The 144,179-nt window shown below is 34.8% G+C and overlaps 1 protein-coding gene and 1 non-coding gene across 2 annotated transcripts; one reads left to right on the forward strand and one right to left on the reverse strand.

Annotated features, from left to right (window-relative positions):
* Positions 1-40,682: 40,682 nt before the first annotated feature.
* LOC107887639 (uncharacterized) lies at positions 40,683-121,599 on the reverse strand. Its single transcript, XM_016811884.2, has 4 exons — positions 120,191-121,599; positions 119,308-119,941; positions 118,680-118,959; positions 40,683-40,849 (listed from the first exon to the last, which is right to left on the reverse strand). The coding sequence occupies exons 1-4, from the start codon at positions 121,597-121,599 to the stop codon at positions 40,683-40,685; spliced, it is 2,490 nt and encodes an 829-aa protein (XP_016667373.2).
* A 16,369-nt stretch (positions 121,600-137,968) lies between these two features.
* On the forward strand, positions 137,969-138,075 carry LOC121225532 (small nucleolar RNA R71). Its single transcript, XR_005923396.1, has one exon. It is a non-coding gene; the product is annotated as a small nucleolar RNA R71 (small nucleolar RNA).
* The last annotated feature ends 6,104 nt before the right edge of the window (positions 138,076-144,179 follow it).

The raw sequence follows: 144,179 nt of genomic DNA on the forward strand, positions 1-144,179 counted from the left end.
CCTGAAGTTGCAGTGAAATAGATCGAAGACGGCGAATCTTGTCTCCTTAAGCAGTAGTGGAGCGGATTTAAGCCACCATCCTATCTCCCTAAGCAGTAGTGGAGTAGGCTGAAGATTGCAGAGCTTGTCTCCCTGAAATTACAGCAGAACAGATCGAAGATGGAAAATCTTGTCTCCCTAACCAGTAGTGGAGCATATTTAAGCCACCATTCTATCTCCCTAAGTAGTAGTGGAGTAGGCTAAAGATTTTAGATTTTGTCTCACTGAAGTTGCAATGGAATAGATCGAAGACGGCGAATCTTGTCTCCCTGAAGTTGCAGTGAAATAGATCGAAGACGACGAATCTTGTCTCCTTAAGCAGTAGTGGAGCGGATTTAAGCCACCATCCTATCCCCCTAAGCAGTAGTGGAGTAGGCTGAAGATTGCAGAGCTTGTCTCCCTGAAGTTACAATGGAACAGATTGAAGACGGCGAATCTTGTCTCCCTAACCACTAGTGGAGCAGATTTAAGCCACCATCCTATCTTCCTAAGAAGTAGTGGAGTAGGCTGAAGATTTTAGATTTTGTCTCCCTGAAGTTGCAGTGGAACAGATCGAAGACGGTGAATCTTGTCTCCCTAACCAGTAGTGGAGCAGATCTAGGCCACCATCCTATCTGCCTAAGCAGTAGTGGAGTAGGCTGAGGACTGTAGATCTTGTCTCCCTGAAGTTGCAAGAGCAGATTGTAGATCTTGCCTAAAACTATAAGCATATCAACTTCCAATTTCAACCATTTGTTAAAGGAAAAGGCCATTTGCACAATAAGCATATAAATGGCAATTATCAACCACACAAAAAAAAAGGCCATTTGCACAAATATATACATCACCAAGTATACCAAAATAAGTTAAGTCACATGGCTATACGCATAACAAACATTTATCATTTACAAGCCAACTTACCAACCTATATACCAAAATGATCATAACTCCTATAGATGCCATATAAACAAATACATAAGTTCAAAAGTACGAAAGTGATAGCTTGATAGTGTGATGAGATCTCCGACGACTTCCAATCCGAGCTAGCTTCAATAATCACTATAAAACACAGAAAAGTAAATGAAATAAGCTATAAAACTTAGTAAGCTCGTATGAATTAATAAGTTAAACTCACCATTCATTCACCATTCAAGTAATATGAACATAATACACTACAAAACCATTTAATTATAAGGTTAACATATATTCAATCACATAATTTACCATGAACTCACAACTTCTATAGATTCAATGCTCATATAGTTTTCGTACATACCTATACTGATATGTATCTATTTCTCACCATTTCATATCTTCGATATACCCATTGAACCATTCGGAATAATATCGGATACCTGGGAATCTCGCACCCTAAGTGCTAAATACATAGCCGAAGCTATCTCGATCTCATATCTTATATAATGCTCACTCTTGGGCTGTCAATGGGTTTGCTCACACAAGCTGACAGTTATGACATAGCTACACGGTGCTGCTCACACAAGTTGAAAAGAATCCACAACACATGCTAGACAACTCAGCCACCGATAGGACGTACGAACAAGCACCCAAATCACAAAAGCCCTAATAACATGTCATTTGTATCCTAATCTATTTCTAAGGTTCAATCGGGAATTCTCATTGCCGAATATTCGTCAAACATTTTTATACAATCATATTCATCAACAATTCAAATATAAAGCATTTAAAACACAATTACAATCATGTTTATTAACATACGAACTTACCTCAATCGCTAAAATGACGAAATGGATCGACTAATCTAAAACTTTGTTTTTCCCCCAATCTAGATTCGAAATTCATTTTTCTTGATCTATATGTAATCAAATTTAGCTTATTTAATTATCATTCCATTCAATTTAACCCAAAAATCACATTATGGAAACTTTACCCTTTTACCCCTAATATTTCAACATTTTTACAATTTAGTCATTATCTAATAAAAATACAAATTCATGCAATTCAATTTCAACCCATTACAGCCGAATATCAATTAAGTCCCTTGCAGCCAAAATTTTCATTTATTTCTCATTTCCACCACAAAATTTACACATTTCTCAATTTAATCCCTAATTCGAAATTTTACCAAAAATCGCTTTATAAATGTTGTTAGATAAATAGAAACCATACATTTTCTATCATGAAATATCAAAATACACCTATATTAATCAATGAAACGCCCTAAACCTTTAACAGTTCTACAATTTAGTCCCTGGGCTAGTTAGATTAAGCTGCAATGATATTAAAAACATAGAAATCATTAAAAACGGATTAGAAATCACTCACCAATTGAGCTTGCAAGCTTGGCCGAATCTATCTATGGTTTCTCCAGGTTAAAATCGGTTGAAGAAGAAACTAAAAGATGATATAATGTTTTGGTTTTACTTATTTTAACATAAATTACTCAATTACTAATAAACCTTTAAAAACATTAAAATTTTCACTTATACCAAGCCATTTGTAACACCCCTTACCCGTACCCGAGGCCAGGATAAGGTACGAGGCGTTACTGGAAAAACATACAAACATTAAACTAAAATAAGGCCATAAAATTTCATTCATATTTCAAAACATTCATTCACTTACACATAGTCCCTTATTTGAGTCTACGGAGCCCAAAACATACTTTAGAAAGGGTTCGGGACTAAACTGAGAACTTACGAAAATCTTAGAAATTTCATGCTTTAAGGTTCCACACGCTCGTGTCCCAAAGTCGTGTTCCATACACGGCTGAGACACATGGTCGTGTCTCTGCCTGTGTCGAATATACCTACGCTATTTTCCAAGCTTTGGTCAACCTTAATCTCTTACACACTTATACATTTATACCAAGATTATCATCTTACCAAATATCTTCAGCTTAATCATCAAGCATTCATATTTAAAGCTAGATCATATCTTTATAAAATACCACAATTCAGATGCGCAGAATAACATGTTTGCCTGAAACATTTCAATTCAACTCCATACCCATCAAGCATTACATTGAGACTAGTCATATATATATATCTACATGTCATGATACATATCATTCTCTTTCTGTTTTCTTATAAACACATATCATTTATTTCATTATATCAATATTTCATATACCATAGTTTCCATGTATTCCACATATATTTATTTTCCTCCTCCTCCTCTCCATTCCACATCCTTAATGTATATAGCATTTTTGTAAGTTCGATTTCACAATTTACTAATAAATGCTCACAACAAACTGTCCACACGAGTCATAGTCACTTACTTATTTATAATTCGAGCTACAGAGCTCCAAATTAAGATCCGTAAATTTCCCCTGAAACTAGGCTCACATATCTTTACACCATAAAGTTTTCATAATTTTTGATTTAGCCAATTAGTACAGTTTATTCATTAAATTTTCCCCTGTATCACTTTCTGACAGTTCTGACCTCTCTTTAGTAAAAATTAATTATCTCACAGTACAGAACTCGGATAATGTTCTTGTTGATTTATCTTGAAAATAGACTCATTATGGATTTTAAAAATATAAGTTTGAGCCTCTAATTATTTTTTTCCAAATTTTTGTGATTTTCCAAAGTTAGAACAGGGGATCACGTAATCATTCTGAACCAGTCTCACATAAACATAAATATCTCAAAATATAGAACTCCTTTTCTTGCTCTGTTTCTTTTATATGAAAATAGACTCATTAAGTTTTAATTTGATATCTCTTTTAGTCTGTGATTCAATTTCTACTATTTTTGGTGATTTTTAAAAATCACGTCACTGCTACTGTCCAAAACAGTTTTATTGCTAATTCACTCTTTCACACTTTCTTTGTATTAACCTCATTTTAACATACATATCGCAAATCATTTTCACCACATTTCATACATCACAAGTATAGGCCCATGATTACAAGGTCACCATAAAATCATCCTCAAGTATAATTTACTTGTTTATAACCTTACCACATCCCTGTCACTTAATGTACACATCATTCACATAACCAAGTTCTTGCACTTATTCATCACAAAACTCACAAAGCAATACATAGAGAGTCTCCCGTTGAACACTTCGGATCAATCCTCGATACTTGGTGGTTTCAGCATATAGCTCCACCCATCATATAGTTCGGCTCTCTTGTACACATGGTGAACACTTAGTACCACCCATGTGACCTAGCCAGTTTATCTCGTAGCTCTCTTGTCTACATGGTGTCCTTCACTTGGAACCACACATGCGACCTAGCTACATATATCCCGTAGCTCTTTTGTCTATATGGTGTACACATAGTATCACCCATGCGACCTAGCTACATCATAATGTCTTGTACTCTCTTGTACACATGATGTGCACTCAGCACCATACATGTGACCTAGCTACATACCATCTGTATCATCCAATCTTTCAGAAGGTTCAACCGGGATTTCTCTCTCTTTTCCAACAATTTCACCAATCAAGTAATTATCAACAAACATATTTCCAACATTATTATAAAATATCATAATACAAGTAAAATTGATGTATTACTTACATATGAACTTACATCTCATTTAATATCAAGGTAATAACATTAAATTACACATTGCCTTATTAAAAATCATATGAACTTACAATTTCTCATAATATCCATAATCATAGAAATCACATTTATGTATGATAATTCAATGCACTTCATGTACCATAGACATATTTTTAAATCAATTCATAAACTGGGCACCATAAACATTTAATTTAACATAATTCAATTAATTCACTAAATTTAACTTTCAAATATAAATTACAGCATTATTGCTGTATTATTATCACACCAACTTACATACTTTCAACACCTCGACAATCATAGTAAATATATCAATTTTACATTGAAACATGCATAAATTAATGCTTATTATACATATGAACTTACCTCGATACTAAAACGGTCATTTTACCAACTTTCCCAATTTTTGATTTTTCTCTCATTCTAGGTTCAAATCTCGTTTTCCAAGATCTAAAACATCATATTTTACTTATTTAATTAATGTACTATTCAAAACAGTCCTTAACTCAAGCTTTAGAAAAATTACAATTTTGCCCCTAAACTTTTGCATATTTATGCTTTTGCCCCTAGGCTCGGGAATTAAACTTCATCCCTTATTCTTATGTTTTATGACATGCTGATCACTTTTCCCTCCTATGGCAACATCAAATTCTCTCTCTAACATATACTTATGACTATTAGGTATTTTTACCGATTAAGCCCTTTTACTCCTTTTCACTCAAAACCGAGTAGCACAAGTTGTCTAACATAATTTAAAACCTCATATTTTATCATAAAAAATCAAAATAAACACATTTCACATATGGGTATTTTTCCAAATATGAACCCTAGCTTAAATTATTGCTAGAATAAGCTTAATCAAATTACCGGGATTCCAAAAACGTAAAGAACTTGAAAAACGGGGTTCGAACGGACTTACTATTGAGCTTGGAAAGCTTGAAAACCCTAGCCATGGCTTCCCCCATGCTAATTTCAGCCTCCATGAAAAAGATGAGTCAATTTTGGCTTTATTTTCCCTTTTTATTTCTTTTAATTACCAAATGACCAAAATGCCTTTCCTTACTAAACTTTCAAAAATTCCATCCATGTCCAATTTTTTCCCATAACTTAGAAATTGATCAAATTTCTATTTAACACCTCCTAATTAATATTTCAAAGCAATTTCATACTAGAAACTTCTAGAATGCAAGTTTTACAACTTATTCAATTTAGTCACTAACTTCAAATTGAGCACTTTATGCATAGAATTTCTTCACGAAATTTTCACAAAATCATGCAATCATATCATAGACCTCAAATTATTTCTATCTCAGATTTTGTGGTCCCAAAACCTCTGTTCCAACTAGACCCAATTTTGGGCTATTACACCATTATCATCCAATAACTCATTAATGGGTTAATTACCATTTAGGGACTTCTACTTTAATATTCCATAGCTATTAGACACCTTTAGCTAGTAAAACTCAAGTTTTACACTTTACGTGATTTAGTTCTTTTTATCAAATTGAGCACTCAAACGATAAAAATTCTTATTATGCTGTAGACATTAAAATAATAATAAAATAGTTATTTTGACCTCAGATTTGTGGTCCCAAAACCACTATTCTGATTCGACTAAAAACGGGCTGTTACAAGTTAAACAAATTCATTCTTGTGATAATTTAGGAAATCTTTTTACAAAGGCATCACCAACTTCAACGTTTGAAAGACTACTACATAAGACTGGAATGCTTCAACTAAAAGATGTAATGTGATATTTCCATTAAGGGGAGTAAAAAAAAAAGTTCTACTCTTTTCCTTTAACTAATGTTTTGTCCCACTAGGTTTTCCTAGTAAAGGTTTTTAACAAGGTAGCTTGTAATAATAGATTATGTACTCTTTTTCTTTCACTAGATTTTTATCCCAAAGGGTTTTTCCTAATAAAGGTTTTAATGAGGCACATTTTTATTTAAAAGTCATCCTGTAACACCCCTATAACCCGTGTCCGTCACCGGGGTGGGTTATGAAGAGTTACTGATTCAAAATTTAATATTTTAAAAACATACACAATAAAAAAATAAAATAAAAATATACATCGCCAAACTCAGTTAAAGATCGAAATTCAATCTTGTATCGACATTCAAAAGTAGCCATATTCACATGGCTTATATATAAGTACATCTCAAAATATCATTCTCTTAAGTCTATTCCAACATGCCATACTAGCTTCAAAATATAGTAGTACCCCAAAATGACAGATAGTGTGACGAGTAGCTGACGATTCCCTTTCCAAGCAGGTAACTGGAATCAATAATCTATAAAACAGAGAATGTAACAAACGAAGTAAGCTTTCAAAGCTTAGTAAGGTTTAAGCATCACAAATAATTAAAACTTATCGAAAATCAAAACATTCATTTAAATAGACTTATTCTCAATTCAAATTGCTTCATGGCCGAATACACATAAACATAAACATAGATTCTCAGCACATATTTTTCTTTTACTAATAGTTCATACGATGCATTTAAAATAAATAATCTCATATATTAACAACATTTGATCGAATAGGTCATTGCTTTACTCGTAGAAATAACAATCATTCACACTTAAGTATCATTCTTTAATACTAATAATTCACAAATCATTGACTGAATGTACATGAGTACATAAAGAAATTTTAATATATAATTCATATACAAATATATCATGACCGATTAAATCATTCTCATATTCGCAAATATAACCATCAATTACACTTATATATATATAAATGTATATATATATTCTTCTTTGATGCTATGATTCACTTTGAAATCAAATCACCGAAGTGTAAGTAATACGTACCTGAACACCTTAAATGTATAGTACTTACTCAACGATGATTTACTGCGAACATTCAATATCGTAGTCTTACTTAATTACTGGCATTAAGCCTGTCAGGTCTTAGAACTTGAAACCAATTACCAGCACAAGCCTGCGGGAATTTAAACCCGGTATAATACCAACTCGAAGCCTGCGGGACTTTTGCCCGGACATATTTCCAGGCCGTAGCCTGCGGACCTTAAGTCCGGTTATAATTCCAGCACATAGCTTGCGGACCTTAAGTCCGAGTATAATTCCAGCATATAGCCTGCAGGTCTTTAAGCCCGGATATAATTCTAGCATATAACCTGCGGGTCTTTAAGCCCGGATACACATCAAATATCATGCATATTTAATCATATATTAACACAACTTATTCAACATATCACATTAGTAGTTATTTGCTACGTTCGGATATAAGCTCCATATGATTACCATCATTTACATTTCGATTCGAAAGCCATACATAAATATCACATATCAAGGCATCATCAATTATATACTAAAGGTGACTACTCAAAACTTACCTCGAATATTTTCGAACAGTCTCGGATCGGCTATTCAACTACTTTCTCTTTTCCCTTGTCCAACCTTGGTTCTCTATGCTCTTGAGCTTCCTTATGATTCAAATGGCCGAATGTCTTGCTCCATTTTTTTCTTTCTTTCTTTAGATTCGGCTAAGAAGAACAAAGCTGAGACTTTGTTTTCTTCACCATTCTTTCTATAATTATTTTATTTTATTCATCTATATTATAAAGTATAAAGCCATTTAACTAATAATTAATACATATATTTAATATAAAAGCATCATCATGGCCGGCCACTATAAACAAAAATGTATATTTGACATGCAAGTCCAAACCTTTTGTGACATGCATTAATAGACCCCCTTTTTAAAATTACCTATCACCTTCCACAATTATTTCACATAAGTCCTATTTAATAATTTCACATACAAATGACAAAATTAGAGCATGAAACTTTCACATATGCATGTACACATATAATAAGCATAGAATATAATAGTTAATTATTTTTATGACTCAGTTTTGTGGTCCCGAAACCACTTTCTGACTAGGGTCAAATTAGGGCTGTCACACATCCAATGGAGAGTGTTGTAAATACATTAATAATGGATGTCTATGACACCTTTAAGCCCACATTAAAGTATTAAGATAAAACTCTCTGGTTCATATATGACCATGAGAGTAAATTAGATGTTTCAATTAAGAAGCTAAAAAGGCTTCATTTACATGTACTTCATTGAATGCAAAGGAGTTTATAAATAAAGTCCCTTAAAGTGAAAGTGGAATGCAAGAAATTCTCTTGTAGATTTCACCTACTATGTACTTGTTAGTATTGTTCTCTTTATTATTTTATAACAATATTTTTTTAATATAATTGTTACTGCTAGTCATAAACACTTCAAACTCTTAAATCAAAAGATAAAATGTACTTATGTCACGAGTTGCAAATCAAAGCCTATGACTATTGCATATAGAAAGTCCTATGAAGGTCAACTTATTAAATGGAGCACATTTGACCCATATGAACTGACCCGATTCGTGGAACCATGAATAAGCTTATCTACTAGAAGCTTTGGTGGTCTAATGAAATACTCCAGTAAAACTAGAGTTATCAGGGTAATTAATATAAATTTTTAAGGGATAAAGATATATAGTGTGTAAATTTCTTAGGACTCTCAATTGTAAATAGGCTCTAATCTTAATTGTTGATGTAACTCAATTTGTAATGTTGGATCTGCATGAGTTCAACTATAAGTAGATGTCTCCCTCTTCATTTGTAATCATCACATTGTACTTTATTCTTGGATTAAGGAATATATTTGAGAGTTTTTACTCAAATACTTGGTGTGAATTGCTTTTTTGTGGTTTTTCAATTCTCTCGTCACTTTTTCATCTTTTTAGTTGCTTTCATTTTGTTTTTGTCACCTTAGAGAATTTCAATGAAAATTCTCACTTTCCAAGAGTAATGCTGACTTAGGCAGATTTGAAGCAAAGAAACGCCCAACGCCGCATAGTTTGCCAGACTTAAGTTCTAGCCCCATATACTTACGTTCACTGTGTAATAGCCAATTTTGACCCAGGCCAATAAAACAAAAATAAAACCCAAATTCAGACCCAATTACAAAAGCCCAAAACCAACTAACCCTAGCCCACTAGCTATCAAAAATTTTTAGCAAGCAACCAAACCCTAGCTCCCTCTTTAGCCACCGCTCTTCACTAGCAAGGCCACCACGCGCGCCTCTTCGTCAGTCTCTGACAACCACCTCCAACACACAAGTAAAAGACGACAAATAGAAGAAACAAATAACAAAGAGACAAAAAAATAGAAATAAGAAGATGGTAGTTTCGGCTATAAAAGCCATGACATTTCAATGTATTGCTTCTTCTTTTTTCAGATACAATAAAAATCAATCAAAAAACTAAAAACTTTCAAACGTGGCTACTTTTTTTATTTTTTGTCCTTAAGTTGCTGCTATTTTTATTTTCTTTTAGTTTTTCTTCTTTTTTATGCAAAAAAATATAAAAAGATATAAAAGGAAAAGAGTACTCACCTCCGTCGATCTCCTCGGCGTCGGAAAAGTCCCTATCGCGCAACGTGTACCACTGGCCCATGACGGCGGCGCAATGGACACCGGGGAAGTCCTATCGTCGGACAAGGGAGAGAAGAGAGAGAGTTGAGAGGATTTCAATTTTTTTTTTAAAGAGAAAGGGCTGAAATGAAAAAAAAAACCAAAAATGGGGCTTAAATAATGGGTTTGAAACGACAACATTTTGGGTGGCCTTCCCAGGCACAAAACGACATCATTTTAGGGAAGGCCAACCCAAATCCGACCCGTACCCAGGGGGGATCCGCGCGTTTCTATTTTATGGGTTATTTTCAAAAATGGTCCCCCCGCTTTTGTGGCTTCATTCAATCAGGCCTATTTTTTGTTATTTTTATTTTTATAGATTTTACCCATTAATTTTGTATAGTTTTTAATCAGGTCCCCGACCCACTGATGCTTTTAAAAAAGGACACATGTTCTAGAGATGGGGTTAATTGCCTTTTTAGTCCCCGAATGTTTTCACACACTTAATTTCAATCCTTTGTTTTATTTTATTATTTAAATTGTTTGTTTTATTATTGTTTTCTACTTTTAATTTCATTTCTATTTTGATTTAGTCCTAATCTATTGGATTTTAACCTTTTAATTTGTTATTTATTTAATATTTAATATATTATTCCTTTCAAATTATTTTACTCATTTTAAATTTCTTTTTTAGATATTATTCATATTAAACTGTTTTATTTTTTATATATATTCTGTCTTTAAATTTTATTTTTTTTTGGTTTTAAACTCTTTTACATATTATCTCTATTGAATTTATATATATTGTCACTACAAGAAAACAGACTTTGAGCAGCTGTTTTTTTAGCCTTTAAAAGCACCGCAAAAACTATTAACGGCGTTTTCCCAAGCGCCGCAAAAAAACGCCGTTATAGGAGACGCCGCCAAATTTTGCGGCGTTTATCTGAAAAAAACACCGCAAAAGATCAAGACTTTTAGTGGCGTTTGTTGGGGAAGCGCCGCTAAAAGTCATGGCTTTTTAGCGACGCTTTTTTCACAAACGCCGCTAATTTGGCAGATTTGAAATGTACATTTTTACCAATATTCAACCCTTCCTGCATTAAATCCAACCAAAAACAGCAAATATAGCATAAAAAATATAATCAAAAACATTAAATCTAAACGATACTTCAAATTCAACGAAAGATCTATGATATAATTAATAAATTAAGTAATATTCTTACAAAATGTTAAATGTGACAATGTTAAAAACATTCTTACAAGGAGAAAACTAATGTCTAAGACGGCGGCTTTTGCGACTGCTGAAACATCTGCATCATTTGCTGAAGCTGCAGTTGAAGCTCATCGTACTTTCTGCTCTGCTCTGCCTCCCTCGTTATTGTCGCTGCCTCCGCTCTAAGTTGTTGCTGGAGTTCTTCATATTTTCTTCGAACCTCGACAATTTGCTCAACCGTGTTCGATTGCATCTGAGCTATCTGGTCTCTTAACCTTTGAACTTCAGCTTGAGCTTGACTCCCGGAAGGCATGTATTGCTGGGAGCCGGATCCAAAATATTGGGTCAGGGTAACACCAGATCCTTGAAATCGAACCCGACTGTACCTTTCAGGACCCAAAACTTCATTGATAATTCTGTTATCAATGTTCTCAAGATTAACAGAACTATCAGTTTAAGCAATCGCTTCATACTCCGCCTTCTTCTCCTTTAGTTTCTCTTAAAAAAATCAATTAAAGAGTTAGAAACGAAATATATAATAAAAAGGAATGGAACATAAACTTAACATTATTTAAAACTAGTAATGAAAAATTAAACCATAATTAATTAAACATTAAAAATATTTATAATAAATCAAATTTTATTAAGTAAATATACCATAATTTCTCCAGTTTCGGATGTCATAGGAAATCCATCTTTCTTTTTATGTGTAATCTCAAAAAGCTGAAGGGGTCCAACTTTTTGACCAGACGAGATTTCCTACAATAAAGTAGTAAAAATATTATTTAATGAAAGTTATTAATATTTGAAAGAATTAATAAATTCATAATACCTCAGCCTCAGCTACAAAAGCAAAACTTCTCGACCCTGTCGTGTGCGTGACTTTTTGTTTTTGTCTGCTACTTGTTCCAACTCGCTCATGATCCTATATAATAAAATTATTATTATGTATATAGTAAACACTATATATAAGATTTTGGAAATACGTAATACCTCTCCTTTCTTTGAATTCCAGAATCTAACTGCATCTTCTCATTGGTACCTCAGCATTTCCGGCGGGACATTTCTCAATTTTTCCTTGAGGCTTATGTCTTTCTTAAAATATAGTTTTTTCAAACTGCTTTTATGGTCTCTCCATTTTTTTCCCAATGCCTTCTTGATATAGTCATCGGAGACCTCTAAAGTAAATCTCTCCTGAAAAAACACAAGTTTAGAATATAAATATAAATGAAACTTAAACCAAAGTATTATAAATTACATTCACGTTTTGTTACCTTAATATTATCCAGAGCTTGATTTTTGTTGCTATCAGGCATGTGATGCCATGATTCGTAGTTGATGGGCAACATATTGGCATTTCGTGATATAATGCCCAAATAGCCTGCTAAAAGTCGAGCTTTAGATCCAACAGGCTGACCATAACTGTTTCACTCGACTGGATTTAAGTCGTATAAATCTTTAAGCAGCGTACGTCCTCGACCTCTACGCGTCCCACCACTTTCAGCTGAAAAATGGTATATTATTATATTAAAATTGAAAAATAAATCAATAATAAAAGTCGACACATGTAAAATGAACTTAACATTACTTTGAAATTTTGCAAGCTCGTCAAGTGTCTCCGGCACATTCGAAGATCCAACAACTGTCTGTTGTTCACTATTTGCTCTTCTGTATTTGGAGTATTCTGGACAATACTTAAATCTCGTAATCTTCTTCTACGCATTTTTCCTGCAATACACATAAAATAGTTAAAAATTTTAGTAACAAATTACAACAATAATAGTACATATAAAATAGTTAAATAATATAACATTACCAAGATTAAAATTATAATATTACATATAATTAAAAAATCGTAAAATCTTACTGTTGAAACTATTTTTTTGAAAAAGAGAAATCGACTTTTGAAAATGAAAAGTTGGGAGTCGCCACCAATCGTTTTTAATAGGGTGTGATTGAATCACCTTAAAACACGGTCGTTTTTAATAAATAAATAAAATTTTCAAAACGACGATTTTGGTCTGCAAAAATAGAAAACCGGTTCGGGAGTCAGTTACGTACGAGGAAGGATTAGCACCCTCGACACGCCCAAAATTGGTACTTGATTGATTATTTAGTGTCTTAATGTCGAAAATTAAAGATTTGGACAGAGTTCAAAACACGATCCTCCTTTTATTGGCTTTTAAAACAGTTAGGTAAGTCAAATGTGTATTAAAGACCATCTCACCTCAAGGTAAAACATTACATCCAGCACGTTAGGACACAACATTTTTTACTCTCAATTGTGAGCTTGCCTTTAAAACGTGCATTTTTGCCTTAAGAGGATATTCGAATATTCAAAACAAACAAAGAAAGCGAAACCCAGTACGTTAGGGCACGATTCTTCAAATTCTTTACATACCGAACATTGCCTTTATTTTGAAAATTTTTGAGAGTGAACTGGTAAGAGGATATTCGAATATTCAAGACAAACAAATAAAGCGAAACCCAGTACGTTAGGGCATGATTCTTCGAATTCTTTAAATACCGAACATTGCCTTTATTTTGAAAAAATTTGAGAGAAGATCAATGGATAAATGAATTAAGGACATAGATTTTTTTTAAAATGATGATAATAGACAACATGAAAATAATAATATGAGAATAATGCTAACCATATATAAATAATAAAATAATAATAATAGTAATTAATAGAAATAATTAATAAAACAACAGTAATAATCAATACAATAATGTAATAAACATTGTGCTAATAGTATTAATAATAATATTAAAAACATGATGATAATAACAAAAAATATGTTGATGATAACATTAAATATGGGGGATAATAGTAAAAAAAAATTAGAATAACAATGTTAAATTAGTAATAGTGAGAAATAGTAAATAATAATAATTTGATATAAAAATGGTAACCGATAATAAACAATGGTATAAAAAAATAATATAATAAGTCTATGTATAATAGAAATTTATATTTAAAATAATTAACTTCGCTTAAAAATATATATATTTACATAATAAATATATAATAATAAATAAATAATATAATAATATGAAACATAACTCAAATTAATTAAATTAATAGAAAATAATAAAAAACAAATATAAAAATAATGAGAATAAAGCTCAAATTAATTAATTTAACAGTAAAATAACAAAAATAAAAAAGGGGTTAAATTGAATTAAAAATGAAAACTTTGGGGCCAAATCAGAAAGGAAATAAAATCAGAGGTAAACTCCCTCTCTTTTCCCTTCTTCCGTTTGTGTAAAGAAAAAATGTGAACGCCAAAGTAAACAAAATTGAATAATATAAAAAGTTACCTTAAAAATCTGATTTGTATTCTCTTTGATTTCGTATGTGTATTCTCTAAAAAATTCCCCCAAAAATCCTCTAAAAATCCTCTCCTAAAATCCTCCCCATACAATAGTTTTTCCATGGCTTTTATAGCCAATTTTTACAACTTATAACAAGTAGGGTGATGGAGGTAGTGGCGGTGATAGAGGTAGTGGACGGTTTAGTAGGTTGTGGGGGTGATGGAGGTAGTGGATGGTTTAGTAGGGTGATGGAGTTAGTGGTCGGTTTAGTGGGGTGTTTAATTTGGGCTGGTTTGATTGGGCCCGGGCAGAAATTTGGTCCTACACTTACTACATCATTATTCATAAATATCTTCATCCACATCATGTCAAGCACATTGACGTTGTGTACTAGTACTAATGATATTTTCATCTAAGTTTTGTTCTGGAAAAGGTAATGTTTCTTACCTTTCGACGATGTCATCTCTACTTCCATTACCCATGTCAAATAAGTCTCTAGGGGTGTTCCGGAGTACAACATACCAACCCCCATCAGTTGGATCTTTCGAATAAAAACCTTGTTTCACTTGAAAAGAAAATACATATAGCTCGTCCATCAATTGTTGTCCAGTGTGAATCAAGCGAGAGAAATTAACCATTGTAAAAACAAATTGATCTTTTTTAATTCTGCGAGCAGTATTAACATCAGCCCAATCACACCGAAATAAGACAACTTTCCATCTGCCATAATAATCAAATTCAATAATCTTGGTAAGAAGTCCGTACTACTCCACATTACCCTCAACCGGATTACTATCCCTAGCACTAGCATAACTTGTAATTGAAGAATTAACAACAATTCCACAATTTTGAGTTCTCCTCATTCTCTCGTGATATTTTGTATGAAATCTGTATTCATTGATGAGGAAGGCACTATATTTTTTTATTACTCTGTTAGGACCTTAGGAAAGCCATTTAATTTCGTCATTGACATCCCTCCCACTCCAAACCAATTGAGTCGAAAGTAAATTATTAACTTTTGCGATTATATGTAACTTATTAACTTTAGTTACATACCGTTTGGCTTAACCATTCATGAAAAGATTCTGTGAATAACTTATTAATCTCTCGATGTTGTAATCTTCGAGAGCATGTGACACCCCTAATTTGACCCTAGTCGAAAAGTAGTTTCGGGACCACAAAATCGAGTCATAAAAATAATTAGCCGTCATATTTTATGCCTATTATATGTGAATACGAATGTGTGAAAGTTTTAAGCTTTGATTTAGTAAATTGCATGTGAATTTAGTCAATAGGACTTATGTGTGACACTTTTGAAATGTGATAGGTCAAAACATAAGGATCTATTAGTGCATGAAATAAAAAGGGTGGACTTGCATGTCAATTTCCCCCCTAATTAGTAGTGGCCGGCCATGAGCATGAGAGTGGACAAAATGTTATGGGGTGAAACATGTTGGAAACATGTTGTGTTAGTGTGTTATGGGAGAAAGAATATAATAACAGTTAATGAAATAAATGAAAAAACATGTTTGAGGTGAAAATAACAAGGCCATTTTCTTCTTCTTCTTGCCGTGAGTTGAGAAAGAAAATAGAAACCTTTGAGCTTAGGGCATTCGGCAAAAGAATGCTTCAAATAAGGTAAGGTTCATGTTATTTTCTTTGAAAAGTTGTGAATTTTGGTTGGTTTTGAAGCTTGCAACAAGACCCATGTGAAAATTTTTGTGTTCATGAAGCATGTAGCAATCGGTCATGAGCTTAATGGGGGTATATTTTGTATGTTTGATGATTTTGGGAGGATAATTGATTCTAGTTGAGTATGAACAAACTAAATGTGCTTGATGGCTCAAATGAGCTTGGAAAGTTGGCCAATGTTGTTTAAGTTCATGAATTATGGCATAATTTCATTCGGCCATGGAAATTGAGCATGGAAAAAAAAATCTGGTGTGGGATATATGAAGCTGAAAATTTAGTTTGAAGTGTGGTAATTGTGTTAAAGATGAACATTAAACCTTAAAGCATGATTTAGTTTAACCAAGGGAGAACTTGTATATTTGTAGGAGGGCATGTTTGAACGTGTATTGATAATTGATTTTGAAGGTTCGGCTTTATGCCTTGATAGTTGGTTTGAAGTATATGATGCCTTGGTATAAATATATGTGCATTCGGTTACCTTCATAACATGCATTTAAAGTGTCCTTTGGATGCAATTGCTTATGCACTTGAGGGGATATGAGTTAATTTTCTTTATGGCAAATTTGGATAAGAAGCTAACTAATAATATGCTAAGGTAGTCATGTGGATAATCGGCTTTGTGAATATTATTAAAGGTGTAATTAGTTATATGCATAGGTCATCGGAAAAATTGACCACATAACTAGTATATGTATATAAGGCGACATGGTGATACCTAGGTAAATGTATTTGGGATGGTTTTTATGAAATACCGAATGTGTGCAGATGTATCGAGGTGTTGCCTTATGTATGAGTTTCATTGAGAAGATTTACCTTGTTGTTTTTAATGATATAACAAGGTGATTAAAATAGTTTAAATTTTGTTAATTAAGCTCAAGAGCATAGAGGGGCAATTTTGGATAAAGAGAAAGTAAACGAATAGCCGTGGATATCTAGTCGTCGACCACTTCCGAGGTAAGTTTTAAGTGATTAAACGTTGAGTAAATTCAATCATAATAGGACATAATGAGTTGATTTAATAAGATATGATGTGGCCATGATATGTCTTAAACTCAAATGGTAAGTTCATATGTGTTTGGACTTGGAAAGTTAAGAGCAAATTGTAATAATTTGCTTTGGACAGCAGCAGTAACGTGATTTTAGAAAATCACTATAAATTGTTGTGTGGAATTATAGGCTGAATAAAATATGTAATCAAGGCTTAATTAGTCTAGTTTCTTATAAAAGAGACCTTGTGAGCAAACAAATTTCCTATAAAGAGATATTTAAAGTTGTGTGAGACGGTGTCAGAATGACTCCGAAATCCCCTGTTCTGTTTTTAGAAAATCATTATAAATTGTACAAAAATGGTTATAAGATAAAATTTATATGCTTAGACTCCTTAATGAGTCTAGTTTCAAATGAAATCAAATACAACACATTTTGAATTCTGTAAAATGAGAAATTTGATTTGTAGTGAAGAGTGGTCAGATTAGTCAAACAGTGAAACAGGGGAAACTTTAAGAAAAATCTGGTATTGATTGGCCAAACCTAAAATTCTGAAAATTTTATGGATGGAACATATACAAGTCTATATTCAGGGAAAATTAACGGCAAGTGATTTGGAGTTTTGTAGCTCCAGTTATAAATAATTTAGTGACTACTGCTCAGGAAAACAGCTCGTAGTAAATATGTGATTTTGTTGTAAACATGGATAAAACTTGTTTTAGTTACTCATAAGCTATTGATTAAACCCATACGTGAATTCTAAGTCGTGATATTGTAAAACGATACATGAGTGTTAGATGGATCTTTGATATTAAAATTTGTGAAATTGTAAGTTTATGAGTATTCGAATATGAAATGATAGTATGGCGTGAAATTGAATTATTCATTGGGAAATGATTAATGTAGATTCGGCCAAGACAAAGTGTATACATGATAGTATATGTGATATGTGAAGTATATTTGGATAATTGTGATGTGAATGTATATATATGTGATAAGGCCTAATGGCCGATGTGATGAATGTGAAAGTGTATATATATGTGATAAGGCCTAATAGCCGATGTGATGAATGTGAAAGTGTATATATGTGATAAGGCCGAATGGCCGATGTGATGAATGTGAAAGTGTATATATATGTGATAAGGCCTAATGGCCGATGTGATGAATGTGAAAGTGTATATATGTGATAAGGCTTAATAGCCGATGTGATGAATGTGAAAGTGTCTATATGTGATGAGGCCTAATGGCCGATGTGATGAATGTGAAAGTGTATATATGTGACAGGGCTGAGTGGCCAATGTGATGGATGTGAAAGTGTATAAATGTGATAAGTCCCGAAGGACAATTGTGTCAGTACTATATCCGGGTTAAAACCCCGCAGGCTTTATGCGAGAGTATTATCCTGATTAATGTCCGTAGGCTTCGTGCTCGTACTATATCCGAGCTTTAAAGACCCGACGGCTAAATGCTAGGATTCAAGTAAGACTTTGATATTGAGTATCTGCATTAAGTTACCATCAAATAAGTATTATGTATTCAAGATGTTCAGGTACGTATTACTTACTCATCGGTGGAGTGATTTCGAGGTGAATTATCAGTATCAAAGAGGTAGGTAAATGTGATTAATATTATAACTCCAAATGTGAGAATGTGCTTTGGAAATATTTGACCATCTAGGTCATTATTATTCGAAAGTATATATGTGGCAGCCAAGTGTTGCGTTTAATGATATTATAGATCGAGATGAAGCTCTAGATTAACTTCATCGAACAGTTGAAATGAATGACCAATAATAGTGATTGAGAACACTTTGTCTTGCTTAAAACTTACTAAGCATTAAATGCTTACTCCGTTCTTTGAATCTCTGTTTTATAGATTTTGGTTCGTCAGCTATCGGACTCGGGATTATTGAAGTCGAAGTCGCCCACACTATCAAAGCCCTTTTGGTACACTTTTGGTTGAACTCTGAAAATGGCATGTATAGGACTACCCTTTTTGTAGTGGGTCATGGACCCTTTGGATTTGTATAATTTTGGATAGCCATGCGAAAATGGCTTATATATGTTTGAGCATAATGTTATAATCATTTGGTATGAATATGGTTATTGAGAGGTGTGGATATGCTTAACAAGGATTGGCCATGGGAATGGTTAATCACTATCATAATTTGTGCTATTTATGCTAAAAGGGCTAGTTGAATCATGGAAACTATGAAATAGGTAAAGTCTACCTTAAAGGCAGATGTTGACAGCAGCAGTGATGTAGATTTGGAAAATCACTAAAAATAGTAGGAATATAATTAAATAGTGAATAAATTATTTAAATGAACCTTGATGAATCCACTTTCATATGGAAGAAACGAAACGGTCATATGAGTGGTATGTTAAGAGATAATTAGGTTTTCGTGAGACAGGGCCAGAACGGTTTCTGGATTCCCTGTTCCGACTTTGGAAATTCATTATAAATTAACCAGAGATAATTAGGAGTCATGCCATATATGTATAGATTCCTCTCTGAGTCTAGTTTCTATAGAAACAAACGGCATCAGTATTGAATCCCTGTACAGGGAGATATCCAAATTGTAATGCATGAAGGTCAGTGTAGTCGCACCCTGTAACAGGGGAGACTTTAACTAATAAACTGTACTAATTGGCCCGACCAAAAATTCTAGAAAAACATATGTAGATGTACATAGGAGTCTAGTTTCAGGGAAAAATCACGAAACTGATTTTCGAGTTGTGAAACTCAAGATATGATTTTTAAGGTGACAGCGACACAGTTAGCCAGCTGTCTGGAAAAATTTAAAATGGACTGCGATAGTAAGCGAATTTAGTCTGTGAACCCCTCGTGTCCGACTCCGGCAACGGTCTCGGGTACGGGGTGTTACAGAGCATGCACGAGATCTCAAAATTTGTTTGTACTCACTATGTTAAAAACAAGTTTAATTGGTTAAAAGATAAACAAATCAAAACGACGAATATGTGAGGAAATTTTAGGATTTACTTGCGTAACGGTTCAACTGAATCGTGGTGAAAAAGTACATATCGATGTGCTTGTATCCACAATATATCATCTAATTCTTCAATTTCAACTTTGCCGATTGATTCTCCATAACTTTGGAATAAATAAGTTTCGCCCAAGTTATGATCATTGAGCCCACCATTTCTATTTGGTCTATTCAATCGTGTTTCAACATCTTCTAAATATCTAGAACAGAAGGTCATACACTCCTCTGCCAAGTAGCCATCAGCAATTGATCCTTTTGGATAACGCTTATTGCGACAATAAGATTTCAATTTGCTTAGGAACCTAAATATGATATACAATATTTATCAAAAGTTGTAACTAAATGTATAGAGGCGAATGAATAAATACATGAAAAATAAATTAGCACCTTTCTATAGGATACATCCATCGATAAAAAATCGGTCCACCAAGTATTGCTTCGTGAGGGAGAGGGATTACCAAGTGCACCATAATAGTGAAGAAGGAAGGCGGAAAGATCTTCTCCAAATTGCATAAAGTCAAAGCAGCTCGATCCTGTACTTTCTTAAGTTCTTCACCATCCAAAAATTTGCCAAAAATAGCTTTCATTATATTGGATAGTTCAATTATACAGGACGTCACATTTTTTGACATACAGCACCGTAAAGTAACTGGGAGTAAATCTTTCATCAAGATGTGGTAATCATGTGATTTTAATGAATATAATCTTCGATCTTTAAGACTCACACATCGAGATATATTTGACGCATATGCATCTGAGACCTTTATATCCTTCAACACCATGCAAAACACCTCTTTCTCTTTCTTTGACATAGAAGGCGGCAACCGATATTTCCCATTCAGAAGTACTTGAAGATGAAAATCACGCCGAATTCTCATGTAAACTAAATCAAGTCGACTCTGAAGATTGTCTTTTGATTTTCCATCGACATTTAAAATTGTCCCAATTATGTTCTTTCAGACATTCTTCTCAATATGCATGACATCAAGATTGTGGCGTAAAATGTTTTGCTCCCAATAAGGCAACTCAAAAAAAATACTCCTTTTTTTTCCACAAGTTCGCCTCATTAGGATAATCCTCTTCGTCAGATTCATCATTAGATTCATCCCTCGATCTTCTCTTTGTTTGCGTGATAGGTGGTTGATTCAGCTTCCCGTAACTAAAGTTGATATCTTTTAACATAAACAAGATTTCAGATCCAACGGTCTACTCGGGAGCTCCTCTGTACTCTTCTATACCGTCAAATAGAGTCCTCTAAAATCTAAATTTATGATTTCCATCTAACCACCGACGATGGCCCATGTAAGAGAACTTCTTCCCATTATACAACCATTTCGAACAAGTTTGCGCAGCACAACAAGGATAGGCATAACGTCCTTTAGTACTCCAACCCGATAAATTAGCATAAGCCAGGAAATCATTAATTGTCCACAATAAAGCTGCACGTAAATTAAAGTTCTCCTTTCTTAATACATCATATGTCTCAACACCCGACCATAACTATTTTAACTCTTCAATAAGTGGCTGCAAATAGATGTCAATATCATTTCTGGGACCTTTCTCTCCAGGGATAATCATTAATAAAATAAATGAAGATTGCTTCATGCAAATCCATGGAGGCAAATTGTAAGGAACAAGCACTACAGGCCAAGTACTGTACGAAGTACTCATGATTTTAAAAGGATTAAAGCCATCAGTTGCTAGCCCAAGCCTCACATTACGAGGATCACTTGCAAAGCTTGGAAATTTACTGTCAAACGATTTCCAAGCTAAAGAATCAGCAAGATGCCTTAATAATCCATCACCGGTTTGTTGATCATTATGCCTCCTCATAGAATTGGCCGTCTTTGACGACATGAAAAGCCTTTGAAGTCTTGGTATTAGGGGAGAATATCGCATAACCTTGACTGGCTTCTCTCTTAACTGTGCCCCACCTTCATCCCCATCTACATCTTCTGTATTCCCATTCATCCAACGAGACTTACCGCAAACATGACAAGACTGTTGGTTCTTCTGATCACCCCAGTACAACATGCAGTCATTTGGGCAACTATGAATTTTATCGTACCCAAGGCCCAAATCTTTTATTAGTCTCTTCATATCTTGACAAGACTGGGGGATTTTTGCAAATGGAAACATCTCTCTTAGAAACTCTAGCAGCATTGTAAAAGAGTTTCCGGTCCACCCTCCCAAACACTTTAAGTGAAATAGACGAATGCAGAAGGACAATTTTGAATATTTTGATCCCTCGTAAAGTTCTTCGTTCATTTCATTAAGTAAATTGTAGAATTTCGCCACTTCTTCATTTGGCTCCTCATCAGGTGCACTTGTTCCCATTTCGCAAAAAACATTTCCACCAATATTACAATAGTCGGATACAATAAAGTCAGGTGGAAACGATTGCTCACCATGACTGTGCATATTAAATGCATCCCGCAACATACCTTCCATGTCATCTTGTCTAACATACTAGTGGTAATCAGTATCAGGATAAGTCGGATTAATCGTTGAAGAAGTTCCACTAGATGTACACTCTCCATGGAAAATCCATTTTTATACCCCTGAATAAAGCCATCAACAATTAAATGTTCGTAGACAAATTCACGTAAATTCCAATTGACGTTGCCACACTTCTTACACGGGAAAAGAATCATATTCTCTTGGTTTGCATTTTGAAATGCAAAATTTAGAAAAGTTTGTACTCCATTTCGATAGGCGTTGCTTACCCTTGACAATTTCATCCAACTCCTATCCATTTCGTAGTTCTTGAATTCTAAAGTTGACAATAAATTACACAGGTAAGTTGTTTATTTATAACTCTAATTAAGTTATGTAAGTTATGATATGATATATATTTATGTATTATGTAAGTTATGTAAATTATGTAAGTTCTGTAAGTTATGTGAGTTATGTAAGTTATGTAAATATAAGTTATGTAAGTTATATGAGTTATGTAAGTTATGTAAGTTATGTAAGTTATATAAGTTATGTAAGTTATGTGAGTTATGTGAGTTATGTAAGTTATGTAAGTTATGTAAGTTATATAAGTTATGTAAGTTCAAGTATATATTTTACGTACTAGTGATATGTATTCAAGTATATACATTTTTAGAATCTTATGAATTTTGCACATTAATAATTTATACAGTATAAATTCTTATATATTAAAATGATAAAATATTTTAATTATTTTTAGCATTCCATTTTCTTAGATTTAATATGTTCTTATATATTAAACTTGACAATAAATTTATTACTTCAGCATTTCATTTTTTATACCTCAGAAAAAAAAATAAAAATAAATTTTGACGATGTGGAAAATCACATGGAAAAAAATTTATTTTAATTAAATAATATTTATAAAAGTTATATTAATTTAATAATATTTAAATAAATTAATCCAAATTATATTATTAATTAATCCAAATTATATTAATTAAATAATATTTACATAAATTAATCCAAATTATATTAATTAAATAATAATTAAATAAATTAATCCAAATTATATTAATTAAAATAAGATTGAACATTGTTTTAATATAGACATGTGTTTTGCGTTTATTTGACAAATCACATGTGCAGTTAAAATATAGATGTACAATAGTCCACACTTAATTTAATTTTTGTTTTACAAGTCATCTTTTCTTAAGTACATGTTAAAGCATTGTGTGAACATCCGTATTTAGTTTAAAAGCTATGATTTATTTTGAATAAAAAGTTTTAACTTAAATGATAAAACGGACGATAATATTTGTGATAAAACGGACGAGCATATTTCAATAATAATTTAAATTTAATTATAAAAAATATATAAAATATTTTATTAAATATTTGTATCGGAGATGGGACATATTATACTAATAATTTAATTTATTAAAAATCGTGATAGAAATATAGAAATATTTAATCACAAATTACAAAAATAGGGTAGAAAAAATTCACATGGCAAATACATGGCAGATTTCAATAGAGAGACATCAAATAAAGATTTAACAAATTAAATATACATACCTCTTAGAAATTGTAAATTGGATGGTATAGTCAATTCCAGCAAATTAAATTACACCTGCAAACAATGAACAACCATGAAATTAAAAAATAATCCGAGGATAAACAAGATTGTAATTTAGTACAAGAGATGTTGAATGAAGTTGATGTTGTGGTTAACCTTGCTTCAACAACCAACTTTGCCAAAAGGTAATATATATATTGTCTTTCAGTAAATCAGATGATAGTTAATGTTTGCCACTCTAACTATGCCTTTGAATGTATGTTGTCAGTATATTAAATATTAGAAATTTATTTTTTAATTATACTTTAAATTATATTTGATGTTTTTATTCTTATTTTTTCTTGTAGATATGATGTGGCACTTGGTCTCAATACATTTGGAGCTAAATTTGTTGCAAATTTCTCCAAGAAATGTGTGAAACTAAAAGTTTTGGATCATGTATCCATAGGTTAGCGAAAAACAATGGTTTTTTTTGGTAAAAGTGTATAATAGTCCCTATATTATACTTCAAGTTGCATTTTGATCCTTTTATTGAAGAAAAAACATTTAATTCACTTAATTTTAACGAAAGACTTATTTGATCTAATATATAGGGATCAGTTTGTTAATTTTTTTTTCAAAATGTAATCCTAGATATAATATAGGGACTGCGGGTAATTTTACCTTTTTTCAATAAAATATGAATGTTATTTAAAATTTTTTATTATATAACGGGGTGTACATTTTTATGCAATTGATGAATGAATTTAATGTTGTGGTATTTGTTTACAGCTTATGTGTCAAGAGAAAAGACAGGGCTTATACTTGAAAATTCATACAGCATGGGAGAAACCCTTAATGGTGTTTCGGGCTTAGACATTAATTTTGAGAAAAAAATTATTGAATAAAAATTGAATGAACTGAGATTGCTAGGCGCTTCAGCCAAGGATATTTAGCAAAAATTAAAACGTTGCAAATTGAGCAAAAATTCACTTAGCTCATAGAATACATGGCAGATTTCAATGGAGAGACATCAAATAAAGATTTAACAAATTAAATATACATACCTCTTAGAAATTGTAAATTGGATGGTAGAGTCAATTCCAGCAAATTAAATTACACCTGCAAACAATGAATAGCCATGAAATTAAAAAATAATCCTAGGATAAACAAGAATAGTAATTTGAGTTTTTACATTAAAAAAATGTACAATAACAAACTTGAAAATTTATAGACTAAAATGGAAATTCAAAAACCCTTTGAAATTAGACTAACACGGGTTTACTAAATACGGGTGTTACTATCTGCGTGGTATATTATACATATATTCATATTATATGTATTTGCTTAATATGGTAACTTATATACATATATTCACAAGCAGCTGGAAGAAAAACTAGAAGAAAATAGGGATGGGTTCCTTACTTTATCACAGAAGACTCGTACAAGCCACGAAATAATTCCCATTTATTAGCAAATTCAGCAGTGACAGGCATCAGCCTTGGCAGCCCACCTGAAGTCCTAAAGTTGCATTTGATCAAAAAGATAATAGAGCAATTAGAAGGAAGCAACCAATACCCCAAAACACACAGAAGAAAAGCAACACATTCATTCATGCCTTAGATAGAACCCTGTAACGGGTTCAGCTAAAAGGATATCTGATGTCTCCCCATTCTCAATCCTATCTATGTAAGGCTTGAGATCTTTATAAGTAACTATAGGAACATTTTTCTTAAATAGCTGTTTCTCGGTTTGACCATGGAGGAATCCCTTTAAATACTCTGTTCCTGCATATCAACTTTGTATTTCCCTGAATACCTTGTCTTGAATTTGCTCAGCATTTGTGGTCAGTTCCTCAATTGTATTCAACCCACCTTCATACCCATTCATTGCCATCAACCCTATTATTGAGATCCAAACATCTTTTTGGGGATATTCTAGTTATTGGCAATGGAATCTCTACCTACGCTAAATATAATAAGATTCACGGGACTAGAGCCACATATGTCAACACTCATAATAAACAATGTGGCATCAATGAAATGATTAAAACATGAATTAGTAATATATTAAATATATAAACAATGTGGTATCAATGGGCGAACAGTAACTGTTGTATATGAACAACATGAACACAATACCTATAGTATAGGACTCGAAATTCCAGCTACAGCGGCGTAGAGAAGAGGCAGACGCAGACGCAAATGCAGACGCAGTTAGGGAAAATGAGAGAAAAGATATTGGGTAAATGGGGAAATGAGATCAGGTTTAAGTTGGGGAAGACGAAGACATAGTTAGGGTGCAAAATCAAATTTTTTGATTTGCGGTTATAGGAAAATTACTGATAGCTGAGCAAATCAAAGGGACTTCGGGGAAAATGATTTGAGGATATCTCTTTGGGGGAAATTATAGGGGATTTCTGAAATTAGGGTTTGGAAGTAATGGGAAATTTTAAGGATTTCTGAAACAGATGAAGTAAAGGAAGTAATCAGGGTAAACTGAACTGGGGAAAGTAAAGGGAAATTGGGGTTCCAAAAAATGACGACGTTTTCAATCTATTCAAAAATATTTGTGGCATCTTTATAAAGCGTCTCTAATTAGAAAGGCTACAAACGACGCAGTTTTTGCAATCTTTTAATAGATTTTTGTGGCGTTTCTAGCGAAAACGCTTGTATTTCACATATTTTGTGGTGTTTATAAAAGCGCCACTAATAAAAGGCTATAAAACGATGACGTTTTGAAATCTCTTTAGATGTTTTGTGGTGTTTTTCTAAGAAGCGCCACTAATAACTTGGTACTAACGACGCCGTTTTACAATCTATTAATAGATGTTTGTGGCGTTTTCTAGTGAAAACGTCAGTAAATCACACCTTTTGCGGCGTTTATAGAAGCGCCACTAATAAGAGGGATGTAAACGACGCCGTTTTACATTCTCTTAATAGATGTTTTGTGACGTTTTTTAGAAGCGCCACTAATAACATAGCTTCAAAACGACATAGTTTAAAATATTAATACATGTTTGCGGCGTTTGTTTTCTAAAACGCCACTAAGTATGCAATATAAATTCTTTTTTTTCTCTTTTATTATTATTATTATTATTATTATTATTTACTATTAATACATGGTTAAATTTTAATTTGGTCTCTCTAATATATTTAAATTTCAGATTTATTTGCATATACTTTAATTTTTAATATCATTTAGTTTATATATTTTTATAATATTATTAATTAATCTAAACAGTTAATATTATTAAATTTTTTATTAAAACATTAATGGTAATATAAAATTTGAAAATTTAGAGAATAGAGATTGAAATGTGGTTTCCAATTTTTTATATGTTTGTGTCGTTCTTTCACATTAATATATATATCAATATATATCCATATATATGAAATTTATTCTTACAGGTTTAGGATTTAGTATTTAAGTGTTTGAGGGTTTACTAAGGTTTTATGGTTTTGGATTTAGGGTTTATGGTTTAAGATTTAAGGTTTATAGTTTTAAGTTTTATAATTTAAGGTCTAGTGATTTAGGTTTATAGTTTTATGATTTAGGAATCTATATTTAAGGGTTTAAGGGTTTAGTACTGTCTATAGTTTAGGGTTTTATGGTTTAGGATTCAATGTTTAATATTTAGGGTTTAAGGTTTATAGTTTATAATTTACGACTAGAGATTTAGGGTTAGAGATTTAAAGGGTTATTCATTTAAGGGGTTAGGGGTTAGGGTTTAGAGAAAATAACATTGATTTTAAGAGCTTCGTAACTTAATTAAATGAAAACTTTTAATTAGTTTATTTATCAAAGTGTAACTTTTCATAATTAAGTAACTAAAATGAAATTAACTTTCCCATAGCTAAGTGAACGGTGTAGTTAATTTATATTGTTTATAAAGTTGCTTTTAGATATGATCAAAATAAAATCGAATTCAAAATAAAAATATGACCTTGTTTAATTTGTTATAATTTGGTCCTATGCAAAATAGATAGTTACCTATATATCCATATCAATCTGTTACTTTTTTTTATTTATTTTTCAATAAATAATTTGTTATAATTTTAATATATTATCTTTTTTACAATTATATAAGAGATTATTTAATTTCATATATAAATTAAAAAATATTAATTAATCTAAACCTTAAATCCTTAACTACAATCTCCGAAACCTTAAATCATTAAACATAAACCATCAAGCCTAAACCCCAACCCTTAAACTCATAATCCATTAACCTTAAAATAGTTTAGATCTATAGCGGCGTTTTTCAAAAAGCCCCGCTAAAACCGAAACTATTGCAACGTTTTCTGAGGAAGCGCCGCTAATGCCACTAAAGCTCAAAATAAACGACGTCGTTCTGTTTAATCTTTTAGCGGTGTTTTTAAAAAAGCGCCGCTATAGATCGATCTATAGCGGTGCTTTGTTAAAAATGCCGCTAATGTTGGATCTATTGCGGCGTTTTTCGGGAAGCGCCTCTAATGCCACTAAAGCTCAGAAAAACGATGTCATTCTCTTTAATCTTTTAGCGGCATTTTTGAAAAAGCGCCGCTATAGGTCAATCTTTAGCGGCTCTTCCTTAAAAACGCCGCTAATGCTTGATCTTAGCGGCGCTTTCATAAAAACGCCGCCAATACTCGATCTATTCGATTTTTAATGGCGTTTTCTATTCAAACGCCGCTAAAACCCTATTTTGGTGTAGTGTGTTTTCTTTTAAAATTTCATTTATTATCTATTTTATTTTTGTAATGACCATCTTAAACTCTTTTTATACATCATTTACTTTAAAATTTTATGTATTATTCATTTTAATTTATTTTTAGATATCATTTATTTTAAATTTTTTTCATATGTGATTTATTTTAAATCTTTGTGTATATTATATATTTTAAAGTTTTATATGTATTACTTGGTTTAAATTATTTTATATGTCATTTACTTTAAATTTCTTCACATTGTTATTTTTAAAACTGTTTTATATTTTTTATATATTATGTATTTTAAAATTTTTTACATATTATTTAGTTTAAACTTTTATACGCCATTTTAAATTGTTTTATAAATTAGTCATTTTAGATTGTTTTATATATTATTTTATTTTAAATTGTTTTGTATATTAAATTTTTTTAAAGTTATTATTTACTTAAAATTGCTTTTGTAATATCTATTTTAAATTTGTTTTTTATGTATTATTTGTTTAGAATTATCTATTTTAAATTGTTTTATATTATTTATTTCATTTAATTATTGTTAATGTTAATACTTAAATAATGTATGTGGTGTGATTATTGTCATTGTGTATCATATTTCGGTTATTTGTATTTTCACGTCATTGTCATTCACTTTTATAATGTTGTATTCATATACTTTTGCTCCATGCTCATTATTATACTTTTATTTCATGTCATTGCATCGTGAATTAAACTCCAACGTTTTTATTCAATATAGATCGCTTCGTTTTACTCCAAACAAAATAATGCACATCGTTAAATGTCACGCTCGTTATTACTTAAAAGGAAAATTTCTAAAATAAGGCAATATTTCGCGTTTCAGGAATTCGAGAAATTGTACCCTAACTTACGGGGTTTCGTCTTTCTCATTAAACCTAAATAGCTAAATATCCTTTTAGATTTCAAAACACAAAGTTTCAATAAAAAATAAAGGCAGATTTGTTCCCAAAGATTTAAACGTCGCATCCTAACTTACGGGATGTGACACCTTATTATCGCGGGACGAGTATGCCTTTGATGCTCGTTTCAACGTAATTCAAGCGTTTTAAAATTAACATTCATAAAAAGGACCGTATTTTAAATTCGTTCTCGATTTTCAACTTTCGACATTAAGACACTAATTAATCAATTTGGTACCAATTTTGGGCGTGACGAGGGTGCTAATCCTTCCTCACACGTAACCGACTCCCGAACCCGTTCTGTCGAGTTTCGTAGACCAAAAATACCGTTTTAGTAAACTAAAATGTTTTGTTAAAACAAAGGTGATCCGATCACACCTAATAAAGATCAGTGGCGACTCCTGTTTTAATCTTCGCTTTCAAACAAAGTCGATGCTCGTTTTTTCAAAAAAATGGTTTCGACACACTGAAACTCACGTCCTCTTAATTATTGCATAGCAATAGTGCCAATTGAACTAAAACTCAATTGACATTTGAGATTTTTTTAGTCTCCGACATTGTTAAGAAATATATTATGAGGACATAAAATGTCTAAAATTGACGTCATGTTAAAAATGATATTATCACATTATTTTTAATGATAATTGAATAAATTAATAGTATTAAAAATATATAATATATTACAAAAATAGAATTATTTTATTATATTGACTAAATTTTTATTTTAATAATTTTGAAACTGGTAAATATATCACGAGTGAATAAAGTCTTATATTTAAAATAAAATACAATATGTAAATATTTGATTATTTAATGAGTGTGAAAAGAGTTATACACTCAAAACAACTTTCGTTGTTGCTTTAACTTTTGTTGCTAAACAACAATTTACCGGTTATCAAGCTTTTTAATATTTTGGATAAGTAGTAAAATATCTATTTAACCAAAAATTAAATAAACTGCTACAATGTTACAAAGACAAACTACCAAGCAAAAATAGTAGTGTTCAAACCCCATGCAGTATGAAGTGCAAAGTGTACATGGCCAGCCTTAACTCCACAAATTTTACACTCAAATAGTTGAAAATGTTAAAATTGATTCAAAACGTTTTTGTCTTATTTTGACTATCATGATGATCAAGAGAAAGGATTGTATGAAACAGTGACGACACGTCATCTGTATCTTCCAATAGTTTTATGCCACATCAGTATTCTTATCTTGAATTTCAGTATTTTAATTTGGATTTGATTTTTTTCAGGATAAAATCTTAAAATTCAGGCTAAAAGTACTGATGTAGCATAAAATTATTGGAAAGGGATACAGATGACGTGGTATCACTGTTTCATACAATTCTCTCCCGATGATCAATTATAAAGTAAAATCTGTTTTTTAAATGTTTGAAATCTATAAGCTAAGCTATGATTACCCCCATTTCCTTAATATGCATATAATATGATTGCATATATTTAGAAATTGCATATAGGTTGAGCATTAGACTTGGATTAGGATATAAGCTTACTTTTTTTAGTATCTTACGTTTTTTAAATGATAATCTTTTAAGATTTTTACCATGACATGTATTGGAAGCTATTTGAGTTTCCACATGATATTTGACTTGGACAAATATATCATGTTATAACATAATTTCCACACATCATACTCATATTGATATCTAGTATTCCTTCATATATTGTAATATTGTTCTCCGTTGCTATTACCATGGTTCGTAATTCATAAAAATTTGGTAACAAACATGGTGATAATATATGATGTTAAGCATGTTTACTGAATGAGTACACTTTGATTGTCTATATATATGTTGTTGATTCAATGATGTATGCTTTATGATCTTTTCTTCTTGATTATTCTTCAAATTTGTATTTTTTTGTGTTTACATTTTGTATATGTTTGCTTTTAATATCACTAAGCTACTTTTTGTATAGATTTTCATATTTAGGTAGCTTTGATTTTTTTTATATTTAATTTTTAGTATCATTATGCTTATTTTATACTTTTTGATATATCAAAACGGGGAGAAAGATATAAGAAACTTAAGATGCATATATCTAGTAGAGAGGTATATATGCATGTAGTAAGGGGACAATTACTAAAATTGCATATGCTCGTATTTCTCGTATTATTCTAATGCTAAGTATGCAATTGTTGATTTTTGAACTCTTTCTTCTATATTAACTGGTATCATTGAGCTTATTAACATCATGCTTGGATTAGTATCCTTGTGCATGTTTATCAAATGATATTATGTTGAAGTTCATATGTGCATATATGACAAACGTTATGAAATTCATTCATGCTTCTTGCATTGTTAAGCAAGATTAATTTAGTCTTCAAATTTGTTTAGGGATTGTCCGAGCTTGGTGACTTGAATATGTGTAAATGATTTAGGAGTAGTTTTTCAAAGCAACTCTTTCTTAAATTTTTGTTGTATAAAAAAAAGGAAGGCCATTAGTTTTGATTTATAAAGCTTATGATATAACAACATTTAAGAACAATTTTCTATTTCATCTAATGCGTCGAGGGTCTCAGTTTCTTATTAAGTCAGGTGGAGGCTAAGGGTGCTTTGCATGGCATATCTATTTGTTGAGGTAGCCACTCGGTTTATCACCTCTTCTTTGTGGATAATAGTTTTATCTTCTTCTGTGCGACGGCTTCAAAGTGCCAAACTGTAAAAGATATCTTACTGGCTTATGAGTTTGCCTCGGGTCAAGCTGTTAATTATCAGAAGTCGGGGGTTATGTACAGATTTAACACAAAACTTTCGGATAAGCAAGCAGCTTGGTTGATTCTTGGGGTAACGGCTCCCGTGTATCATGGTAGGTATCTGGGGCTGCCGTGTTTAGTAGGGTGAAATAAGAAGGTTGTGCTCTCTTTTATCCTTGAGCGTCTTAGTAAAAGACTTTACAGCTGAAAGAATAAATTATTGTCTCGACCGGGCAAGGATGTGGTTTTTAAAACAGTAGCTCAAGCACTGTTGGTGTACTGTATGAGTGTCTTTTTACTGTCATTGGGGGCTTGTGAGGAGTTGCAGCGCATGATGAATTCGTTTTGGTGGGGATTCAGCGGTGCTAATAATAAAGGTATTAGGTGGGTCTGTTGGGACCGACTTTGTGACCCAAAGAAACTTGGGGGGGGGGGGGGAGGGGGGGCGGTTGGCTCGATTTTCGACATCACTGTTTCAACCTGATAACGCTTTGCCAGCAGGGATGGAGGTTTCTCTCTAACCACGATTCTCTTCCTAGTAGAGTTTTCAAAGCTAGATATTTCCCTTAGTGTGGCTTTCTTCAGTCCAATGAAGGTGCTAATCCCTCATTAATTTGGAGGAGTATTTTCTCTACTAAGGCATTGCTTAAAAAGGGTGCTTGGTGGCGTTTTGGCAATGGTACTGACATTTGTGTTTTTGCTAATCCTTATCGGACCCTCTTGATGGCTTAGAGGATATGCGTGTTAACGAGTTACTTACTGGTGATGGCTTGGCATGGGATAAAGGTTTTATTGATGGCATTCTAGCGCCAAGCGATGTGTCCCAAATTCCCAAGATCCCATTAACCTGGCAAAAGCCGATTGATTGTCTACTCCAGTTACTGGCGAGCAGTATAACCCTTTACACCTATTCTCACTCATGCGGTTGATGGCTCTTGGGATCGGCCATGGAAGCTGTCTTTGCCTCCAAATGTTACGCTGTTTATTTGGAAATGCTTGAAGGGTTTCGTCCTGTGTAAAAGCCGACCACTTGAGAGAGGGTGTAATATGGATCTGGGGTATGTTCGGTGTGGTGCGCTTGAGAGCCTTAATCATGTGCATATGTGGTGCCCAAAGGCTGTTGAGGTATGAAAGTTAGTTGGTTTCGGTATGTCTTTCAGTACTGTTCAGGACTTTATTGATAACCTGTTGGAATTGTTGGACACTGATCGTAGGGATCATGGTCTGCTAGTTACATGGTCCTTATGGTTCCACAGGAATATACGTTGCTGGATGGCGATTGATGTGGGGGCTACTGCGATTGTGGCGTTTGTTGTGCAATTCCTGCAGGACAGGAAGGACGCCGAAGCCACCTGTATGCAAGTTCAGCAGCCTCCTGCCGTTAACTGTTTGCGACAGTCTGCTTGAGTGAAGCCGACTCAGCCATGGGTCAAATGTAACGTCGATGGCTCGTTATTTCCGGGTACGGAATTTTTTTGGCTTTGGGATAATTTTGCGTGATCATAATAGGATGTGTCTGAAGGGCATCTCTAGTTTTTTTACTACTACATAGGAACCACATTTGGATGAAGTCGTTGCCATACGGGAAGCGCTTTCCTGGCTTCGTTCTATGGGCATTGATCACGAGCGACTTTATTTTCTGCATCTATTGCTTTTTGGGATAGTCATCCTTCAACTATTTGTTTCGTGATAGATCTGGATATCTCTAATGAGGGTGTTTAGGTTCACGTGTATTGGAGAAGTCTATTGGCTTGGTTTAGTTGCCTCGGATTTCTTTTGAGTTTTCTATTTCCCTCATTTTATTTTATTAATGAAGGCTTAAATTTTTTTCTTAAAAACTAATTTTCTATTTTATTCCTGAAATAATTTATGTTAGAAAATAAATCAAATATTTTAGAAAATGTTTTCAAGCAAGGACATTGATTTCAATAATATCTTATGTCCTTCAACTACTCAAATTCCTTTGAAGTGTTTTGGAGTCTTTTAGTATAATAAATATTGATACCCCACCGTTAGTATCTATACAGTGGGTAGTCAAATACCTATCCTTGAAGTATCAATATATCAATATTTGACCCAAAAGTATCAATATTTGGCTTCATTATATTAATACCCTCTTTATATGTATTGGTACAATAGGTTACAAGGTAACTTTAATGCTCAAATTAATTACTCTAAATGGCTAATTTTATCCTACAATTGCCCTTAAAAGTATAGGAATATAAAAGATGTCATAGAGTAAGTGGGGGAGCTGAGATATTAATCTTGTGGGGCCAAGTTAAAATTAAAAGTGCTATATAACAGTCGATTTAAGCATATAAACAATTTATTCAAAAGAAGCAATATTCCAACATGACAATCGATTTAAACATATAAAAAAATATATTCAAAAGAAGCAATATTGCAAAAATTAAAACGAAATAACTATCATTTGACTCGATTAACCATTTTTTATTCCGTTTTTATAGGAATGCTTATTGTTTCACAAGCTATCATTTGACATAATTTTAAACAAAGTGACCAAGGTTTTCTTCCTCCCCTTCACTTTGGCCGAAACTTACTATAACATCATCTAACTATTTTTGTTTCATTTTTACACTTCTAACAAGTTAGAAACCATCTCCTAATCATTTTTCATCCAAAAACATACACATTTCACTTAATTTTATAAGCTTCCAAGTTCCATTAATATCTTTTAATGGCAAATTTTAATATACTTGATAAAACAAAAAACTATTGGTATATATATGTAAAACAAGTTTCAAATATTCAAAATCTATGAAAAGTTTGAAGAAAAACATATCTTAGACTTCAAATTTGGAGGAAAAATGATAAATAACTTTTTTCTTCTTCTTTTCTTGCTAAGCACCAATATGAAGAAGAAAGATGATAAAAGTCTCTTCATCTTTTCTTTTCTTTATATATATATTATTATATTTCTTATAAACTATTATTATGTTAAGTAAGCTATTAAATAAACATCAATTTATTATTTAACAAAAATATCATTCAAAAGTCATTATGGGTAATTTAGCTTCTTCAAAAAGATTTTCTCTTTATTTTTATCAAGAATAGTTTTTTAATATTATTTTTAATCCTATCAAATTATTGGAAAGGTCTACTTATATTTTTAGGAGGTCTATAATATATATACAAAAGGAAAAATTGCAAAAATCTTAAACTTTAGGGGGCCTACTTATATTTTTAGGAGAGCCATGGTGTAAATTTATAAATGACTAAATTGAAAAAAACTTAAACTTGAGGGGTCGATGGCCCTTGGGCCTCAATGTGGCTCCGCTACTGCATAGAGTTCAAGAACTCTCCAATGAAGATAAGAGAACAAGTTTCAAAATTCATGAGCTCATAATTCAAAATTCTTTCTTTTATTCTTCTCATACTCATAACTTACACAATTAATCCTTTATATAATAACATTTAACTATAAAGGCCAATTTTTTTGTAAAATCCATTTTTATTATTTTTACCCTATATTATAGCTTTTCATCTATGATGAGGACAACAACTATAAAGTATTAAATTCAATCTTTATTAAATTACTTTTCTATAACAACCATAGTATTTTATTAAATGAAAATAATATTTAACAAATGAAATTACATTGGTAAGATATAATATAAATCTCACTAATTATTAATAATAATAATTTTTAATTTTTAATTTTCAAATTAAAAAAATTTAAATATGATTTAAACCTCATATGTTGTTATTAGTGTATAATAACTACCTCTTTATAACATTTAAAATTTTGACAGACAAATAGAGCTATTATAGATAGTGTTGGTTGTACCTAAACACTTATTGAGCTTAGTTTCATTTCTTTATTCAAGTGTTTATTTTAATTTGTTAGAGCTTACACTTTGTAAACACTTACCTCTAAGAGGTTTCCTTGTTTACACAATTTCGTCAATTTGTAAATTGGGAAGATTTCTAGTTGAACATTGAAAAGTTAGAGAGGTTTTAGTTGATCCTTGAGCATTAGAGGAGAATGTTTTAATTTAACCTTAGTAAAAGATAACGAGTTGCAAAGATTATACATTAGCCTTAAAAATCTTTATTAATTGGGGTTTAGGTAGTGGAGATAAAAAAATAATATTGGATCACTATAGACCATTGTATGGATTTATTTTTAGTATTTTTAGCCTTCATTTGCTAAACTTTTAAATATCATTTCATTTGATTTTTTTTTAGCCTAACATAAACCTTCGGAGATTTAAAGGAGAAACCAATGTTTTAGTCACCTTGATGAAGCTAATAAGACTAGATCCTTAAGTTTTTTTACAATGGAAGCTTTCCTTATCTCTGAATAGGGCTTGAAACTCCTTAGCAAAAATGGTTTACTTGGTAGCTAAGTTCTTGTCTAAAGGTCTTGTAACACACAATTACTATTATTGACCCGTAATTTGAGAAAGGTAGGATTAAATTGAAAAAATTAGTAAATTATTGAATTAGGACATTTGAAATTTTTAATGGCTGAATTGTGATTAGTTGGATTCCAATTCCAATTTAGTTACATTAGAATTAACTGGTTTTGTAGTGGGAGACAACATGATTAAGAATGGATGGTTGGGAGGGCCATTGAGGATCGTGCCTAGGGAGTATATATAGGTGTGAGTGGAGATAGAATTTTCTCAATTTTATTTATGAATTTTTTCCTCTCCATAGCACCATCTTCTTCAACCGTTCTGAAGAGAAAGAGGATGCAGTTGAAGGAAACTCTGCACGTCGTTGCAGTCGCATGAGTTGAAGTTTATTAGTAGAGAAATTGAAGAACTACTATCAGGACAAATGAGGCTCTGGCATCCGGACATGCTAAGTTGACAAGGATAAGGAAAGGAGGTGAGTTCCTACATTTTGCCTTCTGGCTGATAAATGTTGTTGTGTGAATTTGCTAGCTATTTATTGATCATTTAAGAATAGATAGCAGTTGAATGGTCATATGGCATGACGCATGCATAGAGATAATTTGTGTGGTATGCATGATTATTGTGTAACACCTTATACCCGTAACTCACGCCGGGGCGAAGTACAAGGCAGTACTTAACTCGGTTTCACGCATACAACCAATCTCAAGTCACCGAGACTCGGTCCAAATTAAAACTTTTTTAGTTTCTATTTTAAACTACTTATTATGGGCCTACGAGCCCAAAATCTATCATTGAAAACTATTCGGAACCATTCCGGGTCCTCAACCCAACCTTAAGAAGTTTGCTTTTGAAACAGGGTACACGCCCGTGTAGAAGGGTAACACGCATGTGTGGCTATTTCGACATGACCGTCCTGACAGCCCGTGTGGCTCACACAGCCTGAGCACTCAGGGACATACCCGTGTCTCGCACCCGTGTAGAATTAATTTCTAATTCACACCTACAAGGGTTTCCACACGACCAGACACACACCCGTGTCAACAGCCCGTATCCCTCACACGGCCACGACATGCCCGTGTCCTAGCCCGTGTGCAAAAACCTGGACATTCTCTTTCTGACGTCAGCATCCCCCAAAATGTCACACGGCCGTGGCACACGCCTGTGTACTAGGCCATGGTACATGCCCGTGTACCAGGCCGTGTCCTCTACACGGCTAAGACACACGGTCGTGTCTCTGCTCGTGTGTTTAATACCATGCATACTGACTTGAAATTTATACGTGTAGGGGACACAAGGCCAGACCACATGCCCATGGGGCCGATCGTGTGTCACACACGGCTTAGACACACACCCAAGTGTCTATCTGTGTGGACATTATAAGGCTATTTACCAAGCCTCATTGCCACCCTTGCATACCTATTTTCATATCAATTCCAAAACAAGCATAATTTCCAAAATCAAATCAGCCACAATAGACATTCATTCAACCATGAAGAAGCATCTTTTATAAACTCAAAATAAATGTTAGCTATCATTCAAGGCTTAATACCAAGCCAACACTTTTGGCCAATTCTCAAAGACACAAAATAATAAGGTCTAGCCCTATACATACCATATTCAAAAATATAAATCCAACTATACCGAATGCTTCGACTGATAGTGTGATCGATATCTCTGACTTCTGGTGATCCTTAAGTTAATTAGGTGGCACTGTAAGGAAATAGAAAGAAAAAGGGAGTAAGTATAAAAGCTTAGTAAGTTGCATATAAATAAATAAACAACAACAAATTCATCAATAATCGTCATGCTTATAACACAAAAATAGGCACAAGCATAACTTACTCTCTACCCTCCATACAAATCACATAATATATATTGAGCTCATTCCTCATACGTACTAATAAGGGACCTGTATCACTCACAACACGGTTATACTTCCCTTATTAACTCACAATCATAACTTTCACTGTTGCTCCATTCGGAACACCACCGGATATTGCATAAGCCTCAAACATGGGGTAAGGTGCTGATGCCATGTCCCAGACATGGTCTTACACTAGCTCTCGCATATCCGTACCGATGCCATGTCCCAGACATGGTCTTACACTGACACATCTCGTAGCCAATGCATGTCCCAGACATGTCTTACACTGGCTTACATCTCGAGGCCGATGCATGTCCCAGATATGTCTTACACTAGCTCACATAATGTGGCCGATGCATGTCCCAGAGATGTCCTTCATTAGCTCACACAAATGGCCCTAATGTTACGGTATGAATATCCAGTTTATTTCGTATGTTCAACGGGAACCCTACTATCTCTATTATTAATATACTTTCTCAATTCCACAATTAAACAATTCATGCTGTATTAATTCAAATACAATTCAACACATACATTATTAATGTCGTTATATTATTTACATACAACTTACCTCGGATTACAAAATACACACGACTAGTCAGTTTAGTCGATTTGCTTGGCTTTCCCCCGATCTAGGAGGATTTGGAAATTCTTGATCTATATTAGCAAAATACACTCATTTAGTCACTAAATAAAATTAGGCAATCCAAAATTTACGTCTTAGGTAAAATGACCATTTGCCCCTAGACCTTGACAAAATGACCATTTTGCCCCTATATTCGAAAAATGATTTTTACAAAATTTCATCATATTTCAAGCCTAGACAAACTCTTTTTACTCTTATACCAACCCCAAATTCTCAGTATTTCACATACTTATCACCTATTTTGCAACTTATGCAAAATAGTCCCTTTAGGTGTTTTCATGCTAACACCTTTCACAAAAGTTGTTTATGACACAACTAGGACTCATATTCTTCCATAGAAACTCAACAACTATCACAAATTCATTCATGGAAAAACCCTAGACTCTTGTTTATTATGCACAACAATCATCTCATTTGAAAGCTTATGCTTCAAGGAGTCCAAAAATGTAAAAATCATTAAGAGAAACTATCAAAATCACGTACTTGAGAGGGCTTAAAGTTGCTGAAATTTTTCTGAAGCTTTCAAACCCCAACAATGGCTGATTTTAGGTCAAAGAGGAGAAAAATAGATGAAGAAGGTTAATATTAGGCTTTAGGGTATTATTAAAATACATATTATGACATCAACCAACCTAACCCTTTGACCAATTACCCATTCTTGTCTCATGGCCGGCCAAGCTCTTCTAATAGGGTCTAATTGCCCTTCAAAATCCCCCAATTTTGATTCTCAAACAAAATAACACCTTTAGCTATCAATTTAGGATTTTTACACTTTATGTGATTTAGTCCTTTTTCATAATTGGGCTCACAAACGTCAAAATTAACTTACCAAATTTTTCATGCACTAATATGCTCATGCCAGAACATCAAAATAATAATAAAATAATCTTTTTAACTTCAGATTTGTGGTCCTAAGACCACTGTTCTAACTAGGCCCTAAATCGGGATATTACATATTGTATGTATGATATGGTATGGTATAGAAGAGAAACTATCAATGAGTTAGATGAATATAAGATTGGGAAAAGGTAATTATACGGTGTTGCTAAGTGCACTTGTGATGAGCAAAGATCTGAGCCTTGCGGAGGGGACACCACGATGTTCAAGCATCAAGGTTAGGACGGCGAACAGTGGAATGGACAAAGGGAATGGAGAATAAAAAATGGAATTCCTTTAAGATACAGCCATTCGGGATTGTTGGGAGTAAACAGTGATGTGCAAAGCTCCGGCCGTTGAAGGTGGGACACTTAGGTGTTCAAGCATCAAGGTAGTTACAAGATGAATCGATGTCGATAGTTATAAGGTTCCATAAAGCAACACTGTGACAGCGGTCAGCAGGCTCTATGGGGGAACATTCCGACGGCGGTATGGTCCTTCGAGGTGATACCTCATAGAGGTTTAAGGTGTAAGACCATAGCTCGGCTATGGCAACCAATAGAGCCCATTAAGATAGTAAATAAGGGGTAGCCCGTCGGGACAATAAACACGGGGTAGTTCGTCAGAAAAATAAACACAGGATAGTTGACCGCCTATAAACATCTTATTGTTTATAGTAAAAATATCACACCAAAAATCTATTAAATTAAATCGATGGTCTCTGCAAGCGTATAGGTCAAATTGTAATATAGTATTGTGTTACAATAGAACACTAGTAAGTATTCCAAAGATTGTACCCAAGGGATTGCAGATTGGAGAAATTAATGTTAAATTAATTACAAAAAATAATTACTAATCTAATTGAGTCACAAATTAGTAATGGGAATCCAAATTAATATTTCAATTAAACTAATTAAATTAAATTAACCTAATGGACTTTCCTATTCCTTGTATCAACAATGTGAGCCTCTAGCATATGATCGATTAAATCCCTAATTAATAAATAGAAGATTAACTAATTCCAAAATTTGAGTTTTAATGTGAATTAGTATTTAATTAACTAGTATTACCTCCTGACCTTTACTAATTAATTAATCGGCGGACTCACTTATCTTCTAACCTCACTTTCTTCATCAGGATAAACTACGATTTACTCGGCTCAACTTGTCTCCCAACCTCATCTAACCTATGATAACTTATTAGGGTTTTCAAACCTAAAAGTTTAAGAACACATAATTTATACCAACTAATCTATTATAAACTTTTATTCTTTTGTTAATTAATCGAGTTGATGAATTAATCAGTTCAATAAACAAATCATGTAATATATGAATAAATATTGGATCTAGAGCAATCTGTACTTGCGATTGTCTTCACGTTGGAATAGAAAAGTTTCGACTACATGAACATTAAAAGAAAAAAAAACTAAAACTAAATAAAAAAACTATCTGTCTAGGTCTGCTTACAATTTCGGTGACCCTAAGGCGTCTATATTTAGGCTACAAGCTCCTTGGTGACCCCTTAACCTAGATACACTTTGGGATTCTAATAAATAAAACATTATGATAAAGCTAGGGTTCAAATAAGGAAATTTCCAAAAATTTTCTTGCAAATAAGTCAGCTTCATTTTGGCCTACCATCGTCCCCACGCCAAGGAAGAGCTCGTCGGGACATCGCCTCATCAAGACATGGAAGGTCCTCACATTGGGATGTCACAGGTTACTTCAACTTGGTATGTTTCTCGGTATCGTGTCACACCACAGGATGCTTGTATCCATTACGACCTTCATTCCTTGGATTCACGGGCCTGAAATGACTTCCTGCATATTTAATTAACCTATTAGAACTTCTCGAGACCGGAGTAGGTCGTACGAGTCATCGTAGTAGTAGAAAATGCGTAAAAACATTTATTTTATTAAGTTGTAGTTCCTAACCTACTAATATTGGAAATGCAATAATTATATATAAAATGCCAAGAAAACAAGTTTGTTAAGTGTAGAAATGACCTAAAAATACTAGTACAAGTGAAGTAATGTCACTTACCCCATAGTTAAGTCTTTGCTTATCCAAAAGCAAACTAAAAAAAATTAAAACAGACACTAAAATTGAAAACAAAAAATAAACATGCAATAAATGTACTTAAGCTAGCTTGGTACATGAGATTAGATCGGATCATCAACACTAGGAATATTTGTCTAAATATATCTAGCTAGAAATCTAAATAATTCAAAGTTATTTATACCTAAATAGATTAGTTCAATAAATTACAAAGTAAACAAGTTAAAGAAAATTAAATATATGTCTCCATCAAAATGTATATACGAATATAGTATTTATTTTTATATGGTATAATTAGTTTAATTTTTTTTCATACTCAATTTATTTTTATTCATGCTTTGAACTCTAATGCAGTAATATTTCTCCGATAATCTCTTATGATTTTTTTTCTTTTTTTCTTTTCTTCTTATTTTTATTTTTATTTGTGCCAATATGATATATGTTTTTCTCGAGTACCTTTAATAAGGGTTATACTAGTCATATTGCATCGTTTCAATAACCATGGATTCTACAGAGTATTTTCTTTTTAATTCAAACATCCTATACTTTTACAAATTTAATTACTTATTTGTATCTACCTTTATCTCTTGGTATGTAACACCCCAAAATATTATTTCTGCTTTTGTGAAAATGTGACACAATTGAGTATTTGCTTCAGTAGTTAAGTGTTTTGGGTGTGTGAGAGGTCCCAAGTTCAAGCCCTAGCTTTGGAAAATTTTGTTATTTTTGGAATTAAGCCTTACCTCTGCTCAGTGGGCTTATATTAAACCGTACCAGGTGTGTACTCGAAATGCAGAAATTGAGGTTTGGGCAAAAGTTGAAAATGGCCACTGTCGACACTACACGGGTGTGTGGTTGCCCGTGTGGTAGGCCGTGCATAAGACACAGCCGTGTGATGGCCAGGGTGTGGCTATGTGGGCCACACAAGCTTCGCCAAATTGGATGTGTAGGCCACACGGGCGTGTGATATCTAGGCCAGGCCGTGTGATCCACACGATCAAGGCTAATCTGGGCGTGTTGGCTACACGGGCTTGTGTGCCTATACGGTCAAGCCACATGGGCATGTGGGCTTATTTGTCAAAATTTTTCCCTAAGGTTGCATGGGTCGTCCCAACCTACTGTGGTCCTACTGTAGTATCGGTATGGGCTAACTAAACCCTAAACTGTGTGATCTGGTTTATTGATGTTCTATACTGAGCATGTTAACACTGTATATGTCTGATTACTAATTCGTATGACTGTCTGATATTTGTTAATAAAAGCATGTTAAGCATGATTATCTGTTAATTCTGTATGTATGATCTGTTACTGCTATTGGGGGTAGGATGAAATATATGTTTTGGAGGAAGTGTTCTGAAAGGCAGATTATGCCTATTATCTGGCAGCATGGCTGCACTATATTTGATATGTGCATCGGTACAACATGGTGTGTAGGGCTAGGTGGTTGTTTTAAACCTCACATGGTGTGTAAGGATGGTCGGAGATGGTGTGTAGAGGATGGGGGTAGGATATCTAATTTCTGATTCTGATCTGTATATCTGCACCTGTATCCTAGATGAGCTTAGTCCCGAATCTGCATCTGACTAATTTTGAGTTTGTTGTTTATGTGCATGCTTAATTCTATAGGGTTACACACTCAGTTTACATAAACTCACCCATTTTTGTTTAATCTGCATAGGTAATCCACAAAGTTAGGCGGATCAGTGCAGCGGAGCCTCTCAGTGACCATATGTTCGAACTGGTTATGATTACGATTTAATTTTTATGTTCTGGTTTAATCTGGGTTTTATTTTATGTAATTCGGATTTTATGGACTGTTTGTTTTAATTCGGGATAGACTAAAATTCTATGATTTTAAAATTACTAAATGTGTTATAACCTGATTTTTACCAAAACCAAAGGTTTTACAGATATTGAACCATTTTCTAAACACGAACAATTTTACTCAAAATAGGCTTCTGCTAAAATGATATGTTTTAAGACAAGTGAACAAATTGAAACATGATTTGAATTTAACGAAAGTAAGAAAGGGTTATGAGTTTTGAGGTTTTTATCAAGTTAGACGTTTCCAAAATCCCTTCCATGTGGCATCTCCAGATTCGGCCATAACGTCTAGGCCGGGTTTGGGGTGTTACATGGTATATTTAATCACTTATTCCTATTTATAGTTTAATAAAATTAACTAATTAGTCTAAATATAAACAACCTAAATTATTTAATTTCAGGCTAAATTTACAAATTAACAAACAATATAGGTATATGCTCTTAACCAATCATTTGTATTTCTACAAGCTCAAGCACGCATATAACACACAGAATTTAAAAAAAGTATAAAAGACTATAAACAAAACAAAACAACTGAAAATTTTAAAAATTTAAAAATTTTCCTATGTCACCCCCATACTTTATTTGGTACATTGTCCCTAATGTGCTATAAAAAAATGAAAGAAATAGGTTACCCGATTAGCATGATATGTGCAATGCAATTGGTGGGACTAGTTCTCCTTTTGGTTTTGGCTCGAGATTGTAGTATCGTAAAAAAAATATGGGGTTCCTAAAAAGAAAAGCTAAACATATAATATATATAAAATAAAATCCTAATTAAACCAAATAAATAAAAATCACTCAAAAATCTAAATAGGTCTTAAAGATATAAATCCAAAATAAAAATAAAAATGTTTTAGAATTAGTCAAAATCAAGTTCCAACTCCTCAATCATTGGTACTTTGCCCCTCTCATACTCGTCGACACTTTAGTAACCCGCCTTCCCAAAGTGTGGACTAGGCTATGATGGCTTGGGTCGTGAATCACCATGCCCTTCGTCACTGAGCAGTCTAGTCAAAATGCTTGCTCATAATCAGGTGTCGCGACCAGGGTTTCATCCTCATCCTCGTCATCATTATCTTCCTTCGTTGTCCACCTCGTTCAGCAGTGAAAGTCTCTCGAGCATATTTGGGAGTATCTTTTCCTGGCTGATTCAATTATGTCTCTCTTTTCTCTCATCAAATATGCTAGAAACACAAAATTATATAGACTTTTCAGCACCTTTTAAGCCCTAAATCATGCAGTTTCGTAGTAATTTCTGTTGAAATTCATACTTTAATTATAAAATAATTAATTTGCACTAAAATTCATAACATATTGAATTCTAACTATCTTTATGATAAACTTACAAAAAATTGATTTATTTTTGATTGTCTTGTACAAATGGTGAAAATCGACTCGGCAATCACCTCAAGAGGCTTGAACTGTTGGGGCAATTCTTGCACCAAATGAATCAAGAGCATGACTAATTAATTTTCCAGCCATGGATGGTCCAAAAATATTTATTGAACAAACTTTATATTTAATTTTGATCCAACATTAATTGGGTTAAAAATTAATTATAAGTCTAAAGAAGAGAAAGTGGCCCAGTTGTGCTAAGTGAAGAGAACTAATCTGGCAAGGATTGGGTAGCCCAAAACCGTCCTTGTAGCTAACCCAATCAATTTATTTAGCTAATTTTATTAATTTAAAAACAACCCTCAAAGTTTCCCTTAATTTCATTCAAAACCCTCTTCTTTCCATGCCTTCTATTTTTAACCCCAAGCTAAAAATAACAAGTTTTGAAAATATCAACCCTTGCTCAAAGCATGGCCGGCCAATAGAGAGGAAGGGGATGATAATTATTTGCTATTTTTAGCAACTATTCCCACCTATAAATACCCTTATTCCCTTCCTCTTTTCACACACCATTCATTCCCACACCTCTCTCTTTCAATCACCTTTTCTCTTCCATTCCCTTCTTTGTTTTCCCACTTTTCTTGTTTCATTCCCTTTCCGGTTTCCCTGTAACAGCCTGATTTATACCCTAATCGGAACGGTGGCTTCGTGATCACGAATCTGAGTCAGAAAAACATTTAAAAATTATTTTCTGTGTTTATTTTGTGTGAATTTATATCTATGAAATTTTCGTAATTTAATTTTATCGTTTAGGTGTCCGATTAAATAAAAGGACTTAATCGCGTAAAATAAAAATTAAGTGGTAACTTGTATAAGGGCCGAATTAATAATGGTTTTCTAATTTGGAGTCTTTATGATGAAATTATTCCATTAACATGATGTTGGACGGTAATGGACATATGCTATATAATATTATTATTATTTCATTAAGGGTAGTTAAGTAAAATAGTAATAAGTTAATATGTATGTTAATATATCATAAAAAGATAAGCTATAATCACATTATTTTTCTTTTTTCTTGCACTGATTATAAACAAAAATAAAAAGAAAGAACAAGAGCTAGGTTCGGCCATATTTCTCATCTTGATTCAAGGTTCGTTCTTAGTCGGTTTTTGATAATTTTTACGTTTTTTAGATCGTTTCTTCGAGTACTACAAAACCCAAGTTTTAATTTTTGATTTCGATGAATATTTTTAAATTGTGCCATTGTTGATAGTTTGTGATTTTTGTTGTTTGATGATGAAAAATGAAAGATATGTTTTAGATTAACATGATTTGTATTGGAGTTTTTGATGATTTTGAGTAATTAGGACTAAATTGCAAAAAAAATAAGTTGAGGGACTAAAATGTGAAATTAATAAAATATATGGGCTTGTATAGGTATGGGTACCATTCGGCCTAAGATGAGTGCTTTGAAATTTTGTGTATTTTGTGTTCTGTGCAATAGGGACTAAATTGTAAAAATTGTAAATGTCAGGGGTAAAATGGTAATTTGGCCATTTATGTGTTTTTGGACTAAATTGAATGAAAATATGTTTGAATGAGCTTAATTTTAATAGGTTTAGATCAAGAACCAAAGAAATCAAATTTGGACCGGGGAAAAACAAAAGTTATCGACTAGCAACCCCGTCCCATTTTACGACGTCCAAGGTAAGTTTATAAGCAAATAAATGTCGTAAATTTTAAATATATGAGAATGTATAATGCTGATTTGAATTTTATGAGTTTGTATAAATAATAGCCGAATGTGAAAATGGTTGGGAATTATGTTTACGAATACGATTCGACCGAGATACAACGTCCGAAAGCCCTGTATGAACCTTAGGAATAGCTAGGATACATATGTCATGACATAGGATTCCGATATATGTGTGTGAGTAAGACCATGGGATTGATTTGTGATTCTGATATGTGTTTACGAGTAAGACCCTGTCTGGCATTGATATGTGGCTACATGTAAGACCACGTCTGAGACGTTCGCATTGTACGATTTATGTGATTATTCGAGTGTCCTATCCAATTTCGAATGGTTCATCAGGCAAAGGTAAATCGTGTACAGATTGTGTAATACGAGCTAAATGGTCAGGTATGAATTAACTAGATATCTACTTGAGATAAGGTAAGAAAGTACTATGGATATGTGTTGCAAATCATGTACAATGTAAAAGAAGAATTCATGTGTATTTGGTATGTGTATTCGGCTTGTGAATGAATAATTTCTGTAACATTGAAATGTCACTTAATATGTGTATATATGATTTGTATATTCGGCCACTTAGGTATTATTATACATGAGATGTCATTTGATGATTCTTAAGTTGCATAAAAGAGTGTACAGATGTGTGGTTTATTATGACTATTTGGTTTGGAAGTTGATTTATAGTGTGTTAAATGATTATATATATTTGGCTTAGGTGGATAATAGTCTATGAAAAATGTATTATTTATAGAACTTGTAAGTTTGAGGTCAAGTAGGGAAATGTTAATGCATTTCATTTAGTTAATATGAGTCAATGGTATTATTGAGTTGTTTATTTGCTTATGACTTACTAAACTCTGGTAGCTTACTCTGTGTATTATGTTACTTTGTTTTATAGATTTTGAAGTCAAGCTACAAGCTCGGGGACTGTCAGCCAAGCTCATCACACTATCTACTATTTTGGTACCTTTAAGCTAAACTTAAATTATGGCATGTATAGGCTAGTTTTGGGGTTAGTTTTCTTGGAAATGAATGTATATATTAGCCATGCGAAAATGGCATAACTATCTTGCTTGGAATCAGTTATGTTTGCTTATGGTTTGAGTTTATTTTAGCTAAGGTATTTTATGCTATAAATGAATGTTTTTTTTTATATGTGCTTGGTTGTGTATTAAAGTTGATTAATGACTTGAATATGGTATGAACATATATACCTAGGTATATTCAAAGGTTTTGAATATGATTCCTGTTAAGTTAAAGTATATGATCATTCAGTTGGTGTGCTTTAGTAAGGTATAATTATGTAGTTTAACATTAAAGATCAAATAGTCATACTTGAATATGAGATAAATATGCTTTGATATGTTATTACTTTGTATGTAAGATTCATGTTTTGAGTAGGTATAAATGAGATGGTTATGACCAACTGTATATGTTTATATAGCTATATAAGCATTGTTCAAAAGTAATATAAGTTAAGATATACATTTTTGATAAGTTAATGAATCGAAATATATACTTGATTAGATGTTTATTGTCTAATCTTCATATGTTCTTGTTGGCATTATTGTATATAAAATCCAGGAATCATTTGTAATCTTGAATTGAAGTATGATAAATTTTGTTTTTACCAATTTTTATTAGATAACTAATAATGGAATTTGATCTGAGTTATATTTTGATCAGTAATACCTCGTAACCCTATTCCGACGACGGATGTCTGTTAGGGGTGTTAAATTTTATTGGTATCAAAGCTACGGTTTAGGCGGTTCTAGGACTAACGTAGCGTGTGTGAGTTTAGCTATACATGCCATAATTATTTACTGTGGTACTGTGACGACTTTTGACATTTGAAATGTGTTTTCATATAGTAAATGGATCCTGATAGAGCTGTAGCTGAGGATGTCGAGAGTGTAGCGCCTGTTCTCGCGCAAGGGACAACACCGGTTGATTCTTGATCGATTCTGAGTAATCAAGAAAGTGAGGCTAAACAAGCCTTCTACCAAATGATGAATGACTGGTTTACTCAATATATTCGGACTAATCCGCTGCACAACAACCTCCTCCCCCGATTAATCCATCTCTGATGGCTGCGGTACCTCAAGTAACTGATCTGTTGAGATTGTATAAGGCACCTGTTGATAAAATCAGAAAGCATGGGGCTAAAGAATTGAAAGCTACGGATGATGATAATGCTGAGCGGGCTGAGTTCTGGCTTGATAATACTATCCGTGTGTTTGATGAGCTGTCTTGTACCCTAGATGAATGTTTGAAGTGTGCCATATCTTTACTTCGAGACACAGCATATCACTGGAGAAATACCCTAGTATCAGTGGTTCCGAGAGAGTAGGTGACCTGGGAATTCTTTTAGACTGAGTTTCGTAAGAAATATATTAGGCAAAGATTTATTGATTAGAAGCATAAAGAATTTTTGAAGCTGAAACAGGGTAGGATGACCGCAACAGAGTATGAGCAAAACTTCTTGAGACTCAGTCGATATGCCCAAGAGTGTGTTTCTACCAAAGCCATAATGTGTAAAAGATTTGAAGAGGGACTGAGTGAAGATATTAAATTGTTAGTTGGCATACTTCAGATAAAAGAGTTTGTGGTACTTGTTGAGTGAACCTGCAAAGCTGAGGAGCTCGGGAAAGAGAAAAAGAAAGCTGATTTTGAAATAAGAGACTTGCGTAAGAGATCATTCAACAAGTCAGTCCAGTCGGCACCAAAGAAGTTTTGAGATGATTTCAGATGTTCAAAAGCCACTTCGGGTTATTCTCGACGAGACCAGAATAGACCACCAGTGAGTTCGAGAGCTACCTTAGTAGCCAGTGTGAGTAATGTCAGATCAAATCAGCCCGAGGGTAAACACTATGGTAAACAATGTCCCGGCAGTTGCAGATTACATGATCGGGCCTGTTTTAAATGTGGATCGACATATCATTATATTCGAGACTGCCCAAGGTTAGCTGAAGAAAACCCAGTGCAGAACACGAGATCGAGTAATACTGCAGCTCGGGGTAGACCACCGAGAAGTACGGGTAATACGAGTGGTAGTCAGAGAGGAAATAAAGACACAGTAGTCAGATTTGAGGCTCGTGCACCTACCAGAGCCTATGCCTTTCGTGCGCGAGAGAAGGCTTCATCCCTAGATGTTATTTCTCGTACATTCACTCTTTATGATACTAATGTAATTGTATTGATTGATCCTGGTTCTATTCATTCTTATGTGTGTGAGACATTAGTATTCAGCAAGACTCTACCTGTTGAGTCTACTGAGTTTGTGATTAGAGTGTCAAACCCCTTGGGTCAGTGTGTTATGGTTGACAAAGTGTATAAGAATTGTCCCTTGATAGTCTGAAATCTGTGCTTTCCGTCTGATTTGATGTTACTGCCATTTGATGAGTTCGACATAATTCTGGGATGGACTGGTTGACATTACATAATGCTATTGTGAACTGTAAGAGAAAGACCATTGATCTATGAAGTCAGAATGATGCGATTGTTTGGATTGAATCTAGTGATTTGAAGGTGTTATCAACAGTGGTTTTTTCGATGTTAGCTCAGAAATATGTGAGAAAAGGCTGCGAGGCTTACTTTGCATTTGTGCCTGATAGTAAAGTGGCCGAAAGGAACATTGAATCAGTACCTGTTGTATGTGAGTATCGAGATGTGTTTCCTGAAGAATTACTAGGTTTGCCACCGATACAAGAGGTAGAGTTTGGTATTGAGTTAATGCCTAGAACGACTCCGATATCCATAGCTCCGTACAAAATGGCACCGATAGAATTAAAAGAACTGAAAGATCAGTTGCAAGAATTGACAGATCGAGGTTTGCACGAACGAGTTTCTCTTGTGGGGTGCACTTGTGTTGTTCGTGAAAAAAAGGACAGAATTATGAGAATGTGCATCGATTATAGCTAGCTCAATAAGGTGACTATAAAGAATAAGTATCTATTGCCACAGATTGACGATCTGTTTGACCAGCTGAAAGGAGCTACAGTATTTTCAAAGGTAGATTTGAGATCGGGCTACTATCAGTTGCGAGTTAAAGACTCCGATGTACAAAAGTCTACTTTCAGAACGTGGTATCGACACTATGAGTTTCTGGTTATGCCATTTGGACTCACTAGTGCACCTGCTGTTTTCATGGATTTGATGAATCGGATCTTCAGACCATATTTGGATCGGTTAGTGGTTGTGTTTATAGATGATATTTTGATCTACTCTCGTGATGAAGCTAAACATGCTAAACATTTGAGACTTGTATTACAGACTTTACGAGATAAGCAGTTGTATGCAAAATTCAATAAATGTGAGTTCTGGTTAAATGAAGTCAGTTTTCTAGGTCATGTGGTTTCAGCATCAGGTATTCAGGTTGATCCGAGCAAAATTTTAGCTATACTTGATTGGAAACCTCCGAGGAATGTTTCTGAAGTTTAAATTTTCTTAGGACTTGCTGGTTATTATAGATGGTTCGTGAAAGGTTTCTCTATGGTTACAGCTCCGATGACGAAGCTATTGCAGAAGGATGTCAAATTCGAGTGGTCAAAAAAGTGCCAGAAAAGCTTTGATCAGTTGAAAGCCCTTTTGACTAAAACTCCAGTGCTAGTTCAGCCAGAATCGGGTAAAGAATTTGTTATTTATAGTGATGTATATTTAAATGGTTTGGGCTGTGTTTTGATGCAGGAAGGAAAAGTTATAGCTTATACCTCGAGATAGTTGAAGCCACATGAAAAGAACTATCTGACACATGACCTAGAATTGGCAGCCATTGTGTTTGCACTAAAAATTTGGCGTCACTATTTGTTCGGTGAGAAATGTCATGTTTATTCTGATCATAAAAGCTTGAAATACTCGATGACTCAGGAAGACCTGAATTTAAGACAACACTGATGGTTAGAATTGTTAAAAGACTATGAGCTTGTGATTGATTATCACCAAGGAAAGGCTAATGTTGTTATTGATGCTTTAATAAAAAATCACTATTTACTTTACGTGCAATAAACGCTCATGTAGCTATGTCTGATGATGGTTTGATAGTATCTAACTTGAAAGCAATACCATTATTTATTCAACAAATTTGTGGTGCCCAGCAGGTTGATAATGATTTGATCGCAAAACGAGCTCAGTGTGAGATAGATGCTGATTCAGAATTCAGAGTTGATGCTGATGACTATTTGAGATTTAGAAACTGAATATGTGTTCTGAGGAATTTAGAGTTAATTCAGATGATTTTGAATAAAGCTCATAGCAGTCGGTTATCGGTTCACCCAGGTAGTACAAAGATGTATAATGATCTGAAACAACTTTATTGGTGGCATGGTATGAAACGAGACATTTCTGAATTTGTTGCAAGATGTTTAGTCTGTCAACAAGTAAAAGCTGAACATCAAGTGCCTTTAGGATTACTACAGCCTATCATGATACTTGAGTGGAAGTGGGATAGAGTCACGATGGATTTTGCATCTGGTTTACCGTTGACATCGAGCAAGAAGGATGCAATTTGGGTTGTAGTGGATAGATTGACTAAATCAGCTCATTTTGTTCTGATACGTATGGACTACTTGCTGGATAAGCTGGCTGAATTGTATGTTTCTCAGATTGTGAGATTACATGGTGTGCCTATATCTATTGTTTCGGATAAAGATTTGAGGTTTACATCACGGTTTTGGAAGAAACTGCAAGATAAACTAGGTACAAAATTACATTTCAGTACTGCTTTCCATCCACAAACAGATGGCCAGTCTGAGCGAATTATTCAGATACTTGAGGATATGTTGAGATGTTGCATTCTCGAGTTTGAAGGTACGTGGGAACGATAACTACCTCTGATTGAATTTGCATATAATAACAGCTAGCAGTGAAGTATCAAAATGGCACCTTATGAGGCTTTGTATGGTCGTAAATGTCGTACGCCATTGTACTAGTTGAGCTCAGTGAAAATAAAATACACAGGGTTGACTTGATCAGAGAAACTGAACAGAAAGTGAAGGTAATTCGTGAAAGTTTGAAAGCAGCGTCAGATCATCAGAAATCTTATGCTGACTTGAAATGTAAAGATGTAGAGTTTCAGATCGGAGATAAAGTCTCACCATGGAAGAAAAAACTCAGATTCAGTCTTAAAGGCAAATTGAGTCCGAGGCTTATTGGGTCGTATGAAGTTATAGAGCATATTGGGCCGGTTGCTTACAGACTATTGCTGCCATCTGAGCTAGAAAAGATCCACAATGTATTCCATGTTTCAATGCTTCGGAGATATCGATCCGATCCTTCACATGTGATTAGTTCGTCTGCGATCGAGATTAAGCCAGATATGATGTACGAGGAAGAACCAACTCGCATTTTGGCTCGTGAGAATAAAGAGCTGCGGAATAAGAAGATCCAGTTAGTTAAAGTATTATGGCATAAGCAAGATGTTGAGGAAGCAACGTGGGAACCAGAAGATGCAATGAGAGAACGCTATCCGAACCTATTCACCGATAAGATTTTCGGGCACGAAAATCCCTAAGGGGGGAGAGTTGTAACAGTCCGATTTAGACCCTAATCAGAACGGTAGTTTGTGATCACGAATCTGAGTTAGAAAAATATTTAAAAGTTATTTTGTGTTTATTTTGTGTGAATTTTTATTTGTGAAATTTTCGTGATTTAATTTTATCGTTTAGGTGTCCGATGAAATAAAAGGACTTAATCGCGAAAAATAAAATTAAGTGGTAACTTGTATAAGGGCCGAATTACTAATGGTTTTCTAATTTGGAGTCTTTACGATGAAATTATTCCATTAACATGATGTTGGACGGTAATGGACATATGCTATATAATATTATTATTATTTCATTACGGGTAGTTAAGTAAAATAGCAATAAGTTAATATATATGTTAATATATCATAAAAAGATAAGCTATAATCACATTATTTTTATTTTTTATTGCACTGATTATAAACAAAAATAAAAAGAAAGAACAAGAGCTAGGTTCGGCCAAAATTCACATCTTGATTCAAGGTTCGTTCTTAGTCGATTTTTGATAATTTTTACATTTTTTAGATCGTTTCTTCGAGTACTACAAAACCCAAGTTTTAATTTTTGATTTTGATGAATATTTTTAAATTGTGCCATTGTTGATAGTTTATGATTTTTGTTGTTTGATAATGAAAAATGAAAGATATGTTTTAGATTAACATGTTTTGTATTGGAGTTTTTGATGATTTTGAATAATTAGGACTAAATTGAAAAAATAATAAGTTGAGGACTAAAATGTGAAATTAATAAAATATATGGGCTTGTATAGGTATGGGTACCGTTCGGCCTAATATGAGTGCTTTGAAATTTTGTGTATTTTGTGTTTTGTGCAATAGGGACTAAATTGTAAAAATTGTAAATGTTAGGGTAAAATGGGAATTTGCCTATTTATGTGTTTTTGGACTAAATTGAATGAAAATTTGTTTGAATAAGCATAATTTGAATAGTTTTAGATCAAGAACCAAAGAAATCGGATTTGGACCGGGGAAAAACGAAAGTTGTCGACTAGCAGCTCCGTCCCGTTTTACGACGTCCGAGGTAAGTTTATAAGCAAATAAATGTCATAAATTTTAAATATATGAGAATTTATAATGCTGATTTGAATTTTATGAGTTTGTATAAATAATAGCCGAATGTGAAAATGGTTGGGAATTATGTTTACAAATACGATTCGACTGAGATACGACGTCCGAAAGCCCCGTATGAACCTTAGGAATAGCTAGGATACATATGTCATGACATAGGATTTTGATATATGTGTGTGAGTAAGACCATGGCATCGATTTGTGATTTCGATATGTGTTGACGAGTAAGACCCTGTCTGGCATCGATATGTGGCTACATGTAAGACGACGTCTGGGACGTTGGCATTGTATGATTTATGTGATTATCAGAGTGTCCTATCCTATTCCGAATGGTTCATCGGGCAAAGGTAAATCGTGTACAGATTGTGTAATACGAGCTCAATGGGCAGGTATGAATTAACTTGATATCTACTTGAGATAAGGTAAGAAAGTAATATGGATATGTGTTGTAAATCATGTACAATGCAAAAGAAGAATTCATATGTATTTGGTATGTGTATTCGCCTTGTGAATGAATAATTTCTATAACATTGAAATGTCACTTAATATGGGTTTATATGATTTGTATATTTGGCCACTTAGGTATTATTATACATGATATGTCATTTGATGATTCTTAAGTTGCATAAAAGAGTGTACGGATGTGTGGTTTATTATGACTATTTGGTTTGGAAGTTGATTTATAGTGTGTTAAATGATTATATATATTCGGCTTAGGTGGATAATAGTCCATGAAAAATGTATTATTTATAGAATTTGTAAGTTTGAGGTCAAGCAGGGAAATGTTAATGCATTTCGTTTAGTTAATATGTCAATTGTGATATTGAGTTGTTTATTTGCTTATGACTTACTAAGCTGTGGTAGCTTACTCTGTGTATTATGTTACTTTGTTTTATAGATTTTGAAGTCAAGCTACAAGCTCGGGGACTGTCAGCCAAGCTCATCACACTATCTACTATTTTGGTACCTTTAAGCTAAACTTAAATTATGGCATGTATAGGCTGGTTTTGGGGTTAGTTATCTTGGAAATGAATGTATATATTAGCCATGCGAAAATTGCATAACTATCTTGCTTGGAATCGGTTATGTTTGCTTATGGTTTCAGTTTATTTTAGCTAAGGTATTTTATGCTATAAATGAATGTTATTTGTGATATGTGCTTGGTTGTGTATTAAAGTTGATTAATGACTTGGATGTGGTATGAACATATTGACCATAACATATATACCTAGGTATATTCAAAGGTTTTGAATATGATTCCTGTTAAGTTAAAGTATATGATCATTCAGTTGGTGTGCTTTAATAAGGTATAAATATGTAGTTTAACATTAAAGATCAAATAGTCATACTCGAATATGAGATAAATATGCTTTGATATGTTATTACTTTGTATGTAAGATTCATGTTTTGAGTAGGTATAAATGAGATGGTTATGACCAACTGTATATGTTTATATAGCTATATAAATGCATAATAAATTGACTTGACTTGTGGTTTAGCACTTGTCCTTATTAATATTCTAGTATAATGTGATTTTGAAATAGTCATGTACGTGATCCTAGGATATATATATGTATTATGGTCTTAAATTTGTAATTTGGTAAAGATAAAAGATGATTATATTTTGAGCTGAAAAGTGTGTGGCCTAGTTAGCTTTGTGGATGCTATATATATGTGTACATTGTGTTTAATCTAAGCCCACGGTTGTAAAGGTAACTGTGTTAACTGAATAGAGGAAAGGTGAATATGATTTTGTATAGGTCTTTAAGGGTACATTATTTTAACATTTTGGTTGACTTACTTGAGTAGATTAATTGTTGAGCTAGAGGTTTTATAAATATATATATACTCATGAATTATAAATATTTTAAATTGGCGAACAAATACTAATATGCAATATTTTATTATATGAAACGAAATGACGTATATTTGGTTGCATAAGGTATGCGCATAACATTTGCATGGATATATAATATTTTACATTAGCATTGTTCAAAAGTCATATAAGTTAAGATATACATTTTTGATAAGTTAATGAATCGAAATATATACTTGATTAGAAGTTTATTGTCTAATGTTCATATGTTCTTGTTGGCATTATTGTATATAAAATTCAGGAATCATTTGTAATATTGAATTGAAGTATGATAAATTTTGTTTTTACCAATTTTTATTAGATAACGAATAATGGAATTTGATTTGAATTATATTTTGATCGGTAATACCTTGTAACCCTATTCCGATGACGGATGTGGGTTAGGGGTGTTACATTTTATGAGTATCAGAGCTACGATTTAGTCGGTTCTAGGACTAACGTAGCGTGTGTGAGTTTAGCTATACATGCCATAATTATATACTGTGATAGTGTGATGACTTCTGATATTTGAAATGTGTTTTCATATAGTAAATGAATTCCGACAGAGCTGTAGCTGATGATGTCGAGAGTGTAGCGCCTGCTCCCGCGCAAGGGATAGCACCGGTTGATTCTCGACTGATTCCGAGTAATCAAGAAATTGAGGTTAAACAAGACTTCTGTCAAATGATGAATGACTAGTTTACTCAATATATTCAGACTAATCTGACTGCACAACAACCTCCACCCCTGATTGATCCATCTTTGATGCCTACGGTACCTCAAGTAAGTGATCCATTGAGATTGTATAAGGCACCTGTTGATAAAATCAGAAAACATGAGGCTAAAGAGTTTAAATCTACGGATGATGATGATGTTGAGCGGGCTGAGTTCTGGCTTGATAATACTATCCGTGTGTTTGATGAGCTGTCTTGTAGCCCAGATGAATGTTTAAAGTGTGCCATATCTTTACTTCGAGACACAGCATATCACTAGAGAAATACCCTAGTATCACTAGTTCAGAGAGAGTGGGTGACCTGGGAATTCTTTTAGACTGAGTTTCGTAAGAAATATATTAGCCAAAGATTTATTGATTAGAAGTGTAAAGAATTTCTGGAGCTGAAACAGGGTAGGATGACTGTAACAGAGTATGAGCGAAAATTCGTGAGACTCAGTCGATATGCCCGAGAGTGTGTTTCTACCGAAGCCATAATGTGTAAAAGATTTGAAGATGGACTGAATGAAGACATTAAATTGTTAGTTGGCATACTTCAGATAAAAGAGTTTTTGGTACTTGTTGAGTGAACCTGCAAAGCTGGGGAGCTCGAGAAAGAGAAAAAGAAAGTTGATTTTGAAGTAAGAGACTCGCATAAGAGATCATTCAACAAGTCTGTCTAGTCAGCACCAAAGAAGTTTTGAGATGATTTCAGTCGTTCAAAAGCCACTTCGGGTTATTCTCGATGAGACCAGAATAGACCACCAGTGAGTTTGAGAGCTACCTTAGTAGCCAGTGTGAGTAATGTCAGATCAAATCAGCCCGAGGATAAACACTGTGGTAAATGACATCCTGGTAGTTGTAGATTACATGATCGGGCCTGTTTTAAATGTGGATCGACATATCATTATATTCAAGATTGCCTAAGGTTAGCTGATGAAAACCCAGTACAGAACACGAGATCGAGTAATACTGCGGCTCGAGGTAGACCACCGAGAAATGCGGGTAATGCGAGTGGCAGTCAAAGAGGAAATAAAGACATAGCAGTCAAATTTGAGGCTCGTGCACCTGCCAGAGCCTATGCCTTTCGTGAGCGAGAGGAGGCTTCATCCCCAGATGCTATTACTGGTACATTCAATCTTTATGATACTAATGTAATTGCATTGATTGATCCTGGTTCTACTCATTCTTATGTGTGTGGGACATTAATATTCAGCAAGACTCTACCTATTGAGTCTACTGAGTTTGTGATTAGAGTGTCAAACCCCTTGGGTCGGTGTGTTATGGTTGACAAAGTGTGTAAGAATTGTCCCTTGATAGTTCGAGATCTGTGCTTTCTAGCTGATTTGATGTTACCACCATTTGATGAGTTCGACATAATTCTAGGTATGGACTGGTTGACATTATATGATGCTGTTGTGAACTGTAAGAGAAAGACCATTGATCTACGAGGTCAGAATGATGAGATTGTTCGGATTGAATCTAGTGATTTGAAGGGTTACTAGTAGTGATTTCTTCGATGTTAGCTCAGAAATATGTGAGAAAAGGCTGCGAGGCTTACTTTGCATATGTGCTTGATAGTAAAGTGGCCGAAAGGAACATTGAATCAGTACCTATTGTATGTGAGTATCTAGATGTGTTTCCTGAAGAATTACCAGGTTTGCCACCGATACAGGAGGTAGAGTTTTGTATTGAGTTAATGCCTGGAACGAATCCGATATCCATAGCTCCGTACAGAATGGCACCAATAGAATTAAAAGAACTAAAAGATCAGTTGCAAGAATTGACAGATCGAGCTTTCGCACAACCGAGTTTCTCTCCGTGAGGTGCACCTGTGTTGTTTGTGAAAAAGAAAGATGGAACTATGAGAATGTGCATCGACTATAGACAGCTCAATAAGGTGACTATAAAGAATAAGTATTTGTTTCCACGGATTGATGATTTGTTTGACCAGCAGAAAGGAGCTACAGTATTTTCAAAGATAGATTTGAAATCGGACTACTATCAGTTGCGAGTTAAAGACTCCGATGTACCAAAGACTACTTTTAGAACGAGGAATGGACACTATGAGTTTCTGGTTATGCCATTCGGACTCACTAATGCACCTGCTTTTTTCATGGATTTGATAAATCAGATCTTCAAACCATATTTGGATCGGTTAGTGGTTGTGTTTAGAGATGATATTTTGATCTACTCTCGTGATGAAGCTGAACATGCTAAACATTTGAGACTTGTATTACAAACTTTACGAGATAAGCAGTTGTATGCAAAATTCAATAAACGTGAGTTCTAGTTAAATGAAGTCAGTTTTGTGGGTCATGTGGTATCAGCATTGGGTATTCGGGTTGATTCACGCAAAATTTCAGCTATACTTGATTGGAAACCTCCGAGGAATGTTTCTGAAGTCTGAATTTTCTTAGGACTTGCTGGTTATTATAGACAGTTCGTGAAAGGTTTCTCTATGGTTACAGCTCTGATGACGAAGCTATTGCAGAAGGATGTCAAATTCGAGTGGTCAGAAAAATGCCAGAAAAGCTTTGATCAGTTGAAAGCCCTTTTGACTGAAGCTCCAGTGCTAGTTCAGCCAGAATCGGGTAAAGAATTTGTTACTTATAGTGATGTATATTTAAATGGTTTGGGCTGTGTTTTGATGTAGGAAGGAAAAGTTATAGCTTATGCCTCGAGATAGTTGAAGACACATGAAAAGAACTATCTGACACATGACGTAGAATTTGCAGCCATTGTGTTCACACTAAAAATTTGGCGTCACTATTTGTTCAGTGAGAAATGTCATGTTTATTCTGATCATAAAAGCTTGAAATACTCGATGACTCAGGAAGACCTAAATTTAAGACAACATCGATGGTTAGAATTGCTAAAAGACTATGAGCTTGTGATTGATTATCACCAAGGAAAGGATAATGTTGTTGCTAATGCTTTAAGTAAAAAATCACTGTTTACTTTATGTGCAATAAACGCGCATATAGCTATGTCTGATGATGGTTTGATAGTAGCTAAATTGAAAGGAATACCATTATTTATTCAACAAATTTGTGATGCCCAGAAGGTTGATAATGATTTGATCACAAAACAAGCTCAATGTGGGATAGATGCTGATTTAGAATTCAGAGTTGATGCTGATGACTGTTTGAGATTTAGAAACCGAATATGTGTTCCGAGGAATTTAGAGTTGATTCAGATGATTTTGAATAAAGCTCATAGCAGTCGGTTATTGGTTCACCAAGGTAGTACAAAGATGTATAATGATCTGAAACAGCTTTATTGGTGGCATGGTATGAAATGAGACATTTTTTACTTTGTTGTAAGATGTTTAGTCTGTCAACAAGTAAAAGCTGAACATCAGGTGCCTTCAAGATTACTATAGCCTATCATGATACTTGAGTGGAAGTGGGATAGAGTCACGATGGATTTTGTATCTGGTTTTCCATTGACAACGAGCAAGAAGGATGCAATTTGGGTTGTTGTGGATAGATTGACTAAATCAACTCATTTTGTTCCGATACGTATGAACTACTCGCTAGATAAGCTGGCTGAATTTTATGTTTCTTAGATTGTGAGATTACATGGTGTGCCTATATCTATTATTTCGGATATAGATCCAAGGTTTACAACGCAATTTTGGAAGAAACTGCAAGATGCACTCGGTACAAAATTATATTTCAGTACTGGCAGTCTGAGTGAATTATTCATATACTTGAGGATATGTTGAGATGTTGCATTCTCGAGTTTGAAGGTACATAGGAATGATACCTACCTCTGATTGAATTTGTATATAATAACAGCTACTAGTCAAGTATCAAAATGCCACCTTATGATTCTTTGTAAGTCGTAAATGTCATACGCCATTGTACTAGACTACGCTCAGTGAAAATAAGATACACGGGGTTGACTTGATCAGAGAAACTAAACAGAAAGTGAAGGTAATCTGTGAAAGTTTGAAAGCAGCGTCAGATCATCAGAAATCTTATGCTGACTTGAAACGTAAAGATGTAGAGTTTCAGATCGGAGATAAAGTCTCACCATGGAAGAAAATACTCAGATTCAATCATAAAGTGATAAACCGTAATATATACATATTTTTACCCCATGCTTAACGCATTTTATGGATGATTTTCCCTTAGAATTGGTGAATTCGATGCTCCTAATGCTTTAATTTCATGTTTTATACTTAGAAGAGCATAGGAGAGTGAAAGGAATGAGAAACGAGACAAAAACGGAGAAAGTGGGCCAAAGTATGAAATCAACACGGATTGGACATCCTCACACGGGCAGACCACATGGCCGTGTCAAGTTGGTAGATTTGAAGTACGATTCACACGGGCGCGTCACATGGGCGTGTCCCTATTGAGCCCAAGTTGAGTCCAATTCAGAAAAGGCTAATTTTGAGGGTTTTTAGGCATTCTAAAGCCTATAAATACGCCTTAAAGGAAGAGAAAAAAGGAGGGCATGGAGAGGAAGGAAGGAATTACTCGAAGGAAGCCGATTGATCCATCTCAGAAGCCGGAGTCACCATCAAGATTGAAGATCTCCCCTCAATTTCCCTTCAGGAGTTTTGGGTTTTCTTTATATTTTGAATTCGTTATTCTTCTGAGATGTTTTCCTTTTTAGTTATGAACTAAATCCCCTAAATACCTAAGGGGAATGAAACCTAAGACGAATCTTGTTATTATTTTCTAAATTGTATGATAAATATTTAACTTATTCTTAATTATGTGTTCTTAATTCTTGTTTTGATATCCCAGAATACTGATTCAAGATAAGCTCTTATTTAGAGGAGGAATAGACCTTGCCTAAGAGTACATTTGTCATAATTAAGCGGAGTTGTTTGCGCGTCTAGACATAGGGTGACAAGATTTTGCTGGATTAGGGTGAAACCTAATAAGGGGATCCATAGATCGAGTTAATGCAACCCTAGGGTGTTAATTAGAGAAAAGTCTCAATTATTCAATATAGATATTAGACGTTATTAGTTTTTAATAGGGATAATAACATAACTTAGGGATCTCCACAGAACAAGTTAAATGAATAAATCGTCCGATTCGGAGCCAGAATAACTAGTACAGTCTAGGTGGAATTTTTCTTAGGTATTGTCTTAATTCAATCGTTTTCCAAAAGTAATACCCCAATTCCAGTCTCTGTGAATTCTTAGATTAGTTAATTAGTTATTTAAAACAAAACTCCCTTATTCTTAGGCTAGATAATAAAAAGACAGTCATTACTAGTACTTTTAGTTCCTTTGGGTTCGACAATCTGGTCTTGCTAAAACTATACTACTGTTCGATAGGCACACTTGACTGCATCGCAATAATAGTTAGTTTCAAGAACGAATAATTATAAATATTTAAAACTTACCTATCATGAAAATCGCGATCATAAAGGCAAAGTACCACACTTGAGTCACTAGTGACATGTCACTTGTATCCTATTCTGTTCCTAATGTTCAATCGAGAAATTTCTCAGTTTTCGATACTTGTTAATTTCATTCAATAGTCAGCCACATTTCATAAAAGATAATAAAATGTGATAACATAAGTAAAAACGATGCATTATTTACATACAAACTTACCTCGGTGCAAAATATGACGAATTTGCAATTTAGTCTACAACCTTTTCTTTTCCCCGATCAAGGTCAATTCCTTATCTTTCTTGATCTATAATAACACATTTAACTCATTTAATACTCACATTATTCAATATAGTCCAAAAGTCACACTATGGAAAATCTACATTTTTGCCCCTAAAGTTTTACATATTTACAATTTTTCCCCTAAGTTCGTAAGATGAAAAGAACTTATTTTTCTCAAATTCTAAGCCTAGCCGATTCATATTCCCTCTTATAACAGCTCATATTTTTCACTAAATCACATTTTCTATGCATAATTTTACAAATTTTACAAATAGGTCCTTTTATGTAATTTCATCAAAAATCACTTAGTAAAAGTTGTTTATCACACCCCAAACTTTCATATTCTTCCATAAAACATCAAAACACATGCATGTCATCCATGGGTAAATTTTTAAACACAAACCCTAGCTCAAAATAATGGTGGAAATAGCTAAATCGAAGTACGAGGATCTCAAAAACGTAAAGAACATTAAAAATAGGGCTAAAACAGACTTACAATCGAACCTGGAAGCTTGAAAAACCCTAGCTGTCTTCCACATGTGAAATTCGGCCAAGGGGTTGAAGATGAGCAAAAATTTGCTTTTAATTTGGCTTTTTAATTCATTTAATTACCAAATTACTAAAATGCCCTTAACTTAAAAATATTCTATTTCACTTATTTCATATCCATTTTTGTCCAACAAATTAACCAATGGTCTAATTACCTTTTAAGGGCATCCAGTTTAAAATTTCATAACAATTGGACACCTCTAACATTTAGTGCTTAACTTTTGCAGTTTTTTTACAATTTAGTCTTTTTGACTAAATTGAGTGCCCAAACTCGAAATTTTTGAATGAAATTTTCATAAAATCGTTCTGTGAAATTGTAGACTATAAAAATATAATAGAAGTGAACTTTACTACGTCGGTTTTGTGGTCCCAAAACCACTGTTCTGACTAGACCCAAAATCAGGCTATTACAACTCTCCCCCTTTAGGGATTTTCATCCCCAAAAATCTTTCCGGTAAATAGGTTTGGGTGCTGTTTTTTCATGGCTTCCTCCAGTTCCCACGTAACCTCTTCTAATCTATGTCTTTGCCACAACACTTTGACTAAGGCTATACTTTTATTTCTCAACTATTTAACTTCCCGAGCCAAAATCTTTATCGGTTCCTCATCATAGGTCATATCTGGCCGAATCTCAATCTCTGTTAGAGAAATCACATATGAAGGATCAGAATAATATCGTTGTAACATTGATACATGAAACACATTATGAATTCTTTCTAACTCTGCCGGTAAAGCTAACCGATACACCACTGGTCCAATTCTTTCAATAACCTCATACAGCCCAATGAAACGCGGATTCAACTTGTCGTGTCGGCCAAATCTTAGAATTTTCTTCCATGAAGATACTTTCAGAAACACTTTAACACCCACTTGAAACCCGATCTCTTTTCTTTTCAAATTCGCGTATGACTTTTGTCGATTTGAAGCAGCTTTCAGAGAATCATGGATTACTTTCACTTTCTCTTCGGTTTCTCTAACCAGATCAACCCAATGAATCTATTTCTCACTGAGCTCGGTCTAATATAAAGGATTTTGACATTTGCGACCATAAAATGCTTCGCACGGTGCCATTTGTATACTCGAATGAAAACTATTGTTGTAGGCAAACTCGACCAAAGGTAGATATTTCTCCCAATTATCTTCGAATTCTAAAACGCAACATCAGAGCATGTCTTCAAGAACTTGAATTACTCTTTTGGATTGACTGTTGGTTTGCGGATGAAATGCGGTACTAAAATTCAATTTCGTACCCAAGGCTTCTTGCAAATTTTTCCAAAACCTCGAACTGAACCTCAGATATCTATCTGAAATAATTGACATAGGCATTCCGTGAAAACTCAAAACTTTAGCAATATACAACTCAACCAACTCATCAAGTGAGTAGTCGGTACGTACCGGTATAAAGTGAGCCGATTTTGTCAATTTATCAACCACAACCCAAACGACACCTTTCTTTTTCGGGGTCAGAGGTAAACCTGTCACAAAATCCATCGTGATTTTGTCCCCTTTCCACTCGGAAACCATTACTGATTGAAGTATCTCTTGTTGGCAAATCAAACACTTTGATACAAATTCAGAAATATCTCTTTTCATTCCTGACCACTAATAACATTTCTTCAAATCATTATATATTTTCGTGCTACCTGGATGAACTGATAAACAACCACTGTGTGCCTTATATAAAATTTTCCGAATCAACTCATCATCTTTCGATACACATACCTTATCACGAAACATCAAGCTATCATCTGGTCTGATTCAAAAACCTGAGTTACAGCCTGATTCACACTGAGCTCACTTGGCTTTCAATTCACTATCGATCTTTTAAGCTTCGCAAATTTGCTGAAGAAATAGCAGTGTAGCCCTCAACTCGGCCAAAATAGAACCATCATCAGATAAAGCCAAACTCGTACTCATAGCTCTCAAAGCAAACAAGGATTTTCTACTCAAGGCATCAGCGACTACATTCGCTTTTCCTGGGTGGTAATCAATCTCTAGCTCTGTAACACCCCTTACCCAAGTCCGAGGTCGGGACTAGGCACGAGGCATTACCTGACTTAACCACATGCATACAATCATTTCCAAGTTATGAAAACTTGGTCAAACATAAAAATTTTCTCTTTTAATCTAAAAGTTCTTAATATGGGCCTATGAGGCCCAAATCACATTTTGGAACTAATACAGGATTAATCCCAACATCTTTGAAAACTTTGAAAAATGCCACTTGAAGCAAGGCACATGCCCGTGTGGAAGGGCAACATGGTCGTGTGCCTATTATGACATGGCCGTGCTAAAGACCCGTGTGGTTTACACGGCCTATGCACAAGGGAACACGCTCGTACCCTGAGCCTGTGTGAATTAAATTCCAAATTCGAACCTACAGGGGTTTTCACACTGCCTGACACACACCCGTGTCCATGGCTCGTGTCCCTCACACAGCTATGACACACCCGTGTCCTTGCCTGTGTCTAAAAACCTTGACATTCTATTTCTGATGTCAGCAGCAATTTAGGGGCACATGGCCAAGGCACACACCGGTGGCCAAAGGCCATGTCCTCCACACAGTTGTGTTTCTGCCCGCGTGTTTACTACCATGCATACTGACATGCAAATTTGAGGTGCAGGGGACACACGGTCGAACAACTCGGCCATGGAGCTGACCGTATGTCACACATGGCCTAGACACAAGTCCATGTTTCTACCCGTGTGGACTATATAAGGCTATCTACCAAGCCCCTTGCCACCCTGAAACACAATCTATCATACCCAAGTCTATAACAACATGATTTCTCAACTAAGAAACCATAACTAAGGCCTATATACATTTCATACATATACGACCATGGCAACAATTTTCACATTCATGAAAGACTTTCTTGCATTCATAAACAAACTTTCAATATTAGCCATTATTCATGGCCTTATGCAAAATGAGTCAAGTACTAAATTAAGCCAACACATTTGACCCCAAAACAATGTGACACTTTAAAAAAATCAAAGGAACCTATACATGGCATAATCAAAATAAATGAACTAACTATACCAAGTGCTTTAAAATGATAGTGTGACTGGCTTCTCCGACGTAAGCGATGATCCACGAGCTACTTTGGTGGCACTATAAGAAAATGAAAAGGAAATGGGGTAAGCATAAAGCTTAGTAAGTTGCATGAAAATAAACATCAACTAATTATCATAGAACAATATGCTTATAACCTTTCATAGCTTATTCATGAATACCATAAATAGATATAAGCACAACTTACTCATCACCATCCAATACAATTCATATGGCATATATTGAGCCCATATCTCATACATTTCAAATAGGTACCTGTACCACTCACCACATGGTGATAACTTTTCTCATTTCGATATAAATAAGAAATCTTTCGTTGAACCATTTGGAATACTGCCGGATACTTAATAGCCCTGAACATGGGATAAAATGCCGACAACATGTCCCAGACATGGTCTTACACTGGCTAGCACATTAGAGTCAATGTCGTGTCCTAGATAGGTCTTACACTGACTTTCATATATCGAGGCTGATGCCATGTCCCAGGCAGGTCTTACACTGACACACAACAAGCTGACGCCATGTCCTAGATAGGTCTTACACTAGCTTGTATATCTCAAAACCTATGCATGTCCTAGACATGTCTTACACTAGCTATCGTCTCAATGCCGATGCATGTCCCAAACATGTCTTACACTGGCATTCATGATGTGGTCGATGCATGTCCTAGACATGTCTTACACGAGCTCACATATCACTCAATGTCATGGTATGAATATCCAAGTCTATTCCAAATTTTCAACCGAAAATCTTTACTACATTAATTTCTCAACATGAATTCTCATATTCACATTCATAACAATTTATGCAATATTAATTCAATCATACATCATAACAATATGGTTGCATTATTGACATACAACTTACATCGATATACAAAACGTGAGCAACTATTTTGACTTAGTCCGTGAGCTTGGCTTTTCCCCGATCTAGGCTCGGATTTTGTAATTCTTGATCTAAAATGGAAAAATTTGTTCATTTAATCAGCATATCAATTAGACACTTACAAATTTATATTTTGGGTAAAATGACCATTTTTCCCCTAGGCCCAAAAATCGATTTTTATCAAATTTCCTTGTTAACCAAGCCTAGTCGACCATTTATTAACTTTTTCCAGCCCCAAATTCCCACTATTTCACACAATTACAACCTATTTCAAAACTTTTACAAAATGGTCCCTTTCGATGTTTTCCATGAAACTCATTTTACAAAAGTTGTTTATTCCACAACCATAACTCATATTCTTCCATAAAATTTCATGTAACATCACATATGCTTTCATGGGAAAACCCTAGACTCTTAACCATTTTGCAAAATAGTCCCCTCAATAGCTAGATTAAGCTTTAGGGGTTCCAAAAAAAATCATCAAAAATAACCATCGAAATCACTTACTGATGAGAAAAATTAGTGGCTGAAAATTTCAAGCTTCCAAGACCCCCTTCTTGCTGAAAATTTCGGTGGTGTAGAGAAGAAGAGAAAAAAAAGATGACAACTTTTCTTTATTTTACTCAAATAGCTAATGTCATCAATTACCAACCCTACTACATTTTTTTTGACTTTTTACTCTCCTTATCTCTATGGCCGACTACCTCTCTAAAGAGGGTCTATTTTCCCTTTAAAGATATCCACAATATGATTCATATTCAATTTACCGGTTTAGCTAACAAAATAGGACTTTTGCACTTTATGCGGTTTAGTCCTTTTCGAAATTAGGCTTACAAACGTTAAAATTAATTCACCAAATTTTCATGCACTAATATAATAATGTTATAACACCAAAATAATAATAAAATGATTTCTCTAACTTCAAATTTATGGTCTCAAAACCACTGTTTCGACTAGGCCCAAAATCATATTGTTACAATTCTCCTCCCTTAGGGATTTTCGTCCCCGAAAATCTTACCAGTGAATAGATTCAGGTATTGGTCTCTCATGGTCTCCTCAGGTTCCCATGTGGATTCTTCGACTCCATGTCTCTATCACAAAACTTTCACGAGTGCTATACTTTTATTCCTCAACTATTTAACCTCTCTTGCCAAAATCTTAACCTACTATTCGCCATAAGTCATATCCAGCTGAATCTCAACCTCAGTTGGCGCAATCACATGCGAAGGATCTGATCTATATCTACGTAACATGGACACATGAAACACGTCATGAATCTTTTCCAACTCTAAGGGCAAAGCCAACCGATAGGCAATAAGCCCTACTCTCTAGGTAATCTCATAAGGTCCTATGAAACGAGGACTCAACTTGCCCTTTCTACTGAATCTGAGGAGTTTCCTCCATGAGGACTCAGTTTGCGGGTGAAAAGTGGTGCTAAAATTTAATTTCATCCCTCACCTTCTTGTATCTTCTTCCAGAACCACAAGGTAAATCTAGGATCTCTATCCGAAATAATTGACAGGGGCACTCCGTGAAGTCTCACGATCTCAGAAACATATAGATCAGCCAATTTCTTAAAGGAGTAGTCGGTACGCACCGATATAAAATGTGCTGACTTTGTAAACTTATCAAAAACCACCCAAACTGCATCCTTTTTCCTTGGCATCAAAGGCAATCCCGATACAAAATCCATGGTAACATGGTCCCATTTCCACTCAAGAACCATTACGGGTTGAAGCAAACCCGAAGGTACTTAGTGTTTAGCCTTCACTTGCTGATAAACTAGACACTTAGAAACAAACTCAGAAATGTCTCTTTTCATCCCCGACCACCAGTACATTTTCTTCAAGTCATTATACATTTTCACACTACCCGGATGGATAGGCAAGCAACCATTCTGTGCCTCTCGTAAAATCCTCTGTATAAACTCATTATCCTTGGGCACACAAATTCTATCTCGGAACATCATACAACCATCGGTACCAATACGAAATTCTGATTTATTTCCCGTCTCACATTGAGCCATCTTAGCTTGCAAATCCTTATTGCCTTTCTAAGCTTTACAAATATCTTGAAGGAACATCGGTCTAGCTCTCATCTCGGGTAGAATTGAATGATAATCAATCACAGTAAATTGAGTATTCATAGCATTCAAGGCAAACAATGATTTCCTACTCAACGCATCGGCGACTACATTCGCCTTTTCGGGGTAGTAGTCAATCACCAACTCGTAATCCTTTATCAACTCCAACCATCTTCGTTGCTATAAATTCAGCTCCTTTTGAGTCACCAAATACTTCAGGCTCTTATGGTCAGTAAATACCTGGCATCTCTCGCCATACAAATGGTGTCTCCAAATTTTCAACGCAAACACGATGGCAGCCAACTCTAAATCGTGCATCAGGTAGTTTTTCTCGTGTGGCTTTAATTGCCTCGAGGCATAGGCTATTACCTTGCCTTCTTGCATGAGCACACATCCCAATCCATTTAAGGAGGCGTCGCTGTTCACCACGAATTCTTTTCCCTGTTCCAGTTGCACTAAAACTGGAGTTTCAGTTAACAAGGTCTTTAGTTTCTCGAAACTCTGTTGGCACTTTTTCTGTCCATTCGAACATGACATCTTTTTGTAACAACCTTGTCATCAGAGTAGCTATCATTGAGAATCCATTTACAAATCTTCTGTTGTACCTAGCCAAACCCAGAAAACTTCTAATCTCTGACACATTCCTTGGCAGTTTCCACTCTATAATGGCCGATATCTTACTAGGGTCAACTTTAATCCCATCACCCGACACAATGTGTCCTAAGAATCCTACCCCTCGGAGCCAAAACTCACTTTTGCTAAACTTAGCATACAACTGCTTCTCTCTCAAAGTTTACAAAACCATTCTCAAATGTTTCGCGTGTTCACACACATCTCGAGAATAAATCAATATATCATCGATAAAGACCACCACGAACTTATCCAAATATGGTAAAAAATTACGGTTCATCAAATCCATAAATACCGTAGGGGCATTTGTTAAACTGAAGGGCATGAAAAGGAACTCGTAATGCCCATAGCTCGTCCTAAACGTGATTTTCGGTACATCTTGCTCCTTTACTCTGAGTTGGTAATAACCGGACCTCAAGTTTATATTGGAAAACATGGTGGATCCTTTCAATTGGTCAAATAGATCGTCGATCCTTGGCAAGAGATACTTGTTCTTCACTGTCACCGTGTTGAGCTATCTATAGTCTATACATAACCTCATCGACCTGTCTTTCCCTTTTCACAAAGAACACTGGAGCACCCCACGGAGAATAGCTCGGTCTCACAAAACCCTTATCTGTTAGTTCTTGTAGCTGTACTTTCAACTCCTTTAATTTCATCAGATCCATCCTATACGGTGAAACCAAGATAGGTGCTATACCAGAACCTAACTCTATTCCAAATTCAACTTCTCTCACTAGGGGTAGTCCCGACAATTCCTCCGAAAATACGTCTGTGAACTCACAAGTTACTGGTACTGACTCGATCTTCAATTCAGATACTTGAGTATTCAATACAAAAGCAAGATAAGCTTCATATCCTTTTCTCAAATATCTTATTGCCGACATGGACGATATCAACATAGGCAAGTTATCCATTCTACCCGATTCAACCCGAAGAACATCCCCGCTTTCACACTTCAACTCAATAACTTTTCTCCCATAGTCCACTACAACACTATGAGAAGTCAACCAATCCATCCCAAGGATTACATCAAATTCATTAAACGACAATAACGTCAAGTTAGCTAGAAAATAATGACCTCTAATTGTCAAAAGACATGTTTATACAGGGTATCAATTCTCTAAAAATATAAGAGTGGCTAGACCCCGAGTCAATTAAAGTAACAACAAATATATCATGGATAGAAAATGTACCCGTAATCACATCGGGAGGCTCTGCCTCTTCACGGGCACGTATAACATAAGTCTTTGCAGGTGCCCTGCCCTCGGACCTCACAGCAGTATCTCTAGGTGCACCTCTATTGCTAGCCCCACTTCTAGGGTTCTTATGTGGTCTGCCCCTTGAAGGAGCGTTACCCGATCTCATGCTTTGATCCTTATTTTTGTCAACCATTTCGGGGCAACTACAGATAAAATGGTCTAACGACCCACATTTAAAACAACCCCTTTTAGTACCTCGGCACTCGTTGAAATGACGTCTACCACACTATGAACATTCTGGTCTATTAGGGCGAGCACTACCAACACTCGCGATAGATGTAGCTTGGGCTTTTGTCACCGCATACTGCTTATTCTTGCTCTTGCTCGAGAATCCCATTGACATGTTTGATCGAGTAGGAAACTCTTTCGATCTCTTGTATGAAGTTTGATGTGATTTTCTTATCTTTCTTTTCTTTGAGTCACAAGACTTGATGTCAGCTTTTCTCTTTTCTTTGGCTAACTCTTCAGCCTTGCAAGCTCTTTCAATGAGCACCAAAAATTCCCTTAGCTCTATGATGCCAACTAATAAGCAGATGTCTTCATTCAGACCATCTTCAAATCTCTTACACGTGATGGCTTCTGTAGATACGCACTTTCGCGCATATTTTTCGAGCCTCACAAACTCGCGCTCATATTCTGTCACTGTCATACGGCCTTATTTCAATTCGAGGAACTCTTTCCTCTTTTGATTGATGAACCTCTGACTAATGTACTTCTTTCAGAATTCTTCCTAGAAGAATCCCCAAGTTACTCTCTCTCTCAGTACGACTGACATGAGAGTGTTCCACCACTGGTAGGCCGAATCTTGTAGGAGTGACACTACACACTTCATGCATTCCTCGGGTGTGCATGATAGCTCACCAAATACCCTAATGGTATTTTCCAACCAAAGCTCTGCTCTCTCCGGGTCATCATTAATATTTTCCTGAAATTCCTCGGCCCTGTGCTTTCTAATTCTATCTACTAGAGGTTTCTCTCTTCTAACCATTTCTGCTCCTTAAGGAGCTATATGAAAGGGTTGAGGAATTGGGGGAGGTGGGGGAGGTGGAGTATTTGGATTCGCACGAATAAACTCCAAATATCATGCATCCATCATGTTGAGGTAAACTTCTCTAGCCCCTCCGCCTTGATTCACTGTCATGGGCCCACTAACGACTGGCACGGTCCCTTTGGTGGGAGACGGCGCATTGCTTTCCACGTCATCTAACGCAGCCATGTCATGTTCCATTTACTGTATATAAAAACACAATTTATCTCATTAGGAGTCATCACACTATCAATATACAATTATATCATATATAGCTAGACTCGTACTCACGCTAGGTTAGTCCTAGAATCGACTAAACCATAGCTCTGATACCACTAAATGTAACACCTCTTACCCGAGTTCGAGGCCGAGACTAGACACGAGGCATTACCTGACTTAACATCATACATACAATCATTTTCGAGTTATGAAAACTAGGTCAAACTTAAAACTTTTGTCTTTTAATCTAAAAGTTCTTTATATGGGCCTATGAGGCCCAAATCACATTTTGGAAATAACACGAGATTAATCCCAACATCTTTGAAAACATTGAAAAATGCCACTTGAAGCAGGGCACACGCCCGTATGGAAGGGAAACACACTCGTGTGGCCATTTTGACATGGTCGTGCTAAAGGCCCGTATGGTTCACACGACCTAAGCACAAGGTGACACGCTCGTGCCCCGAGTCCGTGTGAATTAAATTCCAAATTCAAACCTATAAGGGTTTTTACACAGCCTGATGCACGTCCGTGTCCATGGCCCGTGTCCCTCACATGGCCATGACACGCCTGTGTCCTAGCTCGTGTCTAAAAACCTTGACATTTTGTTTCTGATGTCAGCAACAATTTAGGGGCACACGGCCAAGGCACACGCCCGTGGCCATAGGTCGTGTCCTCCACACGGCTGAGACACACGACCGTGTCTATGCTCATGTGTTTACTAACATGTATATTGACTTGCAAATTCAAGGTGAAGGGGACACACGGTCGAACAACAAGCCTATGGGGCTGACAGTGTGTCACATGCGGCATAGACACACCCCCGTGTGTCTACCCGTATGGATGATATAAGGCTATCTATCATACCCAAGTCTATCACAACATGATTTCTCAACCAAGCAACCATAACTAAGGCCTATATACATTTCATACATATAAGACTATGCCAACAATTTTCACATTCATGAAAGAATTTCTTGCATTCATAAAACAACTTTCAATATTAGCCATTATTCATGGCCTTATACAAAATGAGTCAAGTACTAAATTAAGCCAACACATTTGGCCCCAGAACAATGTGAACTTTAACAAAATCAAAGGATCTTATACATGGCATAATCAAAGTAAAAGAACTAACTATATCAAGTGCATCAAAATGATAGTGTGACTGGCTTCTCCGACATAGGCGATGATCCACAAGCTATTTTGGCAGCACTATAAGAAAATGGAAAGGAAATGGGGTAAGTATAAAGTTTAGTAAGTTCATGAAAATAAACATCAACTAATTATCATAGAACAATATGCTCATAACCTTTCATAGCTTGTTCGTGAATACCATAAATAGATATAAGCACAACTTACTCATCACCATCCAATACAATTCATATGGCATATATTGAGCCCACATCTCATACGTTTTGAAATAGGTACCTGTACCACTCACTACATGGTCATAACTTTTCTCATTTTGATATAAATCATAAATCTTTTGTTGAACCATTTGGAATACTACCGGATACTCAATAGCCCCAAACATGGGATAAAATACCGACACCATGTCCCAGACATGGCCTTAAACTGGCTAGCACATTAAAGCCGATGCCGTGTCCCAGATAGGTCTTACACTGGTTTCATATATCGAGGTCGATGCCATGTCCCAGACAGGTCTTACACTGGCTCTCATCTATCGGTGTTGATGCCACGTCCCAGACAGGTCTTACACTTACACACAACAAGCTGAGCCATACAGGTCTTACACTAGCTTGTATATCCCGAGGCTGATGCATGTCTCGGACATGTCTTACACTAGCTCTCGTCTCAATGTCGATGCATGTCCCAAACATGTCTTACACTGGCACTCATGATGTGGCTGATGCATATCCTAAACATGTCTTACACTGGCACATATACCACCCAATGTCGTGGTATGAATATCCAAGTCTACTCCAAATGTTCAATCGTAAATCTTTACTGTATTAATTTCTCAACATGCATTCTCATATTCACAATCATAACAATTTATGCAATATTAATTCAATCATACATCATAACAATATTGTTGCATTATTGACATACAACTTACCTCGGTATATAAAACGTGAGCAACTATTTCGACTTAGTTTGTTAGCTTGGCTTTTCCCCAGTCTAGGCCCGAATTTTATAATTCTTGATCTAAATTGGAAAAATTCATTCATTTAATCAGCATATCAATCTAGACACTTACAAATTTATATTTTGGGTAAAATAACCATTTTTCCCCTAGGCCCAAAAATTGATTTTTATCAAATTTCCTTATTAACCAAGCCTAGCCGACCATTTGTTACTCTTATGCCAGCCCCAAATTCCCACTGTTTCACACAATTACAACCTATTTCATAACTTTTACAAAATGGTCCCTTTAGGTGTTTTCCATGAAACTTACTTTACAAAAGTTGTTTATTTCACAACCATAACTCATATTCTTCCAAAAAATTTTAGGTAACATCACATATGCTTTCATGGAAAAACCCTAGACTCTCAACCATTTTGCAAAATAGTCCCCTCAATAGCTAGACTATGCTTTAGGGGTTCCAAAAACACAAAACATATCAAAGATAACCATCTAAATCACTTGCTTATGAGAGAACTTAGTGGCTGAAAATTTCAAGCTTCCAAGGGCCCCTTCTTGCTGAAAATTTTGGTGTGTAGAGAAGAAGAGAAGAAAAAAGATGACAAGTTTTCTTTATTTTACTCAAATAGCTAATGTCATCAATTACCAACCCTACTACATTTTTTTTTTACTTTTGACTCTCTTTATCTCTATGGCCAGCCACCTCTCTTAAAAAGGTCTATTTGACCTTTAAAGACCTCCACAATATGATTCATATTCAATTTACCGGTTTAGCTAACAAAATAGGACTTTTGCACTTTATGCGGTTTAGTCCTTTCTCGAAATTAAACCTACAAATGCTAAAATTAATTCACCAAAATTTTCATGCACTAATATAATAATTTTGTACCATCAAAATAATAATAAAATGATTTGTGGTCTCAAAACCACTGTTTCGACTAGGCCCAAAATCATACTGTTACAAGCTCATAATCTTTTATTAATTCGAGCCCATCTCCGTTGTCGCAAATTCAAATCCTTTTGATTCATTAGATGCTTCAAAATCTTGTGATCGGTAAAGATTCGACATTTCTAACCATGCAAATAATGACGCCAAATTTTCAAAGCAAAGGCGATGGCAGCTAATTCCAAGTCTTGCGTTGGATAAATCTTCTCGTGCGGTTTCAACTATCTCGAGCATAAGCTACTACTGTGCCCTCTTGCATCAAAACACAACCAAGACCATTCAATGATGCATCACTATAAATCACGAACTCTTTCCCCATCTAAAGTTGCACCAAAACCGATGCCTCAGTCAATAATGCTTTCAATTTCTCAAAACTTTACTGACAATTATCGGTCTATTCAAACTTAACATTCTTTTGCAGCAACTTAGTCATAGGAGAGGCAATAATCGAGAATCCATTGAAAAAATGTCTATAATAGCTGGCTAAGCCCAAAAAGCTTCTAACCTCAAATACATTCTTTAGTGGTTTCCAATCAACATATAACAACCCGATTTAGACCCTAGTCAGAATAGTGGTTTTGGGACCACAAATCCGAATCAAAAAATATTGTAATATTATTTTCTGTTCTTATTATATATGAATTGATATTTGTGAAAATTTCATATAAAAATTTGATCGTTTGTGTGCTTAATTTGATAAAAGGACTTAATTGCGTAAAATGCAAAACTGTCCTTCTATTTGAATAATGGCCGAATTAATGTGTCTCTTTAAATGTGAGGTCCTTATGATGCAAATAGACAATGTTTATAATTAAATGACATTGATGGACATTAGTTAGTGGAATTTTAAATGATAATAATAAGGTTATTTTGGTAAATTATGTATTAATGTTATGTTAAATAAAACAAAATGAATTTGGTTGTCATTCTCTCACCATATTGCCAAAAATACAAGAGAAAAGAAAGTTTTTTTTTCTTTCAACTAGGGTTCGGCTATTACTTATCTGAATTAAGGTATGATTTTTGATCATTTTTTTTATTTTTACATTTTTGTGATCGTTGTTTAGTAATCTTTCAAGCCCATGCCTCAATTTCTGAATTTGATTATGATTTTAAGTTATGTCATTGTTGATTTTGTGAGTTTTGTAATGTTAGTTGATGAAATATGGAAGCTTGATGATAGATACATATGTTTTATATTGGGATTTTTGATGAATTCGAGTATTTCGGGCTAAATTATGAAAATAAGAAATTGAAGGACTAAAATGTGAAATAAATGAAATATGTGGGCTTGTATGAGCTAAAGGAATCTTTGGCCAAGCATATGTCTAAAGAAATTTTGTGTATTTTTTGATTTTATGAATTAGGGTCTAAATTGTTAAAATGTGAAAATGTGAGGGCTAATTTGTAAAATGCCCTAAATATGTTTCTATGGATTTATTTGAATGAATGTCAGATTGAATAAGTCAAATTTGAATATGTTTAGATCAAGAACTAAAGAAAATAGAATTAGATCGAGGAAAGTCGAAAGTCGTTGAATAGTTGCTCATTTCTGTTCAATTCCGTACAAGGTAAGTCAATATACAAATAAATGTGTTAAATTGAATGTTTATTACTTATATGATATTTGAATTATGGTGAATGGACATATGAGCTGAATATAAAAAATTCGAGAAAGTTCTGATAACGTGACGATGTTCGAAAAGTCCCGTACAAACCATAGGAATAGCTAGGATACATATGTCCGATATGTGATTTCGTGTAAGACAACGTTTAGGACATTGGCGTCGATTTGAGATTTACATGTAAGACAATGTCTGGGACATCGGCATCGTATTTGATTTCATGTAAGACCCTGTCTGGGACAGTGGCATCAAAATTTTATTACGTGTAAGACCACGTCTGGGACTTTGGCATCGTACGAGCTTTCTAAGCTAGCCGCATATTCTATTTGATTTTGATCGGTTCAATGGGTATTCCGAGAAAATTAATTACTATGTGAAGTTGTATCCGATTTAGGTACATTTGAAATGTATATTAAGATTGAGAATGAAGGGTAAGCATATATAAATATGTGGACATATGAAATATGTATGAGTTATTTGAGAATGAGATGTGCATATGTAGTTGAATTATGAACAATTGAGCTATATAAGAATTATAAATATGTGGTTATATTTTTCCATGAACTACATGAATGAAATGATTTAGAAATGTGTTATATGATAAGTTTATTTGTATATGACTTACTAAGCTTTTGAAAGCTTACTTTGCATGTGTTTGCATTGTGTTTTAAATATCGAAGCTACTGGAGGCTCGGGGATTGTCGAAGATCATCACCATAGTATCAAACGCTATTTTGGTACCTTTTGAAAATGCGTATATTGAAGTATGGCATGTATAGGCTAGAAGTATTTTAATATGTTTTTGAGTTGTAAATATTAGCCATGTGATATGGCTTGGATTTGGTTGTGATTATGAATGAGTTTTGGTATAATCTATATGATGCAATATTGTTAATATGATGTGTTCTTGGATGACCAAATGAAATGGTTAATTTTGGTAAGTTTCATGATTGATTTGGGAAGTTAATATGATGTGAAATGCTATGAATTGAAATGGATTAATACAATGTATGAATCATGTGCTTTTGATATAAAATTTGTACTTTGAATTGGTATGTTTGAGTTGGATTTTTATATGGGAATGAATGATGATATCATGGGTCAATTTGTGCATGATTTAGTATGTTTTTGGCTGCCTTTGAATCATGAAATGTGCTTTGTTTCATGCTTGTAGGGATTGTCCAAAATGGGTGGCAATTTGGCTTTGTAAATAGCCTATTTTTGTCTACACGGGTGGGAATGAATGATGATATCATGGGTCAATTTGTACATGATTTAGTATGATTTTGGCTGCCTTTGGGTCATGAAATGTGCTTTGTTTCATGCTTGTAGGGATGGTCCAAAATGGGTGGCAATTTGGCTTTGCAAGTAGCCTATTTTTGTCCACACGAGTAGAGACACGGGCGTGTGTCTCAGCCGTGTGGGACACACGATTATGTTACACAACCATGTGTCCCCTAGAATACCCTACGATTTAAAGTTAGTATACCCTACAATTTTGACACGGCCTAGACACACTGGCATGTCTATCTGTCGTGTGTGGCACACAGGCTGGTACATGGGCTTGTGGTTGGCCGTGTGATCCAAGTTAGTAACCTATCTAATTTTCACACGGCTTGGCACACAGGCTTGTCTTATAGCCGTGTGGACAAGTCAATATGTATGCCCTGTTTTGCCATGGCCTAGACACACGGGCGTATCTAATGTCATGTGAGGCACACGGCCTGTTCACACGCGTATGACCTTTGTAACTTAGAAAAATGTTTAAGTTTTGAAAAATTTTGTATTTGCTCGGTTTAGTCCAGACCTATTTCTAAAGCGTGTTTAAGGTCTCGTTGACCTAAGAAAGGGACTTTAGGTTGATGTTTGACTTTGATGCCATGATGTTTGTGTAATGAATGCAAAATATCCCGATATGTCCGGTAATGCCTTTTAACCCTAGTTTAGTGATGGATACGGGGTTAGGGGTGTTACATTTGGTTGGTATCAGAGCTATGATTTAGTCGATATTAGGACTAACGTAGTGTATGTGAGTCTAGCTATACATGCCATATATATGAACTGTGATAGTGTGATAATTACTGACAATGAAAATGTGTTTTTATATAGTAAATGGATCCTGAACGAGCCGTATCTGATGATGTTGAAAGTAATGCGCCTGCTCCCGCTGAGGGGACAGCACCGTCTGATTCTAGACCCGTGATTAGTAGCCATGAGGGAAAGGCTAAACAAGCCTTTTACCAAATGATGAATGATTGGTTTACTTAGTATATTAGAACCAATCCGGCTGTGCCACAACTTTCACCACCACTAAATTCTCCGCAAGTCCCTGTAATGCCACTAGCTAATCCATTCAATTGAATAAACCTCCAGTTGACAAAATTAGAAAATATGGGGCCGAAGAGTTCCGTGCTACTACAACGATGATGCTGAGAGAGTTGAATTCTGGCTAGAGAATACGATACGGGTGTTCAATGAAATGTCATGTACTCCCGAAGAATGTCTTAAATATGCCATTTCACTTCTGAGAGATACAGCCTATCATTGATGGAAGACATTGATATCAGTGGTTCCGAGAGAACGAGTTACCTTCGATTTCTTTCAAGCTGACTTCTGAAAGAAATACATCAGTCAAAGATTCATCAACCAGAAACGCAAAGAGTATCTTGAGCTAAAACAAGGCTGTATGTGTCTCGACTGAAGCAATAATGTGCAAGAGATTTGAAGATGGCTTGAATGAAGACATCTGTTTGTTAGTCAGAATTCTGGAAATACAAGAATTTGTAATGCTTGTTGAAAAAGCATGTAAAGCTGAAGTGTAACACCCCTTACCCGTGTTTGACGCCGGAACAGGGTATGAGGCATTACCGGACTTAATCACTAATCATTGTATAAAAATCGATTCATAATTTCACTCTAATTCAAAACTTTTTCAAACACATTCAAGCTATCCCTTAAAAAGAGCTTACAAGGCCCATATCATGCTTTAATACAACCACACACATAGGCAAGCATGCACATTCATAAATTGCATCATTTAATTAATAGCATAATCAAGACTATCTACATTAAATGACTTTATACAATAGAGAACTTCAAATAACATAGGTCAGTATTTTCAGCCAATCCCTAGCAACTTAATAATAATTAAACGAGTCTCCATGCATACCAAAGACTTAAAATACTTTAAAACCTTTATATATCGATCAATAGTTTGATAGTGTGATTTAACCTCCGGCGACCTCCAACTCGAGCTAACATCTGCGACACTATAGGAAAAAGGAAAGGAAGGGAGTAAGAATTATAGCTTAGTAAGTAAGTATGTAAATATTAATAAACAATACATTATCATACTTTAAACAAAGTCACAATATGTTCCCGGAATATTACCATCACAAACACATATACTTTTACTATTACAATCATAAACAGGTTCGAAATAAGCTGTCTAGCAGAGTACCAGAAACTAAATTATTTATTTTTGAAGATAAAAAACTCTAAATTACAAACTGTTAATTTTTATTGAAACTAGATTCACATATATTCTTACCATAAAATTTTCAGAATTTTTGGTCCAGCCAATTAGTACAGTTTATTCATTGAAGTTACCCCTGTTTCACTGCTCAACTGTTCTGACCACTCTTCCCTACGAACCAATTTTATCCTCGTACAGAATTAAAAGGATGTTATTGTTTATTTAATTTTAAACTAGACTCATTAAGGATTTTAAGCATATGAATTATATCCCATAATTATTTTTTTACAATTTTTAATGATTTTTCCAAGTCAGAATAGGGGATCACGTAGTCATTCTGAACCAGTCTCTCAAAAACTTAAATATCTCATAATATAGAATTCCTTTGCTTGCTCTGTTTCTGTTATTTGAAAATAGACTCATTAAGCTCTAATTTAATATCTCATTCAGTCTCTGATTCAATTTCTACTATTTTTGGTAAATTTTTAGATTCACGTCACTGCAACTATCCAGAACAGTTTTATTGTCAATTTTGATCTTTCACACTTCAATTGTATTCATCACTTTCCTATAACAATCTTTCCAATTTCCAATCACATATCGAGCATATTGCTCATAAGTTACACATGTATATACTTACACTTATCATCACAAAGTCATACACAATTTCATTTAATCAATTTCCCAGTTGAACACTTCGGAATAATAACAGATACGCGATGGTATCGCACACAGCCCACCTTTAAAATTGAAGCTCTCTTGTATACATAGTGGCCTTCACTTAGCACCACTCATGTGACCTAGCTCGATTGTACACATAATTTTGGCTCTCCTGTACACATGGTGAACACTTAGTACCACCAATGCGACCTAGCCAGTTTATCTCGTAGCTCTCTTGTCTACATGGTGTCCTTCATCTGGAACCACGCATGCGACCTAGCTACATATATCCCGTAGCTCTCTTGTCTACATGGTGTACTTATAGTATCACCCATGTGACCTAGCTACATCATAATGTCTCGTAGCTCTCTTGTACACATGATGTGCACTCAGCACCATACATGTGACCTAGCTACATACCATCTGTATCATCCAATCTTTCCGAAGGTTCAACCGGGATTTCTCTCTCTTTCTAATACTTGATTCCATACTTCCAATAGTCAATTATGATTCAAAAATCAGCTACAATACATAAAATATGCTGAAATACAAAAACATAATAAAGATAATGTATTATTTACATACAAACTTACATACTTTTTCATTTCCATGTCGAATTAATATTGAACATTTAAATCATCATAATTATACTTACTTTCAACACCTCGACAACCATAGTAAATATATCAATTTTACATTGAAACATGCATAAATTAATGCTTATTATACATATGAACTTACCTCGATACTAAAACGACCATTTTACCAACTTTCCCGATTTTCGATTTTTCTCCTATTCTAGATTCAAATCTCATTTTTCGGGATCTAAAACATCATATTTTACTTATTTAATTAATTTACTATTCAAAACAGTCCTTTACTCAAACTTTGGAAAAATTACAATTTTGCCCCTAAACTTTTGCATATTTACACTTTTGCCCCTAGGCTCAGGAATTAAACTTCATCCCTTATTCTTATGTTTTATGACATGCTGATCATTTTTCCCTTCTATGGCAACATCAAATTCTCACTCTAACACATAGTTATGAACAATAACAACTTTTACCGATTAAGATGTTTTACTCATTTTTGCTTAAAACCGCTTAGCAAAAGTTGTTTAACATAATTTCAGCCTTCATATTCTACCATAAAACATCAAAATAAACACATTTCACCTATGGGTATTTTTCCAAATATGAACCCTAGCTTAAATTATTGCTAGAATAAGCTTAATCAAGTTACCGGGATTCCAAAATCGTAAAGAACTTGAAAAACGAGACTAGAACGGACTTACTATTGAGCTTGGAAAGCTTGAAAAACCTAGCCATGGCTTCCCCCATGCTAATTTTGGCCTCCATGAAAAAGATGAGTCAATTTTGGCTTTATTTTCCCTTTTTATTTCTTTTAATTACCAAATGACTAAAATGCCCTTAAGGCCTTTCTTTAAAATTTTGTCCTATTCATGCCCATTTTTGTCCAAACAAAATATAATGATCTAATTACCATTTAAGGACCTCTTATTTAAACCCCCATTTTAATCAAGTACTTATGAATTAGAACACATATTTTGCAACTTTTGCAATTTAGTCCTAAAAGTCCAATTAAGCACTTTATCAGTAAAATTACTTAACGATTTTTTTACACAATGTTTTAATCAATAAATAAACCTTAAAACTTAATTGGAATAAATTTTTCAACTTCAAATTCGTGGTTCTAAAACCATCGTTCTGTTTAGGCCCTAAATCGGGCTGTTACAGTAACTTTTGCAAATAAGCCCTAATAGGCAAATTAAACATGCAATCTATAAAATTTCTTATCAATACTCTAACACATGCATCTAATCACTCAATAAATCATAAAAATTAATCGAAATAAACTTTTCTATCTCAAATTTGTGGTTTCGCAACCACTATTCCATTTAGGCCCTATTTTGAGATGTTACATGAAGAGCTCAAAAAAGAGAAAAGAAAGGCCGATTCAGAAGCTAGAGATGTGAGAAAGAGATCTACAAGTAAATCATTTCAGTCTACATCAAATAAATTTCAAGATGATTTTAGCCGTTCAAAGGTTAACGTGTGACATTCGAGTAGAGATTGTGCTAGATCGCATTCGAACTTCAAAGCTCCAGCTATTTCTGTTGTAAATGTTGGAAATGTCTAATTTGATCGACCCAAGTGTAGACATTGTGGGAAAATACATCCCGACAATTGTAGATTGTACGATCAGGCTTGTTTTAAATGTGGATCTTTAGATCACTTTATTTGAGATTGTACTGAGTCTGTTGAACAAGAAATTGCACAAAATCTGAGACCGAGTAACACATCAGCTCAGGGTAGACCTTTCAGAAATACGAGAAATGTTAGCGGAAGTCAAAGAGGGATTAAAGATACCGCTGTATGATTTGAGGCTGGAGTGCCTGACAGATCTAGAGCCTATGCCATCTGAGCTTTTGAGGAAGCTTCGTCTCCAGATGTGATTACGGGTACATTTACTTTACGATACTTTTGTGATTACATTGATAGATCCCAGATCAACGCATTCTTATATATGCATGAACTTAGTGAGCAGTAAAACTTTGCCTGTAGAGTATACTAAATTTGTAATTAGAGTATCTAACCCTTAGGCCGGTATGTTTTGATTGACAAAGTGTGTAAGAATTATCTGTTGATTATTCGAGATTCATGTTTTCCAGCTGATTTTGATGTTATTACCATTCGACGAATTTGATATAATTCCGGGTATGGATTGGTTAACTTTGTATGATGTTATTGTAAACTGCAAATGGAAGACTATTGATTTGAGATTTCAGAATGATGAGATTATTCGAATTGAGTCTAATGATCAAAATGGTTTACCGACAGTAATTTCTTCAATGTTAGCTCAGAAATATTTGAGAAAGGGTTGTGAAGCCTATTTTGCTTACGTGATTAATTTAAAAGTGACTGAAAAGAAAATTGAATCAGTACTTGTTTTCTATGAATTCCCTGATGTGTTTCCTGAAGAACTTTCAGGATTACCTTCGATATAAGAAGTTGAATTTGGTATTGAGTTAGTACCGGGGACTACTCCGATTTCTATAACAGCCCAATTTTGGGCCCAGTCAGAATAGTGGTTTCGAGACCACTAATCTGAGGTCGAAGAAATTATTTTTAATATTTTTTTATGTGTTGTGGCATGATTATATGGGAGTATGAAAATTTTGGTGAATTAATTTTAGCGATTTCATGCTTAATTGTGAAAAATGACTAAATCGCATAAAGTGCAAAAGTCTTAATTTGATAGCTAAGGGTGTTAAATTGCCATGAAACTTAAATTAGGGGTCTTTAAAGGGAAATTAGACCCTTTAGACAGGCTTGGCAGACCATAAGACAAAGAAAATAAAATAGTCAAAGTGTTAGGTATTTGATGACCTAATGTGCGATAAAATAATACCCTAAAACTTGGCCTTTATCTTTTCATTCATACTTTCTTCTTAACCAAAAATATTAGCCATAGGAGGGTTTTGGAAGCTTGAGAAATTTCAGCCACTTAATCTCTTTACAAGTAAGTGATCTTGATGGTTTTTCTTGATGATTTTGTACTTTTAGAACCCTTGTAGCATGAGCTTTCAAATAAGGGGACTATTATGAAAAATGGTTGAAAGTCTAGGGTTTTACCATGAGAGTGTTCATGTTGTTTTCTAAAATTTTATGGAAGAAAATGAATCATGGTTGTGAAATAAACAACTTTTGTGAAGTAGTTTTCATGGAAACCCTAATTAAGGACCATTTTGCATAAGTTGTAAAATAGTTGATAAATGTGTGAAATAATGAGAATTGTGTGCTGCTCCTAGTATAAAAAGTATTCGGCTAGGCTTGATTAAAGAGGAAATGTGATAAAAATCAATTTTTGGGGCTAGGTAAAATGGTCATTTTGTAAAAGTCTAAGGGCAAAATGGTCATTTTGCCCAATTATGAATTGTTGAGTACCTAGATCAATAAAATGATTAAATTTGTGAATTTTTATCATTATATTTTAAGAATTACAAAATCCAGGCCTAGACTGGGGAAAAGCAAAACAAGTGGACTAAGCTGCACTAATCGTCTACATTTTGTAATCCGAGGTAAGTTGTGTGTAAATAATGCAACTACATTGTTATAAATTGTGCATGAATTTTTATAGCATAAATTGCTTAATTGTGGTAATGAAAATACATGATGATAATCGAGATAATAAAACTCTGTGATGAACCTTAGGAACAAATCGGATATTCATGCCATGACATTTGGGTCATTTGTGCGCTAGTGTAAGACATGTCTGGGACATACATCGTCCACATTATGAGAACCAGTGTAAAACCATGTCTGGGGCATGGCATTGACTTTGAGATGAAAGCTAGTGTAAGACATGTCTGGACATGCATCGGGATGTAATCCAGTGTAAGACATGTCTGGGACATGCATCGGCTATGAGATGTGTCAGTGTAAGACCATGTCTAGGACATGGCATCGGCACAAATATGTGAGACAAAGTGTAAGACCATGTCTGGGACATGGTGTTGGCCTCGATTTCGATAGTCAGTGTAAAACCATGTCTTGGACATGGCATCGACTTGATAGATGAGCCAGTGTAAGACTATGTCTGGGACATGGCATTGGCATTATACCCTATGTTTGAGGCTTAGTGAATATCCGATCGCATTCCAAATGGTTCAACAGTAAGAGTTATAGTTTAAGTTAAACGAGAAAAGTATAACCATGTTGTGAGTGGTACAGGTACCTATTTGATATGTATGAGACGTGAATTGTATTGGATAGTGATGAGTAAGTTGTGCTTATGCCTACATTATTACTATGAGCATGATAATGAATGGTAAAGTTGTTGTTATATTTATTGCATACAACTTACTAAGCTTTATACTTACTCCTTCTCCTTTCTTTTTTCTTATAGTGCCACCTAATTAGCTCGAGAATCATCGAACGTCAGAGGCATCGATCACACTATCATCCGAAGCACTTGGTATAGTTAGATCTTTTATTTTGATTATGGCATGTATAGGACCCAGACTTTTGAGTTTTGTGTCATTGTTAATTGGCCAAATGTGTTGGTTTACTTTAGCATTTGATTCATTTTGTATAAGGCCAAGGAAAATGGCTAATGTTGAAAGTTTATAAATGAATCCAAGATAGTCTTTCATGAATGTGAAATTGTTGGCATGGTTGAATATAAGAAATGTATATAGGCCTTAGCTATGGTTGTTTGGTTGAGAAATCATATTAAGTTAGACTTTGATATACTGGTTGATGATAGATTGTGTTTCAGGGTGGCAAAGTCTTGGTAGATAGCCTTATATCATCCACACAGGCAGACATACGAGCGTGTGTCAAGGTCGTGTGTGACACACAGTCAGCACCATGGGCGTGTTGCTTGGTCATTTGTCCCCTGCACGTAAAATTGGCAAGTCAGTATGCATAGTAGTAGACACACGGGCAGAGACATGACCGTGTGTCTCAGCCGTATGGAGAACACGACCTTTGGTAACAGGTGTGTGCCTTGGCCTTGTGCCCTAAATTGGATGCTGACATTAGAAACAGAATGTCAAGGTTTTAGACACGGGCGTACCATGACCGTGTGAGGGACACGAGCATAGACACGGATGTGTGCCAGGCCATGTGAAAACCCCTGTAGGTTCGAATTTAGAATTTAATTCACACGTGCATGGGACACGAGCGTGTTCCTAGATGTTTAGGCCGTGTGTGTCACACGGGCCATCAGCATAGCCCTTTTATAATGACCACACAGGTGTGTTGCCCTTTCAAACGGGTGTGTGCCCTGTTTCAAGAGTTAATTTTTTTAAAGTTAGTTAAAGGACCCGGGTTGGTCCCGAATGGTTTGCAATGGATGTTTGGGGCCTCGTAGGCCCATATTAAGGAGATTTAACAAAGTTCTAAATAGTTTAAATTTGATCAAGTCTTGGTGACTCGAAAACGTTTAAATGCATGTGTTTAAGTTTAGTAGCGCCTCGTATTCTATCCCGGCATAGGGCACAGGTGTGGGGTGTTACAATTTCGATAACTCCGTATAGAATGACTCCAACTGAGTTAAAAGAATTGAAGTCTCAGTTGCAAGAGCTGATTGATAGAGGATTCGCAAGACCAAGTTTGTCACCTTGGGGTTCTCATGTTCTATTTGTGAAAAAGAAAGATGGTACGATGAGAATGTGCATTGATTATCGTCAATTGAACAAAATGACTGTGAAGAACAAATATCCTCTACCCCGAATTGACGATTTGTTTGATCAATTGAAAGGAGCTACTGTGTTTTCAAAGATAAGGTTATTATCAATTGAGAGTAAAGGATTCAGACATTCAAAAAACTGCTTTCCGGACGAGGTATGGACACTATGAGTTTTTAGTTATGCCTTTCGAATTAACGAATGCACCTGCTGTTTTTATGGATTTGATGAAAAACATTTTTAGACTGTATTTAGATCGATTTGTTTTTGTATTCATTGATGACATATTTATATATTCACGAGATGAAACCGAACATGTTGAGCATCTGAGAATAATGCTACAGACTTTGCGTGATAAACAATTGTATGCAAAGTTTAGCAAATGTGAATTCTAGTTACGAGAAGTCAATTTTATGGGACATGTTGTGTCAGCATCTGTATCCGAGTTGATCCGAGCAAAATTTCAGCTATTTTAGATTGTAAGCCTCTGAGAAATGTTTCTAAAGTTCGTAGTTTTCTGGGACTTGCTTGTTATTACCGACGGTTCGTAAAAGGTTTTTCGATGATTGCGATTCCGTTAACAAAACTGCTTCAAAAAAATGTGAAATTTGAATGGTCTAAAAATTTTTAGAAAAGCTTTGATCGGTTGAAAGCCCTATTGACAGAAGCTTCAGTGTACAACCAGAATCGAGTAAAGAATTTGTGATTTACAGTGATGCTGTAACAGCCCGATTTAGACCCTATTCGGAACAATGGTTTCGGGACCACAAATTCGATTCAGAAAATTATTTAAAATTTATTTTTTGTGTTTATTATGTGTGAACTAATATCCATGAAATTTTTGTGTTTTAATTTTGTCATTTGAGTGCCCGATTTAATAAAAGGGCTTAATCGCATAAAATGAAAATTTGATGGTTTAATACGTAAGGACCGAATTGAATGTGTCTTTATAATTTGAAGTATTTATGTTGCAATTAGGCCATTGAATATATGAATGGACGGTAATGGCATGCATTATTACGTTGTTATATTAAATTATAAAGGTTAAATTTGTAAAATGTTAAATAATATATGTTATAATAAAACAATAAAATTTAAAGCCAAGTATTTTGTTCATACTTTTGACCAAAAATTGAGAAAGAAAGAAAAGAAATAAGCTTAGGGTATTCGGCCATTGTTGAGCTTGATTAAGGTATGTAACTAGCTCGATTTTTGATAATTTTTACGTTTTTGAGATCGTTGCAGTGTAATGTACAAAGCCCATGTTTGAATTTCTGATTTTGATGAATATTTTGAGTTATGCCATTGATGAATAATTGATCTTTGTGATGTTAGTTGATGAATTATGTAAAATATGTTTTGGATTAATTGTTTTGTATTGGAGTTTTTGAAAATTTTGAGTAATTAGGGCTAAATTACAAAAACAATAAATTGATGGACTAAAATGTGAAATAAATGAAATGTATGGACTTATATAAACATGGGTAACATTCGGCCTAAGCATGATGTGTGCAAATTTTGCATGTTTTGTGTTTTGTGCAATTTGGACTGAATTGTAAAAAGTGTGAAATGTTAGGGGTAAAATGGTAATTTCACTATTTATGTGTTTTTGGAATAAATTGAATGAAATTATGTTTGAATGAGTATAATTTGAATATGTTTAGATCAAGAACCAAAGAAATTAGATTTGGATCGGGGAAAACCAAAGTTGTTGATTAGTCGTTCTGTTCCAATTATCGTTGTCCGAGGTAAGTTTATAAGAAAATAGTTGTTATCTATTTAATTAAATACGAACAATATATGCTGAAATGAATAATGTGATAGTATATATGTGGAAGCCAAACATGTATAAGCTTAAAAGCTATGTGTACGAGTTTGATTTGATCAAGTTACGACGTCCGAAAGCCACGTATGGGTTCTTAGGAATAACTAGGATACATATGTCATGACATAGGATTTCCAGTATGTGTTCTCATGTAAGACCACGTGTGGGACATTGGCATCGATATATGTGATTACATGTAAGACCATGTCTGAGACATCAGCATTGTATTTGATTCGTTTAAGACCCTGTTTGGGACAGTGGCATCGATATGTGATTACATGTAAGACCACGTGTAGGACGTTGGCATTGTACGATATGTGTGATTATCTGAGTATCCTATTCAATTCTGAATGGTTCAACGGGCAATGATAAGTTGTGATTGAATGTGTAAAACGAGCTAAAGTGATCAGGTACGTGATAGTTTATTACCTATTTGAAAATAAGGTAAGTTGGTTATTTGATATGTAATGCAAATTATATATGATGTAAATGAAAATATATGTGTATATGAAATGTACATTCGGCCACAGGTTATGTATAGTGATATCATATTTTTGATCTATGTGTAAACATATATGAATGATTATATTTGATATTATGAATATAAAATGTGAATATTTATGAAATGATTCATGAATATATGTATATGAGTTTATGTATATTCGGTTAAATAATGATATTATGGCTTCGAAATTGAATGATATTTTGATATTAGATATATGTATATTCGGGTAAATGAAAGTATATGTTGTGTATGAAATTGTAAGTTTGAAATTAAATGTGATTATGATAGCATGAATTGGTTTTGTTAATTGAGTTAATATTGTCATTGAGTTATTTATTTGCTTATGACTTACTAAGCTATGATAGCTTACTGTGTGTGTATGTTTGCCTCTGTTTTATAGATATTGGAGTCAAGTTACGAGCTCGGGGATCATCAGCAAAATTTATCACATTATCGACTGTTTTCGGTACTTTTTAAGTTGAACTTAAATCTATGGCATGGATGGGTTATGTAAATATGATCCATGCGAAAATGGCTTAATCATTATGTTAAGCTTGGTTTTGATGGTTCGGCCATTATATATTTATATGTGAATCATGGATGATATATTTGCTAATGGTGATGAAGTTATGTCAAAGTATTTGTGTATGGTATATATTTGGTATGATGTGAAATTGTCGTTGAACATTACTGTGGAGTGAAATGCATGATATATAAGTGCGATGTATTAGGTAAATGGCTATGATTTGAAGTATTGATATTCAGTTATGTGATGAAGTAGATATAGATAATATTTATATGTCTTTGATTATTGGTTGTAAATGAGACATAAAGTATAATGAATAGCTTATGAAATGGCCATGTTTTGATTCAACAAACAAGGTGAATTAGCTTTTGGTTAATGTTAGATAATTGGGGTAACATTTATTTGTGATTTGAAAGTGGGTTGTTTTGGCTTATAAGATTAAAACATCATGCATATATGTTTTTGTGTATTTGGTTATATATTGATTTAATAATTATACGTTAGTTGAGATATATTTGTAATATGTTTGAGATGATATAAATTTTGGCTATATGTATATTTATGTACTTAGCCGAATATGTGATCATTGAACTAGTCTTGAATATGACCTTTGTTACTTTGCATGATAGTAATATTAGGATGTTAAAATTCGGTTATGGTATGCTAAAGTGTTAGAAAAATAGTCGTTATGTATTATGAAGAAATATATATATTTGATGTGTTGATGTGAAAGGTAAAATATGTTTGATTTATTAGTTTAGTTCTTTGAAATGTTTCATGCATGTAAAGTGATAGAGTATAATGGAAGTAGACATTAAATAAGGCATAAGTATTTAGCATGTTTAATATTTGGCTAAAGCTTTAGAAATTGACCATATGAATAGTATATTATGCTTTTATTAAACAAGATAGTTTGATGCCAGTTTAGTATGTGGCTTAGTTATTGTGCTTTAATTGTTAAGTACATGTTATATGACATTTTGTGTGTATTAATGGAATAGCAAATAAGTAAGCTTGGTTTAGTCAAAACTTATAATAAAGTTGCATGTATATTTTGTAACACCCCAAACCCGGCCTGGAAGTTTGGCTCGAATCTGGCATGTCACATTGAAGTGTTTTTCGAAAACCATGTTTCCATTAAAAACCCTTCTTAATAATTAAAAACTTATACCCTTTTTAAACCTTGTTAGAAAACCTCAGCTAAATAACATTCTTAACAACTTTGTAAAAATCTTGGTAGTTGCGAAAGCTTAATTTAAAAACAATTGCTGATACGTGATGTTTTGAACAACAGTAGTTGCTTTGGAAAACCGTGTTCTAATACTAGCAATTATAAGAACAATAAATAAAATTCCAAATTTGAAATCCAGAAAATTACAACGGCTTTACTACAACCCACATAAAAACATTTAAAAGCAATAATCAAAACTATAACAAAAACAGTGTGTGTGGCTTCCTCTAAGCCCCTCGTAGCCCCGATCCGTCTAAGGCTGGAAATTACTTGAAAGGTTAGTAATTACGAAAACTCAGTGTGAAATCCCCTACTATAAAAAGGAACATTCAGGCATATAAAAGAATTAAAAGTCTGGCCCCAGCCTTACTTACAGTTTCAGTATCAATTGGGCCTTAGCCCATTTTAACAGACAGTACCAGATGGGCTTTAACACATTACAGAATAAGAAACATTATCAGAACTAGAATCAGAATCAGAATCAGAATCAGAATCAGTATCAGGTAACAGAATCAAAAATCAGAATGTGAATGCAATCCCAACCCAATCCAGCCTATAACCAACCGCTACACTCCACCTGTACCAGCCCTACACTCCATGTGGGGAATAGCTCAACCCACCCAGCCTTACACTCCACAGTTGCAGCATTATTGCTCAGTTATCAGATATTGTGACAGAGTCACCAAATACAGATATTGTGGCAGAGCCACCAGAACAGATATTTGTGGCATAGCCACCAGAAACAGATAATGTGGCAAAGCCACTTAACAGAATACGTGGCACAAAGCCATCGATAACTGCACTATGTTAGGCACATAACCGTCAACTAGAGTAACATAACCGGCACACAGCCCTAGGTAAATGTGATCGACATAGAGTCGTTAATAACCATATATTGGCACATAGCCTTAGGCAAATACGTTTGGTACACAGCTATAACCAGGTTGGCACAGAGCCATATGTAGGTTGACACAGAGCCATAATCAGAAGGCTTTAAGCCATCGGTAGCTGTATCATGTTAGGCACATAGCCATCAGCGACGGTAATATAGTCAGCACACAGCCTCGGGTAAATATGATCGGCACTCAGCCATTGATCGGTCCACAGTCGTCTTGGGCGACCCGTGCGACCTTATCAAATTAGTACGAATATACAGCTCTTAAGCCTTCGGTGGATCCACATTCGTCAAGCAACCATGCGATCCTAACAGATCAGATCTTCCTCCGTACAAAATCCCAACCCATGCAACATGTCATGTATGCAGAATGTCATGCCCAAATTTGAATCAAACAATCACAATCAAGTCATTCATATACTAACATATATTCACAATCAAATTCGTCAACCACACAGTCCAAGTTAGTCACTTGGCCACAAGGGCAAAACAGTCATTTAACACCTTAGGGGCAAAATGGTAATTTTACCCAATAAGGTATCTCGATAATTCCACCTTACAGGGGTATTTTAGTAATTCTACCCTACAAGGGTATTTCGATAATTCTACCCTACAGGGGTATTTCGATAATTCTACCCTACAGGGGTATTTCGGTAATTCCACCATACAGGGGTATTTTAGTAATTCTACCCTACAGGGGTATTCCGGTAATTCTACCCTATAGGGGTATTCCGGTAATTCTACCCTACAGGGGTATTCCGGTAATTCTACCCTACAGGGGTATTCCGATAATTCTACCCTACAGGGGTATTTCGATAATTCTACCCTACAAGGGTATTTCGATAATTCTACCCTACAGGGGTATTTCGGTAATTTTACCCTATAGGGGTATTTCGATAATTCTACCCTACAAGGGTATTTCGGTAATTCTACCCTACAGGGGTATTTTGGTAATTCTACCCTACAGGGGTATTTCGATAATTCTACCCTACAGGGGTATTTTGGTAATTCTACCCTACAGGGGTATTTCGGTAATTTTGTAAATCGAGGGTAAAACGATAATTCTGTAAATCAAGGGTACTTTGGTAATTTTACAAGTCGAGGGTATTTCAATAATTTTACAAGTCGAGGGTATTTCAGTAATTTCACAAATCAATGGTATTTTGGTAATTTTACAAACTAAGGGTATTTTGATAATTTTACAAACCAAGGGTATTTTGGTAATTTTATAAACCAAGGGTATTTTAGTAATTTTACAAACCAATGGTATTTTGGTAATTTTGTAAACCAAGGGTATTTTGGTAATTTTACAAACCAGGGGTATTTTGGTGATTTTATAAACCAATGGTATTTTGGTAATTTGGTAAACTAAAGTATTCTAAACAGGGATAACAATACGAATGGACCTAAAACCCTTCTCGGCCTAAATGGGCCCACACGCTCGTGTGACCCTTTTAGCCCAAATCTAGCCACAGGTATGAGATTCACCTAGCCTAGTCCAATATTTACTACACAATCAAACAACTTAATCCAATTGGGCCCGTAGGCCCATTAGGCCCACATGGCCCCTTTCGGCCCATCGCGGCCCGAAGTAGCCATCCTACAGTTAGAGTAGTAAGAAATACACACCTGATAGGAGACTGGAGTTAATCCGCGCTCCGAGCACTCTTAGTCGACGCCCAACCCAAACGAGCACACCATAAAGCGAAAGGGATCAGCCAAGAAAGGTACCTTTACTCTCCTCATGGTTCTCTATATTTAAAGCCAGCTTCGCATCCACTCTTATGTTAGCTTCCCGATGTGGGATCCCTCCATCATCAGAGTTTAAATTCAACACCAACTCTTGTCTCCCCCTGTTAGCAAAATAAATGCTCTTTGCTTGCCATGGGATTCGAATCCATGCCTCCCCTTAAATGCTCCACATGCTACTTGCCACTAAGCCATAAGGCTTTTTGTGTCACAATTTCTCCAACAATATTCTTAAAGCCTACCTACTACACCTAGGGTTTGATTCACCTTAAACCAAAATTTTTGCTAGAGTCCAGATTTGAGCCTAGGACTTCTCCAACACTTCTCAGCACACTTAACCACTAAAACAAGCCTTCATTAACGAAATTTACACGCACAACAAAATATTATAACCTGCCTTCAACTGCTCCCATGCTCAAGGCCCAAAACTTCTCGGCCCAAATTTAGGGTGTTACATATTTGGTCTTGAATATTAAGTAATGAGTTGTTTAATTCATATGTTTATATTCAGCTAGTTGATAATGATTTATGGTTGAATGTTTATTGATTTATGTGTAACCTATAATGTTTTGGTTTGGTTTAGTATAGTTCATATGTGATGACTTAAAATGATTAATTCTTATGTGCATCCATGAATGTCCGGAAGTTGTGTCTCATTCGGTAATATCTCATAACCCCATTCTAGCGATGGATAAGGGTTAGAGGTGTTATAGATACTTTGTTGAACAGTCTAGGATGTGTTCTGATGCAAGAAGGCAAAGTCATAGTGTAATATCCCGAATTAGGGCCTAATCGGAATAGTGGTTTCGTGACCACAAATCCGATATAGAAATAATTATTTTATAATTATTTTGATGATTATGATATGATTGCATGATTGTGTGAAAATTTCGTGATGAAATTCTATGCCTAAAGTGCTTAAATTGAAAGTAGGGACTAAATCGAATAAGTTGCAAAACTTGCATTCTAGAAGTTTTTAGTATGAAATTGTTTTGGAATATTAATGAGGAGGTCTTAAATAGCAATTTGACCAATTTTGAGTTCATGGACAAATTTAGGACATGGAAGGAAATTTTGGAAAGTTTAGTAGTAAGGGTATTTTGGTCATTTAGTTATTAAAATGAATTAAAAACAAAATTAAAAGCCAATTTTTGTCCATCTTCTTCATTAGGCTGAAATTGCAAGGGTTCTCCATAGCTAGGGTTTGTTTCAAGCTTCCAAGCTCCATAGTAAGTGATTCTAAGCCCCGTTTTTAATGATTTTTACGTTTTTGAGATCCCGATAACTCGATAAAGCTTATGTTAGCAATAATTTCACCTATGTTTCGTGACCACAAATCCGAGATAGAAATAATTATTTTATAATTATTTTGATGATTATGATATGATTGCATGATTGTGTGAAAATGGTGAAACTCTACGGGTTGAATCAGATAAATCAGAGGCATTGCCTAGTGTGATTTCTTCAATGTCGGCTCAAAGATATCTGAGAAAGGGTTATGAAGCTTATTTGGCGTATGTAATTAATACAAAAGAAGTTGAAAAGAAAGTTGAATCAGTGCCGATTGTGTGTGAATTTGCGGACGTATTTCCAGAAGAATTGCCGGGTTTGCCTCCAGTCAGGGAAGTAGAATTTGGTATTGATTTGATACCGGGAACAGCTCCTATTTCGATTGCTCCATATAGAATGGCACCAGCAGAGTTGAAGGAATTAAAGTCGCAGTTGCAAGAGTTGACTGATAAAGGTTTTGTGAGACCGAGTTTTTCACCTTGGGGTGCTCCCATGTTATTTGTGAAAAAGAAGGATGGTTCTATGAGGTTGTGTGTTGATTATCGGCAGTTAAACAAGGTGACAATAAAAAACAAGTATCCGTTGCCAAGAATTGATGATTTGTTTGATCAGCTAAAAGGAGCAACATGGTTTTCAAAGATTGACTTGAGATCTGGGTATTACCAACTGCGGGTAAAAGAGTCGGATGTACCTAAAACTGCTTTTAGAACAAGGTACGGTCATTATGAATTTTTAGTTATGCCATTCGGGTTGACAAATGCTCCTGCTGTGTTTATGGATTTAATGAATCGCATATTTCGGCCATACTTGGACAGATTTGTTGTGGTGTTTATAGATGATATTTTAATTTATTCAAAAGATGAGACAGAGCATGCTGAGCATTTGAAAATAGTTTTGCAAACTTTGAGAGATAAACAGCTGTATGCTAAGTTTAGTAAAAGTGAATTTTGGCTCCGGGAAGTTGGATTTTTGGGTCATATTGTTTCAGGTGATGGTATACGGGTTGATCCTAGTAAAATTTCAGCCATTGTTGATTGGAAACCACCGAAAAACGTAACTGAAGTTAGAAGTTTCTTAGGGCTAGCTGGGTATTATCGGCGGTTTGTAAATGGATTTTCTATAATTGCTGCTCCTATGACTAGACTACTCCGAAAGGATGTTAAATTTGAATGGACGAAAGAATGTCAACAGAGTTTCGAATAATTGAAAAAGTTATTAACTGAAGCACCAGTGTTGATACAACCCGAATCAGGTAAAGAATTTGTGGTGTATAGTGATGCTTCTCTAAATGGTTTAGGGTGTGTGCTCATGCAAGAAGGAAAAGTGGTGGCATATGCTTCGAGGCAGTTAAAACCTCATGAGAGGAATTATCCTACTCACGATTTGGAATTGGCTGCGGTGGTGTTTGCTTTGAAAATTTGGCGACATTATTTGTATGGTGAAAAATGCCGGTATATACCGATCACAAAAGTCTTAAATACTTGATGTCACAAAAAGACTTGAATTTGAGATAGCGAAGATGGTTGGAGTTATTGAAAGATTATGAGCTTGTTATTGATTATCATCCGGGAAAAGCGAATGTGGTTGCCAATGCTTTAAGTAGAAAGTTGTTGTTTGCTTTGAGAGTTATGAGCACTCAGTTGAAAGTGTCAAATGATGGTTCGATTCTAGCAGAGTTAAGAGCAAAACCAATGTTTTTGCAAGAGATTTCTGAAGCTCAGAAAGATGATCAAGATTTGCAAGCCAAGAGAAAACAGTGTGAAGTTGATACAGAGTCAGATTTCAAAATTGGTTCTGATGGGTGCTTAATGTTTAAAGATTGGATTTGTGTACCGAAGAATGAGGAATTGATTCAAAAGATCCTACAGGAAGCACATAGTGGTTATTTCTCGATTCATCCGGGTAGTACGAAAATGTATAATGACTTGAAGAAAATGTATTGGTGGAATGGAATGAAAAGAGATATATCAGAGTTTGTGTCCAAATGCTTAATTTGTCAACAGGTGAAAGTTGAACACCAAGTGCCTTCGGGATTACTTCAGCCTATTATGGTTCCTGAATGGAAATGGGATCGGATTACTATGGATTTTGTTTCAGGATTGCCATTGACTCCGGGAAAGAAAGATGCCATCTGGGTAATAGTTGACAGATTAACTAAGTCGGCTCATTTTATCTTGGTACGTATGGATTATTCTCTTACCAAGTTGGCTGAACTGTATATTAGAGAAATTGTTAGATTATACGGAATACCATTGTCGATTATTTCAGATAGAGATCCAAGGTTTACCTCGCGGTTTTGGCAAAAGTTGCAAGACGCGTTAGGTACAAAGTTAAATTTCAGTACTGCTTTTCATCCACAAACTGATGGACAATCAGAGAGAGTAATTCAGATTCTTGAAGATATGCTTAGATGTTGTGTATTGGAATTTCAAGGAAGTTGGAAAAGATATTTGCCGCTGGTAGAATTTGCTTACAACAATAGTTATCAGACGAGCTTGAAAATGGCACCTTATGAAGCATTATATGGTCGTAAGTGTCGAACGCCATTGTATTGGACTGAACTCAAGGAAAATCAGATTTATGGAGTTGATCTAATAAAAGAAACTGAAGAAAAAGTGAAGATAATTCAAGATTGTTTGAAAGCTGCTTCAGATAGACAGAAATCTTATGCAGATCTAAAACAAAAGGACATTGAATTCCAAGTTGGTGATAAAGTATTTTTAAAGGTGTCTCCGTGGAAGAAAGTCCTTAGATTTGGACGGAAGGGCAAATTAAGTCCACGTTTTATTGGGCCGTATGAAGTAATTGAAAAAGTTGGACCGGTAGCATATCGGCTAGCATTACCACCTGAATTAGAAAAGATTCATGATGTGTTCCACGTATCTATGTTACGTCGGTATCGTTCGGATCCTTCACATGTAGTTTCACCGACAGAAATTGAACTACAACCAGATATGACCTACGAAGAAGAACCGATTAAGATTTTAGCTCGAGAGGTCAAACAACTAAGGAATAAAAATGTTGCACTTGTGAAGGTGTTGTGGCAAAGGCATGGAGTAGAAGAAGCTACATGGGAATCCGAAGAAACTATGAGAAATCAATACCCACATCTGTTTACCGGTAAGATTTTCGAGGACGAAAATCCTTAAAGGGGGGAGAGTTGTAATATCCCGAATTAGGGCCTAATCGGAATAGTGGTTTCGTGACCATAAATCCGAGATAGAAATAATTATTTTATAATTATTTTGATGATTATGATATGATTGCATGATTGTGTGAAAATTTCGTGATGAAATTCTATGCCTAAAGTGCTTAAATTGAAAGTAGGGACTAAATCGAATAAGTTGCAAAACTTGCATTCTAGAAGTTTTTAGTATGAAATTGTTTTGGAATATTAATGAGGAGGTCTTAAATAGCAATTTGACCAATTTTAAGTTCATGGAAAAATTTAGGACATGGAAGGAAATTTTGGAAAGTTTAGTAGTAAGGGTATTTTGGTCATTTAGTTATTAAAATGAATTAAAAACAAAATTAAAAGCCAATTTTTGTCCATCTTCTTCATTAGGCCGAAATTTCAAGGATTCTCCATAGCTAGGGTTTGTTTCAAGCTTCCAAGCTCCATAGTAAGTGATTCTAAGCCCCGTTTTTAATGATTTTTACGTTTTTGAGATCCCGATAACTCGATAAAGCTTATGTTAGCAATAATTTAACCTAGGGTTTATATTTGGAAAAATACCCATAGGTGAAATTTGTGTATTTTGATGTTTTATGATAGAATATGAAGTTTTAAATTATGTTAGACAACTTGTACTACTCGATTTTAAGCAAAAACGCGTAAAAGGGCTTAATCGGTAAAAATACCTAATAGCCACAAGTACATGTTAGAGTGAGAATTTGATGTTGCCATAGAAGAGAAAAGTGATCAGCATGTTGTAAAACATAAGAATAAGGAATAAAGTTTAATCCCGAGCCTAGGGGCAAAAATGTAAATATGCAAAAGTTTAGGGGTAAAATTGTAATTTTGCCAAAATTTGAGTTAAGGATTAATTTGATAATGTGAGTATTAAATAAGCTAAATGTGTTATTTTAGATCAAGAAAGACGTGGAATCGACCTCAATCGAGGAAAAGAAAAGATTGTGGACTAGATTGCAAAATCCTTGTATTTTGGTACCAAGGTAAGTTCATGTGTAAATAATGTAGCATAATGGTTATTTTTATGTTATTGATGTTAATTATATGTTATGCTGAATTTTATTATGAAATGTATGCTTTGTGGTTAATTTCAAATAATATGTAAATTATGTGAGCTACTTGTTAAATATAATTGTTACTGAGTATTGATTTCGGCATTCTACGGAAGACGGCAAGGATAAGTGTTCGAGGAAAAAGCCCGTTTGAACCTTAGGAATAGATTAGGATACAAGTGACATGTCATTAGGATGGTTGAGCATCTGAACTCGTTGAGTTGAGTCCGAGTTCACTTATGGATGCGAATGTCCGAACTCGTTGAGTTGAGTCCGAGTTCGTGAGATGTAACTAGGCATCCGAACTCGTTGAGTTGAGTCCGAGTTCACTTATGGATGCGAACGCCCGAGCTCGTTGAGTTGAGTCCAAGTTCGCTTATGGGCGGGTTACATGATTGCTTGATTGAATATGTGGCACTTATATGCAAATTATCCATGTATCCGAATTATATTCCGATGTGTTCAACGGGTAAAGTTCTACTCAAATGGAGGAATATTCGAGATGTAAAGAGACGTATTGGTAAGTGATGTGAAATGGATATTTTGGACAGGTATGTATTTAACCCTCGGGTTGAGTATTGATACAACCATGATAAGGTAATAAGATGATGAAAAATGATTAAAAATGTGATATGTGTTTTAGTGATACATGCTAATGTTGATTGGTATGACTGTTTGTTATGTTACTTATTATTTGCATATGAACTTACTAAGCATTTATGCTTACTCCCTCCTTCTTACTCATTGTAGTTTTGGACAAGCCAGCTCAGGAGTCGGGATAGGTCGAAGGCTTAGTCACACTATCCGGAAGACTTTTGGTAATTGCTTGTAAATTTAAGTATGGCATGTATAGCAATATACCTTTTTTGTGTAAATGATCTTATGGTATGGTGATGGAATGGTTGAGGAAATGCTTGATAATGATAAATTATGAAAATAGTTAGTTTAGATTATATTTGATGTTAAGGAAAATTATTAAGATACTTAGTGCATAAAAACTCATAAAAGGGATGAAATTTGCCATAAACAGAATACTGCAGCAACACTGACGCGAGTTTAAAAATTTACTAAACATCATAGAAATTGAACTTGGTGATGGACTACATATCAAATTGAAGCTTATTATGTCTAGTTTCACATGAAACAAATGAAATAGGTAAAGGAATTATATGTTACAAGATATTTGAATTTTAGTGAAACAGGGTCATAGCAGTTTCTGAATCCCCTGTTCCAACTTTAGAAATTCACCATAAATTGTAAAGATATAATTAGGTAGTATATTTTATATTATCAGAATCCTTATTGAGTCTAGTTTCAGGAGAAATAAACCTCATAGTCATATGGATGTTTTACAGAGAGAAATGTGGTTCGTAGTAAACAGAGGTCAGACCAGTCAAGTCCTGAAATAGGGGTAACTTTAACTAATAAACTGTACTAATTGGCCCAACCAAAAATTTTATAAAAAAAATTAGTAGATAGATATATGAGTCTAGATTTAGGGAAAATTTACGGATATTGATTTTGAGTTTCGTAACTCGAGATATGAATTTTCTTGTGACTGTGATGCAAGTAGCTTAAAAGCTGTGAATGTAGAAATAAATAATCCAAAGTTCTAAATATGTTAAATTAAGCTTAGTAACACCTCATACTCGACTCCGGCGATGGTCTCGGGCGTGGGGGCGTTACACATAGCTTATTCTTCGAGACAGTTAAAGCCGCACGAAAAGAATTATCCGACGCACGGTCTGGAATTGGCGGCTATTGTGTTTGCTTTGAAGATTTGGCACCACTATTTGTTTGGTGAGAAATGTCATGTTTATTCTGATCATAAAAGTTTAAAATATCAGATGACTCAGAAAGATTTGAACCTGCGACAAAGAAGATGGCTAGAACTGCTAAAAGATTACGAGCTTGTTATCGATTATCATTCGGGAAAAGCTAATGTTGTTGTTGATGCTTTGAGTCAGAAATCATTGTTTGCATTGCGTGCGATGATTGCTCATTTGGTTTTGTCTAATGATGGTTCGATTTTATCTGAATTGAAACCGAGACTGTTGTTTTTACAATAGATTATTGATGCTTAGAAAGTTGATAATGATTTAATAGGAAAACGAGCTCAATATGATTTGGATTCTGATTCTGAATAACAAATTGATAAGGATGATTGTTTGAGATTCCGAGGTTTGATTTGTGTTTTGAGAAATCCAGAGTTGATTTAGATGATTTTGAATGAAGCTCATAACATTCATTTATCTATACATCCGGGTAGTACAAAAATGTATAGTGATCTGAAACAGCATTACTGGTGGTCTGGAATGAAAAGAAATATCTCTGACTTTGTTTCAAAATGTTGATCTTTCAGCAAGTTAAAGCTGAACATTAGGTGCCATCAGGTTTGTTACAACCAATTATGATTCCTAAATGGAAATGGGATAGAATAACGATGGATTTTGTTTCGGGTTTACCCTTATCTTCGAGAAAGAAAGATGCAATTTGGATTTCAGTTGATTGATTGATGAAATCAACTCATTTTATTCCGGTACGATCTGATTCCTCTCTTGATAGATTAACTGAGTTATACATTTCCGATATTGTGGGATTGCACGGGGTGTCATTGTCTATTGTGTCAGATAGAGATCCGAGATTCAGTCATTGTTTATTGTGTCAGATAGAGATCCGAGATTCACTTCACGGTTTTGGAAGAAACTACAAGAGGCTTTAGGTACGAAATTACACTTTAGTACTGATTTTCACCCGTAGACGGATGGTCAATCCAAGCGGATTATTCAGATTCTTGAGGATATGTTGAAATGTTGCATTCTTGAGTTTGAAAATACGTGGGAACAGTATTTGCCGTTGATTGAATTTGCTTATAATAATAGTTTTCAATCGAGCATCAAAATGGCACCTTAGGAAGCCTTATATGGTAGAGAATGCCGTACACATTTGTATTGGACTGAACTCAGTGAAAATAAAATACACGAGGTAGACTTGGTAAAAGAGACTGAACAAAAAGTGAAAAAAATTCGAGAAAGTCTAAAAGCAGCTTCCGATCGTCAGAAATCATATGAAGATTTGAAACAAAAAGATATTGAATTTGAGATCAGTGATAAAGTATTTCTGAAAGTGTCTCCGTGGAAGAAAGTACTTCGTTTCGGGCGTAAAGGCAAATTGAGTCCTAGGTTCATCGGGCCGTATGAGATTATAGAGCGTATCAGACCAGTTGCATATAGATTATTATTGCCACCTGAGTTAGAAAAGATTCATAATGTATTTCACGTATCGATGCTTCAATGATATAGATCTGATCCTTTGCATGTGATTTCCCCATCTGAGATAGAAATTTAGTCTGATATGACCTCTAAAGAAGAACCGATTCGTATCTTGATTCGCGAGGATTAAGAATTAAGAAATAAGAAAATTTTGTTAGTAAAAGTAATGTGGCATCAACACAGTGTTAAAGAGGCTACGTGGGAGCCTAAAGATGCTATGAGACAACAATATCCGAATCTGTTCAACAGTAAGATTTTCGGGGACGAAAATCCCTAAGGAGGAGAGTTATAACAGCCCGGTTTAGACCCTAGTCAGAATAGTAGTTTCGGGACCACAAATCTGAGTCTGAAAATATTTTAATATTATTTTCCATGCTTATTATATGTGAATTGATATCTGTGAAAATTCTGTATGAAAATTTGATCATTTGTGCGCTTAATAAAGGACCTAATCGCGTAAAAAGCAAAATTGTCCTTCTATTTGAATAATGGCCGAATTGATGTGTCTCTTTAAATGTGAAGTCCTTATGATGCAAATAGACCATCGTTATATTTAAATGACATTGATGGACATTAGTTAGTGGAATTTTAAAAGATAATAATAAGGTTATTTTGGTAAATTATGTATTAATATTATGTTAAATAAAACAAAATGAATTTGGTTGTCATTCTTTCACCATTTTGCCGAAAATACAAAAGAAAATAAATTTTTTTTCTTTCAACTAGGGTTCGGCTAATACTCATCTTAATTAAGGTATGATTTTTGATCGGTTTTTGATGATTTTTACACTACAGAAAAACAGGTTTTTAGCGGCATTTTTTGGGGCCTATAGCGCCGCTAACATTTTGTGGTGTTTATGTAAAAAAAACACCGCTAAAGAACATGGTCTTTAGCGGCGCATTCCCCACAATCGCCGCATTCCCCACAAACGCCGCTAAAGAACATATCCTTTAGCTGCGCTTTTCCCACAAACGCCGCTAAAGATCATGGCCTTTAGCGAGGCTTTTTCCCACTAACGCCGCTATAGAATAGACTTTTAGCGGCGCTTTTCCCACAAATGCCGCTAAAGAACATGACCTTTAAAAAAATATTTTAATTAAATAATATTTATTTCTATGATAAATATTATGTTTTATTTTATTTTTTAAATTTGAACTTTAAACTCTATACTTTTAAGGATAAAAAATATTAATTAAGTTAAAATTTTATATTAAAATTTTAACTTAAAAACTAAATATAAAAATTAATGAATTTAAATTTACAATCTAAAATAATAAATTAATAACACAATTAAAATCCAAAAGTTACAACTCAAGTTATCCTAAATATTAAAATAAAAATAAAAATTTAGAATCAAAACTAAAATGAATAATAAAAATTAGATTAAATATAAAGATATCAATAAAATAAGATATTATAATGAAGTTACTTAAATGAAATAAGGACTTAAATCATAACCATGTAAAATATAAGATTTGAATGTCCATTCCCATGTGAAATATCAACATTGATTATTTAAATTGATTAAGCTACTAATAAATATTCTCTTTTCTAAGTCAAAATTGCAATTCGTGTTTTTCTTCTTTCAACTCAAATAAAATAAAATGTTGAAAACAAAAAAATTAAATAAAAAATAGAATAATTAGTTGACACGAGATTATTATTAAATATATGCAAATATGCAAGTAGACTATTACAAAACTAGGTGTAGTTTTTGATCACCTAATTAGTTGATCCTCCTACTACAGGTTCTATCTATAATCTGCTTAACTAACATACAAACATAAGGCACTCTAATACTTTTTTGCACATAAAATATCTGAAACTCACACCTGAATTCGGATTCAGAGCACATACGGTGTCAACTGCATGTTGATCAATATCATTCTTATTCGCTGCTGCAATGCCTCCCACAAGCATTTGTAGAGGTAGGAGCCAGTCATTATGTGCCTTCTGCAAATTGTTCTTAGACCGAAATCTAGTAACTAAAGCTCGCTAATGCCACTAAAGCTCAATATAAAACGACGGTGTTGTGGTGAATTTTTTTGCGGCATTTTTCAAAAAGCGCCGCTAGCGGTCAACCTATAGTGGCGTTTTTCAAAAAGCGCCGCTAATGCCACTAACGCTCAACATAAAGTGTGCTTAATTTTTTGCGGTGGTTTTTAGAAAGCGCCGCTAATAGTCGACCTATAGCGGTGTTTTTCAAAAAGCACCGCTAACGCTCAATCTATAGCGCGTTTTTCAAAAGCGCCGCTAATGCCACTAAAAGCTCAACATTGTGCTTAATTTTTTTGCGGAGGTTTTTAGAAAGCGCCGCTAATGTTCGTCCTATAGCGACATTTTTCAAGAAGCACTGCTAGTGCTTGATCTATAGCGGTGTTTTTCAAAAAGTGCTGCTAATGCCACTAAAACTCAACATAATGCTTAATTTTTTGCGGCGCTTTCTAATGGTCGACCTATAGTGGCGTTTTTCAAGAAGCGCTGCTAATGCTCGACCTATAGCGGTGTTTTTCAAAAAGCGCTGCTAATGCTCGATCTATAATGGCCTTTTTCAAAATGTGCCGCTAATGCTCAATTTATAGCGGCGTTTTTTATCCAAACGCCACTAAAAACCGGTTTTACTGTAATGTTACATTTTTGTGATCGTTTTTTAGTAATGTTTCAAGCCCATGCCTCAATTTCTAAATTTGATTATGATTTTGAGTTATGCAATTGTTGATTTTGTGAGTTTTGTAATGTTAGCTGATGAAATATGGAAGCTTGAAGATAGATACATATGTTTTGTATTGGGATTTTTGTTGAATTTGAGTATTTTGGGCTAAATTGTGAAAATAAGAAATTGAAGGACTAAAATGTGAAATAAATGAAACATGTAGGTGTAACAGCACAATTTAGACCCTAGTCGAAACGGTGGTTTCGGGACCACAAATCCGAGTCAGAAAAAGATTTAAAAAATTATTTTCTGTGTTTATTTTGTGTGAAATTGAATGTGTGAAATTTTCGTGATTTAATTTTGTCGTTTGAGTGTCCGATTAATGTGTGAGGATCAAATTGTTGTTGTCTTTACAATATGTAGAATTTATGATGTAATTAGGCCACTATTAAAATAGATGGATGGCAATGGACATAATATATGTGATAGTATAATATTTTAACTAAGGATAAATATGTAAATTAAATGTTAGGTTAATATATGTTATAATATATCATAAAACATAAAAAAAATAAAGCCATTTTTGTGTTTATATCTTGTTCTTGCTGGAAACAAAATAAAAGAAAGAGGAAACTAGGGTTCGGCCTTTTCAATGCTCAATCAAGGTAAGTTCTAGCTCTGTTTTTGATAATTTTTACGTTTTTGGGATCGTTACTAAGTTATCTACAAGACCTATTGATGTGCGTGATAAGTTTTATATTTATGATTGATCATACTTGAAAACTAACTATTATCACAATAAAGGCAAGCGCACCTATCGAACAGTAGTATAGCTTATAGCAAGACCGGAATGTCGAACCCACAGGAACTAAAAGTACTAGTATTAACCTTCTTTTTATTATCTAGCCTAAAAATAAAGGGATTTTCTTCATCTAAATTAATTAACTAAACCAAGAATGCACAAGAAGTAAATTGGGGAAATACTTTTGGGAAAACTGATTGATTTAGGCAATACTTTCGGGGATTTGCTTTTCCCACAAGCGCCACTAAAGAACATGACCTTTAGTGGCGCTTTTCCCACAAACGCTGCTAAAGATCATGGCCTTTAGCGGCGCTTTTCCCACAAACGCCGTTATAGAACAGACCTTTAGCGACACTTTTCCCACAAACACTGCTAAAGAACATGACCTTTAAAAAAATATTTTAATTAAATAATATTTACTTCTATGATAATTATTATATTATGTTTTATTTTCTAAATTTGAACTTTAAACTATATACTTTTAAGGATAAAAAATATTAATTAAGTTAAAATTTTATATTAAAATTTTAACTTAAAAACTAAATATAAAAATTAATGAATTTAAATTTAGAATCTAAAATAATAAATTAATAACACAATTAAAATCCAAAAGTTACAACTCAAGTTATCTTAAATATTAAAATAAAAAAAATTTAGAATCAAAACTAAAATGAATAATAAAAATTATTTTAAATATAAAGATATCAATAAAATAAGGTATTCTAATTAAGTTACTTAAATGAAATAAGGACTTAAACCATAACCATGTAAAATATAAGATTTGAATATCCATTCCCATGTGAAATATCAACATTGATTATTTAAATTGATTAAGCTACTAATGAATATTCTCTTTTCTAAGCTAAAATTGCAATTCATGTTTTTCTTCTTTCAACTCAAATAAAAATAAAATGTTGAAAACAAAACAATTAAATAAAAAAATAGAATAATTAGTTGACATGAGACTATTATTAAATATATGCAAATATGCAAGTAGACTATTACAAAACTAGGTGTAGTTTCTGATCATCTAATTTGATCCTCCTACTGCAGGTTCTATCTATAATCTACTTAACTAACATACAAACATAAGACACTCTAATAATTTTTTGCGCATAAACTATCTGAAACTCACACCTGAATTCAAATTCAGAGCACATACGGCGACAACTGCATGTTGATCAATATCATTCTTATTCGCTGCTGCAATGCCTCCCACAAGCATTTGTAGAGGTAGGAGCCAGTCATTATGTGCCTTCTGCAAATTGTTCTTGGACCGCAATCTAGTAACTAAAGCTTGCTAATGCCATTAAAGCTCAATATAAAACGACGGTGTTGTGGTTTTTTTTTGCGGAATTATTCAAAAAGCGCCGCTAATGCCACTAAAGCTCAACATAAAGTGTGCTTAATTTTTTGCGACGTTTTTCAGAAGCGCCGCTAATAGTTGACCTATAGCTACAATTTACAAAAAGCGTCGCTAATGCTCGATCTATAGCGCGTTTTTCAAAAGCGTCACTAATGCCACTAAAAGCTCAACATTGTGCTTAATTTTTTTGCGGCATTTTTAAGAAAGCGCCGCTATGGTCGACCTATAGCGACGTTTTTCAAAAAGCACCGCTAATGCCACTAAAGCTCAACATTATGCTTAATTTTTTTGCAGCGTTTTGTAGAAAGCGCCGCTAATGGTCGACCTATAGCGGCATTTTTCAAAAGCACCGCTAATAGTTGATCTATAGCGGCATGTTTCAAAAAGGGCTACTAATGCTCGATCTATAGCGACTTTTTTCAAAAAGCGCTGCTAATGCTCAATTTATAGCGGCGTTTTTTATCCAAAAGCCGTTAAAAATGCCGCTAAAAACCTGTTTTGCTGTAGTGTTACATTTTGTGATCGTTGTTTAGTGATCTTTCAAGCCCATACCTCAATTTCTAAATTTGATTATGATTTTGAGTTATGCCATTGTTGATTTTATGAGTTTATAATATTAGCTAATGAAATATAGAAGCTTGATGATAGATACATATGTTTTGTATTGGGATTTTTGTTGAATTTGAGTATTTTGGGCTAAATTGTGAAAATAAGAAATTGAAGGACTAAAATGTGAAATAAATGAAATATGTGGGTGTAACAGCCCGATTTAGACCCTAGTCGGAATGGTGGTTTCGGGACCACAAATCCGAGTCAGAAAAATATTTTAAAAATTATTTTCTGTGGTTATTATGTGTGAATTTGAATGTGTGAAATTTTTGTGATTTAATTTTATCGTTTCAGTGTCCGATTAATGTGTGAGTATCAAATTGTTGTTGTCTTTATAATATGAAGCGTTTATGACGTAATTAGGCCATTATTAACATAGATGGATGGCAATGGACATAATATATGTGATAGTATAATATTTTAACTAAGGTTAAATATGTAAATTAAATGTTAAGTTAATATATGTTATAACATATCATAAAACATAAAAAAATAAAGCTATTTTTGTGTTTATATCTTGTTATTGCTGAAAACAAAATAAAAGAAAAAGGGAACTAGGGTTCGGCCTTTGCAAAGCTCAATCAAGGTATGTTCTAGCTCAGTTTTTGATAATTTTTACATTTTTGAGATCGTTGCTAAGTTATCTACAAGGCCCATTGATATGCATGATAATTTTTATATTTATGATTGATCGTACTTGAAAACTAACTATTATCATGATAAAGGCAAGCACACCTATTGAACAGTAGTATAGCTTATAAAAAAGACTGGAATGTCTAACCCACAGGAACTAAAAGTACTAGCATTAACCTTCTGTTTATTATCTAGCCTAAAAATAAGGGGATTTGTGTTATCTAAATTAATTAACTAAACTAAGAATACACAGGAAGTAAATTGGGGAAATACTTTTGGGAAAACTGATTGATTTAGACAGTACCCAAGAAAGAATCCACCTAGGCTTCACTTGTTATTTGACTCTGAACTAGATGATTTATTCACTTGACTCGATACTTAGAAATCCCTAATTTATATTATTATCTCTCTCGAGACTAACAAAGTCTAACCCTAGGTTGATTAATTGAAATCTCTTTCTAATTAAAATCGTTAGTGTTGCATTAACTTGATCTATGGATTCCCTTATTAGGTTTGACCCTAATCTGACAGATTTATGTTGCCCTATGTCTAGGGGTGCAATCAACTCCGCTTAATTATGCTAGATCTACTCTTAGACCGGGACTTTTTCTCCTCTGAATAAGCACATCAATACTTGAATTAATATCCTGAAATATTAAAGCAAGAATTAAGAACACATAATTAAGAACAAATCAAGTATTTATCATATAATTCAGAAAATAATAACAAGATCCGTCTCAGGTTTCATCCTCCTTAGGTATTTAGGGGATTTAGTTCATATGTGTAAAAGAAAACATTTCAGAAGAATAATGATAACAAAACATAAAGAAAACCCAAAAACCCCTGAAGGAAATTGAAGGGAGATCTTCAGTCTTGAAGGAGAATCCGACTTCTGAGATGGATCAATCAGCTTTCTTCGAGTAATTCCTTGCCTCCTCCTCTGTGTCTCCTCTAGGTGCCCTTCTAGGGTGTTTATATAGGCTTTAGAATGCTTCCAGACCCTCAAAAATGGCCTTTTCCGAATATAACTAGACTTGGGCTCGACAGGGACATGCCCGTGTGGGGTGGCTTAGGCCGTGTTAGAGTCTGCTAAATAGACACGGGCGTGTGATCTACCCGTGTGGGGAAGTCTAGGCCTTGTTGAATTCCCATGTTGACCCATTTTCTCCGTTTTTGGCCCGTTTCTCGCTCTTTTTACTCTCTTATGCTCACCTAAGTATAAAACATGAAATTAAGGGATTAGGAGCATCAAATTCCACAAATCTAATGATAATTCATCCAAAAAATGCTAAGCATGGGATAAAAATATGTATAAATTACAACTTATCAAATACCCTCATACTTAAGCATTTGCTTGTCCTCAAGTAAAATCCTCAATTCACAATTAAGAATTCATTTTTCTCAACTTATAATTCCTATCAATAATATCTCAAAATAATCCATAAGTAATCATACATTGATAATTCAACTAGAAGTGTCGAAACCATTTTTAAATTGAGTTTTGGAAAATGGGAATCGACTTTAAGAAAAACGAAAACGGGAGTCGCCACCAATCTTTTTAGGTGTGATTGGATCACCTTATTAAATGTTTTGTTTTAAAACATTAATTTTGGTCTACGAAAGTCGAGAAAACAGATTCGAGAGTTGGTTACATACAAGGAAGGGTTAGCACCCTCGTAACGCCCAAAAATTGGTACCTAATTGATTATCAAGTGTCCTTAATGTCGGAAATTTTAAAAATTTTAAGGTGCAATCCCCTTTAGAATATTTTGATTAGGGTTCACTTGTATCAAATGAATCAAAATATCACATCCAGTAAGTTAGGACGCAATATTTTTAAAACATTTGAAGCTAAGCTAACCTTTTTGAAAATCTCTATCTCGAAACAACAAAACGCCGTATCTAGTAAGTTAGGACACAACACTTTGAAATTCCAAGACAGTTGCTCGTATTTTGAAAACCTTAAAAAAGTTTAAAAGGGTGCTTGACTATTCGAACTCAACGAGAAAAGTTGCAACCCAGTAAGTTAGGGCACTACTTTTCTCGAAGCTTCCAAATACCAAGCATTGCCTTCTTATTTTAAATCTTTGAAATCTCCTTTTGATTAATGCATGAAGAATCATGTTAACATCATAGAATAACATACAAGATAGCATATTATCATAATAGGTAAGTAAAAGTATGAATTTAAACAAATTTTAAACAACAAACATGGCAAATTTAAAACATGTAAAACATACATACAAAAAATATATGACATACATTAAAAATGCATAAGTGAACATATAAACATATACGGTATAACTCTATATACATTTTAATAAATTAATAGACAAAAGATGATTCATGGCATACAACTTAACATAAACATTCCTAAAATAATATCAACATACATGTCAATTCTAAAATATGACCTTTAATAATAATCACAAAACAGTATTTAATATATAAATGATATGTTTAACATATAAAAAAATTAGTGTATATTAAAATGTAATATAAAGTGAGTAATTATTAATAAAATATATCTAAAATATAAATAAAAATGTTTAAAATAAGTTATGTATAATAATAAATAATATGAATAAAATATAAGGAAATATAATATAAAATAATAATAATAATATAATAAGTATTTTGCATAAAAAATATGGTAAAATAATTAATATGTAATATATAACATATAAAATATATATATAATAAAATATATAATAAAATATATATAAGAAAGATAAATTTTATAAGGAATATTAAATAAAATATAGTATGTAATAGAAATACCTAAATAATTATAATGAAATATAATATAGTATATGTATAATAATAATAATGTAACAAATATTTTACATATAAAAATATAATTAAATAATAAAATAAAAATATACAACATATAATGAAATTTATGAACATATATAATATTGCAAATAATATAAGTAAAATAATATATTATTAAATATAACACATATATAAGATAAATTAAATTAAAGGTATATAAGGATTAAAATTAAATTTAATTAGGGAATTTAGGGTGAATTGCAAATAAATAAAGAGAACTAGGCCAAATTGGAACACGGACTAAAGTCGAGGGACTCACTAGGCAATTTGCCCTAATCCCAAATGACACCATTTTTCTGAATACAGCTTTAAAGTCACTATGAGGATTAAATTGAAACAAAATTAGAACATTAGAGCTAAATTTAAAAAAATAAAATGAAATTATAGAAATTAAAAATGCAAGAGGACTGATTGGGAAATTAACCCACTTTACGAAAACAGGCGGATCCTCCCTGGGTAATCGGGTCACGCGCGGATCCTCTGTCTAATACGGTGCCGTTTTATTTCTTATTGAATTAAGCAAAACGACACCGTTTTGGTAGGGTTATATAAGCCCCGATTTCAGCTTTTAAAGTCATTTTAGCTTGGTTTCCAAAAAAAGGGAAGAAATCCTCTTTCAGAGGATTTGGGGTTCGGTCTGGGGTTCTGTCGAGCCTCCATTCCTGGTCCTCTCACGCGCTCACGCGCCTCCACGCACAGTGGTCGGAGGGTAAAAACCCTCTTCCTTTCAAAGTGAAAACTCAGGTAACTCCTTCGCTTTACAATATTATCAGTTTTTACTGAAAATTAATTTATTTACTTGCTGAAAAATAAAAACAGAATATAAACTTAAATCACCTTTTTAAAGAAACTGCTTGAACTTCTTTTTTTATGAATATCTGTATGTATTTTATCCTCTAAAAAAATCGGCCGTCTCAAAAAAATCTGTCCCTTTTACAATGAAATGATTCGACTTTTATAGCTTCTATTTACAAGTTTAGTTTATCCCTTTTCGATTTCTTGCCTTGTTTGCTGCTATTTTCTTTCCTCTTTTGCAGGTACCAGTGAGGAAGGTAGACCACCGACGTTGATTTGGCCGTAGACCACGGCCTGATTCACAGTCTACAATCTCAGCTTTGATGGTGGGTAACTGAAGCGACAGGACACGAATAGACGCGTTGATTGCAGTGCCAAATGAGTCTGTTGTCGGCTACGATCTCGAGGAAACTTTGCGGCGCGAACCCTAGCTAGGGTTCCTCAGAAGCTGAAAATAGTTTGGGCCTCTTGGGCCGTACCTACTTGTGAGTTGGGTGTAAACGAGTTAATGGGTATTTTTAGGTATTCTGGTTTAAACCAGTTGGGTGTAACCGGGTTAATGCTTCTGGGCTTCAAAGATACCCAAACTTTGGGCTTTTGTAAATGGACTGCTAAATAAACATTTATTTATTTTTATTTTTTTTGGTTTTAAGGCCCGGGCGAATTTGGGCTATTACAGCTGCCCCTCTTTGCTCATTGTTGTGTAATAGGAATCGAGCAAAGACTCATAGAAAGAGCAAATTTGAAAGGCCTTATCGAATCATGGTCTTCAATTTGCTCGTTGCAAGCTCACGACTGTCATGTTGATATATTCGATCTGCTCTCCGTTGAAATGGAGGCACCCTAATTGCTTCTTCGATTTGTTTTCTGACAAATATAGAAATGCCAAATCATCTTAGATCTGCTTCAGCGTAAACACGTGAAAGCCAAATCTGCTGTGTCTTTGATTTGCTCCTTGTGAACACAAGGATGCCAAATCATCTTGGATCTGCTTCAGTAAAATCATCTGAAGGTTAGATCTGCTATGTATCTACTCTCCGTCGAAATGGAGATGCCAGATCTGTTATCTTGGATCTGCTTTGGTGTGAGAACATCCGAAAGTCAAATCTGCTATGTCTTCGATTTGTTCCTTGTAAACACAAGAATGCCGAATCATCTTGGATCTGCTTCAGTATAAACATCTGAAGGTTAGATCTGTTATGTGTCTGCTCTCCGTCGAAATGGAGATGCCAGATCTGTTATCTTGAATCTGTTTTGGTGTGAGAACATCCAAAAATCAGATCTGCTATGTCTTCGATTTGTTCCTTGTAAACACAAGAATGCCAAATCATCTTGGATCTGCTTCAGTATAAACATCTGAAGGTTAGATCTGTTATGTGTCTGCTCTCCGTCGAAATGGAGATGTCAGATCTGTTATCTTGGATCTGCTTTGGTGTGAAAACATCCAAAAGTCAGATCTGCTATGTCTTTGATTTGCACCTCGTCGAAGATAGAGAAGCCAAATCTTGTTATTTTGGATCTACTTCAGTGTAAACACGTGAAGGCCAGATCTGCTATGCTTTGGTCTGTTACCCTATCGCTTTAGGGGGTTAAGGCGCCTCATCCTTGACCTACATAACCTGTAGAATGCATGTGTTTATGCGTGATGATTAGGATGCTATAATCGAAGCGAGTCACATGCTCCTAATTAGACATGTTATGATGCAAAATGTTATGAATATGACCCCTATTTCAGACATCACCACTCATTCCTTCGTTTATCCTTACTTCTCTCAAAGTATTATTCCTGTTCAGCCTGTAGGCTTGTATCATTCTTCAAATGCTACGACCCACTGAGAATAGTTGTAAGATGATCTTTTCTTAGAATCGAATCGTTTGATTTGTCCAATCATCATTTTGGACTGGAAGAAAGAAATTCCTCAAGTTCATTCAACCCTTACTTACGTGAATTTCTCAAACAATTGTCCAGTTTTAGTTTCTTGTATCATCTAGAAATTACTAAAGTAATGCGCAAAACTTCATTTGTGAAAATTATTTAATTCATTTATCATTATTTCAATGCAACATACTTTAAGAATAATAGAAGATGAATAAATCTTGAGAATAATTAGATTTGAATGAATTTGTAAAAAATACAAGGGAAATTAATCTGAAACCCTATCTTTGAGAAGAAATACAATCTAAAGATAGCAAGCAGGACAAAAGTTAGATGCCCTAGATATCGCCACTTGAGCGTCTATACACTAGCTCCATGAAGTCTTTCTTGAATTCAATATGTGTTTAAAAGATCCAAAGTACTTTGTTGATGCCTCGATATGCAACGCGCTTCACTCTTTGTTAAGCAAGATTACTGTGTGTTCTTCAAAATTTGAGTTGCCCTTTCGGGTTTTCAACTCAAAACCCCTTTGGTCACAAGGTGCCCTTTGCGGGTTTTCACCTTGGCCTCTCCATTTTTTTTAAAAAAAAAACCCAAGGCGCCCTTTGCGGGTTTTCACCCTGAATTCTTCTCCTTTAGACAAAGTACTTTTTGACTGAGTCTGAATTCACTGGATTGGGCAAACTCTTTCCATCCATTTCTGCTAAGATCAATGCACCCCCAGAGAAAGCCTTTTTCACGACATACGATCCTTCCCAATTCGGCATCTATTTTCCTCTGAAGTCCTTCTAAATGGGAAGGATCTTTTTCAACACAAGATCCCCCTCATGGAATTCTCTTGGTCGTACTTTCTTGTCGTAAGCCCGCATCATTCGCTTCTGATACATCTGACCATGACGAATGACCCTTAGCCTCTTTTCTTCAATCAAGTTCAACTGATCATATCGCGATTGTATCCATTCAGCCTCATCCAACTTTGTTTCTGACAAGACTCGGAGAGACGGTATCTCTACTTCAATGGGTAACACTGCTTCCATCCCATAAACCAATGAGAAAAGTGTTGCCCCTGTAAAAGTTCTGACGGACATTCAATAAGCTAGGAGTGCAAATGGTAATTTTTCATGCCAATCTCTATAAGTCTCAGTCATCTTCCCCACTATCCTCTTAATGTTCTTGTTGGCTGCTTCTACTACCCCATTCATTTTTGGGCGATACGGAGAAGAGTTATGATGCTTAATCTTGAAATGACTACAAACTTCTGCTATCGTTCTGTTGTTCAAGTTCAATGCATTTTCTGATATGATTCTCTCAGGCATCCCATATCGACAAATAATCTATTTCTTCAATAATCGACTCATAGCCGATTTAGTAACATTTGCATAAGAAGTGGCCTCTACCCATTTTGTGAAGTAGTCAACGACCACAAAAATAAATCGATGTCCATTCGAAGCTTTCGGTGATATTGGCCCAATGACATCCATGCCCCACATGGAAAAGGGCCATGGAGAAGTCATAACATGTAGAGGTGAAGGTGGTACATGTATCTTGTCTCCATAAATCTGACGTTTATGGCATTTATTGGCGTAGTTGATACAATCCCTTTCCATGGTCGACCAATAATATCCAAACCTCATGATTTGTCTAGCCAACGTGAAACCATTAGCGTGTGTCCCACAAACACCCTCGTGAACTTCTTCCAAGATTAACTTAGCTTCCACGGTGCCAACACATCTCAATAGTACTTGGTCCTTTCTTCTTTTGTATAAGATGTCCCCGTCCAAAACATATTCGTAAGCTAATCTCCTTAAAGTTCGTTTATCATTTTCAGTTGCTTGTGCTGGGTATTTACGATCTCTCACATATTGCAATATATCCTGATACCAAGGATTATCATCCTTTTCTTCTTCCTTAATGTTACAACAGCAAGCTGGAACCTCAAAGATACTCATTTGAATGGGTCTCATTTTTTCCTCTTTATTGACTTTAATCATTAAAGCCAAAGTTGCTAGAGCACCTGCCATTTGGTTTTCATCTCGTGGGATATAGTTGAAAGTGATGTCATCAAACTCCTTAAGTAACCTTAGAACTACCTTTCGATAATTAATCAATTTAGGATCCCTTGTCTCTCATTCTCCTCTAAGCTAGTAAATCACCAATGCAGAGTCTCCATATACTTCCATGGTTCTTATTCCTCACTCTATAGCCACTCGGAGTCCTATGATGCATGCTTCATACTCAGCCATATTGTTTGTGCAATCAAAATCTAGCTTGCATGTGAATGGATAACAATCACCATTCGGGGATTCCAGGACTACCCCAATTCCATTTCCCACTGCATTAGATGCCCCATCAAAGCTCAACTTCCAAGGATGATCCTCTGTATTTGTTACACACAGCAACTCGTCATTTGGGAAATCAAAATTCAATGGCTCGTAGTCTTCTAGCGCTCTGCTAGCGAGGAATTCTACTATCGCGCTTCCTTTTATAGCCTTTTGACTCACATAGACTATATCAAATTCTGAAAGTAGTATTTTCCATCTCGCCATTCTCCCATTCAACACTGTTGACTCCATCATATACTTCAAAGGGTCAAGTTTTGAAATAAGCCAAGTAGTATGATATAGCATGTACTGTCTTAACCTCTTAATTGTCCAAATCAGAGTGCAACGTAAATTTTCAATAGGCGAGTATCTCATTTCACATTCGGTGAATTTCTTACTGAGGTAATATATCGCCTTCTCCTTTCTTCCTAACTCATCATGTTGGCCAAGCACACATCCCATGGAATTACTGAATACTGATAAGTACAGTAGTAGTGGTCTATCTGGACTAGGCGGAGATAACACCGGAGCATTCAACAAGTACTGTTTGACCCTTTCAAAAGCATTCTGGCATTCCTCATCCCAAGTACCTTGATTGTGCTTTCTAAGGAGACGAAAGATGGATCACACTTCTCAGTTAGTTGTGAAATAAGCCGAGCAATGTAATTCAGTCTTCCTAGAAATCCTTGAACTTCCTTTTGAGTTTGTGGGGGAGGTAGTTCTCGTATGGCTCTGACCTTGTCTGAGTCAACTTCAATTCCCTTTTCACTGACTACGAAGCCTAATAACTTTCCCGATCTAGCTCCAAAGGTACACTTTGCTGGATTGAGATTCAATTGAAACTTTTTCAATCTCAAGAACAATCTTCTCAAGACCTCAATGTGCTCTTTTTCTGTTCGCAACTTGGCAATCATATCATCAACATACACCTCAATATCCTTATGCATCATGTCGTGGAACAAGTTCACCATGGCCCGTTGGTATGTTGCCCCCGCATTCTTCAACCCAAACAGCATTACTTTGTAGCAAAAGGTACCCCACAAGGTTATAAAGGTAGTTTTATCCATGTCCTCTGGATGCATCTTTATCTGATTGTACCCCGAGAAACCATCCATGAAAGAGAACAACGAATATCCTGCCATATTGTCTACTAAAGTGTCAATGTGTGGCAAAGGAAAATTGTCTTTTAGGCTAGCTTTGTTCAGATCTCTGTAGTCAACGCACATTCGTACCTTCCCATCCTTCTTAGGAACAAGCACAATGTTAGCTACCCATTCCGAGTACTTTACCTCTTGTAAGAAACCCGCATCGAACTACTTCTTAACTTCATCCTTTATTTTCAGAACAATATCTGGCCTCATTCTCCGCAACTTCTGTTGGACTAGCTTACAACCCTGTCTTATTGGAAGACGATGCACCACAATATCGGTATTTAATCCTGGCATATCCTGATAAGACCATGCGAAGATATCCTTGAATTCACGTAGCAACTCAATCAGTTCTTGCCTTGTGTCCTTGGCAATAAGTGTCCTAATTTTCACCTCTTTCCCTTCCCCAAGGGCTTCATTCTCTATTGCCTCTTTTTCATGGGGCATAATTTGTCTCTCCTCCTGTTTTACGATTCTCAATAGATCTGGAGACACATCACAACCCTGGACATCTTCAAAATCCTGAGATTCCTCTAAACACATGTCTTGCTCGTGAGAGAAATCAGGATTTGTAATATCAATGCTCATGTCATTGATATCTAGGGACCTGTAAGGTATAAAGAATATACAAAGAATGAATGAATTGAAGAATGATTATTTATGTACTATGAACAAAAGAATTTAAAATTTTAACAGAATATTGATTAATAAAAATAAAACAATACTCGTTGAAATTGATAAAAGTTATGTTTTATTTAAATAATAATAGATGAACGTAAGCCCATTTTCACAAATGTAATCCTATTACTCCTAGGCTATAGAGTAACAAGAATGTTTTGAGAATTACTCTGAAGAATTCCTAAAGATTACAGGAAGTTCCTCCACAGTCCAATTATTCAAAGAGCTTCCTGATTCATAAGGGCGAATACCCTCAAGGTTCCTTTGCTCCAATTCGTCGTCGTTTGCAGCATTGATCTGATAACTTTCTTCTACAAGTAATCCTCTTGATATGAAGGTTTTGGATATAAGAGGGAACGTCATCGATTTCCACCCCACTTCTCTTCCATCTAAACGTGCCCTTCTCCTTTCTTGGCGCTTCTCGATGTCTTTCTTTCTTTGCTTATAGTCTGGCTTGAAGCCCAAACCAAAGCGGTCTTTCTTCTCAATCAACTTTGAGATCTGAGTCCCTCCTTGCAAATACTTTCCTAAACCTCTTCCTGGTAAGGCTCCCTTTCCTGTCATCATTTGTAGAGCCATCCTCGTAGCTCTTGCTATCCTTGGCACCGGTAGCTCACTCCCTTCCAAAATGAAAGTCGCATTTACAAATTCTAAAGAGCGAAAAGAACACTCAATAGATTCTTCGTTTATTTCGACATAAGCGGCCTTACTAGTGAATGCGGTTATAATGTCCTCCGTATTGATGGTTATTAACCGTCCATTGGTCACTAATTTCAATTTCTGGTGCAACGATGAGGGCATTGCTCCTGCTGAGTGTATCCATGGCCTGCCTAATAAGCAATTGTAGGAAGGCTTGATATCCATTACCAAGAAATCTACTTCATACATGTTCAGACCGATTTCCAAGGGAATGTCAATTCTTCCCATTACCTTCCTTTCTGTTCCGTCGAAGGCTCTTACCACATTTTGACATGTCTTCATGTGAGAATCGTCAATGGGTAATCTGTTTAATGTAGAAAATGGTAGAACATTCAAAGCCGATCCATTATCAACGAGCCCGCTTGGGAGTGTGTACCCCTTGCATCGAGTAGTAATATGAAAGGCCTTAATTGACCCTCTGCCCCCCGGTGGGATTTCATCATCATTAAAGTAGATGAAATTATCCGCGCTAATGTTGTTCACCAATCGGTCCAGCTTATTAACAGATATGTCATGAGTGACATATGTTTCGTTAAGCACCTTCATCAATGCTTCCCTATGCGCCTCAAAACACAAAAGTAGAGCCAATACTGATATGTGAGCTAGCTGCTTATGCAACTGCTCGACCACGCTATACTCACTATGCTTAAGGAACTTTAGAAATTTCTTAGCCTCCTCCTCACTTACTAGCTCATTGATGGGTACTTCGGTCTCCTTCTCCACCTCGACACTTTTTGTTTTTTTGGGCTCCACTCTGACGCCCCCCGTATCATAATGCTTCCCACTCCGTGTGTGGGAACCTTTCGCTTGCACGTCTTTAGATGCGCTGGCTATATTCTCTTCCTTCGGCCCTGTCACACTACAATCATAATTCCATGGTACTCTCTTGCTATCCTTGTAAGAGAAAGGAGTAGGTTTATCGATAATGACCTTGGCCACTGCTAGTGTCCCCACTTCGTTATTCCCTGGCAGGGAGATAATGATCCTTGGCCGGCTGGTTCCTTTTTGTTCACCTTCCAGCACACTTATTTCTCTTTTATAAGAGCTACCTTCAAAAATTTGTAGCTCTTTATTATCTATAAAGCCTTGCACCAAGGCTCTGAGTTCTTTACAATTTTGGGCCTCATGACCTTCTTCTCCATGGAACTCACAGTAGTTCCCCAATTTTTCTCTTTCTTTCTTAGAAGTTATCATCCCTCTCTTCATCATTTCTTCCCAAATCACCTTCATAGGTATCCTCACCTCAGCAATATTTTCCTTCATCCTTCTTTCACTAGCTTCGCCAATGGCATTCACTCTTTGATTGTCATGATTTGGCAAAGGGTTTTCAGTATTTGGGGTACTATCAAATTTCACAACTCCCATCTTGATCAACCTCTCTACGACCTTCTTGAATCCAGTAAAATTTTCAATTGAGTGCCCCGATATTCCAGCGTGGTACTCGCATCTGGCGTTTGCATCATGCCATTTAGGATATGGAGGCTGTAATGGTTTCAAGTGGAAGGGAGCAATAACATGTGCTTCGTATAAACTTTGATAAAGCTCACGATACGTCACAGGGATAGGTGTGAATTGCATCCTTTCATGCCTTGTGCTTGATTCCTGCCTTTGAGAACCCTGTTGCCCACCCGCAGTTACTTTGGGTTGACCAACTGTGATCGCCTTTGAGTTGAAGCTACTCGTGTTGTTTACCTCATTGTCTTTTCTTCTTGGGGCCGATCTTTTGGCCACCTCCCCCTCAATTTTGCCCCCTCTTATGGCATTCTCAATCATCTCTCCCGCCATGACTATGTCCGCAAAACTTTTGGTGGTGCTTCCAATCATGTGAGTAATGAATGGAGCCTTCAGAGTGTTGATAAACAACACGGTGATCTCCTTCTCTAACAATGGTGGCTGCACTTGGATAGCAACCTCTTTCCATCTTTGAGCATATTGCCTAAAATTCTCATTAGGCTTTTTCTCCATGTTTTGTGGCGTGATCCTATCCGGCGTCATGTCAGTCACATGATTGTACTGTTGCATGAAGGCTTATGCAAGATCTCTCCATGAATTTATTCTGGTCCGACTCAACTGATTGTACCACCTGGCTGTTGCTCCCACTAAGCTATCTTGGAAACAATGAATCAACAGTTGATCATTGTTCACATATCCGGTCATTCTCCTACAGAACATCGTAATGTGGGCTTCTGGGCAAGTAGTCCCGTTGTACTTTTCAAACTCCGGCATTTTGAACTTATGGGGAAGCACCAAGTCTACTCAAATGCTTGCCATCAACTCCATGATGCCCATCAGCACTCTCTAAAGCCTTAAACTTCTCCTCCAGCCATCTGCAACGTTCTTCTAACTATTTTGCTGCTTCGGCTCTTAAATCCTCCTTTTCAGCCACATCCAAGTCAGGAATAAGAGGATTAGTAGGGTTGTCACCCAAATTGAATCCCGAGCTAGCTGGTTAATTCATATGAATCCCAACATCAACCAGTCCATGTTGAGGTCTTATAGTGACAGACAGCCTCCTAAGAAGTGCCTCGGTTTGTGTAGGCCCGTGGGGTGGAGTAAAGCTTGGAAGATGATCCTCTTCCTCCTCACCAATGATTACCATAGGGGCTTTCCCCTTATTAGTGGCCCTCAACAACTGAGCCATCTCAGTCATCATATTCCTCTGAGCCTCTAGCATCTGCTCCCTCATGTCATTTTGCATCTTGGTCAATTGCTCTTGCAATTGGTCTTGCATGTCCTTTTGTAATTGTTCAAACCTTTGATCCATATTCCTAGATTTTGAACGAGTTTCGTACTGATGCGTGGTTTCCAGATATTCTTTTCTACTTCTGTGGTAATTTTAACTAATTAGGGTCTTTCTATAACTTTGAATGCAAAGGATGCGACGACATGCTAAGAGATGCAAATGCATGAATGCAAAAAGGACATCGATTCTAATTCAATCTCATTTAGAAAACTTTATTTAGAAAAAGAATATCCTTACATATAAGAGGATTACAAATACGCTTTCGTCCTAATGCCCAAAGTTTTAACTCTATCTAATAAAAGGGCTAACTCTCGTCCTTTATTCGACGATGACTCATACATCAAACTCAAAACATCAGCTCGTATTGCCAAGTCTTGCATGTGCTCAGTGAACTCTTGAATCTGGGCTACAGCTTCTCCAATGACGTGATCCATTTCTCTGACCTGTCCTCTAAACTGATAAAGCTCTCCCTGTAATATCCTGATTTTGGGCCTAGTCGGAATAGTGGTTTCGTGACCACAAAATCCGAGATAGAAATAATTATTTTATGATTATTTTTAGGTCTATGATATGATTGCATGATTGTGTGAAAATTTTGTGAAGAAATTTTATGCATAAAGTGCTTAAATTGAAATTAGGGACTAAATCGAATAATTTGTAAAACTTGCATTCTAGAAGTTTCTAGTATGAAATTGTTTTGAAATATTAATTAGGAGGTCTTAAATAGCAATTTTACCAATTTGTAAGTCTATGGACAAAAATTGGACATGGATGGAATTTTTGGAAAGTTTAGTAGTAAGGGCATTTTGGTCATTTAAGGGTAAAATGAATTAAAATACAAAATTAAAAGCCAATTTTGCTCATCTTCAACCCCATGGCCGAATATAGCAAGGAGAAACCATGGCTAGGGTTTTTCAAGCTTCCAAGCTAGATTGTAAGTTTGTTCTAGCCTCGTTTTTAATGATCTTTACGTTTTGGAGTCTCGGTAGCTCGATTAAGCTTATGCTAGCAATAATTCAACCTAGGGTTCATATTTGGAAAAATACCCATAGGTGAAATTTGTGTATTTTGGTGTTTTATGATAGAATATGAGGTTTTAAATTATGTTAGACAGCTTGTGCTACTCGGTTTTAAGCGAAAACTAGCAAAATGGCTTAATCGGTAAACATACCTAATAGTCATAAGTACATGTTAGAGTGAGAATTTGATGTTTCCATAGAAGGGAAAAATGATCAGCATGTCATAAAACATAAGAAAATAGGCTGAAGTTTAATTTACGAGCTTTGGGGTAAAAGTGTAAATATGCAAAAGTTTAGGGGCAAAACTGTAATTTTACCAAAATATGATTTTGGGTCAATTTGAATAATGTGAGTCCTAATTAGACTATATTTTAAATGATAGAGTAAGGAAAACTAAAATTCGGGCTAAAATGGGGAAAATACCAAGTTGTGGATGAAATGGTAAAAGTAGCCATTTTCGCATACGAGGTAAGTTCATGTGTAAATGTAGTAACATAATTGTCATTTTAAGCAATTTAATGTTGTTTATATGATATGATGCTGATTATTATCATGAAATATTATGCTTTGTGGTTATTGTTGAATAATATGTAATTATGTGAATTACTTGATGAGTATGAACTATCACTGAAGTATCAATTTCAATATTCCGTGGAAGATGGCAAAGATGTGTGATCGAGGAAAACGCCTGTTTGAACCTTAGGAATAGATCAGGATACAAGTGACATGTCACTAGGATGTTTGGGCATCCGAACTCGTTGAGTTGAGTCCGAGTTCACTTATGGATGCAAATGTCCAAACTCGTTGAGTTGAGTCCGAGTTCGAGAGATGTAACTAGGCATCCGAGCTCGTTGAGTTGAGTCTGAGTTCACTTATGGATGCGAACGCCCGATCTCGTTGAGTTGAGTCCGAGTTCACTTATGGGCGGGTTACATGGTAGCTTGGCTAACTATGTGGCACTTATGTGCAAACTTTCCATGTATCCGAATTATATTCTGATGTGTTCAACGGGTAAAATTCTACTCAAATGGAGGAATACTCGAGATGAAAGGGATGTATTGGTAAGTGTTGTGAAATGGGTACTTTGAACAGGTATGTACTTAACCATCGGGTTGAAAAATCGATATAACAACAATATGGTAAGATGATAAATGAAAATGTGATATGAATGTCTCGGTGATGATTATGCAAATGATGTTTTATGTTTGCGTATATAGTTGTGTTACTTGCTATTTGCATGTGAGCTTACTAAGCAATTATGCTTACTCCCTCCTTTTCATTCCTTGTAGTGTTGACAAGCCAGCTCAGAAATCGAAAATGGTCAGAGGCACGCTCACACTATCCGTATACCATCTTGGCATAATGGCTTGTATATTTTGAGTATGGCATGTATAGCATTATAATCATTTTGTGTATATGGTCTTATGATATGGTTATTGAGTGGTATGGAAATGCTTGGTAATGATTAGCCATTGGAATGGCTAATAATGATCATATTTGGTGTTATGTATGCTAAATTGCTAGCTAATCCATGGAAACCATGAAATAGGTAAAATTTACCATAAAATAGATTCAGTCAGCAGCAGTGATGTGAGTTTGAAAAATAACTAAAAATAGTAGAGATACAATTAGATGATGAATAATATATGGAATTGAAGAATTATGAGTCTATTTTCATATGGATGGAACAAAACAGGTATATGAGTTATATTTTATGAGATGTTTAAATTTTTGTGAAATAGGGCCAAAGCAATTTCTGGATCCCCTGTTATGACTTTAGAAATTCACCATAAACTTTTCAAAGATAATTAGAAGTCATAATTTATATGTACAGATTCCTTATTGAGTCTAGTTTTATTATAAGCAAATGGTATAGTCATTGAAACCCTGTACAGGGAGATATTTGATTCATAATAAACAGAGGTCAGAGCAGTCAAACTCTGAAATAGGGGAGACTTTAACTAATAAACTGTAGTAATTTGCTTGACCAAAAATTCTATAAAAAATTAGTAAATATATATATGAGTTTAGTTTCAGGGAAAATTTACGGAATTGGATTTTGAGTTTCGTAACTCGAGATATGAATTTTTAAGCGACTATGACGCAGATTGTTAGCTTGACTGAAAATTTTAAAAATAAAATGTTTGAGCTGTTTAAGTAATGAATTAAGTCTATTAACACCTCGTGTTCGACTCTGGCGACGGTCTCAGGTACGGGGCGTTACACTCCCTTCAAGTGATCTTCTCGTACCCAAGCTACTTGATTAGGAGCCTGCTATCCTGCAATGCTGATTCCAACTCCTCAACCTTGTCTTTTAATTTCTTTACTTCGACCGTAGAATCACGACTTCGATGCAGATGAAGGGATCGCCCGAGCTCAGTTACTTTAGTCTTTAAACCCTAATTTTCTTTTCTAAGGTCAAATTCTATGATTGCATCTCTTGGAACTTCTTCTCCCAATATTCGGCCTTATCTTTTTCCTCTTGGACCTCTTTCTGTCCCTGATCTGAAAACCTTCCTGGCCTTGTTCTTTTCAAAGCTACTTGTGCCCTTTTGTAGTGCTCCTTTAAATCGTCTCGATCCTCCTCGGTCTTCCTTTTTTCTTTCCTCTCTTTCTCGACCTCCATCTTTGAACGTCGACATCTAGGCTCAAGTACATCTTTTCTTCTTCAAGTTTTGCTATCCTCTTCTCGAACTCCAAGTTCTTTCTCTCGAACTCTTACTTCATGATCTCTAATTCTGAGGGCATCACTTGCAAGTATTCCTCCATCGGTCGAGCTCCTTCCATACTTGGCCTAGGGATATTGTCATTAATCCTTCTACTCTTCCACTCAATGTACTCAAGGGTCGTAGCAGGGTTAATGGCTACTCCTTTCAATCTACAAGTCTAGTTCCAAGCACTAGAGATCTCACTAACCTTATTCTTGTAATCAGCTCCTCTATACAAGAACTCACTTTGAGCCAATCCATAAGTTGCTGGTACGAACTGCCTTAATCCATGCTGCCTCAACACCAGCAAAGGGTCATAACCGATGGCACCCCAAATTCCCAACAGAGGAATCCAGTCAAAACTGTCGCATCGGTAAAGAATCTCACCAGGAATCATCCACGGAGCCCTCTACTCAACATATTTTGACTGAAGGTTCCGAAGTAGCACTATTCAATTCTCTTCTGGAACATTAGCCCTCCTAGTTGAAGCTGTTATGTCCTTCAACGGGGAGTAATCCTCGAAGAAGACTCGGCAAACCACCCTATCTATCAATCGGAAGTGACTGTAGAACCAAGCTAAAAGTAACTGAGCACAACTAACAAACCTGCCTGCACTGGCCCTCCTACATGCATTCAAGGATCTGAATGTCTCTGCCAAAATCGCAGGAATAGAAGTGACCCGTTTGCTAAGTCGATGGAAGAGATCCGTGGTCGCCTCATCCACATATCCCAAGGCCCTGGGGAAAACCATCAATCCATATATGCTTAAAGCAAAAATGTCTATCCTCTTCGCCTCGTTTGGATGTGTCTGGATCAGATCTTTCAAAACTCCCCACGGAATGCACTTACTTTCACCCTTTTCCTTTATTCTTGCCATGATCCATTGCTCGCTCATCCCCGTAATGGTCATCAACTTCTTACCAAAGGTTGGGACACAAGCAGCTCAAGAATAAATCCTATCACACTGAAATCTAGGACACTGAAGCAAGGCTGTGTACTCCTCCACAGTAGGCACTAAATCTACCTCCCCAAAAGTAAAACAACTGTATGCTGGGTTCCAGAACTGAGCGAGAGCTCGAAACAAGTTCTCATCAACCTGAATATCAAACAAATAGGGCAAATCTCTGTACTTATCGTAGAATGATTGCTTGATCTCATTGCCCCACTGATCCATAATCACCTTAAGCTCCTACAGATTATTCTGTGTGATACTAATGCGAGTATAGTCTGACAGCTCCGACATATATCCCACCGTTATGCTATCCCCTTTTCCTAGTTGAGTTTGCTCAGACCATCTATGGACGTTAGCATTGTCCTCCACTCTATCAAGAAGTCCGTTCTGCATAAAAAAACTTTCTAACTTAGAAACTGACCATGAATCGATACATTTTAAATGCAAAATAACATGTACAAAAGAAAGAAAATAGTCAGTATCATATGATATTAATAAACACAAAGATAACCTAAGTATAATTCTATTTATATTGAGCTCTTACAGTTTTTCTATATGTGATTTGTTTCTAAAGTTTGAGGTACCCGAACCAGTAGATTCCTCGATCCTCACCCATTATAGGCTCATTTGAATCGAGTTCAGTTCAGGGGAATACATTTCCCTATGGCTACACGGAGATGAAAATCTCACGAAACCATAGGTACAGATGTATCCTGAAAGTGATCCACTATCCTACACGGAGGCGGAAACCTCACGAAGGCGTAGCTTCTCACTCCCACTTAAGGGTGTGACCACAATGGTCATGCAAATGCAATGCGTATCAGAATATAGCAACACATGCAATAATACAAACACATGTAATGCAAAGAGGATGAAATTTTAAAATTTTTAATTTCTGACATTAAGACAAGAGATAATAAATTACACGGCTTGACTCTCTTATTAGTCCCCAGTGGAGTCGCCAAGCTGTCGAAACCATTTTTAAATCGAGTTTTGGAAAATGGGAATCGACTTTAAGAAAAACGAAAACGGGAGTCGCCACCAATCTTTTTAGGTGTGATTGGATCACCTTATAAAATGTTTTGTTTTAAAACATTAATTTTGGTCTACGAAAGTCGAGAAAACGGATTCGGGAGTCGGTTACATACAAGGAAGGGTTAGCACCCTCGTAACGCCCAAAAATTGGTACCTAATTGATTATCAAGTGTCTTTAATGTCGAAAATTTTAAAAATTTTAAGGTGCAATCCCCTTTAGAATATTTTGATTAGGGTTCACTTGTATCAAATGAATCAAAATATCACATCCAGTAAGTTAGGACGCAATATTTTTAAAACATTCGAAGCTAAGCTAACCTTTTTGAAAATCTCTATCTCGAAACAACAAAACACTGTATCCAGTAAGTTAGGACACAACGCTTTGAAATTCCAAGACAGTTGCTCGTATTTTGAAAACCTTAAAAAAACTTAGAAGGGTGCTAGTCTATTCGAACTCAACACGAAAAGTTGCAACCCAGTAAGTTAGGGCACTACTTTTCTCGAAGCTTCCAAATACCAAGCATTGCCTTCTTATTTTAAATCTTTGAAATCTCCTTTTTGATTAATGCATGAAGAATCATGTTAACATCATAGAATAACATACAAGATAGCATATTATCATAATAGGTAAGTAAAAGTATGAATTTAAACAAATTTTAAACAACAAACATGGCAAATTTAAAACATGTAAAACATACATACAAAAAATATATGACATACATTAAAAATGCATAAGTGAACATATAAACATATACGGTATACATTTTAATAAATTAATAGACAAAAGATGATGCATGGCATACAACTTAACATAAACATTCCTAAAATAATATCAACATACATGTCAATTCTAAAATATGACCTTTAATAATAATCACAAAACAATATTTAATATATAAATGATATGTTTAACATATAAAAAAAATTAGTGTATATTAAAATGTAATATAAAGTGAGTAATTATTAATAAAATATATCTAAAATATAAATAAAAATGTTTAAAATAAGTTATGTATAATAATATAATATGAATAAAATATTAGGAAATATAATATAAAATAATAATAATATAATAAGTATTTTGCATAAAAATATGGTAAAATAATTAATATGTAATATATAACATATAAAAATAGATATATATATAATAAAATATATAATAAAAAAATATATATAAGAAAGATAAATTTTATAAGGAATATTAAATAAAATATAGTATGTAATAGAAATACCTAAATAATTATAATGAAATATAATATAGTATATGTATAATATTAATAATAATGTAACAAATATTTTACATATAAAAATATAAGTAAATAATAAAATAAAAATATGCAACATATAATGAAATTAATGAACATATATAATATTACAAATAATATAAGTAAAATAATATATTATTAAATATTAGAAATAATATAAGTAAAATAATATATTATTAAATATAACACATATATAAGATAAATTAAATTAAAGGTAGATAAGGATTAAAATTAAATGAAATTTAATTAGGGAATTTAGGGTTAATTGCAAATAAATAAAGAGAACTAGGCCAAATTGGAACACGGACTAAAGTCGAGGGACTTACTGAGTAATTTACCCTAATCCCAAATGACACCGTTTTTTCGAATACAGCTTTAAAGTCACTATGAGGATTAAATTGAAAAAAATTAGAACATTAGAGCTAAATTTTTAAAAAAATAAAATGAAATTATAGAAATTAAAAATGCAAGAGGACTGAATGGGAAATTAACCCAAAACACGCGGATCCTCCCCGGGTAATCGGGTGAACACGCGGATCCTCTGTCTAATACGGTGCCGTTTTAGTGCTTATTGAATTAAGCAAAATGACACCGTTTTGGTAGGGTTATATAAGCCCCGATTTCAGCTTTTAAAGTCATTTTAGTTTGGTTTCCAAAAAAAGGGAAGAAATCCTCTTTCAGAGGATTTGGGGTTCAGTCTGGGGTTTTGTCGAGCCTCCGTTCCTGGTCCTCTCACGCGCTCACGCGCCACCACGCACAGTGGTCGGAGGGTAAAAACCCTCTTCCTTTCAAAGCGAAAACTCAGGTAACTCCTTCGCTTTACAATATTATCAGTTTTTACTGAAAATTAATTTATTTACTTGCTGAAAAATAAAAACAGAATATAAACTTAAATCACCTTTTTAAAGAAATTGCTTGAACTTCTTTTTTTTTATGAATATCTGTATGTATTTTATCCTCTAAAAAAATCGGTCCTCTCAAAAAAATCCGTCCCTTTTACAATGAAATGATTCGGCTTTTATAGCCTCTATTTACAAGTTTAGTTTATCCCTTTTCAATTTCTTGGCTTGTTTGCTGCTATTTTCTTTCCTCTTTTGCAGGTACTAGCGAGGAAGGTAGACCACCGACGTTGATTTGGCCGTAGACCACGGCCTGATTCACAGTCTACAATCTCGGCTTTGATGGTGGGTAACTGAAGCAACGGGACACGAATAGACGTGTTGATTGCGGCGCCGAACGAGTCTGTTGTCGGCTACGATCTCGAGGAAACTTTGCAGCGCGAACCCTAGCTAGGGTTCCTCAAAAGCTGAAAATAGTTTGGGCCTTCTGGGCCGTACCTACTTGTGAGTTGGATGTAAACGGGTTAATGGGTATTTTTAGGTATTCTGGTTTAAACCAGTTGGGTGTAACCAGGTTAATGCTTTTGGGCTTCAAAGATACCCAAACTTTGGGCTTTTGTAAATGGACTGCTAAATAAACATTTATTTATTTTTATTATTTATGGTTTGAAGGCCCGGGCAAATTTGGGCTATTACAAGAAGAACATCAAAGTTTCTAACATTCCAGGTTGAGCATTTTACCACGAAAACATAGGTGTTTCCCCTCATCTAAGTAATCACCTTTGATTTAAAATATCACATAATTCAACATCCTCACTAAAGATTTACTCAAATCACTCGAGGTGTTTAAGGACAACAATTTTAGCACTCATTAGTCAATTGTGTGAAAATCAAATCTCCACCACTATATATTGAGATGATGCATCAATCAAAAGGTCTTTAGAGGGTTGTAACGTGGCTTTGATTAGGGGGTGTGGTCACAAACTAAAAGAGAAGGTTAGAATCGAGATTGAATTGAAAAATTACATAACTAGAAAAATACTAAAGCTGACAAATTACATTCCTAATTAGATGATCCTAGAATTGAGCTTTTCTTCATGGTTAACATCGTTTTCAACCAAGCCTTACATAATTTCGTATTATGCTAGATGACAAATCTCAATTGCAGCAACTTCATTTTTTTTAAGAACAAATCAAGTAACATAGAACTTTGCTAACTATAAAAAATAAAGCATAGCTAAGCAATTTATTCAAATCAAATCTCGACAAAAAATAGGGATCAAATTAATTAAGGGGATTTCAACAATAATGGGTTATGGATTAATATTGAAGGTAAATCAATGAATGGCTTGTTAGGCTCAAGAGGGTTAACTAAGGGTTAATTATGAAGGTAGACTTTTATGGAGTGAGTGGGTTAAACCTAAGTGCCTTTATCATCTCGACATATCAAATCAATGGTGCGGTCTTAACATGCATATTCGAAGCAAGTTCTAGAATAACAAATCAATATTGACGCACTCATAGAAACAATAAAACTGAGTATGAAAGAAATAATATATGCTCTAAAGGCTCAAGATCTCACAAAAATTATGGCTTTTTGATGTTAATCCTGTGAATTTCAACTTCAAGATAATACCTAAACTTGGGGAAATAACCTAAAAAAAAATTTAATTCTCAAAAATCAACTTATCATGTTTGATTCTCTAATTTCTTAACGTTTAAACATTCAATGCATAAATGCCTATGTTTTTAATTCAAGACATATCAATAAAAATCATAAATTAATCAAAATTCATTCTAATAGTGATATGAGTGAGTCACGTGAGAATAAGACAAAATTCAGGGATTTTTCAGATAATGATATAAATAACCCCCCCACACTTAAAATGTACATTGTCCTTAATGTACAAAGATAGATTTACTGAAAAATATAGGTATAAGATCATAAGATAGGGAGAGAAGTGAAACTTCCTGAATGTTAAATGGAATCCTTGAATTGGAGTTATGGAAAGTAATCGGCTAAGGCAAGGGTGAGATTTGGAGGAGGATACTCCGGTGGTGGTAGAGGTTATTAGTCCACAAGTGCTCCGCCAAAAGAATATTATAACTAGTGGTAGCTATGGTCGTGGTCGAGCAGGGCATGACAGTCGTGGACGACCTTTTCTATTGGAGTTGCAAATTCCTAAGTAATAACTGCGATAACTCTTAATGAAATGGCCGAAAACATAAATTGCTTAATATAAATTGTAAAACCTAAAGATGAAGTAAAAATAGTATTAAAGAGAAATAGGATAAAAAGTAAGTTAAAAAGATAAATAAAGATAAAAATAAAAATAAATAAAAGATGAATAGTAGCGGTTTATAAATATATTGGGGCACACGGACGTAAGGCATGCCCGTGTGTCTTTATTTCTACCCGTATGTTTCAGGGTTTTGAAATTTGGGCACGTTGGTGCACACGGCAGTGTCATTTTGACAGTTTCGACCACAGGTGGTGGGCCCGGGCGTGTCGCACACTCGTGTTAATTTCTCAGTTTCTACCACAGCTTATAGACACGGGTGTGTTGCACGTCGCATCCTGCTTCGTTCTCTTCTCCCATGCTCATGTATATATGCGTACGCCCCTATTATTTTGACAGTTTCGACCATGGGTGGTGGGCACGGGCGTGTCGCACGCCCGTGTTAATTTGGCAGGATTGCCCATGGCCATGTCGCGCAGTCGTGGCAACGTATCGAATCCCATGTTTTGGGAAAAATTTTGCTCTATTTTCACACGGTCGTGTCGCCGCTCGTGGTATGAGTATGGCCTAAGGCACGCCCGTGTGCCTGGTCATGTGGATTTGGAAAACCTATGTTCAAGAACTCAATTAATGATTTAGATGTTAAAAACTAAAATTTAATGAAATCAACACCGTTAGTGCTCGGGTTGCCTCCCGAGAAGCGCTTATTTAAAGTCTAAGCTTGACTCTACCTTGTGGGTATATTCAGGTAAGTTCATGGAGCCATGGCTCCTCTTTATCATCTTTAAAATTCTCACCATTATAAAGTTTGAGACGATGTCCATTTACCTTGAAAGTGCCTTGTGATGGATGACTTACCTCTACTGTGTCATATGGAAACACAGTTTGGACTATGAAAGGACTTGACCATCGTGATTTAAGCCTTCCAGAAAACAATTTGAGCCTCGAGTTATATAACAGGACAAGATCTCCAACTTCAAATTGCTTGCATTGCCTTAAACGAGCGTCGTGGCGGCACTTCGTTGCTTTCTTGTATAGGCGTGAATTTTAATATGCATTGGTTCGCCACTCATCTAACTCGTTCAACTGCATCAACCTGTTTTCATCTACAAGTTTGGGATCAAAGTTTAGAAATTTTATAGCCCAGAATGCCTTCTGTTCTAACTCAAACGGTAGATGACAACTTTTTCCGTAGGCAAGTCTGTAAGGGGATGTTCCTATGGGGGTCTTAAAAGCAGTTCTACAAGCACATAAAGCATCATCCATTTTCATCTCCCAATCCTTCCTATTTGATTCTACTGTCTTTTCTAGGATACGTTTGAGCTCTCGGTTTGCTACTTTGACTTGTCCAGTAGTTTGAGGATGATAGGGGGTAGCTGTTCTGTGGTGAACTCTGTATTTCTTAAGGGTCTTATCAAATTGGGCGTTACAAAAATGAGTACCATTATCACTGATAATTGCTCTAGGTGTTCCAAATCGAGAGAAGAGTTTCTTGAGGAATCGTACTACCACTCTAGCATCATTAGTAGGTAAAGCTTGGGCTTCCACCCATTGAGACGTATAATCAATGACTACTAATATGTATTTATTCCCAAATGAGTTGGGGAATGGACCCATGAAATCAATATCCCATATATAAAATATTTCACACGAGACCATGTATGTTTAGGGCATTTCGTCACGCTTAGAGATATTACCTGTTCGTTGGCATTTATCGCAAGTAGCAACATACCTGTTGGTGTCCTTGAAAAGTGTAGGCCAATAAAAACCTAATTCGAGTATTTTATGTGCGATCCTATTTCTACTGTAATGTCCTCCAGTTGGTCTTGAGTGGCAACGTTCCAAGATATTCGATGCTTCTAACCTTGTAACGCATCTCCTAATGACTTGATCTGCACATATACGGAAAAGGAAAGGGTCTTCCCAAAAGTAGTTTTTCACATCAGTAAAGAATCGCTTCTTTTGCTAATGTGTCAACCCTTTTGGGATAATGTTAGTGGCTAAAAAATTCGTAATGTCTGCAAACCAAGGTACCTTAGAATCAGATATAGCAAAAAGTTGTTCTTAAGGAAATGAATCATTTATTTCAATTTCATCTAACTCTTTGGTACTTGAATTTTCAAGCTTGGAAAGATGATCAGCCGCGAGATTTTCGGCTCCTTTCTTATCCTGAATCTCTAAGTAAAATTCCTACAATAACAGAATCTATCGAATAAGTCGAGGTTTTGCATCAGTCTTAGTTAAAAGGTAGCGAAGAGTAGAATGGTCAGTATAAACGACAACTCTAGACAATATTAGATATGGCCTAAATTTATCGAATGCAAAAACTACAGCTAGCAGCTCTTTCTCCGTGGTTATGCAGTTTTCTTGTGCGGTTGTCAAAGTTTTGCTAGCATAATAGATAGGTTGAAAATGCTTGTCTCTTCGCTGTCCCAAAACTACACCTACTACAAAATCACTCGCATTGCACATTAGTTCGAAAGGTAAATTCCAATCAGGTGTGATTATAATTGGAGCATTAATCAATTTATCCTTTAAAGTATTAAATTCCTAAACATTCCTGGTCGAAATTAAAAGGCACATCTTTTTCTAGTAATTTAGTCAAAGGCTTAGTTATTTTAGAAAAGTCTTTAATAAATCTTCTATAAAACCTAGCATGTCCTAAAAAGCTTCTAATAGCCTTAACCGAACTAGGGGGAGGTAGTTTTTCAATGGTTTCAATTTTAGATTTATCAACCTCAATCCTTTTATTAGAAATTTTATGTCCTAACACAATACCTTCTTGAACCATAAAGTGACATTTTTCCCAGTTAAGTACAAGGTTCGTTTCCTCACATCTTATTAAAACTCATTTCAAATTTTTAAGGCAAAGATGGAAAGAGTTACTGAATACTGAGAAATCATTTGTAAATACCTCCATGATGTCTTCTACGAGTTCGTAAAAAATGGTCATCATGTAGCGCTGAAAAGTAGCAGGATCATTACATAATTCAAAAGGCATTCTATGATAAGCAAACATACCGTATAGACATGTGAATGTTGTCTTTTCTTGATCTTCAGGAGCTATTGGGATTTGAAAATAACCAAAGAGTCAGTCTAAAAAGCAGTAGTACATGTGCCTAGATAATCTTTCCAACATTTGGTCAATGAATAGAAGGGGGAAGTGATCTTTTCTCGTGGCATCATTTAGCTTCCTATAGTCAATGCAAACTCTCCAACCTGTGACTGTCCTTGTTGGGATTAATTCATTCTTCTCATTGGCTACAACAGTCATGCTTCCTTTCTTAGGAACAACCTGCACTGGACTTACCCAAGAACTGTCAGAAATAGGATAAATTATTCCAACATCTAGGAGTTTAATTACCTCAACTTTAACAACTTCTTCCATTAAAATTTTGTGGGTGCAAAAAGAAGGGCTAATCCCTTTAATGTCAAAAATTTTCCAAGCTATGGCTCTTTTATGTTCTCTTAATACTTGGAGCAATTCCTCTTTCTCCTTAGGTTGCAAGTTAGAAGCAATAATCACTGGTAATGTAGAATTATTTCCAAGGAATGTGTATTCCTAGTGATTTGGCAATTGTTTAAGTTCTAGTTTGGGAGGTTCTTCAATAGAGGGTTTTTGCTTAAGTTCATTGTTTACCTTAATACCCTCATATTCTGCTTGTCCTGGGGAGGGCTCATTAGAATTTAGTTCAGCTTTTATCTTACCAATCTCAGAATCATCATCATCTACCTCCTCTCATTGGGCAAGACACAGTTCCAACGTTTCCTTATGTATGATTTCCTAAAAAGAATCTTGAGTAGCATGATCAATAGAGTCAATAAAATAACATGAGTCATCCTGTTCCCTAGAAAATCTTATGGCAACATAAATTTTAAAATAATCTCTTTGTGACCTACTCTAAGTACCAATTTACCATCACCCACATCAATAACAGCCTTAGCAGTGGCTAAAAATGGATGACCTAAGATTAAAGGCACTTCAACATCTTCATCCATGTCAAGCATAATGAAATCAACAGGGAATATAAATTTATTTACTTTTACAAGTATGTCCTTTATAATACCCCTAGGATATTTAACAGATCTATTAGCTAGTTGAATACTCATCCTAGTGGGTTTAGGTTCCCCAAGACCAAGTTGTTTAAACATTTTATATGACACCAAATTAATGCTAGTGCCTAAATCAGCAAGGAATAGTAAAACTACCAATTAAGTAGGGAATAGTAAAACTTCCTGGATCTTTCAGTTTGGTTGGCAGTTTATTTTGGAGTATGGTCGAGCACTCCTCAATAAGTTACACTATAGATAGGTCTTCAAATTTCCTTTTGTTTGTTAGAAGCTCCTTTAAAAATTTTCATATGTAGGCATCTATGATATAGCTTCAACAAAAGGTACGTTAATATGCAGTTGTTTAAAAAGTTCAAGAAATTTACCAAATTGTGCATCCATGCGATCTTTCTTCAACTTTACTAGATATGGGATTGGTGGTTTATATTTCTTTGGCATTGGATTATCATTGTTTTCAGGTTTTACTTCCTCTTCTTCATTTCTGTCAGCTTCTTGTGGTAGCTTCTTTTCAGATTCAGCTAACACTTTCCCACTCCTTAGTGTAACTACTTTCACATGCTCTTTTGGATTGGGTTCGGTGTTACTAGGTAGACTTCTTGGTGGTCTTTCTGAAATCAGTTTAGCAAGCTAGCCTATCTGAGTTTCGAGCCCTTGGATCGACGCTTGTTGATTCTTAAGTGCTATTTCAGTATTCTAAAAATGAGTTTCTGACACCGAGGTGAATTTCGTTAGCATCTTTTCAAGGTTCAGAATATTTTCCTGCTGGTAAGGTGGTTGTTGAAAAACTGGGGGATATTGTGGCCTTTGATTTCCTTGGCCACCCCACAAGAAGTTGGGATGGTTCCTCCAACTTGCATTATAAGTGTTATTATAAGGATTATTTTGAGGTCGAAGATTATTACCTATATAATTCAATTTTTCATTTTCCATGTTGTGGCCATAGGGTGGGTATTCTAAATTGTTTGTTCCACCTCCATTTGCATCGTACTGTATTACTAGATGAGCCTGTGAAGAACCAAGTAAACCATCAATTTTTCTATTCAAAAGTTCTACCTGATTAGAGAGCATAGTGACCGAATCGACGTTAAAAACACTGGCTGCTTTTGTCAGCTTTGTCCTCATGACTTGCCACTGATAATTATTCAGTGAAATCTCTTCTAAAAGTTCATAAGCCTCTTCAGGTGTCTTATTATTGATAGTCCCACCAGCAGCTGCGTCAATCAACTGTCTAGTCGAAGGATTCAGATCATTGTGAAAAGTTTGAACCTGTAGCCAAAGTGGTAACTCATGGTGAGGGCACCTTCTCAATAGATCCTTGTATCTCTCCCATGCATCATAAAAAGTTTGTAGATCTATCTGGACAAAAGAAAAGATATCATTCCTCAATTTAGGCGTTTTATCCGGCAGAAAATATTTACGTAAATATTTTTTCGTTCATTTGTTCCCAAGTAGTGATTGACCGTCATGGAAATGAGTTCAACCACTGTTTAGCCTTATTCCTCAATGAAAAGGGAAACAATAAAAGGCGGATGGCATCATCAGAAATGCTATTGATTTTAAAAGTGTCGCAAAGTTCCAGAAAATTCGCTAAATGAGTGTTTGGATCCTCATCCTACAAACCATCAAACTGAACAAACTGTTGTATCATTTGAATCGAGTAAGGTTTCAGTTCAAAATTATTTGCAGCAATAGCAGGCCTAACTACACTCGATTCAGTTCCTGTTAAATTAGGTTTAGTATAATCATACATAGTATGAGGAGTAGGATTTTGATTTATTGGACCTACGGCAACCACAGGAGGTAGTTGATTATTCTGATTTTTAGCCATCCCCTCGGTTGTAGTTTGACTATCGTCGTCTTGCCCTTCCTCTATGTATCGTAGGCTTTGCCTTATTTCTCTTCAATTTCTGCGAGCTGTGCTTTCAATCTCACTATCAAAAAGTAGAGGTTCTGATGGATTTCTTCTAGTCATAAACTATAAAAACCTAACAGAAGCAAATAAAAGAAAATTTAATAATATAAACAAAATTGAAATAAAATTAAATTGCAATAAAAATAAATGGCTAAAGTAATAAAAATTAAGCGTTCTTAATATCTTAGTTCCCCGGCAATGGCACCAAAAACTTGATATACGTGATAAGTTTTTATATTTACAATTGATCGTACTTGAAAACTAACTATTATCAGGATAAGGCAAGTGCACCTATCGAACAGTAGTATAGCTTATAGCAAGACCGGAATGCCAAACCCACAGGATCTAAAAATACTAGTATTAACCTTTTTTTATTATCTAGCCTAAAAATAAAGGGATTTGCTTTATCTAAATTAATTAACTAAACTAAGAATGCACAGGAAGTAAATTGGGGAAATACTTTTGGGAAAACTGATTGATTTAGACAATACCTAAGAAAGAATCCACCTAGACTTCACTTGTTATTTGACTCTGAACTAGACGATTTATTCACTTGACTCGATCCGTAGAAATCCCTAATTAATATTATTATCTCTCTTGAGACTAACAACGTCTAACCCTAGGTTGATTAATTGAAATCTCTTTCTAATTAAAACTGTTAGTGTTGCATTAACTCGATCTATTGATTCCCTTATTAGGTTTGACCCTAATCCGGTAGATTTGTGTCGCCCTATGCCTAGGGGTGCAATCAACTCCATTTAATTATGCTAGATCTACTCTTAGACAGGGATTTTTGCTCCCTGAATAAGCAAATCAATACTTGAATTAATATCCTAGAATACTAAAGCAAGAATTAAGAACACATAATTAAGAACAAATAAAGTATTTATCATATAATTCAGAAAATAATAACAAGATCCATCTTAGGTTTCATCCCCCTTAGGTATTTAGGGGATTTAGTTCATATGTGTAAAAGAAAACATCTCAGAAGAATAATGATAACAAAACATAAAGAAAACCCAAAAACCCCTAAAGGAAATTGAAAGGATATCTTCAGTCTTGAAGGAGAATCTGACTTCTGAGATGGATCAATCAGCTTTCTTAGAGTAATTCCTTGCCTCCTTCTCCGTGTCTCCTCTAGGTGCCCTGCTAGGGTGTTTATATAGGATTTAGAATGCTTCCAAACCCTCAAAAGTGGCCTTTTCTAAATAGAACTAGACTTGGGCTCGGCAGGGACACGCCCCTGTGGGGTGGCTTAGGTCTTTTAAAGTCTACTAAATAGACACGGACGTGTGGTCTACCCGTGTGGGGAAGTCCAGGCCGTGTTCATTTCCCACGTTGACCTATTTTCTCCGTTTTTGGCCCGTTTCTCACTCTTTTTACTCTCCTATGCTCACCTAAGTATAAATGTAACACCCCGTACCCGAGACCATTGCCGGAGTCGGACACGAGGGGTTCACAGACTAATTTCGCTTACTATCGCAGTCCATTTTAAAAATTTCCAGACAGCTGGCTAACTGTGTCACTGTCACCTTAAAAATCATATCTTGAGTTCCACAACTCGAAAATCAGTTTCGTGATTTTTCCCTGAAACTAGACTCATATATGCATCTACAATTTTTTTCTATAATTTTGGTCGGCCAATTAGTACAGTTATTAGTTAAAGTCGCCCATGTTATAGGGATTGACTACATTGACCTTTGCGCATAACGACTTGGATATCTCCCTGTACAGGGCTTCAATGCTGATGCCGTTTGTTTCTATAAAAACTAAACTCAAAGAGGAATCTATACATATATGGCATGACTCCTAATTATCTCTGGTTAATTTATAATGAATTTCGAAAGTCGGAATAGGGAATCCAGAAACCGTTCTGGCCCTGTCTCACGAGAACCTGAATATTTCTTAACATACTGTCCATATGATCGTTTCGTTACTTTCCTATGAAAATAGATTCATCAAGGTTCGTTTAAATAATTTATTCACTATTTAATTCCATTCCTACTATTTTTAGTGATTTTTCACATCCACATCACTGCTGCTGTCAGCATCTGCCTTTAAGGTAGACTTTACCTATTTCATGATCCTCCATGGATCAACTAGAGTTTGTCATACATATTCCAAAAGTGATCAAGAATAACCTTTCCCATGGCTAACCGTTACCAACATTTCCATACCTCTCGACGGACAACATACAAAACGATTATAATGCTATGATCAAAGTATATTTAAGCCATTTTCGCATGGCTATCCAAATTTACACAAAACCAAAGGGTACATGACCAACAACAAAAGGGTAGTCCTATACATGCCATTTCAAAGTTCAACCAAAATTGTACCAAAAGGGGGCTTTGATAGTGTGGGAGACTTCGACTTCCAAAAATCCCGAGTCCGATAGCTGACGAGCCAAAATCTATAAAACAGAGAAACAGAGAAACGGAGTAAGCATTTAATGCTTAGTAAGTTTTAAGCAAGACAAAGTGTTCTCAATCACTATTATTGGTCATTCATTTCAACTGTTCGATGAAGTTAATCTAGAGCTTCATCTCGATCTATATATCATTAAACGCAGCACTTGGCTGCCACATATATACTTTCGAATAATAATGACCTAGATGGTCAAATATTTCCAAAGCACATTCTTCATCGATTTTCAACTTTCAATAATCCTTTCCACTTGTTCATAATCACATCCTTACTTTTAAGTATTTCAACATGACAAGTACTAAATTACCATAGGCACATAAAGAACCAACATATTCCTTATCAATATATGTAAGCTTACAAATCATAATCCTTACCTTGTACTGGCACATCTAGCTCAACCCAACCCATACTCAGATCATAAGGCTTTTGGGCAGAATATGCACTAATACATAAGAATATTTCATCGCATACTTTATTATACAAACATACCATTACCAATTAGATCATTCTCACATTTGGAGTTATAATATTAATCACATTTACCTACCTCTTGATACTGATAATTCACCTCGAAATCACTCACCGATGAGTAAGTAATACGTACCTGAACATCTTGAATACATAATACTTATTTGATGGTAACTTAATGCAGATACTCAATATCAAAGTCTTACTTGATCCTAACATTTAGCCGTCGGGTCTTTAAAGCTCGATATAGTACGAGCACGAAGCCTACGGACATAATCAGGATAATATTCTCGCATAAAGCCTGCAGGTTTAACCCGGATATAGCACTGACACAATTGCCCTTCGGGACTTATCACATTTATACACTTCCACATCCATCACATTGGCCATTCGGCCTTATCACATATATACACTTTCTCATTCATCACATTGGCCATTCGGCCTTATCTCATATATGCATGTTCACATTCATCACATTGGCCATTCGGCCTTATCACACATACACATGTTCACATTCATCACATTGGCCATTCGGCCTTATCACACATACACATGTTCACATTCATCACATTGGCCATTCGGCCTTATCACGCATATATATACTTTCACATTCATCACATTGGCCACTCGCCCTATCACATATATATACTGTACATCAATTTCATCATAACAAAATTGACTAGGTATAATAGTCATTGTGGCTTATAGCTTCACTTAATACGGATTTGGTACTTTCATTACCAATGTTTAATCGATAGCTTATAAGCAACTCAAATGGTTTATTAAGGTTACAACAAAATCCAAATTCAGCACAAGCTGTTTTTTTTCTGAGCAACAGTCATTAAATTATTCGTAAATGGAGCTACGAAACTCCAAATGGAGTGCCGTTAATGTTCCCTGGAAATAGACTCATACATATCTTATCCAGGAAATTTTCAGAATTTTTGGTTTGGCCAATCATACCAGATTTTTCTTAAAGTTTCCCCTGTTTCACTGTTTGACTAATCTGACCACTCTTCACTACGAATCAAATTTCTCATTGTACGGAATTAAAAATGTGTTCTATTTGATTTCATTTGAAACTAGACTCATTAAGGAGTCTAGGCATATAAATTTTATCTTATAACCATTTTTATACAAATTATAATGATTTTTCTAAAAACAGAACAGGGGATTTCGGAGTCATTCTGACACTGTCCCACACAACTTTAAATATCTCTTTATAGGAAATTTCTTTCCTTCCACGGTCTCTTTTATAAGAAACTAACTAAATAAGCTTTGATTACATATTTTATTCAGCATATAATCAACACCAACAATTTATAGTGATTTTCTAAAATCACGTTACTGCTGCTGTCCAAAGCAAATTATTACATTTGCTCTTAATTTCAAGTCCAAACACTTATGAACTTACCATTTGAGTTTAAGACATATCATGGTCACATCATATCTTATTAAATCAACTCATTATGTCCTGTTATGACTGAATTTACTCAACGTTTAATCACTTAAAACTTACCTCGGATGTGGTCGAACGATTTCGGCGGCTATTCGATCACTTTTTTTCCTTCCTTTATCGGATTTAGTTCCCCTTTGCTCTTGAGCTTAATTAACAAATAAATTGATTTAATATTTGAACATCGAAAGAGAAAATCAAGGTACTTAACCCATATATATATACATAGACATTAAAGACACATACATATGAAATCATGAATCAACTCAACATATTAACCCACACTCTCTTTTAGCCGATTGTCTAAGCCAAGATTAGCCACCAATATGCTTACTTATAACCGAATACATGCAACACCAATCTATGTGTTCATTCATGTGGTCGAGTATACATATTCCAATATGATATCATTTCCATTTCGTTTAACACTTAACTTTTACCACATATAAATAACCCATTTCTTTACTCATGTGGCCGATTATATTCGGTCATGCATACTCACATAAAATCAATTTGGAGACTCTATCAACCAACATACATTCGGCAATAGTCTATAGTTCTCTCTCTCGGCCACTCATTTCACACTTAACAAGCTTCCATTCGAAATCATTAGTTAGTATCAATTACTTAGGCTACCTTTAAACCTTTATTTATCACCTCATGCCAAACCAAAGACCACATCGGCACTTTCATCCACCATTCTACCAAGCATGTATATTCACCACAACAACTCACAATCGGCCCTAGTTCATACAAGTAGCCGAATTCTTTTTATGGTTCAAACACTCATCTATCTCATCACCAACTTTACATGAAACAAAAAACTCCCATTATTAGCTACCATAGTCGAAACCTTACTCAATCCAAAAATCAAAATTTCATCATGGGTTACAAAAAAAATAACTTGATATCTCACTCAAGATCAACTAAAATTTCAAGAACTAATATGAACACCTTACCTTAATATTGACCTAAGATGACCGATGGCTTCACTCTCTTCTTCCTCCTTTCAATTCGGCCAAGAGAACCAAAGAACACAACTTGTTTTCATCACCAAATGCTCTTGTTCCCTTTTTTTTCTTTAGATTCGGCTAGGAAGAAACATGTATGATGATCTCTTTTTTTTTTCTTTCACCATCCTTTCCTTTAGTTATCAATTCTTATTTTATTCTCCTTACTAATTGGCCTGTTATTATTTTAAATTACCTTGTTATACAATTGAGCATGGCC

This window comes from Gossypium hirsutum, chromosome A03, assembly GCF_007990345.1.
Source record: "Gossypium hirsutum isolate 1008001.06 chromosome A03, Gossypium_hirsutum_v2.1, whole genome shotgun sequence".
Taxonomy (NCBI): Eukaryota; Viridiplantae; Streptophyta; class Magnoliopsida; order Malvales; family Malvaceae; genus Gossypium; species Gossypium hirsutum.

Excerpts from the sequence above, each read along its gene's own strand:
- LOC107887639 (XM_016811884.2), bottom strand. The coding sequence starts at position 121,599 with ATGGCGGGAGAGATGATTGAGAATGCCATAAGAGGGGGCAAAATTGAG. Across the intron at positions 118,960-119,307 it reads GGACTGTGGAGGAACTTCCT|GATTTTGAAGATGTCCAGGG; the intron begins GTAATCTTTAGG and ends GAGGAATCTCAG. Across the intron at positions 40,850-118,679 it reads TCTTCCAATAAGACAGGGTT|CCGAGCTATGGTCTTACACC; the intron begins GTAAGCTAGTCC and ends TGGTTGCCATAG.